The following is a 139,717-nucleotide window of genomic DNA, read 5'->3' on the forward strand; positions in this document are numbered from 1 at the left end:
CAGGATGCAGTACTCTGTCGTGGTAGAGACTGAGACACTACAAAGCAACACAGTCCATTTCCAGAAGGCTTCAAACCCTGTTTTTATTCTAGCCTGCATGCTTTTTCTGCATTTTTACAAAGCTCTTAACTTTATACTTTACTCATTGGTCGCGAGATACAAGCAAAATACTCATTGGAATAGGGAGTTGCAGGTTTCTTTTATTTATCCTTTCTTTCTTGGTTTCTATGATCAATGACATAGAAAATTGCTGGAAAGCTATTTTAGTTGTAAACATGGATCCTCCTACCTAACTTCTCGATGGCTCACAGAGGTCACTGTAAAACGTCTTCCACATTACTCCAGGTGGGGTCCCACCAGAGCAGAGGGGGGGAGTCACCTCCTTCAACCTGCTGGGCACTCTCCTTTGGATGCACATGGCTGGCTCATGTCCAGCCTCTCTTCTAGCAGCAACCCCAAGTCCTTCTCGGCAGAGCTGCTCTGCATCCCTTCATGTCCCAGCCTGTGAGATCAGCTGAGCTGGGACTGTGTCACAGCCCTTGGGCAGAGCAGCTGGGCAGGATGAGCTCCCTTCCGAAGAAAGCAGAACCCACTCCAAAGATCTCCACCCTGGCCATGAGGTCACAGAAGGCTCTGAGATCACAGAGGTGCCAGAGCCCCGTGGTTGCAGAGCAGCACAAGGAGCCAGCAGTCAGTCCCTGAGCACAACTGTTGCGGCGGCAGCAGCAGCGGTGGCAGCAGCGGTGCTGACATTGGGACAGCGGTGTCAGGACAGAGGTGGCAGCAAGAGCTGCGGGACTGGCAGAGGACAAGGCACCATGGCCCTTGCTCTGCACCTCTTCCTCCTGCTCCTCCTGGCCGTGGCCCTGCCTGCCAGGGCTGCACAGGCTGCTCCACTCCAAGTGTGGCGAGCAGGTGAGCCGGCAGCCTGGCTGCCCTTTCCCGGGACAGCGCTCCCTGCTCCCCGGGAAGCGCTGGGGATGGTTTTGCCCAGGGCTTTGGGGAGGGTTTCCTCTGTGGGAGGGAGAGAGCCCCCATGGTCCCTGGGCTCCTCCAGCCACCACTCCAGGGATGTTGCACAGGGCCTGCAAAGTGGGTGGAGAGTGACCAGAGCCAGTCCAGAGCTCCCCAGGCCCGTGTGCTGCTTTGGCCTTGTCCACTGACAACTGGCAGCCAAGGCCTTACCCGACCCCCTTGCAGTGCCCAGTTCTCTAAGGCAGAGGAGGATCCCAGCACACCATGGAAATGGGTCTGATCTGATCTGTGCTCCCCTCTAGATGAGCATGCTAGGAAGGCTTCTCCAGCAGCTTGGCTTAATGATGATTTCCAGGGTCTTAACCCTCCACCAGGTATGTTTTCAATGTTGGTAAAAGAATAATCATTGAGAACCTTGCAGGAATCAGGTGACAGGAGCTTCTGTGGCTGTTGAGTTTCAGGTGTGTCTGCAGGAAAGACTTTTCAGGCTCCTTTCCTGGTTGCTGCACACAAGCCCCGCTCCCATGGCACGGGTGAGTAGTGTGTGACTGCTGACCCCGCAGGCTGAGCCCTGGTTCAGTGGGATCCATTCACCTGAAATGCAAATGCTTTTCTTAAGGTCCTCCGAGAAGGAGGAACAAACCTGGAGGAGACAGGAAGTCCCTGGAGGCATCCAAACAGATGGACAGGATCTGGAGTGACCTGGAGAGACAACGTGGTGGGTGCATTTCCCTCATGCTTCCCCCTGGGACTCAGCAGCCGGGGGCTTTGGCTGCACATCTGGACACGCCGTGCCCGGCACAGCGGGAAGGGATCCATGGCAGCCTCGCTGCCCCGCTGCTGCTGCTGCTGCTGCTTTCATGCCCTGCAGGGCTGTTTCCCAGCCTGGCCTGGCTGCAGCTTCTGCCCAGCCTCTGCAGGAAGGCATTTGGCATCAGCTGCCAGGGAGCCCAAACTGCACCATGGCCCACCCTGAGATCCCCTGCACTTTCCCAGTCTGTGAGCGCATCTGGAGGGGCAGTTCTTTGGAGGAGGAAGGGCCCTGGTCTTTCTCCTTAATCTTATCCATTACTTAAACAAGCATTGCCTCCTGAGGATGCCACATTCCCATTGGGAAACAAACCCACCTGATTCAGCTGTCCTTTTTCCTTTCTGCAGACATGGAAGGAGAGAGTGTGCTGACAGCTGCATTTCCCGGAGGAAGCAGTGGCTCCATGGCAGCCTCTGCCCCAGGAAGGGAGGCGATGCCAGGCAAAGGCCCCGGAGGTAATTGCTGTGCCTCTGGGCCTGAGCCCTGCTGAGGCTTCAGCTGCCCTCTCTGCTGCTTGGCAGTGCAGGCACACAGCATTACCTGACCCCCTTGCAGTGCTTGGTTCCCTATACAAGGGGATCCCAGCACAGCATGGAACAGTTCCCATCTGTGCTCCTTTCTAGACTGGGAACGTGACTTCCATCACTGGGAAACGCTGTTAAAGCACAGTTTAAGGATGTTGGAGCTTGGTGATGGTAGGTTTTCAGCAACTCTTTGCTAACAGAGCAATCATTGTCCAAGTGTAATCATTGTCCAGAGTGATATTCCTCTGTCATTTCCCTTAAGATCCTCCGAAGTTTGATGGATTCTGGAAATCCTGGCCTCCAAATTTCTACTCTTGTACCCTACAGTGATCCCACAGGATTGCTGTCAGTGGGAGGAAGGAGCGTTTAGCTGTCCATCTTCCTCCCGTGTGCAATGCCAGTGTGTCCTTCCATGTGCTCTGTGCAGCCAGGGAGAAGGGCAGAGAGGGAAGGGGCCGGGCCCAGGGCTGTGCCCCGGGGCTGAGCCTTTGGCAGCTCCTTTGCCAGCCCCAGGGAGCCTGAGCTGCTCCTGCTGCCACTGCCACACCCTGGCCCTGCCTGGGGCTGGCTTTAGAGCTGCTGGCAGCTCCAGGGAGTCCTTTCTGCCCCAACTGCCCTGCAAGGGGCTCCTTCCATGCCAGTGTGGGGCCACTGCAGGCACGTGCTCCCCATGCCCCTGCTCCTGAGTGGGAGGCAGAGCTGAGGGAGTGCCTTGGAGGGCACCAATCACCCAGGTGCCGTTACTGCCACTCGGGCCTGAAGGAGAATCTTCAACAGTGTCACAGGAGCTGTTCTGTCCGTCCTTTGCAGGTGAACCTGATGATGAAGACAATCCTGATGACGAAGATAATACGTTTGATGAAGATGATCTGGATTCCCAATGTGTACCCATTACTGAGCCTCTGGGAGATGCTGAGGGTAGGTCAAGGCCTTTTCCCTGGGAGAGCTGCCAGCTCAGAGCCCAAAGCTTGGCCAGGGGGGCATCACTGCAGGTGCCAGCACAGAACCAGGCACGTGTGTGCCCTCGCCCTGCGCGATCCCCTCACCGCTCCTGCGGCTCAGTGGTGCCCGTGCAGATCAGCAGAGATGGCAGAAGCTTCTGTGGCTGTTGAGTTTCAGGTGTGTCTGCAGGGAGGACTTTGGTGGATGCTGCACACAAGCCCCACTCCCATCGCAGGGGTGAGTAGTGTGTCCCTGCTGTCCCCACAGGCTGGGACTTCGTTTTGTGGGATCCATTCCTGGGAAACGGAAATATTTCTCTTAAGGTCCTCCAAGAAGGAAGAAGAAACCTACAGGAGCTCGTAAGTCCCTGGACATTTCCAAACATCTGGAACAAAAACAGAGTGGCGTGGACAGCCAGCGTGGTGGGTGCATTTCCCTCAGCCTTCCCCTGGGACAGAGTAACCGGGGGCTTTGGCTGCACATGTGGACACACCGTGCCCGGCACAGCGGGAAGTCATCCATGCACCACAGTCCATGCACACCCTAAGATCCCCCTGCAATTTCCCAGACTCTGAGCATATCTGGAGGGGCCTGCTCTTTGCAGGAGAGAGGGCCCTGGAGCAGCTCCAAAATCCTGGCCATTTTCCTTGTCCTTATCCATGTCTTTGACAAGTGTTACCTGGAACAGAAGGGCACAGCACAGAGGAATTATAGCATGCAGGGTCAGGGGTTTGGGTACTGAGCAGTCCTGTGCCAAGGGGCAGCAAAATGCCTGCAGGCCCCAGATCTGGGGGAAACAGGGAGTGAGGACGTCCTGCCCGTATGCACCACGCTGCATTTCAGCAGTGCAGCACAGCACGGGCTCACGCTCCCCATTGCTCCAACAGATGCAGCCGAGAACTCAACAGATTGGAAAAGCATGAGAAGAACTTTCAGCTCGGAAACATCCTTTTTGATTACGTTGATGGCCATTGTGGCACCTGCAGCACTGTCCCTGATGATGTGCTATGCCAGAATCTGGTATTGCTCGAAGAGAAAACGGTGAGTGTTTCGCGATTCTCTGTCTCAAGCAGCTTCCTTTAAAGGCTGCTCATAGTCAGGGAATATTCCCAGAGAGTTTGCAGTGGAGCTGTGGCCAGTCCCTGGTTGTCCAGATATCTCTGCTGAGGGTTCTGCTGCTGCCCAGTGCTTCCATTGGCCTCTCAATTGCTGGGCCTTGTCCTGGGGGCCCCGCTGGGGCTGCAGCCAGTGCTGGCTCCCACTGAGGCTTCCTGGCCAAGAGCAGCCCCAGGGGCACAGGGCAGAGGCAGAGGGAGGTGGGGAGGAGAAAGAGCAGGGCCGAGGTTGCCCTTGAAAGGCAGAGGCGCTCTGGGGCCCGCTCCTGGCCAGGGACCCTGCCCAGAGCCGTGCCCTGCTGGCCGGGGCCTTGAGGGGCAGCTGTCCAGCTGGGCCCAGCTGTGCCAGCAGCTCCAGCCGTGCTGGGGAGCCTTGCCAGCTCTGGGCCCTGCTGTGCAGGAGGCTCCCTGTGTGCCACTGGCAGCTGGGGCCTCAGCCACCTCCTCTCTGCACAGGAGCACCTCGGGAGAGGAGTTGGAAGACGGTGGCTGCACCTCACACCCAGCCAGCGTGAGCAGCTCCTCCAGCAGCAGGGACGGCCTGGACAGCCCTCTCAAATGTTCTGTGAAGAGGAGCCCAGAACAACTGTCTACACGGAAACCTCCTTTTACCCCGTAGATCCCACTGCCACCTGCTCTCCCCATGGGCCTCCCCAAGCTGCCTTCATCCCTTTTTTTCTCTCCGTCTGTCCCATCCCAGCCAACTCGAGTTCCTCTAGGGACCCCAGGATCAGCCCAGCACCTTCCAGCCCCTCCGGAGACCAACACATCCCTTCCTCTGCCTCTGAGACCCCTTGCCTTGCCCTCTAGGAATCACTGAAGGCGACACCCCACCCCACCGCCCCCCACCCTCCCCACTCCCAGTTGCAGGGTAGGCAGCGGCCCATTCTTCTGTTGAAATAAAGAGAAGGATCTGTGTTGTGGTTTCAAAGCAAAACCAGTGAGAGACTCCAAGTCAGAAATACAATTTATTAGAAAAAGGGAAAAAAAAAAACAAAATTCATGCAATAATACAAAAGAAAAACCACTGACAGGGTCAGAATACAGCCTGCTGACACCCTGCTAGTTAGGGTGGTGGTAGCAGTCCAGATGAAATGGACTTGTGGAAGTGGTGATCCTGTAGAAACAATCTGGTAGCTTTCATCCTCTGGAAAAGCAGTGGGTAAGGGCGGCGGTTCCTCTGGGAATCCAGTGGAAAGACTGCTTGTTGTGTCCCAAAACCCAGATTATATCCAGCTGGGGATGCTTAGCTCCTCCCCCATGGGCAGAGCATCTCACAGTGGGCTGATAACATTCTGCCTCATGCTGTGGGTCCTTGATTAGCCATGAAACAGAAATGGCTCTGGGAGGGAGTTATCTCTGAGTCATGTGGCAAGACATTGATGGACCCATTAACAGGAGATAAGGAAGAAACAATGCCTCTCCTGGTTTCAGCAGCTCTTGAGGATGGGAATAGAACATAATTTTATATTATAATCTAGGACATAATCTAACCCTTATTCTATTACCATCTATACCCAAGCCAATATCCTCTTACTATATATATGTATCTATCTATCTATATATATTATATAAAATGAAACTTTACACACAATTCTTGCTTAAAATTAGGTTAGATTTCCTTGTGGTACACAACAACTTTCCTTGTCCTTCTGCATTACCTAGCCAGTGCAACCAGGTCCTTGAGCAAAAATACCCACAGATGGGTTTGCCCCTGCTTGTGGTGGGATTAATCCAAACAGTCTTTCCTAAAATACCTTTCATGTGTATCACAGGAACTTTGTCTCCATCCCCTGTGTGCAGGGGTTCAGACTGGGCAGCACCAGGATTGATAGGTCCTCAGGTTTTGACCATCCAGATGGCTTTTGCTAAGTTCAGTTCCCAGTTCCTGAAGGTTCCTCCACCAAGTGCCTTCAGGATAGTTTTAAGTAGTGCGTTGCATCATTCAACTTTCCCGGCAGCTGGTGTGTGATAGGGGATATGATATGTCCTTTCAATGCCATGTTCTCTGGCCCAGGTGTTGATAAGGCTGTTCTTGAAATGAATTCCATTGTCTGACTCAATTCTCTCAGGGGTGCCTTGTCTCCACAGGATTTGCTTTTCTAGGCCCAAGATGGTGTTCCAGGCAGTAGCATGAGGCACAGGGTAGGTTTCCAACCACTCTGTGGTAGGTTCTACCATGGTCAGCATGTAGCGCTTGCCTTGGCAGGTTTGGGGAAGCGTGGTGAGGTCAGTTTGCCAGGCTTCCCCATACCTGTACTTCAACCATCGCCCACCGTACCACAGAGGCTTCACCCGCTTGGCCTGTTTGATTGCAGCGCAGCTCTCGCAGTTGTGGATGACCTGTGAGATGTTGTCCATAGCAAGGCCCACCCCTCGGTCACGGGCCCATCGCTATGTTGCATCTCTCCCCTGACGACCAGAAGCACCGTGGGCCCAACGAGAGAGCTAGGAATGATTCTCCCTTGTGCTGCCAGTCTAGATCCACCTGTGATACTTTCACCTTGGCAGCTTGGTCCACCTGTTTGTTGTTGTGATGCTCTTCATTAGCCCGACTCTCGGGTACATGCACATCCACATGTCGAATCTCACGATCAGCCTCTCTACTCGGGTGGCAATGTCCTGCCAAATCTTGGTGGCCCAGATGGGTTTCCCTCTGCGCTGCCAGTTGGCCTTTTTCCAGCAATGCAGCCATCCCCACAGAGCATTAGCTGCCATCCATGAATTGGCGTAGAGATAGAGCCTCAGCCACTTCTCTCGTTTGGCAATAGCCAAAGCCAGCTGGACGGCTTTAAGCTGTGCAACCTGACTTGATCCAGCTTGTCCCTCAGTAACTTGTGCAACTTGTCCTGTGGGGTTCCACGCTGCAGCTTTCCATTTCCAGTTAGTGCCTATAATTCAGCAGGAACCATTACAGAAGAGGGCATATTGTCTGATAGGCTCCGGTAGCTCACTATATGGTGGGGCTTCCTTGGCACATGCCACTTGCTCCTCTTCTTCTTCAGAAGACAATCCAAAAGTCTCCCCTTCAGGCCAGTTTGATAGAATTTCCCAAATGCCAGGGCCATTCGCATTTCCAATCTGGGTGCGCTGCGTGATGAGGGCAATCCATTTGCTCCATGTGGTGTCAGTGGCGTGATGTGTGGAGGGAACATTTCCTTTAAACATCCAGCCCAGCACTGGTAGCTGGGGTGCCAGAAGCAGCTGCGTTTTGGTGCCAGTTACTTCTGAGGCAGCTTGAACTCCTTCATAGGCAGCCAAGATTTCCTTCTCTCTGGGAATGTAGTTTACTTCAGAGCCTTCATAACTCCATCTCCAGAATCCTAGTGGTCAGCCTTGAGTCTCACCAGGCACCTCTGCCAAAGACTCCAGGACAAACCATGGTTCCCAGCTGCAGAGTAGAGCACATTCTTCACCTCTGGTCCCATCCTGACTGGGCCAAGAGCTACCGCATGAGCGATTGCCTGCTTAATCTGGGCAAGGACTTGTTGCTGTTCAGGACACCAGTGGAAATCGTTCTTCTTGTGGGTGACAAGGTAGAGAGGGCTCACAATCTGCCTGTCCTCGGGAATGTGCATTCTCCAAAAGCCTACGGCACCTAGGAAAACTTGTGTTTTCTTCTCCTTGGTAGGTGGAGACAGAGCGGTGATCTTGTTGATTAACAGGAGATAAGGCTCCTGGTTTCAGCAGCTCTTGAGGATGGGAATGGAATACATGTTTATACTGTAACCTAGGACAAGCGGTCACCCCATTGTCCAGGTGGCAGCAGCAGCAAAGCCCACCCAGCACCAGCACTGACTGAGCTCCATGCCCAGGAGGAGCCGTGGATGCCCACGGTGTGGGCAGGCAGAAGCCAGCCAGGGGCTGCTGTTGAAATGGAGGTTTTGGGGGGTTCAATTAAGTTAGCAATATATGGACTAAGCATTTAAATTTTAAATTGTAGAATTATATGTTGAATTTTAACCTTTTACTTAAGAAAACTCTGCCAAGGTACAAAGGGCATAGGAAAATGCAAATTTCTGAAGCTTCTTGCTATGAAGGACAATACCAGTGTCATAAACAGGGCAGGAGATCTTTCTCCTTTTTAATGCCTTTATTAAAAAAATTCAGCTCAGGTTGGGGAGAAACAACAGGTCGCCCGCACCCCCGCTGCTGCCAGGAGTGGCACGGAGGAGGAGGATGATGCAGCTGTGTCCGCTGGTATGCAGGGAGAGCTGGGGCTTCCGTCCTCGAGGGAGTAGTGGGAATTCTGCTTTTTTGGTCTAACATTACAGGTCCTCTTTCTAGCTGACATCCTTTCAGGTTAGGGTGAAAAGTAAAAAGGATCTTAGCAGATACTAAGGATTAAGTTCCTCACTTTTAGACATTACTTAGGTTTAATAATTCCATGTTGGCTTCTTGTTTTTAGGGTTTTTTTTCCTGGAAAATTGCAAAATTTGGTGAAATGCATTCTCATCTGCATACCAGCTCTGATGTCACCTCCCCCTGCTACCTTCAGGCTCCTGGGAAGCAGCAGGGGGACAACTGCGCTTGATTTCTAACCATTGACAGGTAATTGAAGAAAAACTATTAACAAGAGGTGATTGCTACATGAAGCTAGCAACAACAAATAGTCAACATTTCAACTCACAACAACTGGCCCAACCTGTTTAACTTTGCAGCCTTAAAAAAAATGGGTAATCTGTTGGGGCGAACACCCCAGGTGTGGAGACACGAGGCTTGACTCCATTTCAGAAGGCTGATTTATTATATATTCTATTAAAATACTACAGTAAAACTATACAAAAACAACAGAGAGGAAAAAATGACCAGAAGGCTACAAAGAAGAAGAATAGAATAGAATGCATAACAAAAATCTTGTGACTGCTCACAGGCTCAACACAGTTGGCTGTGATTGGTCATCAAGTGAAAACAATCCACATGGACCAATGGAAGATGCACCTGTTGCATTCCACAGTAGCAGATCGTTATTGTTTACATTTCTTTCCTGAGGCCCTCAGCTCCTCAGGAGGGGAAAAATCCTAGGAAAGGATTTTTAATAAAATATCATAGCTACAGATCACTTTTTTACTCATAACACCAGGAGAAGACCAGGGAATGCAGGAAGCCTAGACTAAGGAGCTCCTCTGTCTCCAAGCTGATCCAACCAACAGACGTACTCAGATAAGCACCAGGGGACCACAGTGCACGCACAATAGAGAAAAGTTCAAAAGTTCAGTCATGAGGAAGACCACAGCCTTCGGCCTCAGAGAACACCAAAGACCCCAGTGTGACCACCACAGGAAACAACGCGTGCCTGATGGAGAAGGAAGACTCGCTCACAATATGATGATCGACAAGTCTCGTCTTTATTCCCGAATCACCGATTATTATACACCTTTTAATTAGTTCATGCATAGTGCAAAATCCCAGCTCACCATTGGCTAACTAGCTATCAGCTATCTACGTGCTGTTTTTGGTATAACTATCACCACTTTCCCAGGCTATCCCGCTCCACCACCTGTGTCTGTGCATTACTTCATCCGTGGGCCAAGGACACAGTTTAATTATAATGGCAACTCCCCTCATTTTCTATCTTGGTCAAATTAATCTCACTGTGAGCTTTAGCTCGGAGCCAGCTTGTTACAAAGCTCTCAACATTTCCCCCGTTTTCTTTTTGGGCTAGAAGTGTTGTTTTCCAAGCCTTTTCTATCGTCTGACTCACCATTCTTTGTATGCAATTAAGCAAGCATGGTAATACAAGCATTAACAATACTATCACACCTAATATCCCTATAGCATACATGATCATTGTTCTCAGCCAAGGGCCTAGCCCCAGGCTCTTTAACCATCCTTCTGATCCCAATCCATCATCCTCTTTCAGGGCATGTAACCGTTTCTGGAGCTCTTTAATTTTTGCATGTATTGATACAGAATGATCCAATAAATTCATACAACACATGCCCTCAAATTCCTCACAACCATGGCCTTGAGCTAATAATAAGAAATCGATTGCTGCTCTATTTTGCAATACTGCGTGATTTACACTTTGTACATCTTGAGACAGCATGTCCAATACCTGGGAGGTGGCGTTCAGCTCGTCTTTGGCCCAGCAGCCTAATTGCTTGGCCAAATTCATGGCCTTATTCGCTGCCCCTCCAGGTAAAAGTGTGGCTACTACTACCTGTTTCAGCTCGCTCCAGAATGTGGGTTGCCCTATTTGGCAGTCCCTCTGGAGCGAAAAGAACAGGACTTAAGTTGCTTGATGCAGTCGTCCAGTGCCTCCTCAACTCCACAGTCTTTTTTAATCAGTCCAACAATGGATGTCTGTGTGAGGGCCACAAGCTTTCGACAGCGCGAAGCTATTATGTGAGTACGCGCTTGCTTTTCTACTCGCTCACACAAGGTCTTAAGTTGCCAAGTAACACATGCCAAAATAATTTGCTCCGGGGCTTCATATAAGCCTAAGGATCCTCCCAAATCAAGCCCTGTAAAATCCCTTAGTGCTCGCTGCCACGAGTTCTGCAAGTTCCAGGAGAATCGGCAGCTTGGGCACCAGTTCTGCCGAACGGTCGATTGCTCCAACCAAAACACCTTATTACAGCCTCCACAGTCTAGAGCGATCCATGCAGCACATTTATTGTCCCCACAGTCCAGGCATGGCTGTGATTGAGGGGCTTTTACTTCTACCGTAAGGTCCTGACACCACTCGATCCAATCGTCAGGAAGATGAATGCAGGCACGTCGCGCGTCGTTAGAGTAGGGTTGGAGGCGTTGCAAATAGGGTCGCAATATCAGCGTCAGTTTGTTGTGCACCCTCTCTTTGTCCTCCGGTGACAAGGCCGCGACAGTCCTCAACATCTGGTACAGCTCGAGTCCACTTCGCGGGGATCCACAAGGGTCCTGTTGGAGAGGAAACACAAAGATATCCCCTCCCCCAGTATAGTACCCTGGCAGCTACTCCTGCTACATAAAGGGAGTCAGTCACAATATTCAAAGGACCTTTTAAATTCATCATTGCCCATACTACAGCTAAAAGTTCCAATGTCTGTAGACTGTCCCTGGCATCTGCATCTAACAAATGTTGTCACCACTGTCTTTGCTGTTTCCATGTCACGGCTGCTCTCCTGGACTTTTTACCAGCGTCCGTAAAGGCCGTGATAGCCCCCCTTAATGGTGACAGACTCTGAATGGGCTTTGTTATCCAGTCCCATTCTGTCATCCACTGGAGGGGACTAGGATGCATTTTCCCAGTCTCCACGACAGCTCCAGCTCCTAAAAGGGCTTCCTGGAGCTCCCCAGAGTTCACCAAATACCAGTCAAGCGTGTCCTTTTTAATGGGCAATCGTATTGTGGAAGGCTCTGCTCCTGTAACTTGGATTGCCCTAAAACGTCCTTTCTTTATGAGGGATGCAATCATTTCAATTTTCAGTCTCACAGTTTTCTGTTGCTGTAGCGGTGGAGAGAGCCACTCCAATACCCTGAGCTCCCCCGTTTTCTTTTCAAGCTGAGACAGGGCACCTGTTAAAACACAAACAAATCCCACATCCCTGCAGGACTGAAGAATCTTCTCAAAATCTTGGAGGTGAAAAATGGGTCCTGGTTTCATTTTGCAATGCTACATAAAGAAATGTTAAAATAAAAGTAATTAGGAATTAATTTAGATAATACACACAGTCAACAACACATACAAAATAAAAAAATTACTAAACACTGTAACACTGAACTCTTATCCCAGAGTCTGCGACAGCTGACAAACCTTAAAATGACAGAGAATTGGAGAAACCATGTCCGGATTCATGTTTCTCCAAATCACCTCTGAAAATGGCTCAGCTGTCATAGATGGTCAAATTGCCAAGTCAAAAGGACTTGAATACTTTTTGATGCAGAAAACATCTGGGTTGATTGTCAGTCACTCCATCCAAATAGAGCTAGAGCTTGGCCAGAGCCCAAACTCTAATTGGTGAGTGTCACTTAACACATTTTTTAAACAGGGCTTTTAAAAACAACTGTTATAAACAAGAAACCTTAGGGTTACAAACCAATCAAACCAGCAAATAATTGAATCCTTCTGAAGTTTCTGTCAAGACAGAGATTTTCCAAACACAGCAAACTTCTTGAATTCTCTGCCGGAGTATTCCTGTAATAATAATTAAAAGAACTACAAAACTGGCAATTTGGATAAAAACCCTCAGAAACATCAAAATAGTTAGGAAATAAAAAGACAGGATCTTAAAGAGACACGTGTCTTGTAGGTGATCACACAAAAAAATAGAAAAACACATGAAAGCTGGCTGTAAATACTGCAACAATATCTTAATAATAACTCTCATCACAAAAATCTGAAAACTCCTTAACAAGAAGTGCTTGAAGGGGTTAAGACAACCTTCCTAAAGTATTCATCTGGTATTAACAACAGTCACTATCTATCAGCATTACTTACAAAAACTAAAAATAACAAAGATTATAAACTTAATATCAATAATTCTTAAAACTTTGAATCTTGGATAGATATTTTAAAACAAAACTGAAAAAGATGACAGATAATCTTAAACACAAATAATTTCACTTAAATTAAGGATAGTCAAAATAATTAGCACATTTACATCCATTTATCTAATGCCATCTCTTAATGAATAGAAGAAAGCAAAGACTATAAAGCCCATAGTATACAGAAATATTACAGTTTAAATCTTCTCATATGTAGTCCAAACAGAAACTAGGAAGTTTACTTAGACTCTGCCCCCCTAAAAGGTTGTTCTCGCCTCAGGCAAGGGAAAGGAAATGAAGTCATCAAACTCAAAGCCATCAAACCCAAATACTCAATCACTTTTAGAAAAGCAAACACATTTACAAAAAAAACTGGTAAACCAACTGTAAAGTCTGTGGAACAGTTGGGTGAAATGCCCCGTATAACATCTGGATGAAGCACTGTGTGAATTTTCAGAAGTTTTCTATCCTGATCTTGAAGGAAATTCCTGACCTGTTTTTTCTCAGACACTTGTTTGAATTGCTGCGATGGGCTGTCTGCTGTGGTTGCTAGGCAGCTGTGACAGGGCGGTGCTTGAGGAATGTCTGCCCGCGCCCGTCTCCTGTGTGCTCCGGCACAGCCTCAGTCTGTGCTATCCCGGGGGTGCGGAAAGGAACGCTCTCGCCCGGACCCGCGCAGCCCCGATCTCCTTTGGGCTCCGCTCGGCCTGGATCTCCACTCGGGCTGGTTCCCCCTGGCTCTGCGCCAACATCCGCAGCCAGCGGGAGAATGTCCCACACCGCTGGTGCTTTTGTGCGCTTGCAAAAAGTGAAAAAGCCCTCCTAGCTCCAGCTTTCGGGTTTCGCGTTACTGGTGCGCGTCCACCGCCGCTAGCACCTATTCGGCTGCCGCGTCTCGCTTTGGCCGGCTTGGCCCTGGCCGGCACTTCCCTCACGATCTGTGCGCTTTCCCCACGGACAGCTGCCGTGCGAGTTTTTGTCACCGCGCGTGTCACTGGACCCGCGGTGCGCGTAACTGCCGCCGGCACCGAGTACGCCGCCTCCGCAGCGCTCGGTCCGTTCCGCCGCCGCAGCACCGGGAGCGCCGCCGGCATACGCGTTTTCGCCTCCGCGTCTGCCCCGGGCTGTCCCGCAGTGCGCGTAACCGCCCTCCTGGTCCCGAACTTACGCCACTCTGTTAGCTCATGGACCGTATGGGGGTTGAAAAACAACCCTGTAGCGTACCCGTAATCTAACAACTGTGGGAGCTCTCTCTGCAAGTCCATGTCTTTAATCTGCCGCTTTTTTAAAAAGCAAATAAATAAATCATATGCTGCTTGCCTTTCCATTTCTAATCAGCGCTGTTGCAAGGCTTACAGACTTCGGCAGCACGTAGGCTAGGACTATATTTATAGCTCCTAGGGCCGCGACCCGCAGTGGTCGTTTGCCGTCCCCCCCCTTGCTTCAGAAGGACCTGCTCCTACTTCCCCATCCGTGGCAGCCGTGTCTGTCCGTAGTCGTCGACGTCGGGGTCACCATTTGATGGAGAAGGAAGACTTGCTCACCATATGATGATCGACAAGTCTCGTCTTTATTCCCGAATTACCGATTATTATACACCTTTCAATTAGCTCATGCATAGTGCAAAATCCCAGCTCACCATTGGCTAACTAGCTATCAGCTATTTACGTGCTATTTTGGTATAACTACTTATTACTTTCCCAGGCTGTTTTTCTCCACCACCTGCTCGGTGCATTACTTCATCTGCGGGCCAAGGACACAGTTTAATTGGAAGGCAACTCCCCTCATTTTCTATCTTGGTCAAATTAATCTCACTGTGAGCTTTAGCTCGGAGCTAGCTTGTTACAAAGCTCTCAACACAGAACATATTTTCATTCTGAGTATCTTTCTGTAAATGAACCTTCTGTCTCAACCAGGAGGTATTTTTGACCAGCTGTTAAAACTTCAGAAGTACACCTAGAAAAGAGGCAAAGACAGTTTCCTGAAACATCTGCCTTTTATTAAAAGTCCATAATATGGGTCAAAAGAAGGGTGAAAAAACCAAATCAGTCCTTTTACTTCTTCAGTATGTGATTTCACAGATACTTTTAATTTCATTTTAAAGAAAAAAAGGAAAGTAGCATGTACAGGGAGAACAATCCAATAGGAAATACTAAATCTGTACCTGTTTGTGTGTCAACTCACCCGCAAATGGCGAGTTAAAAGTAAAAGATAATTTGTAGCATTTGAAATGTCTTCAAGTAGCCTTTACACTCAGCAAAACTTTGGTCACAAGTGGATAAGGTGATCATGGGATCTGTTCCATGAAAAAAAAAATCCCCTTAGATTTTTTTTTTCCTACTGTTTTTGATATATATTGCATATTGTGCCTTAAGGGCAGCAGCTACATAAAGATATCTCTCAGTATTTGTTCAGTATTTGACAGTTAGGCTGTTCCAATGTACCTTAGGGATTTTTATTCTAATTTTATGCTGTCAGACTTTTATTTCTCTGACTTTGTATCCTCTGTGGTAATATTACTAAAAGCTTTCCGGTTTTGTGGGTATTTTTATTAAAAGAAAAGTAATTGTATTAATCAGAGCTCAGTTTTTCTTGCCTTTTTCTTCCAGATTATCCCAATGGCATTCGGCTCACGTCAGCTGTTCCAGGAGCAGATATCAAAGTACTCATAAATTTCAATGCACCAAATCCTCAGGACAGGAAGAAGTTTACAGATGATTTGAGGGAATCAATTGCAGAAGTTCAAGAAATGGAAAAGCACAGAATAGAGTGTAAGTACAAAGGTACATATAATGGAGCATTTTCCAGCTAATCAAAATAATAAAAAGTAATATTACCCTTGGAAAATTTAAATTTTAAGTTAAAAATTACCATTAATAAAAAGTATAAGAGTATAACACATTAGAACTCTGTAAAAGTTCAAAATAATGTGGGTTTTTCTGTGACTTTATCTTGAGAAGAAGGAAAAAGCCAATAATGCCTTAAGCCCCGGCTGAGTTCATTGACTACTGAGTTCATTGACTGCAGTGTAGCTGCAGTGGAATTCATCTTGGACAAGCTGCAAATAACAATGGGCAGAGGAGAGCTGGGTCTGTGATTTGTAGCATAAATTACAGGAAGAATTTTAGGGATAATTTGGACAGAAGAGAGCTGGGTCTGTGATTTGTAGTATAAATTACTGCAGGAATTTTTAGGGATAATGTGGAGAAGAAAGATGGATCCGTGATTTGTACTATAAATTCCTGTAAGAATTTTAGGGATAATGTGGACAGAGGAGAGCTGGCTCTGTGATTTGTATCACAAATTACAGCAGGAATTTTAAGGGCAATTTACCTCACACTGAAATTCCCAATGATGGCTCTTCCAATAAGCTTCATTGAATTTTTCTTCATTTCCGGGTTGCAATTCCTGTGGTCAGTAAGGAAGTCATGGTCCAAACCAATACATTTTGCTGGTAGTCCCGTGAGTGTCTGAAGATGAAATTTTATCCCATTTTCCCAAAAGAGAAATCCAGCTGTGGGTAGAGGGGTGAAACTCCCTGTGGGACGTTCTGGGTTGTTTCATGCCCACAAACACCCCTGTAAAAGCCCCCGTGTGTGTTGCAGCCGAGCTGGAGAAGCAGAAGGGGGTGGTGCGTCCCAGCATGTCGCAGTGCTCCAGCCTGAAGAAGGACTCCGGGAACGGGACCCTGCCCCGGGCGTGCCTGGACGACAGCTACGCCGGCGGCGAGGGGCTGAAGCGGAGCGCGCTCAGCTCCTCCCTGCGCGACCTGTCCGAAGCAGGTAAGAGCTGCCTCTCCTCCCCGGCTCGCTGCATGCCTCCACAAATAGCAGTGGTGGAATCTTACACTTCCAAGTAGCTCCTTACTCCCCCCTCCTCGGCTCGTGGTTAATTTCTGTTTGTTTTGGGTTTTTTTTTTTTACCTTTGTTCTGTTAAGCGGCTGCTGTTTGAAAGTATTAAAGCCGTTGTAGGTTGCTATAGAAACCTTTAAAGGACAGTGAAGACAGAGGAAAAATTGTAAGTTTTTAATAAAACAGAAGTGACTGACTTGTGCTAGGAGCAATTCACTTGGTTTTCCTTTCTTTTTTTTTCATTGCCTTTGCTTTTTCCCCCTCATAGACTAGGCCTGGAAAGGGAAGGAAAGCTCCTGGTCTCTGTGTGACGAGCGCTTTCTGTGTACTCTGTGCTCAAGTGTACCTGTGTCACCACCTCGATGAATGAAACTGAGTGAAGCCCTACTAAATTCTCTCTAGAGCTGTGTAACACCAGTGTGCCCCTGATGCTCTTTTCTGGTTCTGTAACTCAGACACAGTTCCTAATTCTTGCAAAAAGAGGTTGTTGTGAAGTACTCTTTGCAACAGAACCAAAGAAGCCCTATTGGACAAGGATGCTGATAACCCACAAAGCCACTGATGTGTCTTAAGTTTTATTAACTGGTTAAAGACTGGAAAGCAGTGGTGATACAATTTGTTAGCCAAAGCAAGCCAGGGGAAGTTGGGCATGTTTTTATTTGATGGTTTGCCTCACACCTGGCATAGCCATGTAATCTTTCAGTGTTAAAGATTCCTGTCACTGACAAGAACTCTTATCTGAACACCATGTCCACTATTCAGAAAGTACTTCCATAGATAGTAGCAACTCTATTTTTTTTAGTTATTTGGTTTTTAGTTCATAGGCTGTGTTGCATACTCTGCTTTGTTCTTTCAATTGCAGTGATGATGTCCAGTGTAGTCATAATTTCAATATTCTGTATATCTTTGGTAGTAGACACTACTTACCTATTTCCTTTTTTTTTTAACTAAAGACGAGACATTAGCTATGCTGCAATAAATAAAATTGTTGTAAACTGAAATGATAGCCTGTGTTTTGTGGGTATATGTATGTGCATACAAATATGTAGAGAGTGAGCTCTTTCAATTCTTTTCTTCTCTCTTTAGGCTTTCATACTCACATCTCCATGTGCTTCATTAAAAAGACTTAGGCCCTTGATCCAAAATCAGGCTGAAGTTGACTATTGGTGCTTGCTTGGCTCCAGCGGATTTTAGATCAAGCCCTAGTCTTCACCACTCTTATATCTCAGATGAAGATACTTCATATTTTTCTGTTGTTTTGGTTTTATTTCATTAGAATGAGAACTACCATATTGTTAATATGTGAGTTCAGTGGGTATCTGTACCCCTAAATGTGATTTCTGATTAATTTTTTCATTCCATTAGAATTACTCATCCCTCTCTTTCAAACACTGCCATGTATTTGAATTCATATTATGGGTTTAATTCAACAAACCAACATTTGTAATCACAAACACATTTCACAGGGCATGCCTACAACTGGCATGCTTCTTACTGAAAATAACCTTTTTCCATGACAAAAAGTAGAAATCACTCACAGACTGCAGGGTTTATCAATGAGTTTGTTAAACCCAACTAAACTTAATTTTAACCTGAAATAACTGAGAATTATGGAGAGCTTCTGTTTGGTCTTGTGCAGTGCAACTGACTTGAGAAACAACCAGCCTGTTATTTGCTGTGTTATTTGGTGGAATGACTTAAGGGAGATGATCCATATCATTCTGCCTTCTCTCAGGGAATAGCTTGCATGTGAGGCTAATTTTATTTTTAATGTGGGAGAAGTGATCCACAGAAAAGCAAAGAAATCTCTTTCAGTTAGGAAGATACTGCCCCTCAGTGATTATCCCATATTAAATTGCTTCTCTAAAACAGGCCTGAGTTAGGTTCCCTCAAATCCTTCTGTGGATGAAGCACAGGATGAACAAGGAGGAGGAACAGGAGTGTGTGGGCCTGTAGGAAAGTAGATTTTTAGAGAGACCTTTCTACCTTGAATCAAAAATAAATCTAACAAACAAGAGAAAATGGCCTGATTTCATATTTATGCAGGAAGGCAGGTAAATGTCCAGTGAACATTGCAAACTCAAAATTTTAACTGTTTATTCAGTGAAGGGAAATGTGACTGAACAGCATTTGGCTGCACAGGTACTTGACAGAACTATTTAGGAAAAAAATCCATTGCTGTCCCCCAGACATCCCAGTAAATGGAGGCTGTGGAAATTACTAAATTTCTCTGAGTGACAATTCAGCAGCTTCTGAGATCTAGCAAATACCCTGACTGATTCTGCCTCCTAGGCTGGGCATGCACAGAAAAGCAGGATGTGTCCATCAGGTATCCTTTCCTGAGAGTGTTTCCATGCCTTGGCCACAGCAGCTCAACTCCCAGCTGTGGGAAGGATGTGCTGAGGATCTCTTCACTGGGAGATGCTGTTGTTCCTTGTGCCTTGACAGTTCTTTCCATGGAATATAAAACAGAATGTGACATCCAAGTGTTCCAAGATGCGAATATGTCAAAAATATTTAGGGCTTTATTTTTCTCTAAAGATAAATGTATAATTTTTATTGCACATTCTTGAGCTGGAAGAACTGAATTTATTTTTTCCAGACCTTGAAATTCTTAATTTATACAAAAATATTAGAGCCAGGCAAATTTTAATGAATCTAAAGCTGAGTTTTATGAGTTTACAGAAAGATGGGAAAAGTGTGATGTCCCCTCATGGCCACTGTTCCACAGGAAGAATGATTTGGTCACTAAAGCAGAGCAGAAAGAGTTGGACTGGCTGTGTTTCCCATTCTGTTTCTCCCAGAAACAGTCCCATTGCACTGATTTTAGGTTCTTCAATTTGAATTCCAGCCACTTTGAATTGCTGGGGGACCCAGTGCTTTTACATTGAGTTTACAGAGGAATTCAAACTTTATTCCCACATCACTAATCTGTAAGGTGGGAGTAGTATTTACACACTGAACTGGTTTAAAAATTGCAGTTTTCTTGTTTGCCCCAGTACTCCACAACTGGCACAGCCAGGTAGTACTGACCAGGTGAGGGTGGTGCAGTGGTTCCTGTTACTGAGAGCTGGGCTTGTCTAAAACAGCCACAGGCCAAAAAAGATTACTGCAAAATCAAAACAAAACCAAAGGTATTTCCAGGATTAAAATACTTCTGTTTCAGTGTGAAATCTTAAGATTGTACCTGTTTCACACAGAAACAAGCTGAAAATGTAAAGGTGGCAAACAGTACTTTCCCCCTCAAAAGTGGTCTCTCCAGTCATTGGAGAGAGTAATTTAACTTAAAACTTTTTTCCAAGCTTTCTCCCCCAAGACACTCAAAGCCAAATCATAATATCAAATCATTGATAGTCTTTAGCTATCAGTTATCTCACTGGCCCAGAAGAGTTTCAAGAACTACAGAGCAGGAGTGAGAAATATTTCCATGTACTGAGCTGATCTGTAGCCTAAACTGTGAGATCACCACACATCCTGTGATGTGTCCTGCACACATCCATTCTGCAAGGTGCAGTGGCCTTTATTAATGAAGCTCAATATTCTTTTGGCATGGTTAAGTTTGTAAAAATCTTGTAATCACTTCATATCTGTACTATAAATTTGAAATGTTCTTGGCCCTATATAGTGCATGTTCATATATGAGGCATACACTTGTGTAAGTTCAAGATATTTCTTGCAAGGAATATTCATATCTAACAGATAAGGTTAAATTAATTGAAAATTTATTTTTATAAATTAAAGTCCACTCTAATAGCCTTAAAATATTAAAGTAAACTTAATATATTAAGCAAAACTAATCTTCAGATTTGATAAATACCACCTTGCTTTGTACCACAGCTACTAATTATCCTGCCAGTACATGCTTGGGTGCAGTTCTAGTTTAGAATTTCCCTGAGATGCATGTGAAGGCTGGAGCTCCAGGGAGGCATTTCTGCGATGGGATGCTATCCCAAAGACCAGGGAACAGTCTGGAATAAACACACATTGGCAGGGGGAATGCTCCAGGGGATTTACTGAGTAAACCCACCACACTGCATGTCAGCACAGAATCGGGATCAATTTGTTTTTAAGAAAAAGAACTAAGCCTCTGTACGGCAGTAGTGCCTATCTGAGGGAAATTACAGGCATTTAAGGTGGATTTTTCTGTTTGTTCTTGGCTTTGCAAGTACTACTTTGCCCTGGAGTTATTCTGAGCAAAATTCCATCTGTCGCTCTCTGTCCGTATTTACTGTGTCCGTGGTTATTTGATCAGACTGTGACTCCTGCCATATACAAAAGGCATTGGATTGTTGTGTTTTCCTTCATTTTTGGCCACGTTTAATGCCCCGTGTCAGCTCTCAGTCTTATTTGCAACCCTGACTGCTAAGTTCCGAGGTGGCTGCCGCAGTGTGTTTGCATCAGCAAGCAAGAGTGGTTGGAGTGTTAATCAGTACTAATCCTGTTATCAGAGCAGAAAAATATCAAACCTGACTAGGAGTCAACATAAGGGATGAACAAACCCAGTTTTTCTTGGGGGACTCATAAGACAGTAGAGTTTGGCTGAGGCTAAAACTGCAGCAGGAGATGAAGCAGTGAGCTTTTGACAAAGAGCCCATCCAGGGAAATTGTTCCAAATCCCAATGAATTTCTCAAGTCAAACACAACACCTTGACCACAAACGCCTTCCCCTCAATTTAATGTCACTGCAGAGGGGTTGTACTGGGGAGCAACTCTTTTTAAGAGGGGAGAATGTTCCAGTAGCCTGGAACTGTAGCTCTTACAAGAAACTTGTTTCAGGGCAGTGTTCTGTGACCAACCAGGTCAATACTATGCTTATAAATCCAGCAGGTGGTAGTTTTTGGTCATCCTGATCCTTTGGGTAGTCTGAATTGCCCTATGAGCAGTTCCACTGCTCTCTAGTTCTGATCACAGGTACTTTTGGGGTGTCTGTGATGAGGGTACATCATTAATTGGTTAAGTGATGCTGAAATCCTCACATTCTCTGCCAAAACTACCTCTCAGTGTAGAAAACTCTGAATACAGCCAATGCAGGGTGGAGACTGATATTTGGCCTTGCAGGAAAACAAGGAGAGAGTGCTGAGAAAGCTTTGGTTTCAAAAGCCCTGCAGATTTTAGGGAAGCTCTGAGCACCAGGAGGGCTCCTCAAAGCTCAGCTTTGTTTCTGCACCCTGCCAGGAAAGTATTCTGAAACTTTACAAAGCAAAGCTCCACAAGTTATCTTCTAAAAATCTCTATTTCCACTGCAGCCAGATGCTATTTTCTCTGCTGTGAAGTGAGAAAGAAAATCTGAGATCCTGTGTCCTATCCAGCCACTGAGGTCTTCTGGCTCTTTAGGCAAACTGTCTGGAGTTTCACGTGTGGGTTTAGGCAAAAGTTTTTGCAGTTTGAGACTGTTGGAGTACAAATCCAACATGCTTAAAGATAAAGCACTGCACAGCTAAACAAACAAAATCTAGCCATAATGTCAAGACAGATTCCAGATTTACTGATCAAAAATTAAGTTTAGGGGTTTTTTTAAACCTCATGAAAGAATATTGTATGAAATCCACTGAGGTTCAAAGCTGAAATTGAAATTATAAATTCGATAAAATGATAAAACCGATGAAGTGATAAAACGGATTAATTGATAAAACCGATGGCCCTCACAGTGCCCCACACTGAAGTTCAGAATATTTCAACGTTAAATTTTGCATTTAAGTTAATGCCACCCCACAATTATATCTCAATATTTAAAGACAAAAAAACCTCCATGGCCGATTAGCTTCCAGTAAACCAAACCCTTTAAAATCATTGCTGCTCAGCATCACAAGCGCAGCACTAAACCCAGCTGCCCAAACACCTCTACTTCAAAAGTTGTGCAAATTACCAACAAAATAATCACCCCCCGCTCGTGTGAGCCGATCCCCAGCACCAGCAGCTCTCCAAATTTCCACTGATCCCCTAGAAACGCAGGCAGGTGCAGGGAGTTGCTGTCCCTGCTGGCCCTGAAGCTGTGGGGCTGTGGGGCCGCGGCTCCTAGCGCCGGTCGTGTCGCAGTCTCTAATCTCTGCTGTTGCATGTCCTGGGCAGGCAAGCGTGGGCGACGCAGCAGTGCAGGATCGCTAGACAGCAATATGGAAGTAAGTAGGAAGTTCCTGATGTCTAGCTGGATGTGATGATGTGCATTTCAAACCTTTCTTTTATATACATACATATTTTTTTGCTCTTTTTTCTTCTAACATATATATATACACACATATATATAACCTGCCTGCCACGAGTAAAATGCATGCCTAGGCTATTCACTCTGTATTCTTCCAGCTTACAAAGCACTGACAGCTTGTTTTAGAGCAATGCCATTTTTGGTTTGAGCTAACCTTGTTCCCTTTGTTCCTGCCAGCATGGTTAAATGGATATGATGTGTCCTTTTGCCACCATTTCAGTCTGGTCCCAGCTTAAAAGCCCACCTTGCTCTTTGTTACCAAGTACACTGTTCTTGCTGTTTGATATTTAGCTACAACTATTGACTGTCATGCTCAACCATCCCCATTGCTTATTTTCGAGTTCAATTGCTAAATGTATGCAGTCATGACACCATGGAATTGCACAGAATGGGCATGGGAGGACAAAAAAAATTATTCAGATAGGTGAATTCAATGTGGATTTCATGAGATTTCATTCATCTTCAAACCATTTATATATACTGTTCATGTCTCTGAATTCAGCTTGCAGATTTTTTCTTTTTTTTTTTCTTTTTTCTTTTTTCTTTTTTTTTTTTGTGTTTGCTTTAGGTAGATTACAGTTTAAATCTAGCATACTTTGCCTAACTACTCTTGTGTCCCATAACTCTTTCAAAATACAAACCCTCAACTTCAGCAACTAAATTCCAGGCTAAATAATAGAGAATGTTGGACCATAGGTCAGAAAAATATAAGCACATAGAAATGTTAGTGGCAAAAATGGTATGGTTCCATTTAACACAAAATGCAGAGGTAGGCCTGAGAAGCAGCACTGTCATATATAGTAGTGGAAAACTGCTATAAATAAATATTTAAATACCATTTTAAAATCTGAGCTGTAACTGTAATATTTGCTGCTGTATGTTTAACTATTTAGGTTGCATTTAATCTAGCGCTTTTTTTTTTGTGGTAAAAAAGCAAGTATGGTATTTTTTGCAGTATTTTAAAATGTATTTTTCCTTTAAAAACACACTTGTAGGCCTTATATCATGTTACATTTCCGTGACATTTTTTTTTTTTAATTTGAAGTCATATCACTTTATGTCAAAATATTGAGAGAAAATCACCCAATGCTTAACATCCTCTAAGAAGGGCATGAGTGCCCCACTGGCCACTTAGGGAAGGTGGAGATAAAATTTCCCCTAGAGCTCTCTAACATAATCCACCCATGTTAACCCTAAAGGAGGAGTTTGTGGGTCAGTGTGAACTTTTTCTTCTTTTTTTTTTTTTTTTAATTTTTTTTTTCCCTTTCCGAACATTTCAAGATATTTTTTTTTTAATTTTTATTTTCTATTAATTTCTTTTTAGGGGTCCATCATTAGCAGTCCTCACATGCGCCGAAGAGCTACATCAACCCGAGAGTGTCCATCTCGCCCTCACCAGACTATGCCCAACTCCTCCTCACTCCTAGGGTCCCTGTTCGGTAGCAAGAGGGGCAAGCCCCCCTCGCAGAGCCACGCGGCCGCGCAGACCCCGCACCACGCGGAGGGCGCGGCCGCCGCGCCGCACCCGCACCACGCGCAGTTCTGCCACCAGAACCCGCCGCCCTACCACCACCACCACCACTACCACCCGCCCCCGCACCCGCACCCGCACCAGTACCACCAGCACGGGCACGGCCACGGACACGGCCCCTACCTGCCGCACGCCCCGCACCACGGCCCGCACCACGGCCCGCACCACCACGGGCCGCCCCCGCCGCCCGCCGCCGCCAGCACCAAGCCAGCACCATAGTCTAGGCCTAAAGACCCTCCTCGTGACTCTAGTTCCAAACCCAGCTGCAAAGGCACTTAGAGGAAGCAACAAAATCACACCGTCAGTTTTTACCCAGGCCGTTTAATGAGCTTAAAGGCTTGCTGTTACTAAATAAAATAATTCCAGTTAGCCCAGGCCATACTGGTTTTACTTATCTACTGGATAGATGTTCGCCACCATCTGGTTAGTTCTTATTTCCAAACTTGCCTTGACAACGTGCTGCTTGCTGAATCTGAGGAAAGCTACCTTTTACACCAAACCCCTGGACAATTTTACACACATAATGAAAAGCTAGCCTATGGAAAAAAAACAGGGAAAAAAGTCAGACAGAACCAAGTGTTGCATTCTTGCTCTTTTACTCTCAATGGGCAAAAAAAAATAAGTAGACCTGATATGGTTGATGAAAGTACGTAAGTAAACTTTATATAATATAAATATATACATATAAATATATATATATATATATATACTGTATAGTTAACATTTGTGCTTGGAAAGAAATTTTTTCAGTCCACAAAACTAGCAGTATAGACTTTACTAGGAATTCCACTTACTTGATAGGACAGTATAATAGATGAATAGCATATGAAAGTAGACCAAAACCATTAAACGTTAGAAACCAATTTCAAACATTTCAGTATTTTCATCACAAGTCCCCTGGACTTGTTAAGATTTCTAAGCAATCATTACTAAATGTGCCAAGTAACATAGCATTTAAATGTTATAGTCCAATACTGCTTTGTATAAATCCTTATTTTGTTAACACGATGATATCATACGTAATCAGTATTAGAGCTGCTCTGCTATTTCAGGTAAGCAAACTCGTTAAGATGCAGTAATTATTCCGTAGCAATGGAGGGTGCCCACCTACCAGGGGGCACCTCCGAGCATTGGTCACACAAGTTCTTAGACACTTTAAAGGCTGTGATAACTGTGAATTTACATGATCCACATTTCTTTTGTAAGCATATGGATTGAACGAGCACATGGGAAGAGTTCCGCCAGGTGCATGTAAACACTGCAAAAACATTCATCTCAAACATGAAAATGGCAAACCTCCATCCTTCTCAGCTACTTTGGTTCCTGTTTACCATAATTGCTCATTTTTACCCCCAGTGAAGCTGATTTCTAGTCCAGAGTGTTTCCAGTGGAAGTGCTCTAAAACTTGAAGGTTTGTTTTAGAATTTAGTATAGGGTTTATATATATATATATATATATATATATATATATATATATATTAAAAAAAAAATTCAAAATCTGTAATTCCATGTAGCCATGTGCTAGCAATGAAGTGGCTTTACCATTTTTACTCATCACATTTGTTAGTTTGAAACACCCAGCACTCAGCAGGCTGAGTTTATGCTCAAACCTTCACTTCCATAGTCCAGTTAGTTGCAAGACATCACATAAAAATAGGCTGTGCTGTTGTTGCTTATGTGTTATAACCAAACAATTTGCAAATTTCTCTACAATTTGTATCCCGAAATCCTGTACAAAGTTATCCATGGCACCTACTTTGTAGTTTCAGCACTTTGAGCCACTGCAAGGACTTAACACCTAAACAGTAGAGACAAAGGAATCACAACTGCAAAACTGTACCAGCCTAAAAGCAAACCTTGAAGAGGATGAGCAAAAAGTTCCAGTGAGAGATGGGTAAAAGTAATCACAGCTCCAACCAGTCGGGTTTCTGTGTAACAGAAAACAAACAGTAATAAAAGCGTCCCAAATCGGGAGGACATGGGAGCAACAGAGTGACTTGTCCTGTTGGCTTGCTCATGGCATCTCTAGCGTGGGGAGGATGGGAGAGGTTCAGTCATTTTTTCCCTTTCATACCATGGATACCACAATACCAGCAGAACTGCAAACTGAGCACTTTGTTCACCTCCACAGAGAGCAAATACAGCAATCTAGAGTTTAGCCTTTTGTTTCCAGCAGTTCACGTTTGTTTCACACATGTGCAATATGTTTTCCCCTTCTGCTCCTTCTCCTCAGAATGATCTCCATGAAAAGAAAACAAGTGATTATTATTCTTTTTCTGTGTCACTCATTCTATTCTAAATTCTGCGGCTTACCTTAAGAGGGCTCACCTGGGTCCCCTGAGGCTCTGTTCCTTGCAGTTTAAAAAATATCTACTGTTCTTATAAGGGAAAGTAGAACTGTCTGCATGTCATCTAATGTTATTAGTGTGAGGCTACACTCTACATATTGTATAATTGCAAAATATATCAGTGTTACTGTTGATATTAGTTGAAGTAAAGTGATAACATGTTTCAATATGTAGACTTTTCTTCATACATCTGTACCAATAGTAGAGTCTAACTGTAATTTATAGGTTGTTCCAGAAAAGATGAAGAACCATTTAGGTGCAAACATCTCTGAGAAACTGCATCTTTTAATTAAAACAGAGGTAAGAAAGCTCCTCTTCACTGGGTGATGGAGTCTGTACTTGTTTCAGATGCAGAGGCATAATGGAAGTAAAATTCTGTAGATGGAATAAAGGCAGAATATGCAGTAGCAGTGGAGAGGAAAATCTGACTCACTGTGTTGATTAACGCTGAAGGTGTTAAATCTCCCAGATCTGCATTTGCTTTGTGTTTAAAAAACCCTTTCATTCATTTAAATTAGAGTTACATATATTCTGTGCTTAAACAGTGAGCCACAGTTTAATGCCTGCCCACTGATTTTCCATGTGCAGTCAATGTATTTGTGAACCAAAGTGTTGAGGAGATGTCACAAATGTGCATGCACAGAAACATTTCCACATGGTTCCATGGACACTGGGGAGGAGAATGTGCCTGCCCTGGGCCTGCAGGGAGTGTGAAATCACAGATCACTTGGAGGCTGGTTAGAAACCAAAACTGGTAACCTGAGAGCACGGGATTTGGAAACTCTGTTCTTGCTCTTTCAAGCCAAGGAGGAGAAACAGTGGACTTTACTTTTTTTTTTTTTTTCCTAGTTTTGTTCTGTTTTGTTTCTTAGACTATGTGTTTCTATGTACTCCAACCAAACAAAAGTGTCTTGGTGTCAGCACAAGTCTCCAGACCTTTGCTGCTTGTATAGGGTCATAGTAAAACCTCTCTGACTCCATCCTTGATCAACAGTTGCTTAGAGCAGTGTGGGTCGTGCCTAGAATAGGAGAATTCCAGCACTTAACACTGCCTGGGGTTAAGAAAATGAATTAAAATGAATTCTTCAGCCTGCAGACAGGAGTAGAATGGAGAGGGTTTTTTATCAGATACCATTGCCAATTACAAACTGGTACAGAACTGCATAGACTGACCGTGATTCTCTCTTCCCATAAACGATGTGGCAAAGCAGTAATGCTGATTTGGACAAATGAAAGGGAAATGTAAAGAATGAAGGTGTGGCAACAACAAAAAAAATCTTTTCTGGGACAACAATCAAATATATATTTGGGGTTTTTATTTTTTTAAGTTAAGAATGAAATGTAAAACAATGTAAAGAAACAAAAAATCAAAGTTCATCCTAATATAATGTGCGCCTTGTATTGCTAAAAAAAAGAGTCTAACATACAGTGTAGAATGATTTTCCCATCATGTACTGCATGCAGCAGAAGCCTCTTGTTTCTTGATAAAATGAGCTGAAAGACAGTCAGCAGATATTTAAACACTGAATCTCTAGATGTTGACTTGCTGTTCCATATGAAGCTGTGTGTTTTCTGCAGTTAAGCATGCATTTTGCTGTTCCCTTGTAAAATACCATTGCACTTCTTGACTGAAAAATGGATTCTCGTGTATATATTTCAAAGAAAAGTGGAACCAATAACAAGATTCAATTTGGAAAAGAGAAAAGGGGGTGGTGAAAATGGGACCAGTAGGGGGAATAGAGAATTATCTAAATTGTACATAGTGTGTAAATTAGCATTACTATAAGTCTGCAGTCACTTTGAGGTTGCCTATCTCCTGCTAGGAACTTAAATCAGCTTTGAGTTGTATTAAACTGTTAGAATTAGGTCTTGAATGCAGACTCTTAAAGACTTCAAAAATCATTATGCTTACAAGAAGCTTCTGTTCTGGGGAGGCTCGAGACCCCTTTTGTAACTCTGGGGAAGAAAGGAGTGCTTTCATTTTAATATGCATTCTGTTTGTAAGTAGTAACAGACCCTATTGATGTAAAACTATAACTGTGATCATGTGGAGAAATCAAATAAATCATTTAAAACTCTTTGTTTCTCATTTAATGCAATCCAAGAGCTTCAACTCTTCATATTTGAAATGAAGGAAATTCCTTCCAATGGTATCCTGGTCCTGCTGAGGCAGTGGGATTTGTGCTGCTCACTTCGGAGGGGCCAGGAACTGAGGATCAGGTGGAGGAGGTGGTGAGTGGAGTCTGTGACCCGTCCTCACTCAGCTTGGTGGGGTAGTGCTGAAATAAATTGAGTTCTAGAGTCACTAAAGAGCAATGAATCCAACAGCCAGATGTGCAGACAGGGAGAGAGTGACTCCAGCACCCAGATGTGCAGACAGGGAAGCACGGCAGAGGTCCTGGTGGACAATTCCTAAACCCTCGAGCCCCGGAGAGTGCTGGCAGCTTTGAGACCTTCTGTCCCAGGGGCTGTGTGTCCAGCTGACCCCAGGCAGCCTCAGGAGCTCCTGTCCAGGGCACTTGTGCCCTGCCTGGGCAGGGCCCCGTTTGTCCTTTCCAGGGTCAAGTCCTGGGCTGCTCCGTGGAACCCCCAGGAGCTGGCAGTGCCTCGTGGCCACGGGCAGGGAGCCCCGGACCCCTCAGCCCAGCACCGAGTAAGTACTGCCCAGTTACTCCTTGTCCTCTGTTTGTGTGTCTCAGTTTCCAGCCCTGAAGGATCCTTTGCCACACGTGACCTTCCCAGTGTTTGAATTGCAGTTACACTTTGACAATCACCTGTGGATATTCCATTGTGCCCTGAACTTGGTGCATTTCCAGCCTTTCCAGGAGATTGTAGTGTGTTCTGGAAAGCCTGGCCAAGCTAATGCTCAGCTGTCAGTTAAACTAAACACTATGTTTGCTTCTGTTTTCTACAAATTTTAGGACATTCTTGAATTATTTTGTGGGAATAGTCAACTATGACCTCTTTCTGGAGGGCTGTAATTTCAGGATGCGCATCTTCACCAATTTTTTTTTTTGGTAGGTAAGTACCCACTTACCATCATCCTCTGTGCCACTCTCTGAGCTGTGGGAGCCCTTTGAAGGTGACCAGTGAAACATCCTCTAGTGGAAGTAGAAGAATTTGCAGAGCTGTTCTTCACAGATGCTTCTATTCCTGGTTTAGAAATTAGGATTTGTAGAACTTTAGCAGATTTTGAGAAGACAAGAGGTTTGCACGTGGCAGTGCACTCACAGATTGTGGGAATGAGTCGTCATGCAATAAACAACTTCTCAAGCTCTTCTAGATAGCAACTTTTTAAAAACAGGTTCTTTCCCAAGAATTTTTGCCTTTTTTTTTTTTGTTGAAATAAAGAAATGCAAGATTAAAAGGACAGAAAAACAAAATAAAGATCTTCAAATGTTTTATCTGTATCTTTCTTCAGATTTTTGTTGACTTAACAATCAATGAATTCTATTTAACTTTGTTTTTTTCCAGTTGGCCTTAATGATTGATTTTGATTCAGAGTTTCATAAAAACAGGTATGGTATTTTAGCATATATTTATTTTAATAGTTGTGTAGTGTTTTATTCATCTCCACCCTGTGTTACAGCTGCATTAAATACACCTTTTCCAAAGGAATCTTTCTGGATTTTTACCCTGCTTAGTGATTTTGGTGCCATATTTTGTTGATGTAAAATTCCTGGAAGGGAACATAGCACAACCAATTTAATAGAAATATCTGAACCACACAAAAAATTCATTTTAGGTGTAGTTTTTTTAAGTAAGCCTTCTTTCTGTTTCCTATTATTTCAAGAATTAAAGACAAATCCTGTATTACTCAGCAAAAGTAAATCAACTTCAGGATGAGGCTGGTCATGAAAGTTAGGAAAATCTTAAATTAATATTTCTGCTGGAAGTACTTCCTCAGCTAAGCAAGACTTAAATGAAAGTTGTGTGTGCATGATGCTGACTTGAAGCCATCACTTCTTCACTTTTTCAAATCTTTAGATTTATCATTTTTGCCATGTGAATAATCACACATTTTTAGGGATAAAATGGAAAAAAAAACAACAACAAAACCTTTATTTAGCATTTTTGCAGTAACTGAGATGTGAAATTAGCAGCATGGTTCACGAGACACAGCAGCTGAAAGCAGCCACAGGAGAGTGCAATCCATCAGCTCTGCTGGGTAACGGCACCACTGGAGCTTTCATTTATTTTTCATCCTTGGACACAGTGCTTTAGACAGGTCTGTGTAATGAGCAAAGCAAAAATAATCTGTCTTTAACAAGATGAGCAGAGGAAATTCATTCCAAGGCAAATGAAATATTAGGAGGGCATGATGGAAATGTCTTTTCTCTGCAGTTTCTCAGCTCTGCCACAGCACAGTGCCTGGTTTCTGATGAGGAGATGGGCCCTGGGTGAGTGTCCAGGGAAGTGGGAGAAGCAGGGACCGTGCAGGAGTTCTGTGACTCAGCAGTGGGATCAGAGTGAACCAAGGCTGGAAATTAGTTCATTTAACCATTGCCAGTCTGACTTTGTAGTGATTTTTTATAGGAGCAGAGCTCAGCTGAGTGTGGGGCCCTGAAGGGAGGTGCCCACCCCCTGAGCATCTTCCCCCTCCACCAGCTCCCCGTGTTCTCTTGGCTGATATTCCTTCACTTGCTGGCTAATATTTCTTTATGCCCATCTCCAACAAGGAAGAACATTTTTATTTAATGATTCATCCTGTATATTGTCCTTGCCATCTTTCTGGTAGTCTCGTGTCTCTGCTTCTGCCTCAGCCCTTACACCAGGCTCCAAAAAATGACTCTGCTGTAATTAAAAATAACATCCAAAAAAACCCCAACCAAACCCCAAAAAACCAACCAACCAAACACACCCCTGCAATCAGCAGAGTTTGAGATGCTTCTGTTGTCCTTCAACCCCTGAAATTGGAAGAGCAGCAACATTTTCCAGCCCAGTGACGAATGTGCTGAATATTCCAATTCAGACTTGGAGCATCCCACGTGTTTATAGCCCTGAATTTTCATGGCATTTCAGTAGGTTTTAAAAATGTCCTTGATTATGTGCTAACTCCTCTGCTATGCCAATCTGTACATTTTCAAAATCTTTTGTTTGTGTATTTTGTGCCTAAAGGAGGAGGAAACTTTGTTTCTGCTCTTCCTATTTTTTTTCTACTAGTACAATATGCAGTTTCCTGGGCTGTTGCAATATTCCATTACCCTCCTCACAAATTTCCAGACTGCCAGCATAGCTTCATGCAAAAAAACCCACAAAAAACCCAAACAAACAATAACAACAACAACAACAAAAAACAAACAAAACAAAACAAAACAAAAAACAAAAAAAAACCCAAAAACAAAAACAAAAAAAAACCCCACAAACCCAACCTGTCTATATATTAGTAGTGAACCACAGGGGACATGTCCTCAGCAATTCCTCTGACTGCAGGAATTTGAAATGCCTTTGAAATAAAGCTGGTGAAAAAGCACTGGCATTTTGGGTCATCTGTTTCTCTTCCCAGATGAGAAAAGGGAGAAACAGATGCCTCATTGAACTAATAAATAAATAATAAATTAAATTAATAATAGAAATATTTAACATAAATATATAAATAAATTATTTAATAGAAATACTTAAATTATTTGATATAAATAATGTAAATAATAGTTTATTAATATTGTGCTAATAATTATTAATGAAATGTTCTTGAGTTCATGGAGCTCTTCCCTTGTCTCTGACATTACAGTGCAATGAAGGTTATTTTGGCAAAGAGCTTCTTGACCCATGTCCCTTCTGTATCCATTAATAGTGCCAAGATGTGCTTTAACCAGTTGCTGCAAGGTCTTTTTATAGCCAGCCTTGGCCTCTCACTCATCACTGTCCCCTGTGTGTGACATAAAGGCAGCACTCTCCAGGCTGGCCCACAGCTCCTTGGGTGCAATCCCACAGCAACAGCTTCTTTCCTGCACTGAGCTCAGGTCACCTCCCCTCGCTGAGCCAGAAACTTGATTTCAATACACTCTCCGGCACATTTTCCCTTGCTTGAGAAACTAAATCTTATTTGGCTGTTAAAAAAAATTATAGCGTGAAATAAAATATAAAATACTTCAAAACATGAGGCAATTTAGTGCTTCCTTTTAATCTAACATGGCAGAGCTGATGGACAATTTCCCTGCAAGTGCCACCTGACGTTGTGAGAGTCCCTTTGACTAACAGAATGGGTCTTTATTTTTCAGGTGGTTTCTTAGATGGCCACAGTCCAGTCAGTGTGAATGGACAAGAGCCTGGACGAATTTATTGATGTATTTATACAGTGACCATGTTAACATCTGGGTTTCAAACACATCACATCACTTGCACAGCCCACAACCAGGAGCAAAAGTGGAAATACCCGTTCCTGCCCTCACCTTTCCCAGGATTTCATATGTGAAACAGCTTTTTAAAAAAATGTTCCAAGTCAGGAGGTGATGCAATGAGCACATCATCGATGAGCACACGCCTGTGGGAAAGACAATTATGGATGTCAAGTGCAAAACTTTCATACCATCTGTCAGCTTGAACAGGAGCAAACAATGATTGCATAAAGAGAGGAGGAATTGTATGCATTTTCCTGGAAGTGCTGCAAAGCCTGGTGAATGTTTTTGTAAAGTGGTTTAGTAACACTTTTTCAGTAAATAAAATATCTATGTCTCAAAGACCTAAATGTTATCAGGTCATTTTATTGCTGAATACCAGTTTTTAAGAAGCTGCTGGAAAAATATGGAAGAATAAAAAGGAAAGCTGAAGGGTATTTTTATTGTAGTCATTTACTGATCTCCACTTCTCTTGCATTAATTCCTTCTCAGGAAGAAATTTTTCCGCTTCTGTGTGGAATGGGCTGAAATGGACATCACTGTGGGAGTTGTGGTTGTTCACAAAATGTAGGTTATGAAGAGCTGTAACAGCTGAGGGATTGGATGGCCCAGGAAGGGAACCTGAAATGATGGGAACACGTGGATGAATACCTCAGTGGCAGAGACAGCAGAGAGGAGTCATAAATAAAAGTGGGGAAAGGAAAAGGTCGGGCATATTGCTGAAGCAAAAGAGAAAAATACTGTTTTAACTTTTTTTTTAGTAGATGGTGCAGTTCTGTGCAAGGCAGTTTGAAGATGTGTCAGGTCAGGGTGGAGGGATTCTGCAGAGAACTGCAGCTGCCAGCAGTGTGATTTCAGCTGTGGTTACACACAGCACTGGATGGGACAAGATCTGTGGTGTGGCACCACTGGTGCCAGCGCAGGGACAGAGCATTCTCCGTGCCAGTGATGGTCCACCTGCAGTTTCGTGCTGTGGGTGTGATATCACCCCCTGTGACTGGAAAACCCCAGGTGTTTATTTATTCAGGATATCCCCACAATGCCATCCTCATGCTTGCTGAGTGAACACACAGGGTGGGGTGTGCTGGCTGCTGCCTCAGTTCTTGTGAACTTCATGATGAGGCATCTTTTCCCTGTGCTTCCCAACTGCCCAGCCTTGTTTTCACTCTTTGGATCATTTTCTTCAAGCAGTTTGTACCACGCTCTGTTTATCCTTTCTTTCAAGCTGCCACATCACCCCTACATCACCAGAACCTGCCTGACTTGTCTCAGGAGAGGGTGGCCTCAGTTTAACCCTTTCATTCCTGATATTCAGTCTGGCAGGTGTTGTGGGACCTGCACCTCTCCTGCCCAGGAAGATAAAAAACTAATTTTTTAATCATTTTTTACCTCTCCTGCCCAGAGCTGGGATGTGACACTGCTGTGGCAGTGCCACCCAGGTCCCCTCAGAGGGACATGGTGTGGCTCTGCCCCATTAACCCCACATGTCACAAGGCTGAGGCGTGTCCCCTTCTATCCATACCATCAAGCACTGGCACCTCATCACTGCACCCCAAAGACTGCCAAGTGCTGCACCCAGCTCAGCGTTCCCCACCCATTGTTTGCTGCCCGGGAGGATTAGACATCACCTCTTGCTTTTCCACCTTTCAAAACCAAAAGAAGCAGGATAATGTTACTTAATGAGAGCTGAGCACATCCTCACCTTTTCCTGATCCCTCACTCTCAGCCCTTCTTGTTCCCTACTTGCAGTACAGTCGAGAGGCAACCAACATGGCAATTTATTTGTGTTACAACATTAAAGGATTTTCATTTTATGAGTCATAAGTAAAGGAAGCAAAATAAGTGAGTTCATTAAGCCTGTGTTTACTTGTTCTTTTTGCAAATGCCATTTTGTAACATTCTGCAGTTCCACACAGACCAAAGCAAAGTCAAGGCAGGTGGACATGGAGATGCCTAAAATGACAGAGTAGCGGCAGCCTTTAAAGGGCTTATTTTATCTGAAAGAAACAGTTCAAACAAATTAATTCTACCCTTGAGTAAATGAAGCTCAACACACCTTTAACAGCCCTTCTGTGTCGGTGAGCAGCCCCAGCCACCTGCAGGTGAGGCAGCGGCTGTGGGGTGATGGTGCCACAAAACTGACCGTGACCTCCCGTACAGAAGGGGAGCACTGAGTGCTTCTCAGCCAGATTTCAGTGAATATCAGTAATTTCACACAGGTTTGGCACCTGGGTTTTTTAAAAAAAGACAAAACCTGCTGCCAGAGGGATGGCAGGGAAAGTGAAGGAGGAGGGGGATGCTCGGTGCAGGGCAGCGCTCTCGCAGGGCACAGCGAGCAGACAGGTCTTTGACACTTGTTTATGTGCGGGAAGGGCTGCAGGAGTGCGGGGCCGCTCAGGGGAGGTTGGAGCTGCTCACACCATCCTGCCCCGGCTCCCGACACACGGAGGAGGGGGAGTCAGGCTTGGATTTAGGAGATTCGGGGGCGATTTCCACGCTGCAGCCCAGCGTGTCCCGCAGCTCCAGGAGGGGAAGCAGCGATCCCTGCCTGCGGTGCTGCTCGCGGGCTGGCCTGCGCCGCTGCTTTCGCTTCATGAGGGCGATTCAAAGGCTGCACCAAGAGCTGCTTCTCGGCGGGACCGTGCGGCTCGGGCAAGAGCTGCCGGGCCGGGGAGGGGAGGGCACCAGGGAAGCCGTGAGGAAGCCGTGAGGAAGCCGTGAGGAAGCCGTGAGCGGCGTTACTGCGGGCCCTGCGAGCGAAGCGCCGCGGGGCTGTGGGGCCGTGCCCGCCGCAGGTCACCCAGATGGAGCACATCCCCGCGGCTCCTGCGAGCGAAGCGCCGCCCCGTGAGGCGGTGAGGCCGCGGGGCTGTGGGGCTGCGGGCCGTGCCCCGCCCCGGCGGGGCCGGGTGCTCGGCGGTGCCGTCAGCGGAGCGCCGAGCGCGGCCATGAGCGCGGTGCTGCTGCTGCTGCGGGCCCTGCGCTCCGCCCGGCCCCGGCCCCGGCCCCAGCCCCAGCCCCAGCCCCGGGCCGGCCCCGCGGCCTGCGCACGGCCGCGCCCCGCCGCGCCTTCGCCAAGGAGCTGTTCCTCGGCACGCTGCGCAAGGTGGGTCCGCGGGGGGCGGTGGGGGCCGGCCGCGCCCGGGGGTCGCTGCCCTTTCACCGGCGGACAGCGGGGCTGGCACGCACCGGGGGCTCGTCCGCAGCAGCGCCAGGGCCTTTCCCAGCTGCTCATCCCAGCCCGGGCTGCGGGCGTTGCTGTGAGCCCTCGGCAGGGCCCGGCCCGGCCCGGCTGCCCCGCAGCCCCCGGGTCCAGCCCTGCGGAGCTCCCTGCCCTGGCTCTGTGTGCCCCTCAGCTGCAGCCGGGTAACTGAAGGGAGCCTTTGCACACAGAACAGGCGATGGGGCTCAGAGTGACCCAAACAACGCCGAGAGCCCCTGTGCCTGCCAGCCCCGCGGGTCCCCTGGGCGCTGCCTGTCGCCGTGCTCCCCCTCTGGGCATGCCGCTGAACTTGGATGGCTTCGTCCTCTGGTTGTTCTTCAAGGATGGAGGCTTCTTGTAAATCTCTGCCTACAGTTTTGGTAGGAAAGATTGGTGTTCTTGTGGTGCCTTGAGATGCCACTGGACAAAGAAGTTAAAATCTGAGATGGAACGCTGTATTAAGCAGAGTTTGTTACTGCAGGGCTTAGAGTGTGCATTTATCAGAGATTGCAGGGTGAAGTAAACGGAAAGAAGGAATAACTCAAATCCACTGAAATAAGTTGAGCAATAAAGTCTGTTTCAACAGAGCTTGTCAGATAAGGTGTTAAAACAGGCAGCACTCAGGCTCCACTGTGTTAAACCCCTCTACAGATATGTCTGGAGTGTTTCTTCTCTCAAGTTTCAACACAGCAGCTTTCTGAAAACCTCTAACATTTCACAGGTCCTGAATTTTTGATGCTGATATATTGCTCAGAGTACCATGAACAGATTTGTGTGGACAGAGATAAATTCTTCTGTTTAAAAGGGGAAAGGCAGTAAAAATCAGAAGTGTTCTTCTCACGTAGCCTCCCACTCCTTGTGTTCCTTGTTTGTATTTTTTACCAATTCCAACCTGTCAGGCTGTGCTGCTTCCAGTTCATGGCCAGAACACCCTGGGGATGATAAGGAGTGGTGGGGCTCACTCACCTTTGTCCTCGAGGCATTAGCAGGTGAAATGTGCTGGGTGTTCGCAAGGGACAGTGCTCATGGGCTGAGCTTTGGAAACATCAAACTCATTTTTATCAGTCCCTGAATAGGGTTAAAACTCATGGGTGATGAAGAACTTTTGCATCCTCGTGGTTCTTAAAGGATCTCTTGATTTCTCCCTCATGTTTCTGTTGTTCAGTTAACACCCTCTGGTCTGGTTTTGATGTGAAATAAAGTTGGGTCCTGTGGAGCCCTATTTCTGTTTCGGGACATTTTCCACAATTCTTAATTTGCACAGTGTTTTAGAGTCTTTGCAAGGCATATCTCCCATGATTTTTATTTTAACTGCATGGTTCGTGTATTAAAAATTATTAAATAATTCTCCTATTCTCCTATTTTAGGAAGAAGTTTTTCCTTACCCAGAAATTAGCAATGAAGAACTGGCAGAAATCAACCAGTTTGTGGGACCTGTTGAAAAGTTCTTCAATGAAGAAGGTATATTATTGTGGTTTTATCCATGCAAGTGATTTAGTGATTACAAAATTATTTCACTATAGCAGTTTCCATAAGGTGTTTCAAACATTTAATTTAGTTTATGCATTTATTGCTGCTCACACAGTGATGCTGATTCTGTAGCATGTCCATTTGTGGCTTTTTTGGGAAGTATTTGGGTGCTGATCAGAAGAATTAAATCTCCAAAACAGGGGAAAAACCAAGGATGTAAAAGAATTCTGGGATAAAGATAGGATTTGAAATTGGTTTTAGCTCAGCTGAATTGTGCTTCTAACTACTTCATACATTGTGATTTTTTTTTTCCTAGTTCTAGTTCCTAGAACTTTATAGCTGTCCTACTCTGCTAAAACTGACCGTGGCAAAATGCAGCAGAGATACTCAGAAATGCTGGCTCGTTGAGGAGTTATGAAAAATCAAAAGCATTTCTGTTTTTTCAGTATTAGAGTAATAATTCCATTTGGGAAAGGCCTTATTACCGTCTGCATTCCAGAGAGCATTGCAGGGTGTTCTTCCATTCGTGCTGCCTTGGATAAGCCAATTCCAGAGCAATTGCAGAATAGTGGTTTGCACAGACAGCAATTTCTGGGGCAGTTAAACAGCACTGTCTCAGCCTTCCCATTGACAGAGGTTTTCCAAACTCTGTAGGAGTTTGGAGAAGCCAGTGATTGTCACACATCACAATTGGCAAGATCCAGGTGATTTTAACTGTAAAATTGTAGTGTTGCTCACTGACAGTAAATAAAGGATTTATTCAAATTACATTTTTTAACTCTTTGCTCTGTGGGGGGGAACATGGTTCATGGAGTAAACAGCCTGATGTTTAGGGAAGGAATAAAAGGGTCAAATTATGGAGTCTGGAGAAAGTATGATTCCTGTTTGTTTTCACTGCCATGGTACAGAACAGCTCTCTTAATCCCCCAAGAATCTAAAATCTCCTAAGAACAAGATTTTCTAATTTCCTCATTTATGTACTTTTTTTTTTCTTGTATTCACGACCTAGACTTAGTTCAGATAGAGAATCCTGAAAATACTTTGCTTATTCCAGTCTTGGAATCTGCTGGCATGCAGAACCAGTAGAAATGTTTGAGAAAATGAAATAAATGCTGTATTTTTCCCATTTGCAAGTCTTTTTCCTGAATATGTGGTGAGGACAAACAGGATGGTCAGGCTGAAGCTAGAAAGAAGAAATTCTTGTGAAGCTGGGAATGAGAAGGGTCATGAGTGACTGTGGCCCTGGTGGGGGAATCCTGTAGCCTCCCAGCTGCTCTGGGCACTGAGAAACACAGTGTTAAATGAGAAAAAATTCTCTATTTGTAGTGGACTCGAAGAAAATCGATCAAGATGCAAAAATCCCACCCGAAACCTTACAAGGACTGAAGGACCTGGGTCTCTTTGGCATGCAGATTCCAGAGGAATATGGTGAGTAAATGCCACAGAAGAACATCTAGGGGTGCATTTTGTGCCACTTTTGTACCTCTCCAGTTAAAGCTGCTACATTCCTGTATTTCTGTACTTGAAATGGATTTTTGGGGGAGCGGGGAAGTGGCACAAAAAATGTACTGAAATAAAACCTGGTGCCTGTTCCAGGTGGGCTGGGCCTGTCAAACACCATGTATGCACGTCTGGGAGAAATCAGCTCCCTGGATGGCTCCATTGCAGTGACCCTGGCAGCTCACCAGGCCATTGGGCTGAAGGTAATGCTGCTGCTCTGGGGCCAGGGCTTCTGCACAGATTGCATGGAAAAGGTGAAGTGAAAAATGTGGGGCTTAGGGGGAGCAAATCAGAATTACTGGCAAAGCATAAATCAGGTTGTTGGTGTCTGCAGCAGCCTCTGCCACTGGTTCAGTGTGAGACAGAAAGGCTGCATAGGAAGTACACAAGGAAGTTACTATTAGGATAATTGTTCTTAGGTGAATGAGTCCAAGTTGTTTTTTTTTTTTAAATTGGCTAAACTTGTCTAAAGTACCTAGAATAAATAGAATTGAAGCAGTATCAGGGGGGCTCAGGTGATGAGGAAGGAAAGAATTCAGAAAAGAGGAACTTTGGCTGGCTGGGGCTGCATGTTGGGGGGCCTAGAGGAGATAACTCATCTGAGAGAAAGTGTGTCAGTTTTGAACTTGAATATAGCCTTAGGTATTTACCTTTTTAGTGCTGGGTGGATGGCAGAAAGAAGCTTGAAACCACACTCAGTTTGTTATAGCAAGAGAAGATTCCTTGTGGAATTGAGCAGAGAATGCTAATGAAAAAATATTTTAATGACTGACAAATAATACAGTCTTGTTGATTAAACTGTCTCTTGCTATGCCATAAAACTTGCAGATGAAGCTTTCTGAACATGCTGGAGCTTGTCAGCTCCCTCTCTTTTCCCACAGGGTGATGCTGCAAAGTTTCCTGTGCTTGTTTCTGCAGGGGATCCTCATTGCTGGCACCGAGGAGCAGAAGGCCAAGTACCTGCCCCGCCTGGCCTCGGGGGAGCACATTGCTGCCTTCTGCCTCACCAAGCCCGGCAGGTGCTGCTGCCCCACAGCCCCACAGGGGCTCACTGCCTTAGCTGCATTGCTTCATACCTTCAGGCTTCTTTATCTGGGGCCCATGGCTTCAGTATATACATCTGTGGCTTAGTTTTGGTATTTCAAGGAACACTCCAATTACTCTTTCCCCAGCATGCTGCTTTTGGCAGTGTCCATGAAATCCTTGATTCTTGTTCTCATCCCAGGAATTCATTTACTTGAAAGGATGCTTTGTGCTACGTCAGAAATAATGTGCTGTGACTGTTCTGGGATGCTTTCAGTTCTTATTCAAAATATAAAAGCCTGTTTTGAAGGAGCTACCAAAACTAAAAGGAAGAATTTTTGTTGTCACTTAAGTGAGAGGCTCATTGTGTGTTCACATAGCTCAAAGTGTAGCTCCAAAATGTTGCTTTTGTGGCATTCTACACATTCTGGTCAGGTTATAATCCTGATAACATGGTAATGAGAAGAAATGTCCCCTCAGGTAACTTTTAGAACTGTTCAATCTAGTGAGCTTGCTTGTTAGTTAAAACCTAAAATTTATATACTGCTATTTGAGACCCCCTCCTTTTTACAGAATAGGAAGAGGGGGAATATGCAGTTTTGTTTTTTTAAAGCATGTTTACTTCTTTAAACATTCGTAACTTGTTTGTTTTCTAGTGGGAGTGATGCTGTATCCATCCAGACAAGGGCAACCCTGAGTGAAGATGGGAAACACTTCCTGTTAAATGGCTCCAAGGTACCTACTCACAGACTGGGAACAGGAAAGGGGTTTCTTACAAATGTAGGAAGTGTTCTTGTCTTTTGCATCAGTCTGGAACTGGGAGGTTTCCAAGCTAGAGGAGAATGACCCTGTCAAAAAGATTAGGCACAAAGGGAATAGAAAATTATTGTTAGAGAATTACTGCATTAAACTCCTGGTAAGGAAAATGGAAAACTACCCTGGGTTCTTTCTCTGTTGGCCATTTGTGTGTTCAGCTTCAGGGCGGGTTGGTTTCTTAGTAAATCAGCCCCTTCCATGACAGCTTAGGTAAAAGGAAACCTGAACCTGTATTTGACATCTCTTCATTCTGCAGGCTAGATTTTAAAATAAAACTTGATATTTAATTAGAAATAGGTCTGCTTGGAACCTTTCTGTTAAAAGAAACCGTGACAAAAGCCAGTCTTGAAGAAATCAGAGATGTCCTGGTTTCAGCAGTATTAGATGCGTTGCAGACTTGGTCTGTAGTTGTTGATCCATTTGTGGTGTGAAGAGACCCACCCTGGGGGAGAGGCTGATCAGAGAATTTCTCATCAGAGTTAATTTTTGGCCACAGGGTTTGTCCAGTCTGCATTGCCCCTGTATCTCTCAGGTGCCAGCAGCAGCAGGATGGACCAGCTTTTGTGGAAATGCACTGTGGATTTTAATTTAATGCATATTGATACTACATTCTGGTTTTAAAGTTGCTCTAAACTGAGCACATGTGGTCAGCTCTCCTCAGAAATGTGCTCACCCTGGGAGCAGACCCTCATTAGAACTGAAGGGAAGGAACAGCAATTTTTCAGCACTCTGTTCTTTTCCCAGCCTGTTACAAAACCCTGGAGGGCTGTGCCCACAAAATCAGCACATTTACCTTTCTTACACATCTTCCCTCTCTCAAAACAGGTCTGGATCTCCAATGGTGGCCTGGCCAGTATTTTCACAGTGTTTGCCAGGACAGAGATTGTGGACAAGGACGGGCAGGTGAAGGATAAAATCACTGCTTTCATCGTGGAGCGGGACTTCGGGGGCGTCACCCATGGGAAACCCGAGGATAAACTGGGCATTCGAGGCTCCAACAATAAGAGCCACCTAAAACTGTTAGCAGAACTTGTTTTCATAGTTTAAGGTTTTATTTTGGTTGGATCATCTGAATTCAGGGGCAAATCAATACGTATTCCATGTTACAGTATAAGTTTCATGTTTCTTTAGCTGGCTTTTCCCAGGAGCCCTTCCTGACGCAGGGTCTGAAATAAGAAATCCAATTTGTGGAGTTCATTCACTGTGCAGTGAAAGAAATTATTCAGGAGTCTCAGTGGCCAATAGGTTTAATCTAGAAGTCCACGTTCTTCAGCTCTTCTAAGCTTTGTAATGATTGCATCTTTTCACCATCTTGGTGACTGTTCAGTCAGTTCCTTAGAACTAGAAATAAAGACCAAACTGTAGTTCTCTGTTTACACAGTGTATATTCATAATATTTTAAATATTTTACATCAATAACTGATGTCAGCTACAGCCTTTTCCCAAATTCTCACTTCTTTGGCGAAGCATGTATAATTCTGTCATAAACAATGCATTAGGAAGACTTCATTTCCTGCTACAAATAGTGACTTAAGTTCCTGAATGTCTTTTAAGTATTTCTGTGTCATATTTGATCAAGTGTTAATTCTGTGTTTCAGCCTGTGAAGTACATTTTGAAAACACCAAAGTGCCTATAGAGAATGTAATTGGAGAAGTTGGAGGGGGATTTAAGGTAAGCAGTGGAGAATAACTACTGGTGATTTATAGAAGTCTGAAGGAGGCTGTTTCCCCCCGTGCTGAAGTTTCCTTGTGGGTGGTGTGAGCACTGCCACACTCTAGGGTACAGGAAGAGAGATTCCCCCATTGATCTGTAAATTGGTGTCACTGGACAGTGCACAGTGTGCCATCATCTCAGATTTCTGTGTTTCTTCTCTTCTTGTTGGGCTTTTGGTTGTTTGTTGTGGTGTCCCCTCAGAAGAGGGAGTGACTTCAGCTGCCCTTCTGCCCTGAATGGAGGACATGTCCTCTGCTGGTTCCAGAGCAGAATGTGGGAAGGGAGACACCCTGGCACAGGCTGTGTGGATGTCACAGGGAGTGCTGGAGGCATGCCCAGCTCCAAGGTGCCCTGGCTGTCAGGTGCTTCTCCAGGGCTGCCCTGTTGCACAGGGAAATGCTGGCAGGACCCCAGGAGAGAAAACCACAGGTGGCCTTGCAGTGTTACCTTTCTCTGAGAGTGTGACCTGGGGAGTTGCTAACCTGCTCTTACTCCTTCTCCATTTCTTATTCCTGCTGTAGCAGGCAAGTCCAGGCCTAAGTGCTAAAAGAAATTATTTTCCTTAATGTAGTAGAGATTAAAAGAAGATTGTTATGGTGCCTTCCTGACAAGTTAAAATGTAGGACAGTGACTTCTTTCCTAACAGGCTTTGACATGAGTCACCCATGTTGAGAAACAACACTACAGACACCAGACTCCAAAATCTATTTTTTTTACGTTATTGGTCTGTATTTCATTTCTATACCTCCTTTCTTATCCCTTCTGTGATGTGTTGCTGAAAGCCACCTGAGGCAGAGAGCAGCCATCACAGGTCAGCTGCAAGGAGAAATACTGTGGTTTTCTTCATCTGATAAACTGGAGCCGTGCTGTCCAGCTGGAATGTTGTTTACCAGCTGCAGATAAATGCATTTTTATCTACATTTTACCTTCATCTAATTAGAGATTATTTCCAAGTCACCGGATCATCTACTTCAGATACAAAATTGGATGTAATGGGTGGCAGGAAAAGCCCAGTTTTGAAGCATTTTCCTTGGGATGCTGAGAGCTGTGGTGGCTGATGTGAGGGCACTCTCCAGGACTGGCAGTGTGTCCCAGTGAGGAGTGAAATCCAGGGAACACAGAAGCAGGAAGCAGTGACCTAAGGAGAATGTGGCCTAAACCCCATCTGTTTCTTCACAGGTTGCCATGAATATCCTCAACAGTGGAAGATTTAGCATGGGCAGTGCATCTGCTGGAATGATTAAGAAGTTGATAGGTGGGTGAATTGGGAGCTCTGCATGGCTGGGTGCCAGCAGAAACTGCTCTGCCTGAGGCAGATCATGCAAGACATTCAGAGTGGGAGCAGGAGTCTTGACCTTGTCATAACAGGCTTTGATATCTTTAAAACACGAAAATATGGTTTTGAAAAATTAAATTAAAAGCCTGCTTGCAGAGGTTTTGAAATAAAGGTCTTTTTCCTTTTGTACAGTGTAGATTCAGTTCATAGAGTGGGAGGTTATTGCCTCTGTTGGACTTCCCTGAGGTAAAATGTTATTCCCAACAAAAAAACCTCTGTACTATTGATTTTAGAAGGTGTAATCTCCCCTGGAACCTCCCACCTGAATAACTGGCTCAAAGCTGCACACAGTAACTAGGGCTAAAACTGCTTTCTGCCAATTATTAGCCAAAACAGTAACAGAAGTCTCTCTAACCAATTAGCACCAAACCTGATCACTTCTCTTAAGAGTACAGGTTCATACCTCTGGTTCAAAAGCCTTTGACAGGCTGGTCCCACACTTGGTCAACACCATCAGTGTGAGGGTGATTTTCACAAAGTGCTGCTTCTGGAACAGCCAGGGGGCTCCTGGGCACAGACTGGAATGTCACCGCCCAGGGAAGGACACCAGCTGCTGGAATGGTCTGTCACAGCCCTTCTGAGAATGACTTGTTTTTCTTTCTTTGAAGAACTGACATCAGAGTATGCTTGCACCAGGAAACAATTCAATAAGAAACTCAGCCAGTTTGGATTAATTCAGGTAACAAAACATGAAACACCTAAATCTCTGTGCGAAGTGCCAGGACATAGATTGCATTGGGTGTATTTTGGCTGTACTGGTTTAAAGGATTTGCTAGAAATTTGTGTGAACCTGGTGCTGACTTCTGTACACTGATCTTTTAAATGTCCAGAATGATAAATGTATAAAAGTATTTTTTATTTATTGTTGTTTCAAAGTGGTACTTTTTATTGATTGATTAATTTGATGATGTAAAACATATAAGAACTGCAGGTCTTTTTAAGTTTGAGGGTTGATTGTGGACTTTTGCATCTGAATTTCTGTACGATTCCTCCTGTTGCTGTGTGGCAGGAGAAGTTTTGTTTGATGGCTGTGAAAGCCTACGTGATGGAGAGCATGGCTTACCTGACTGCAGGGATGATGGACAGGCCAGGCTTCCCTGACTGCTCCGTCGAGGCTGCCATGGTCAAGGTAACCAGGGCTGGGAAAAGGCTCAGTGTTCAGCCTGCAGAGGGCTGAGAACTCAGGGCTGCATTTAGAGGAGAGAAGCACTGCAGCCAGGTGGAATGACAGATACTGTTCTGTCTGTACCCCACAAGCTCAGACTCGTGCAAAATAAAACCAGCAGGGAACAGGTTGAGAATGTCACAGCCGCTGAGCTGGCGTCTGAGGAGGCCTCACATGAGCACTGGGACACTCAGTCACACTCCAGCTGCCATCCTGGCCAAGCTGTTGCTGTGCCAGCTTTCCCAGGGAGCTGATGGCACAACAAACCCTGTGGAATATCCAGGCTGTGGCTGTCAGGGTGTCCCTCATGGTCACTGCAGAAAACTCCTGCTCTGGGCTCCAGCCAAGCAGCTGCAGCTGCTCTCCCTGTGTGGGGCTGCCCCTGTCCCTGGAATGTGGAGAGTGCCCTGTGCATTGCATCACTAAATTTGACAAACCCCTGAGCCACAGGGATACTGCTCCAGGACCGGTGTAACACACAGAAAACGCTGCAGCAGTGTCCTGTGGATACAACCCCAGAGCAGGGCATCCTGTGTTTATTGCTGATTTATTATCTACTCTCTGCTGATCAAACCCTGTTCCATGGCAGGTGTTCAGCTCTGAAGGTGCCTGGGCATGTGTGAGTGAGGCTCTGCAGATCCTTGGAGGCCTTGGCTACATGAAGGATTATCCTTATGAACGCTACCTCAGAGACACCAGGATCCTGCTCATCTTTGAGGCAAGTACCAGGATCCCCTTTTTCTGCAAACTGCAGTTCACACCTCCTATAAAGGGGAGTAGAAACCTGAAGGTTTGATTGACCAGGATCTTGTTCCTTCAGCTGCAAAGTCTCTAACAGTAAAACTGCAGGACTAACCTTGTTTTCTTTGGAATATCAATAGTAGTTCCCTATAATCAAATAAGCTATGATGGCTTTTACAGACTGACCACAGTGTGAGTTACAGCAGTAACCTTTCCTCTTGTGTGCTTCTCACAAGAGAAGCAGAGAAACTCATAAAAGATCAACTTAGACATTTAATTAACTTATTGATGGCTATTTAAATTAAAAGAAAGGTTGGTTCTGAAGCTTGTTCTCTTTCCAAGCTGGATTGTCAGTGACCCATCATGTGCACATCAGAGTCACTGTCAGACTTGATTTTAACTCAGCTCATTTTGAGCAGTTCTACAACTATTCAAATATTCCTTCACTGGAACAGTGCAGAGCATTTTTAATCAAAATGCATTTTGTCTGTTTTCTTTTACATTGGGGTATATTTGTGTGTTTAATGATGAGGGGCTCAACTTCTGCAATGCCCCATGAAATCAGAATTAAAACTGAGATAAAGCAAAAGGCGGCAGTTTATGTGTGGGGAGAGTCATCATGTGGTACTGGAGCAGTGGGAAGAGCACAGGGGCACAACAGACCTGCTTGGAAAACACTATTGTAAACTCTGGTTACCCACCTTCTCACTTTCTCTTCTGCTTTTTCCAGGGCACCAATGAAATCCTGAGAATGTACATTGCACTGACAGGGATGCAGCATGCAGGGAAGATCTTAACTGACAAAATTAAGTATGTTCTTATTTATTCTTAATAGTTTAAAATAAACTAAACAGAATCAGATAACTTTATAGATAAGAGGACAAACTGCAGGGAATACCTGCAGTATTTCTATTTATTGTCTGTAAAAGTTCACTGTTACAGGGACTCTGTGTTTTTAATGGGATGGTTCATAGATTTAGGAATTGTAGCATTTAATGCATTTTATCTTGGACTTTTACACAAGCTGTAATTATTTCTTTCAAGACCAGTAATTAATATTTTGTATCTGAATGAAGTTGTATTGACACAACAGCTGCATTGTGCATATTGAGTACTGGTCTCTGGAATTCCTTGTGGGTGTCTTGGAGAGCAGCTGATGACTCTTAAGGCTCCACAGTTGTTCTCCAGACTTCACAGCAGTGGATCAGGACTTGGTGCTAAAGTATTTGGAATTCCAACTGGTTGTGTCTGAACCTCCTGGAATTTTTTTTAACAGCCATTCTTTCCCCAACATTTCAGAGCAATCAAGAAAGGAAACGTGGGAGTGGCGCTGGGGGAGTTCCTGACCAGGTTACAGGACACCCTGGGCAGGAAGGTGGATCTGGGGCTTGTAGGTGACAGTGGGGTGGTGCATCCCAGCCTCCAGGTAAGGGCCTCTCTGCTTGTGTGTTTGTTCCCTTTGCTGCTTGCCACAATTTCATCTCCTGGTTTTGCAAACCAAAATGTATACCTAGGGGCAGTGAGATTTTTCAGGGTAAGCAGATGTTGGCACCATGACAGGGTAAGAAGTTACAGTTATTGTCCAAGTATCAAGGGAGGATGAAGGCTGCTCTAAGCCTGTGTTTATACCAAATCCAGTTTTAGATCCATTTGGATAATTTGTATAAATTGAGCCTTCACCATATGAAAGCGTTTTTAATAGCTGCCCTTTGTTATAAGGTTAGTTACAAAACAGGAGTTTTTCCTGTTTAATTGGAACAGAGTTTCAGGTCAGAATGACTGTGAATTACACATACACATACTTGCTTAATCACTTAGGAAAAGGTTTTTATGACCAAAAATGAATGTTCTGTTAATAGGAAAAAGATAAGGTATATTTTTCATGGGGCGTTCTGTTAGTTACTTTTGTTATCATAAGCCTATACTAAAAGTTACTGAGAGTAAACTCCAGAAAATTGTAATGGATCTTTGAGAGAAAGAAATGTGCCTGTCTGGCTTTTAGCAGCAAGGTGGATGAATGTTAAAAAAGAGAAAATCCAGTATCCTCTTTAAAGGGGGTGGGGGTATGTTGCTTTTCTGTTATAAGACTACTCAAATTGTTCTATTTTGTGTTTTGTTTTATAGGAGAATGCCAAGAAACTTGAAGAAAACGTTTATTATTTTGGAACTACAGTCAGGGGCCTGCTAAGTAGGTTTGGCAAGGTAACTATTTATTTTGTCTGTTGTCTTTGTTACTGAATAGTTTATCCTCAGGGCCCCACTGGAACCTGCAGGGGACTGAGTGTGGCAGGACCAGCACTTCCTTCACATGACACCTTCTCACTGGGTGTGAGAAAACACACTGACATTAGGTACTCAGTGTAATGGGCAAGTTACATTGTTAGAACCAAAACCAAAGTACCAGCACCCTCAGTGAATTGGTTGTTTTCTTCTTGTGTAAGCACAAATCCTGCTGCTACAGGCATTTAACAAAGTGGTTTAAGGCATACATCAATATTACAATTTTACAAGTAGAATTTAAAAGGTGCAGCTTAGTAAACCCAAAACTAACAATGATAATTTCTGACCTAGGCTAGAACCGGTTTATGCGAAATAAAGCTGGACCTAAACATGAAGTATGGACAGTGATATTTGGTTAAAGTTTTAAATTGACAAACCACAAGCAGATAATGATTTTCTCTCTCCCAGACAATAGTGGATGAGCAGCTGGTGCTGAAGAGAGTGGCAGATGTGGTGATTAATTTGTATGCAATGACTGCAGCCATCTCCCGGGCCAGCCGCTCCATCAGCATCGGGCTCAGGAACCATGACCACGAGGTGAGTGTCCCTCAGCACCAACCATTCCCACTCAGGCTGTGCTCCTGGCAGCAGGCAGGCTGCATCTCTGGGGAATTACAGCAAACTCTCCCATAAAAGTGCAGCAGAACGTGGCTAAACCTGCCAGAGTGCAGGAGCCTCTCAGGGGCTCTGCTTGTTGAGCTGCACACTTTCAACATGTTTAAAATACTTCTTTAACACATACACAGACATTTAGAACCTCACCACAACTCTGCACGTTCTCTCAAATCTGTTAACACCATGCAGTTCTTCCCAAGCTCTTTCCATATAATCATTAATAAAAACACATAAGCACAACAGTATTTGGGCAGCACAGCTCAGGACAGGAAAGGACAGTGCTTATTTAGTAGCTCATGTAAAGTTTCATGGTAACAGTGGTGTTGCAGCACAAGAAAAATTTGCTCCAGATCAGTGTGAAAACAAATCCAACGTGATGAAGGTTTGGCTTTGGCCTTGAGACTTTGCTCTTTGTGTGAGCCCTGCTCTGGATTGATTCCCAATCAGTCTTGGAGTAGCTTTTGGGCGAAGGCTCATCCCAGCCCTGAGCCTTGGCAGTTCTCTGGCCTCAAAGGGAGAGCTGAGGCTGCACTGCACATGACTGGGGTTCAGGGCACCATCATCAAAGAGCTTTGAGATGTTTAAATTACTGTATTCTTACTACATGGTTTTTGTTATGAAATTCATTCACTATTTTTAAACTCAGTTTTACTCCTTTTCCAGGTGCTTCTTACAAATATCTTCTGCACAGAAGCCTATTTCAAGAATAATTATGCCATGGCTCAATTAGAAAAATGTAAGTACTATAAAATAGTTCTTACGCTCTTCTGTCTTTCAGACTGTAATCAAAAAAAGGTGAGTTTGATGTGACCAACAGAAGAGTTTGGCTCCGCTTTTAATTGAAACAAGCAGCAGAGCTGGAACCTGTTGAAAAGAGTCTCTTCACTTCATAGCTAAAGCCAACGGCCAGCGTTCCTTATTGAGGAATATAATATCTACATTTCATGTATATACTTCTGACAAGTAGCTGATAGAAATGAGGGATTTGGACTCTTTGGGAAGTACTGACCAGCTGGGCATTGGGTCTCTGAAGCTCAGTCTGTAATAACCAGTCTTTTTCAGAAGAAAATGTTCAATTTCTTCCTGGCCCTCACACTCTTGCATTTGTGTTCAAAAACACTTCTTGAAAGAAATTTACAACAGCTCTTTGTGGTCCCTTAGTTGACTTTTCTCTCTTTCTCCACAGATGCTGATGAAAACCTGGATGATTCCATTAAAAAAGCTGCAAAGCAGATCCTGGAGAAGAGGGCATACATCTGCTCTCACCCTCTGGACAGGACCTTCTGATTCCTCCCTGAGAGCAGGCACACATGAATGTCAGTCAGGGAGGAATTTGCTGCAGTTCCAGTATTTGGCATCTTAAAAGCATCTGTTATTTAATGTCCTGACTAAATGTAACTGTGTAAAATAAAACTTCTTTCTAACCAAAATTTCATAGGAAAAGGATAAATACAGAGATTTCATTTAAAGCTGAAGTTATTTTATTACAGACATACATACATACATATATATATATATATATATATATATATATATATATATATATATATATATGTCTGTTTCCCCTGTAACTGGATAAAGACAGGTGAGGTTTAGATGGGGAGATGTTTCTTCCTAGGAAGGGACTGTGGGGTTTCTCAGTATTTTTGTACTTCAATCAGCTGCTCATTCACTGAGCAAGCCTGAAAGACTTGGGTATACCTGTGTTTGAGGATTCCAGGATGAGGGAAGAGATGAGAATCTTGACTCCATGTTTCAGAAGGCTGATATATGAGGATATTATATTAAAGTACTACACTACAACTATACTAAATAGAGAGAAAGAATTCATCAAAAAGCTGGAAGGGAAAGCAAAGGAATGAATAACAAATCTTGTGACTGTTCACAGCTTTAACACAGGTGGCTGTCATTGCTCATCAAGTAAAAACAATTTCACATGCTGGGTAACAATTCTCCAAATCACATTCCAAAGCAACAAAACATGGAGAAGCTGAAGCTTCCCAGCTTCACAGGAGAAAAGACCCTGGAAAAAGGATTTTTCATAAAATGTGTCTGTGACACTCGTAGAATGAGAACAGTTCTGTTTGGGAGCCCAAACATTGGTGCTAAACAGGTTTATTCTCGGTTTTTGGGGGCAAGAGGAAAGAACTGAAGCCAGTTACTGTAAAATGCCTGCACAAGCACCAGTGCAAATCACAGCCAAAGGAAGGATGAAGCCAAGGTGTCCCACAACCACTGCCCAAGCAGCCAGAGATCCTCCTTCAACCCTGGCTGCATTGAAGCCCCACTGACTGCCAAGAAGAAAAGCGCCCTACTGAGAGCAAGCAAACTTAACCCTCTCCCATGACACAAATTTAGAAGGAAAAAAAATTTAAAATCCCTACACCACCAGACACAATTCCCAGTGAGAAGGGTTGGAACTCTCTGCCCCCCAGCACTTGCCCAGCAGGCAGGTTCCCAAAGGTGCTGGGAGCTAAGCTGTGCCCTGCGAGGGAACAGAGCCAGCCTCCCTTCAGTGGCAGAAGGCGCGGCCTCAGCTGTAGCCCCGGGTGCCTGCGGTGGCCCAGGGCACGGCCATGGCTGTCAATGTGTTGGGCTGCAGCACAGGGCAGGCTGGAGCTCAGCAGCCTCAGCAGAGCCCAGGGCCGCGGCCCTTCCCTGCCGGGGCCCGAGCCTGGCCCGGCCCGGCCCGGCCTGAGCAGCCCGGACTGGCCCAGGGGATGGGCTGCGCCCGCCCGCTGTGCCCACAGGCTGGGCCCAAGCCTTTGCAAGAGGCTTTCTCCCAGCTTGGCAAAACCTCGGCCAAATGTCCCAATGCCGTGCTGAGAAGAGTAAAAAACCCCCTCAAATTTAACCCTGCTGCCCAATGAATGAGGGATCCCTGCACACCTTAGGAGAGGCCAACAATACTCCTTTGTGCCTCATAAGGATTCCCTGCACCCCTCAACAGGGACTCCAAAATATCCCAGTGTGCCTCTTCAGGTCCAGGCCCAGATGATCCCCCAGAAGGAAATGTGGCCTCAGCCCAGGGACGCTCAGCATGGGCTCCCCCTTCCCCTCAGGGCCCCGCCGCTGGGCACAGCAGCCCCTGCCTGGCTCCTGCCTGCTCACACCGTGGCCATCCACGGCTGCTCCTGGGCATGGAGCTCAGCCAGTGCTTTTGCCGGGTGGGCTTTGCTGCTGCTACCACATGCACATAGCTGTGAAAACTCTAATTCTTTATTTAAACATAAAATATGGGACAAGCTCTGCCCTGGCAGACAAGGGCTGCCCACCTTCATTCCTGGCCGGGGAACAAGACCAGGGGACTCAGGGGGAGAGGGTCTCGTTGAGGAGGGGTGGGTTTTGGGATGGCCTCATGGCGGGGATGCAGCCATGGCAAGGCAGACAGGGGCAGAAGTGAAGAACTGGGATAAAGTTTCAGGTTCTCATTGCCTCTGTTTTTAGGTGTGTCTTCTGAACATGCACAGGAGCACCTGTGAAGAGAGGAGGTGGCTGAGGCCACAGCTGCCAGTGGCACACAGGGACCCTCGTGCACAGCAGGGCCCAGAGCTGGCAAGGCTCCCCAGCACGGCTGGAGCTGCTGGCACAGCTGGGCCCAGCTGGACAGCTGCCCCTCAAGGCCACGGCCAGCAGGGACGGCTCTGGGCAGGGTCCCTGGCCAGGAGCGGGCCCCAGAGCGCCTCTGCCTTTCAAGGGCAACCTCGGCCCTGCTCTTTCTCCTCCCCACCTCCCTCTGCCTCTGCCCTGTGCCCCTGGGGCTGCTCTTGGCCAGGCAGCCTCAGTGGGAGCCAGCACTGGCTGCAGCCCCAGCGGGGCCCCCAGGACAAGGCCCAGCAATTGAGAGGCCAATGGAAGCACTGGGCAGCAGCAGAACCCTCAGCAGAGTTATTTGGAGAACCAGGGACTGGCCACAGCCCCACTGCAAACTCTCTGGGAATATTCCCTGACTATGAGCAGCCTTTAAAGGAAGCTGCTTGAGGCAGAGAATCGCAAAACACTCACCATTTTCTCGTCCAGCAATACCAGATTCCAGCAGAACACAAAAGCAGGCACAGTGCTGCACCAGCCACAATGGCCATCAACTTAATCAAACAAGGTGTTCCCCAGCAGAAAACTCTTCTCATGCTTTTCCAAGTGTAGTCAGAATGTGTTGAGGTCTCGGCTGCATCTGTGGGAGCAATGGGGAGCGTGAGCCCATGCTGTGCTGCACTGCTGAAATGCAGCGTGGTGGATATGGGCAGGACGTCCTCACTCCCTGTTTCCTCCAGAGCTGGGGCCTGCAGGCACTTTGCTGCCCCTTGGCAGAGGACTGCTCAGTACCCAAACCCCCTGAGCCTGCATGCCGTAATTCCTCTATGCTGTGCCCTTCTCTTCCAGGTAACACTTGTCAAAGACATGGATAAGGACAAGGAAAATGGCCAGGATTTTGGAGCTGCTCCAGGGCCCTCTCTCCTGCAAAGAGCGGCCCCTCCAGGTGTGCTCAGAGACTGGGAAATTGCAGGGGATCTTAGGCTGGGCATGGCCTGTGGTGCATGGATTCCTTCCCGCTGTGCCGGGCACGGCGTGTCCAGATGTGCAGCCAAAGCCCCCGGCTGCTGAGTCCCAGGGGAAGCATGAGAGCAATGCACCCACCACTCTGGCTGTCCACACCACTCCGTTTTTGTTCCAGATGTTTGGAATGGTCCAGGGACTTACGAGCTCCTGTAGGTTTCTTCTTCCTTCTTGGAGGACCTTAAGAGAAACAGAGTTCCATTTCCCAGGAATGGATCTCACAAAACGAAGTCCCAGCCTGTGGGGTCAGCAGGGACACACTACTCACCCCTGCGATGGGAGCGGGGCTTGTGTGCAACATCCACCAAAGTCCTCCCTGCAGACACATCTGTAACACAACAGCCACAGAGCTTCTGTCATCTCTGCTGATCTGCACGGGCACCCCTGAGCCACAGGTGCAGTGAGGGGATCGCGCAGCGCAAGGGCACACACGTGCCTGGTTCTGTGCTGGCACCTGCAGCGCTGCCCCCCCGGCCCAGCTTTGGCCTCTGAGCTGGCAGCTCTCCCAGGGGGAAAGGCCTTGACCTACCCTCAGCATCTCTCAGAGGCTCAGTAATGGGTACAGGTTGGGAATTCAGATCGTCTTCATCAAAAGTATTATCTTCGTCATCAGGATCGTCTTCATCATCAGGTTCACCTGCAAAGGACGGACACAACAGCTCCTGTGACACTGTACAAGATTCTCCTTCAGGCCCGAGTGGCAGTAAGGGCACCTGGATGACTGGTGCCCTCCAAGGCACTCCCTCAGCTCTGCCTCCCACTCAGGAGCAGGGGCATGGGGACCACGTTCCTGCAGTGGCCCCACACTGGCATGGAAGGAGCCCCTTGCAGGGCAGTCGGGGCAGAAAAGACTCCCTGGAGCTGCCAGCAGCTCTAAACCCAGACACGGGCAGGGCCAGGGCTTGAAAGTGGCAGCAGGAGTAGCTCAGGCTCCCTGGGACAGGCAAAAGAGCTGCCAAAGGCTCAGCCCCGGGGCACAGCCCTGGGCCCGGCCCCTTCCCTCTCTGCCCTCTCCCTGGCTGCAAAAAAGCACATGGAAAGACACAGTGACATTGCCCACAGGAGGAAGATGGACAGCTAAATGCTCCTTCCTCCCACTGACAGCAATCCTGTGGGATAACTGTTGGGTACAAGAGTAGAAATTTGGAGGCCAGGATTTCCAGAATCCATCAAACTTCAGAGGATCTCAAGGGAAATGACAGAGGAATATTACTCTGGACAATGATTACACTTGGACAATGATTGCTCTGTTAGCAAAGAGTTGCTGAAAACCTACCATCACCAAGCTCCAACATCCTTAAACTGTGCTTTAACAGTGTTTCCCAGTGATGGAAGTCACGTTCCCAGTCTAGAAAGGAGCACAGATGGGAACTGTTCCATGCTGTGCTGGGATCCCCTTGTATAGGGAACCGAGCACTGCAAGGGGGTCAGGTAATGCAGTGTGCCCGCACTGCCAGGCAGCAGAGAGGACATCTGAAGCCTCAGCAGGGCTCAGGCCCAGAGGCACAGCAATTACCTCCTGGGCCTGTGCCTGGCAGCGCCTCCCTTCCTGAGGCAGAGGCTGCCATGGAGCCACTGCTTCCTCTGGGAAACTCAGCCTTCAGCACAGGCTCTCCTTCCATGTCTGCAGAAAGGAGAAGGCAATGCTGGATCAAGTGTGGCTCTTCCCCAGTGGGAATGTGTCATCTTCAGGAGGCAATGCTTGTCTCAGTAATGGATAAGATCCAGGAGAAAGACCAGGTTATTGGGGCCGCTCCAGGGCCCTCCCTCCTCCAAAGAGCTGCCCCTCCAGATGTGCTCAGAGACAGGGAAATTGCAGGGGATCTCAGGGTGGGCATGGCCCATGGTGCAGTTTGGGCAGCCTGTCAGCTGATGCCAAATGCCTTCCTGCAGACGCTGGGCAGAAGCTGCAGCCAGGCCAGGCTGGGAAACAGCCCTGCAGGGTGTCAAAGCAGCAGCAGCAGCAGCAGCAGGGCAGCGAGGCTGCCATGGATCCCTTCCCACTGTGCCGGGCATGGCGTGTCCAGATGTGCAGCCAAAGCCCCCGGCTGCTGAGTCCCAGGGGAAGCATGAGGGAAATGCACCCACCATGTTGTCTCTCCAGGTCACTCCCGATCCTGTGCATGTGTTTGGATGCCTCCAGGGACTTCCTGTCTCCTATAGGTTTGTTCCGCCTTCTCGGAGGACCTTAAGAGAAGTATTTGCATTTCAGGTGAATGGATCCCATAGAACCAGGGCTCAGCCTGAGGCATCAGCAGGGACACACTACTCACCCCTGCCATGGGAGCGGGGCTTGTGTGCAGCAACCAGGAAAGGAGCCTGAAAAGTCTTTGCTGCAGACACACCTGTAATTCAACAGCCACAGAAGCTCCTGTCACCTGCTTCCTGACAGGTTCTCAATGATTATTCTTTTAGCAACATTGACAACATACCTGCTGGAGGGTTAAGACCCTGGAAATCTTCATTAAGCCAAGCTGCTGGAGAAGCCTTCCTAGCATGCTCGTCTAGAGGGGAGCACAGATCAGATCAGAACCATTTCCATGGTGTGCTGAGATCCCCCTCTGCCTTAGAGAACTGGGCACTGCAAGGGGGTCGGGTAAGGCCTTGGCTGCCAGATGTCAGTGGACAAGGCCAAAGGTGCACAGGGGTCTGGGGAGCTCTGGAATGGCTCTGGTCACTCTCCACACTCTTTGCAGGCCCTGTGTAACATCCCTGGAGTGGTGGCCTGAGCCGCCCAGGCCCCGTGGGGGCTCTGTCCCTCCCACAGAGGAAACCCTCCCTAAAGCCCCAGGCAAAACCATCCCCAGCGCTTCCTGGGGAGCAGGGAGCGCTGTCCCGGGAAAGGGCAGCCAGGCTGCCGGCTCACCTGCTCGCCACACTTGCAGTGGAGCAGCCTGGGCAGCCCTGTCAGGCAGGGCCACGGCCAGGAGTAGTAGGAGGAAGAGGCGCAGAGCAAGGGCCATGGTGCCTTGCCCTCTGCCAGTCCCGCAGCTCTTGCTGCCACCGCTGTCCCGACACCACTGTCCCAATGTCAGCACCGCTGCTGCCACCGCCACTGCTGCCGCAACAGTTGTGCTCAGGGACTGACTGCTGGCTCCTTGTGCTGCTGTGCAACCACGGGGCTCTGGCACCTCTGGCACCTCTGTGACCTCAGAGCCTGCTGTGTCCTCAGCCTGCTGTGACCCCTGAGCCTGCTGTGACCTCATGGCCGGGGCAGGTTTTTGTGGGAATGGATCTCAAGAGGTGCCCTTCCAGCAAGGAGAGTGTGTCCCTGCTGGTAGCTATGTGCAATCTAGCTCTTTTTCACAAGAAGCGAGCTATACAATATTGGACACGTGAGACATTTCATGGTTCTACATGCCAAAGCAATGTCATGTCCAAAATTCAGCTCACATTGGCCATTCCCACTATTGCAGGCAGCCCCAGCCCTGCCCCGCTCCCACCAAGTCCGTGCTGTGCGCTGTGCTGGCCTTTGACCCCTATTTCAAAAGTGGAGGACTTGATGCCATAGCTTACAAAAGTAATGCAACACAGGCCATCAGGGGAGCTGCACACTTTAGGCTATACCTTCAGCCATCCTAAAATCCCCCTGTGTGCCATCACAAGAGACCCCAGACCCCTGCTCAACTTACAGGTGTCCCTCGGCCCCTGCACACCTTTCCACATACAGTAAATTCCCTGCACAATTTTTGGGTGCCCCCAGCCTCTTGCACAGCACAGAGATGATCCAAAGCCCCTGCATGCCTTCAGAGGGACCGAAACATAAGACTCAGGGAGCAGCAACAGGGCTGAGCCATCTTCTGTGTGTGCTCACCACGTGTCCCTGGGGGAACAGATGAGGCTTGGGGGCAAATGGCCACTCTGCTCATAAGAGATCTGCGGGTGCCACAGGCTCAGGCTCAGTCTCTGTCTCTGGGCTCTGAGCTCACCCCTCAGGCTATGAAGGACTTCCTTCAGAGTCCAGCCTCATTCCATTGATCTCAAGGCAAGCACTTTCTAGGTGGTTTCCCCCTTTTCCTGGGCATGCCCCTGGACGGGGTCCAGGCCGAGATGATGCCACAGAAGGAAATGTGGCCTCAGCCCAGGGATGCTCAGCATGGGCTCCCCCATCCCCTCGGGGCCCCGCTGCTGGGCACAGCAGCCCCTGCCTGGCTCCTGCCTGCCCACACCGTGGCCATCCACGGCTGCTCCTGGGCATGGAGCTCGGTCAGTGCTGGTGCCTGGTGGGCTTTGCTGCTGCTACCACCTGGACATAGTTGTGACAACTCCAACTCTTTATTTAAACATAAAATGTGGGCAAACCCTGCCCTGCCAGACAAGGGCTGCCCACCTTCAGTCTTGGCTGGGGAACAGGACCAGGGGGCTCAGGGGCAGAGGGTCTCGTTGTGGAGGGGTGGGTTTTGGGACGGCCTCATGATGTTGATGCAGCCACAGCAGGGCAGATAGGGGCAGAAGCGAAGACCTGGCATAAACTGTCAAGTTCTCATTGCTTCTGCTTTTCTGCTTGTATTCTGAATATGCACTGGAGCACCTGTGTAGAGAGGAGGTGGCTGAGGCCCCAGCTGCCAGTGGCACACAGGGACCCTCCTGCATAGCAGCGCCCAGAGCTGATTTGGGAAGTGCTGTGCTGCCCCATTTCTTCAGCCCCACTAGCTGCCCACACCCACAGTGGCACTGGGCTGCCCCCAGAAAACTGTCGAATCTGGGCTGTGGCTGCAGGGCACAGCTGCTCTACAGCACAGCTGGACTGCCTTGGGGGTAGGACTGCCCTGAGGGTAGGGACAAGGAACGGGGTGAGGTCTGCTCTATGTTTTCCGAAGGTGATTACTCTACAGACGACCAGGGCCAGACCAACACTGCATTAAAGGCATACACCAACTTACAGACTTGGCAGGGTCCCAGGGCAGGATACAATCTTTAGCCAATTGGGAGAGACTGAGGGTGGAACACCAGGCGGGGAATACAAGGTTTAAACCAATTGGGGATTACAGGGGAGGGGAAGAACTTAAACAAACCAATGGGGTTCTGAAGGATACAAAATTGATAGGGAAATTTCAAGAGCAAGGGGCAGGCTTGGAGAGGGACTGACATGCAATGAGAGGAGGAACAGTGAACAAAAGGGCAGGTCTTTGGGGAGATGGACAAGCGGGGCAAAACCAACATCACAGGGGGGAACGGAGCAACCCATTGGTAATAAAATATGCTATAACAATAGAAAATAAGGGGAGGGGTATAAAACTGACTGCTAGGACTGAATTACAATCAAAGACCTGAACTGCAGTGGGGAAGCTCTGATTCAAGGTTCAGTTGAGCACTTCCAAATTATTTCCTGGCAGAAACAGATAGCCAATCTTGCCCTTATCACATGCAAACAGAGGGTTCCTCAACAGCAACCCATTCTGAGGCTCTTCTGGGAATGGGGAAGACGTGTTGTGGTGCCGGCTGCATCTGTGGGAGCGATGGGGAGCGTGAGCCCGTGCTGTGCTGCACTGCTGAGCTGGCAGCACGCTGGATACGGGCAGGACGGTCTCTGTTTCCCCCAGAGCTGGGGCCTGCAGGCACCTTGCCGGCCCTTGGCACAGGCTGTGCCAGCCAACAAAGCCCAGCAGGCCGGGAGGAGAGCCCGGGGGCAGCGCAGCTGCTTGGGCAGTGGCTGCTGCCAGGGACACGGGCCAAAGCCATCCCTGAGCAGCCACTGCCACCCCTGGCCCTCCCTGCCCCATGACAGCTCCCCCAGCCCCAGGGGACAGACTGTCAAAAACTCCACAGCTAGCAAAGAGATTGTCCCAGGAATTGTGTGCTGCTTTTCTTCCCTCCAGTTGTAAATCCCTCAGACTGCTGTAAATGCCCACACGTGGTCTGATCAACCCCTATGCTTTTCCAGTCTCCTCTCAGAAATTCTGCAACAAAGCCACTAACAAATTCTAGGTTACATCTGTGAATTGCATGCTACACTTTTCTTCATGTTTTTCCCAATACCAGGAAGTTTCTATATAAAGTAATGCCCTTGAGAATCTCTGATTCTTTTCAGGTTTTATTTTATTAAGACAGACGAAACAGCCTTATTGGTTTTAGTTTTGGCAGGTCTGTTTTTTTTCTCCGCATGATGGTTTACTTATTATCTACATTTAAGCTTGTTTTTATTTATGGGTTTTTTATTCCCCAAGCAGTAATTTTGACAGTCTTTTGTTCACTTCTTAGTTAATGTTCCATAGATGAACAGTTTGGACTCTTTTTTTATAGGAATATAAAGATCTCAGAAAGCTGTATTTTTAATTTTGATAACATTCTCTCTCCCTGCTCCTAGCTTTTACAATGATGGTTTTTGAAACATCACTGAGGATAGGTAGAGTTATTTGGGAAATAACCAATAGGCTTGGCTTAACGTGGGTATTGGATTATTATTTTCAGTGCTATAAACCTACATTGCTTCAAGGTTCACAGCACGGTCCTGATTTGTGGCTCACTGCATGGATACCTGCCTGAATTAAAACAATGTTTGTGAGGCAGCTGAAGAGCTTAGACCTCAGAGATTAAAATTCCTGGGAGGAGGAGGTGGAGGAAGAAAGGATAAAATCCTGATTCAAAGGGTTTTTTCTCACTTCTAGTATGCCAGAAGTATGGTAGACTACACCTGTCTTCAGTTGTCATTTACTTACAGAACAACTCTCTACAGTGCCAGACTCCAGGAGAAATGACTCAACACTTTGCCTCCCAATGCATCAGCTTTAATTCTAGTGAGAGGTAGGCCTTAATTACAGTCCGATTAGAGCAAATCAACAAAGCAGTCTTGCCATTGTGAGAGTGGCAAGAGGAATTTGCTTGTGAACAGATGAATATGTCCCACTCAGTAATGAACAAAATTTGCCCTGACTTGGAAGAAAGTAGACAAGGAGCAATGCAGTATTTGGGTTTTATCCAGGGATAAATGGGGCAAGAAGCTGTAAGAACTTACCTGTTTTACAGAACACAAGTACGGATATGGACAATAATGAACCCACATGAAGGGATCTTCAGGACATTCCTTTATTTCTCTAACCAGGAATGGGCAGCAAAATGCTGGCATTTATCTGAACTGGAAGCCGTGTTGCTCTCCTGTTTCTCCTTGAGCATACTGTGTGTTATTTGCAGACTTCACTGCCCAGCCCATCAATCCTCTCGTGGCCAATTGCTAAATGGCACAAGTACCAAAATACAGGTGCCAGCATAATCAGCCCAGCACTAATGCAGCACTGCTTTGATGGTGCACAGGAGCACAGAATGGCTTGGCTTGGAAGGGACATTTAAAGGCCATCAATCCCAATGGCCTGCAATGAGCAGGGACACCTTGAACTAGGTCAGGTTGCTCAGAGCAGGAGCTTGAATGTCTGCAGGGATGGATGTCCACCTGTCTGGGCAACCTTTGCCTAGGTTTAATAAGCAATAGTGTAAAACATGTGTTTCTTTCATCTAATCTGAATTGACCATTTTTTAGATTAAAACCATTCCCCCTCGGTCTGGTCACAAAAGGCTCTACTAAAAATTCTGTCCCATCTGTTTACAAGCCCCCATAAGGCCCTGAAAGGCAGCAATCAGGTGTCCCTGGAGTCTTCTCTCTTCCATGCTGAACACTGCCAGCTCTCCCAGCCTGTCTCCAAAGCAGAAGGGCTCCAGCCCTCAGAGCATTTTGTCCCTCCTCTGGACTAGATCCAACAGGACCATGTCCTTCCTTTCTTGGGGACCCAGGGCTGGATGCAGTACTCTGTCGTGGGAGAGACCGAGACACTACGAAGCAACACAGTCCATTTCCAGAAGGCTTCAAACCCTGTTTTTATTCTAGCCTGCATGCTTTTTCTCCATTCTTACAAAGCTCTTAACTTTACACTTTATTCATTGGTCACGAGAGACAAGCAAAATGCTTATTGGAATAGGGAGTTGCAGGTTTCTCTTATTTATTCTTCTTTCTTGGTTTTCATATCAAAAACATTGGTAGGAAATTCTTTCAGGGGTTAGCACGGATCCTCTTATCAAACTTCTCGATGGCTCACAGAAATCACTATAAAACCCCTTCCAGAGTACTCCCAGTAGGGTCTCACCTGAGCGGAGGTGGGGAATCACCTCCTTCAACCTGCTGGGCACTCTCCTTTGGATGCACATGGCTGCCTCACGTCCAGCCTCTCATCTAGCTGCAACACCAAGTCTTTCTCGGCAGGTCTGCTCTGCATCCCTTCATGCCTCAACCTGTGAGATCAGCTGAGCTGGGACTGTGTCACAGCCCTTGGGCAGAGCAGCTGGGCAGGATGAGCTCCCTTCCGAAGAAGGCAGATCCAGCTCCAAAAGCAGTTCCACCCTGGCCATGAGGTCACAGAAGGCTCTGAGATCACAGAGGTCCCAGAGCCCCGTGGTTGCACAGCAGCACAAGGAGCCAGCAGTCAGTCCTTGAGCACAACTGTTGCGGCTGCAGCAGCGGTGGCAGCAGCGGTGCTGACCTTGGGACAGCGGTGTCAGGACAGCGGTGGCAGCAAGAGCTGCGGGACTGGCAGAGGGCAAGGCACCATGGCCCTTGCTCTGCGCCTCTCCCTCCTGCTGATCCTGGCCGTGGCCCTGCCTGCCTGGGCTGCCCAGGCTGCTCCACTGCAAGTGTGGCGAGCAGGTGAGCCGGCAGCCTGGCTCCCCTTTCCCAGCACAGCGCTCCCTGCTCCCCGGGATGTGCTAGGGAGGGTTTCCTCTGTGGGAGTGAGAGAGCCCCCACGGGGCCTGGGCTCCTCCAGCCACCACTCCAGGGATGTTGCACAGGGCCTGCAAAGAGGGTGGAGAGTGACCAGAGCCAGTCCAGAGTTCCCCAGGCCCCTGTGCAGCTTTGGCCATGTCCATTGATATCTGGCAGCCAAGGCCTTACCCGACCCCCTTGCAGTGCCCAGTTCTCTATGGGAGAGGGGAATCCCAGCACACCATGGAAATGGGTTCTGATCTGATCTGTGCTCCCCTCTAGACGAGCATGCTAGGAAGGCTTCTCCAGCAGCTTGGCTTAATGAAGATTTCCAGGGTCTTAACCCTCCAGCAGGTATGTTGTCAATGTTGCTAAAAGAATAATCATTGAGAACCTGGCAGGAAGCAGGTGACAGGAGCTTCTGTGGCTGTTGAATTACAGGTGTGTCTGCAGGAAAGACTTTTCAGGCTCCTTTCCTGGTTGCTGCACACAAGCCCCGCTCCCATGGCAGGGGTGAGTAGTGTATGCCTGCTGACCTCACAGGCTGAGCCCTGGTTCACTGGGATCCATTCACCTGAAATGCAAATGCTTTTCTTAAGGTCCTCTGAGAGGGAGGAACAAACCTAGAGGAGACAGGAAGTCCCTGGAGGCATCCAAACAGATGGACAGGATCTGGAGTGACCTGGAGAGACAACGTGGTGGGTGCATTTCCCTCATGCTTCCCCTGGGACTCAGCAGCCAGGGGCTTTGGCTGCACATCTGGACACGCCGTGCCTGGCACAGTGGGAAGGGATCCATGGCAGCCTCGCTGCCCCGCTGCTGCTGCTGCTGCTTTCACGCCCTGCAGGGCTGTTTCCCAGTCTGGCCTGGCTGCAGCTTCTGCCCAGCCTCTGCAGGAAGGCATTTGGCATCAGCTGACAGGGAGTCCAAACTGCACCATGGGCCATGCCCACCCTGAGATCCCCTGCAATTTCCCAGTCTCTGAGTGCATCTGGAGGGGCCGCTCTTTGGAGGAGGCAGGGCCCTGGTCTTTCTCCTTAATCTTATCCATTACTTAGACAAGCATTGCCTCCTGAAGATGCCACATTCCCATTGGGAAACAACCCCACCTGATTCAGCTGTCCTTTTTCCTTTCTGCAGACATGGAAGGAGAGCCTGTGCTGAAGGCTGAGTTTCCCGGAGGAAGCAGTGGCTCCATGGCAGCCTCTGCTGCAGGAAGGGAGGCCATGCCAGGCACAGGCCCAGGAGGTAATTGCTGTGCCTCTGGGCCTGAGCCCTGCTGAGGCTTCAGCTGCCCTCTCTGCTGCTTGGCAGTGCAGGCACACAGCATTACCTGACCCCCTTGCAGTGCTCGGTTCCCTATACAAGGGGATCCCAGCACAGCATGGAACAGTTCCCATCTGTGCTCCTTTCTAGACTGGGAACGTGACTTCCATCACTGGGAAACGCTGTTAAAGCACAGTTTAAGGATGTTGGAGCTTGGTGATGGTAGGTTTTCAGCAACTCTTTGCTAACAGAGCAATCATTGTCCAAGTGTAATCATTGTCCAGAGTAATATTCCTCTGTCATTTCCCTTAAGATCCTCTGAAGTTTGATGGATTCTGGAAATCCTGGCCTCCAAATTTCTACTCTTGTACCCAACAGTGATCCCACAGGATTGCTGTCAGTGGGAGGAAGGAGCAGTCCAACTTCCTCCCGTGTGCAATGGCAGTGTGTCCTTCCATGTGCTCTGTGCAGCCAGGGAGAGGGCAGAGAGGGAAGGGGCTGGGCCCAGGGCTGTGCCCCGGGGCTGAGCCTTTGGCAGCTCCTTTGCCAGCCCCAGGGAGCCTGAGCTGCTCCTGCTGCCACTGCCAATACCTGGCCCTGCCCGTGTCTGGGTTTAGAGCTGCTGGCAGCTCCAGGGAGTCCTTTCTGCCCTGACTGTCCGGCAAAGGGATCCTTCCATCCCAGTGTGGGGCCACTGCAGGCACGTGCTCCCCCTGCCCCTGCTCCTGAGTGGGAGGCAGAGCTGAGGGAGTGCCTTGGAGGGCACCAATCACCCAGGTGCCCTTACTGCCACTCGGGCCTGAAGGAGAATCTTGTACAGTGTCACAGGAGCTGTTGTGTCCATCCTTTGCAGGTGAACCTGATGATGAAGACGATCCTGATGACAAAGATAATACTTTTGATGAAGACGATCTGAATTCCCAACCTGTACCCATTACTGAGCCTCTGGGAGATGCTGAGGGTAGGTCAAGGCCTTTCCCCCTGGGAGAGCTGCCAGCTCAGAGCCCAAAGCTTGGCCAGGGGGGCATCGCTGCAGGTGCCAGCACAGAAACAGGCACGTGTGTGCCCTTGCGCTGCGCGATCCCCTCACCGCTCCTGTGGCTCAGGGGTGCCCGTGTAGATCAGCAGAGATGACAGAAGCTCTGTGGCTGTTGTGTTACAGGTGTGTCTGCAGGGAGGACTTTGGTGGATGTTGCACAAAAGCCCAGCTCCCATGGCAGGGGTGAGTAGTGTGTCCCTGCTGACCCCACAGGCTGGGACTTCGTTTTGTGGGATCCATTCCTGGGAAATGGAAATATTTCTCTTAAGGTCCTCCAAGAAGGAAGAAGAAACCTACAGGAGCTCGTAAGTCCCTGGACCATTCCAAACATCTGGAACAAAAACAGAGTGGCGTGGACAGCCAGCTTAGTGGGTGCATTTCCCTCAGCCTTCCCCTGGGACTCAGCAGCCGGGGGCTTTGGCTGCACATGTGGACACACCGTGCCCAGCACAGCGGGAAGACATCCATGCACCACAGGCCATGCACACCCTAAGATCCCCTGCAATTTCCCAGTCTCTGCGCACATCTGGAGGGGCCGCTCTTTTCAGGAGAGAGGGCCCTGGAGCAGCTCCAAAATCCTGGCCATTTTCCTTGTCGTTATCCATTTCTTTGACAAGTGTTAGTTGGAACAGAAGGGCACAGCATAGAGGAATTATGGCATGCAGGGTCAGGGGTTTGGGTACTGAGCAGTCCTGTGCCAAGGGGCAGCAAGATGCCTGCACGCTCCAGCTCTGGAGGAAACAGGGAGTGAGGAGGTCCTGCCCATATCCACCACGCTGCATTTCAGCAGTGCAGCACAGCAGGGGCTCACGCTCCCCATTGCTCCCACAGATGCAGCCGAGACCTCAACACATTCTGACTACACTTGGAAAAGCATGAGAAGAGTTTTCTGCTGGGGAACACCTTGTTTGATTAAGTTGATGGCCATTGTGGCTGGTGCAGCACTGTGCCTGCTTTTGTGCTCTGCCGGAATCTGGTATTGCTGGAAGAGAAAACAGTGAGTGGTTTGCGATTCTCTGCCTCAAACAGCTTCCTTTACAGGCTGCTCATAGTCAGGGAATTTTCCCAGAGAATTTGCAGTGGAGCTGTGGCCAGTCCCTGGTTGTCCAGACATCTCTGCTGAGGGTTCTGCTGCTGCCCAGTGCTTTCATTGGCCTCTTAATTGCTGGGCCTTGTCCTGGGGGCCCCGCTGGGTCTGCAGCCAGTGCTGGCTCCCACTGAGGTTTCCTGGCCAAGAGCAGCCCCAGGGGCACGGGGCAGAGGCAGAGGGAGGTGGGGAGGAGAAAGAGCAGGGCCGAGGTTGCCCTTGAAAGGCAGAGGCGCTCTGGGGCCCGCTCCTGGCCAGGGACCCTGCCCAGAGCCGTGCCCTGCTGGCCGGGGCCTTGAGGGGCAGCTGTCCAGCTGGGCCCAGCTGTGCCAGCAGCTCCAGCCGTGCTGGGGAGCCTTGCCAGCTCTGGGCCCTGCTGTGCACGAGGGTCCCTGTGTGCCACTGGCAGCTGTGGCCTCAGCCACCTCCTCTCTTCACAGGTGCTCCTGTGCGTCTTCAGCAGATGGGCCTAACAACACAGACAGCGGGAGCTTGACAGTTTATCCCAGCTCTCCACTTCTGCCCCTATCTGCCCTGCCATGGCTGCAGCAGCGTCAGGAGGCCATCCCAAAACCCATCCTTCCACGAGACCCTCTGCCCCTGAGCCCCCTGGTCCTGTTCCCTGGCCAGGAATGAAGGTGGGCATCCCCTGTCTGCCAGGGCAGGGCTTGGCCCATATTTCATATTTAAATAAAAGAATAAAGTTTTCACAACTATGTCTGTGTGGTAGGGGAAGCAAAGCCCACCCGGCACCAGCACTGGCTGAGCTCCATGCCCAGGAGCAGCCGTGGATGCCCACGATGTGGGCAGGCAGGAACCAGGCAGGGGCTGCTGTGCCCAGCGGCGGGGCCCCGAGGGGATGGGGGAGCCCATGCTGAGCATCCCTGGGCTGAGGGCACATTTCCTTCCGTGGCATCATCTGGGCCTGGACCTGAAGAGGCACACTGGGATATTTTGGGGTCCCTGCTGAGGGGTGCAGGGATCCCTCATGAGGCACAAAGGAGTATTGATGGCCTCTCCTAAGGTGTGCAGGGATCCCTCATGCGTTGGGCAGCAGGGTTAAATTTGAGGGGTTTTTTTGCTCTTCTCAGCAAGCACAGGGACACTTGGCCGAGGTTTTGCCAAGCTGGGAGAAAGCCTCTTGCAAAGGCTTGGGCCCAGCCTGTGGGCACAGCGGGCGGGCGCAGCCCATCCCCTGGGCCAGTCCGGGCTGCTCAGGCCGGGCCGGGCCAGGCTCGGGCCCCGGCAGGGAAGGGCCGCGGCCCTGGGCTCTGCTGAGGCTGCTGAGCTCCGGCCTGCCCTGTGCTGCAGCCCAACACATTGACAGCCATGGCCGTGCCCTGGGCCACTGCAGGCACCCGGGGCTAAAGCTGAGGCCGTGCCTTCTCCCACTGAAGGGAGGCTGGCTCTGTTCCCTCGGAGGGCACAGCTTAGCTCCCAGCACCTTTGGGAACCTGCCTGCCAGGCAAGTGCTGGAGGGCAGAGAGTTCCAACCCTTCTGTCGTGGTTTGGCCCAGAAATGTGTTTCTGGAAAGGTCTAAGTCGGGCCAATCAGTGGCCAAATTCAAAATTGGCATGTGATGTGGCCACTGAGGATCTGGCTATGCCTCTGAGAACACACGTGGGTTAAAAGCAGGAGATTCCCAGAGAACTTCCTCTTTGGGAACCCGGAGTTGGTGAGTAGGTCTGGTCTCTCCCCTGCCCAGCTGCGTCTGCGTGGGGGAGGGGGAGGCCATGACAGGGAGGAGGCCGGGAGCCCCAGAAGGTGCAGAGGTGGAGGAGAACATGCAGGGGTGGAAGAGACTTAAGATGTCTGGGCAGCCCCCCCGGAGAGAGGGACAGAAATTGTGCTGGCAGTTCAGCCAGCCAGAAGTGGGGGATGCGGCAGAGAGAAGTACCTGGCAGTTGTGAGAGTTCTTGAGCAGGCAAAAGTAAAATTTTAACCCCTTTTTAGACTAATAGAAACCTCACAAATACTGAATCCTCCTGAATCAGGATGAGGTGAGAGAGAGAAATGAAAGATGAAATAGGCAAGCGTGAAAAAAGCTGGAAGAGGAGAGAAGAGTCCTGAGTGGAAGAGATAATAGAGAGGCCTTGGGCTGGACTCTTTCTTGTATAGCCATGGACAAACCCGTGTTTTTCCCCTGTGACCCAGAGACTGTATTTTAGGGGGAGGCAACACCAGGGACTCAAGAGTGAAGCAGCGGCGTGAACAGAAACAGCTGAGGAGGGTGTGAGATGCCCTCTGTCTCCACAGAGAGGAAGATCTCTGCTCATGAGGCCCCTCGGGGGCCTCACAGGGGGTGAAATTTGGGGGGGACTGGTGTCCCAAAGTTGAAACTGTTCATGAGGCCCCTCGGCCCCAGGGGGTGAAATTTGGGGGGGACTGGTGTCCCGAAGTTGAGAGACTGCTGCTTCTAGAAGTAGGTGAAGCATCTTTAAACGGGGAGCCCTAAAAGCAGTCCTGGCCCGTGTCCAGTGGTGAGAGCACTGGACATGGGGGGGGAGAAGTCACGAGGGCCGATGTTCTCTGGGTGGGGCCATGGATGATGCGGAAGCACAGGAGGTTTCAATTGTGCTTCCGGGGGAGGCCTATGAGGCAATGGGGGACTCCTCTCTCCCTGATGGATTTGAGGGTTGATAATTTGAGGGATGGTGAATCTGTGGAGAAAAGGGAGGGGGAGGAGGAAAGTATCTGGAAGGTTTTCATTTTTAGCTTGGTATGTGTTCCTTTTTAGATTTGTAATAAATAAAGTGTTGTGTTTTTCCCTCCATCCCCGAATGGGAGCCTGCTTTGTTCTGTTCCCGGGTCACATCTCACAGCAACCCTTTTGGAAATATATCCTTCATGGGGGCCCTGGCATTGTGCCAGGGTCAAACCATGACACCTTCTCACTGGGAAGTGTGGCTGGTGGTGTAGGGATTTTAAATTTTTTTCCCTCTAAATTTGTGTCCTGCCAGAGGGTTAAGTTTGCTTGCTCTCAGTAGGGCGCTTTTCTTCTTGGCAGTCAGTGGGGTTTCAATGCAGCCAGGGTTGAAGGAGGATCTCTGGCTGCTTGGGCCATGGTTGTGGGACACCTTGGCTTCATCCTTCCTTTGGCTGTTATTTGCACTGGTGCTTGTGCAGGCATTTTACAGTAACTGGCTTCAGTTTGTTCCTCTTGGTACCAAAAACCGAGAATAAACCTCTTTAACACCACTGAACTATTAAGAGGCAGGCCTTACTTTCTTGACTTGCTGGATGCACAGGCCATTGGCATCACAGGGCCTTCTTGGTGGGGTCTTCAGATACCCTGGTGGGCACTGAAGAAGGAAGCTGAATTTTCTGGGAAAAAGATAGTTTCCCATGTGTGGAAAAGAATAACCTCTCACTTCCCCATCCCTTTCTATACAAAGTGATACAGGCAAGTGCATTCATCTATCTCTATCTGCCTTGTCAATCCATTTATCTATCTATCTATCTATCTATCTATCATCTATCTATCATCTATCTATCTTAATAGTCTATTGTGGTGTTGCATTTTATTCAAATTGTATGCTCTGTCTCAAAAATGTAGCTCTCAAAAATATATGGTTTATTCCAAGCTCTGTTCCTCCCCTAAAGTCCCATGAATCTACAATCCCATTTGCCCAGACCTTATTTCGCACCTACATTGAATTTCCCTCTTAAACTGTGTGAGGAAGACCAGATTCTCTCATGGCCCATCTCTCCCCTGCCCTCGCCCTCTCTCCCTCTCCCTTTCCCTTTCCCCCTTCTCCCTCTGAAATCATGTTACTCCCGGGGCTGGCACCCCCAATAAACCCTCATCTAATCAGCACCCTCAGAAGCCGTGTGGAGTCTCCTTGTGTGCCTGCTGCTGCCAGCGAACTTACAGCCCAGGGGACTCCCTGGGGAGCTCCCCTCCAAGGAACTGCTACAATCTATGAAATATTTCTAAGCATGATATTTTGTTTATTCGTAAATTATGACATATCTCTTGAGAGCTGGAAAAGAAAACCATCCATCTTTGATATAGAAAAGCTTGGGTGGAGGAGCAGAGATGATCTGTGATTTCCTTCTTGCTAGACATATGCTGGCTTGTTTAGATTGACTTTCAACTGAAAGCCTACAAAGCTGGAAAATGACTGGTGGCCATCACTCTGATATCCTTAAAAGCCCTTTATGGATTTTAATTTTTTTCATCTATGATGGCTGGTAAATACCTTTCTTCCTTAAGCTATGTGCAGGCAATATTGGAGGTAGAAATTACCATAACACGGCATATTTTAGATACTTGAAAATTTTCTTGTGAAATTTTATGGCAGTATCTCCTGCCTCAAAACTAAAGCAGCAGGTCAGCTACTGAACATAACTTACTGCATAGCTGCAGCTCATGTTTCTACAGTGAAAGTGGCTTTTTGTTCTTCTGCATGGGTATGAAACACTACCAATTGAAAGGCTGCTTACAGAGCAAAGAGCCTTTTTTAGGGTAGCCTGGACTTTGGGATGCTGGTAGCTCTTAGATCAATACCCAGCAAACTACCTAAATTAGTTTTTGTGACTACTCTCTTGTGATTTTGGCCTGGCTTCTTTAGGAGATTCTGTTTTCATTTAGAAATGGCACAGTGGAGCCAGTGCTGCCTCAGGACAGGTGGAGCTGGGACAAATGGCTCATTGATTTTGATCTCAAAAAAAGCCACCTGAGCTCCTCATGACAGCAACCCCACGGACTGGTAACGGATCCATTAAAACTAACTCATCACAGAGCTTTTAACTTGAGGCTCTGACGTATGGTGCTTGCTCAGTTCTGCCATGGAGGAAGGGAGTTTGAAGACAAAGAGGTTTAGCAAGGAGATCCATGTACAACAAAAGTGCTTCTATTTCAGCAAATGAAGTATCTTAGGATGTAAACCCTAATCCATACTCCAGTCTTATTCCTCCATTACCCAAATTCTTGGTCTTAATTCCTTTGTCAGTAGGAAAATATGACAGGGAAATGTAGATCCTCCTTTCCTTCTTCAGCTGGACAGCTTGTAACCTTGTCTTCTCCCACAGACAGGAGCAGACAAACGTGAATCTTGTCATGAAACCATACTTTGGAAAGTTTGCCCTGTGTTTGTTTTTGCCCTGAAGTAACTGAGATTCACTGGAGTATTTACAAGCCATAAATGATGGATTTATTGGGGTTGCTAGAATCTTTCATATTTTATGACTTTTCTGCTGCACAAGAGCCTGGCACTTGCAGAACTCTTGCTCCATGCACTTCTCCAGTGCTTCTTGCACAGAATCTTTGGGAAGCACTCAGGAAAAGCGCCATGTTCATGTGTGGTTTGTGGAGCCCACAGGACAGGGAAATGTCTTTGCAGTGGGCACTGCCTTTTATTCCAAGGTGTAGAAGGATTCTTGGCTGAACAATGCCATGATATTCCCCTTTGGGAATTGGACAGCCCTGGTCTGCAGATTACAGAGTTACTCTGAAAACCATGTATCGTCCTCAAACAGGAACAAGATAGACCATGTACTGTCCTCAAATAGATGCAACAAGGAAGAATGAGCATTGTGCCAGGATGAAACCAAATGGGCCAAGCACGTCGTGGGAGCTGCTCATTTGGCACACCTTAGCTAAAGATGCTTATAGTGTGACAACCAATCAGTAATTAAGATGTATGTGTGAATATAGCTACTTAACCAATCAGCATTAAGCATTAGTGGCAGGAGACAGTGTATAGAGGAGGATAAATATGTCAAAGTTGCTTAATAAACGAGGACGACATGTAGCCACATTGGCTGTGAGTGTCATTACTCAGCCGACTCTCCGTGGGACCCTCCTCACCAAGGAATTGTCTTTGCTGTGGGCACTGCCTGTTATTCCAACACCTGTGTCATTTATTCTACTGGAATCCTTGTGAGAAAGGTTGTTCTTCACCACCGAGATTTTTAGTTGACATTTTTGATCTCAAACAGCCCAAAGTTTTCCATCTCTCAGGTTTGTGATGCTGGTTTTTCCTTTCCAGTCTGTTGTTGGCCAAGGAAGATGCTGCTTAGATTCTGCAGGCCCCCATACATGGGTACTGTTATAGGTAAAAATCGATCCAGCCAATTTAATAAAAATAAAATATAAATTTATTCACAACCGATATACAGTCCCGACAGCCAACAATCAAGGACAGCACCGACCCCGGGATGGAAGCTGGGTGAACACAGATCCACCTTCTATCACACCCAATCCCCCCTGTTCACCAATGCTGCTTGGCAGAATCCTTTCTTATACTCTTTTTCTAGCCCGTGGCAGAGTCCCTTTGTCTTTCCTCAGGGTTCTTCACATTCATGATGCCTCTATTCTCCGTCCTGTGCTGGACAAAACCTTGTGCAGGAACTGATGTGTATCCACTCTTCGGTTACCGGAATCCCGTATGCAGATGTATGTCCTTGATGGTCCCCTCTGTCTAAGATGAACATCTCCATGGGCCATCATCGCTGGGCCTCCTCCTGTTCACACCAGTGAGAACGACAATCCCCTGTGCCGGCTGGGTTCACTTCCTATGTTAATGACACTCCTCCTACCCGACTGCCAGCTGCGGTTTCCTCACCCTGTGAAGCAATCCCCTCTTCCCTTGCTACTGTGATTTCAAGGCTTGATATTTTATTCTTATATATATATATATATATTCTCTCTGCACAAATTACCATAATACACATAACAATTACCAAGATGAAAATTCTTCAGTTCTCCACAGCAGCCCAGTTATCCACAGGAGGGCCATCCATGAGCAGCTCCAAAAATCCAAGGGATTCTAACAGATGAATTTCTGTCCCTCAGGAAGGCAGGGCTGGGTCTGAAGTAAAGGGTCTGACCCTGCACCCACCTTTGCATGGCAGCAGCTGTCCCACACTTTGTGCAAGGCACAAAACATGTGCCACTCTTAATTCAGCACTGGCTTAGTCAGTCTTATAAAGTTCTAATAAAAGCTCCGACTGGGCAAAAAATTATTTGTATTTTAGTTGTTTGGGGGTTTTGGGTTTTTTGGTTTGGTTTTTTGGGTTTTTTTTGGTGGTTTTTTTTTTTTTTTGTTAGTTGTTGTTGTTTGTTTTGGTTTTTTTGGGTTTTTTTTCATGGTTCTTTGCTTTGGCACTCAAAAATCATGCAGGAAGAGGCAGATTTTCTGTTCAACTTGCCTGTCAGTATGCAGGGGGCATGAAAAGAAGATCAGTTTTTCACCAGCTGGTTAAGGAGCTCTAAAAGCAATTGTGCTGTCCCTAATCAGGGGGTGGGAGCACTGCTAACAGCCTGGATTGTCCCCACCTGTGTTTCCCTCCTTACCAAAATGCTATGTAGATCCAGAGCCTTGTGCCTTGGCCCAATGGTGCAAAAATCCCTCCAACATCCCTCAGATTGCAAAAATAAAGGCTTTGTGCTCATTAAGATGAAAAGCTGTATGGGTGGCCTGTAGCTAATGTTCTTTGGTTGCCTGGACCCCAGTCAGTGCTCACACCTAAATGACTGACCAGCCCCAAGCTGCTCTAAAGTTTTAATCAAAGGCACTGAAGCTCTGTTGAGTGCAAATTCTCCAGGAAAACAAGCACAGGAACTTGGATAATGTTGGTGGCAAAAGCATATTACAGAATGGTACCAATTCCAGCCTTTATTTTGCCTTCTTTTGCTGCCATGCATCAAACTGGGTCAGACTCATCACTGACCTGGGTTCTTCCAGGATGGGGTGTGCAAGGATGATCCCTCAGCTCATGTGTGGACCTGGTGTGCACCAGGCCAGAGACGTGACTGTCATCCATAGCCAGCCCCTGTCTGCCATGAGAACAGGGAGCTGCAGCTCTGAGGAACTCAGGGGTTAGGCAGCAAACAGCCCAAATGCCTAGTTTATATCAGTTACTGGTCAGGAGGATTTACTGCTGAGAGATTTTTATCTTCCTACCCAGAGCTGGAATAAAAGAACCCTGGCAGTTTGCTTTAGCTGTGAAGAGACTCTCTTCAACAGGTTCCAGCTCTGCTGCTTGTTTCAATTAAAAGCAGAGCCAAACTCTTCTGTTGGTCACATCAAACCAACATAAGTTTCAGGAGTCTGTGAAAGACATTAGAGGGTCAACATTATTTTATTTTATTATACTTACAGTCTTCTAATTCAGCCATGGGATACTTAGGCCATCACTGACTATATCAAATAACGGGAAAAAGCACTGGAAAAGAAGTTTTATTACAACTAAGTTTTAAAATCTAATGAATGAATTTCATAACAACAACTATCTAGTAAGAATACAGTAATTTAAACATCTCAAAGCTCTTTGATAATGGAGCCCTGAACCCCAGTCATGTGCAGTGCAGCCTCAGCTGTCCCTTTGAGGCCAGAGAACTGCCAAGGCTCAGGGCTGGGATGAGCCTTCGTCCAAAACCAGCTCCAAGATTGATTGGGAATCAATCCAGAGCAGGGCTCACACAAAGAGCAAAGTCTCAAGGCCAAAGCCAAACCTTCATCACATTGGATTTGTTTTAACATGGATCTGGAGCAAATTTGCTTGATCTGCAACACCACTGTTACAATGAAACTTTACACGAGCTACTAAATAAGCACTGTCCTGTCCTATCTTGAGCTGTGCTGCCCAAATACTGTGGAGAACTTGCTCTGCCTCTGCCCTGTGCCCCTGGGGCTGCTCTTGGCCAGGCAGCCTCAGTGGGAGCCAGCTCTGGCTGCAGCCCCAGCAGGCCCCCAGGACAAGGCCCAGCAATTGAGAGGCCAATGGAAGCACTGGGCAGCAGCAGAAGCCTCAGCAGAGATATTTGGATAACCATGGACTGGCCACAAGTCCACAGCAGCATGACTCCCAGTCAGGCTACCTATGCCAGGAGCAGAATTATAAGAAAACTGTGGAGAAAAATCAACAACTGACCCTCTGTGCTCGTACAGCTTGCGAATGCCAAAATAGCAGCCTATCAGCACAAGTGGCACAGTGATCACTGTCACCACCGTGCCTATCATGCAGGTCCTGCGCACATCCTCGGGACAGACAATTCTTGGGAGGCGCACTGGATCCGGGGCATATATTCCTGTTTCATTGATAACGTCTGTGGGAGCAATGGGGAGCGTGAGCCCGTGCTGTGCTGCACTGCTGAGCTGGCAGCACGCTGGATACGGGCAGGACGGTGTCTGTTTCCCCCAGAGCTGGGGCCTGCAGGCACCTTGCCGGCCCTTGGCACAGGCTGTGCCAGCCAACAAAGCCCAGCAGGCCGGGAGGAGAGCCCGGGGGCAGCGCAGCTGCTTGGGCAGTGGCTGCTGCCAGGGACACGGGCCAAAGCCATCCCTGAGCAGCCACTGCCACCCCTGGCCCTCCCTGCCCCGTGACAGCTCCCCCAGCCCCAGGAGACAGGCTCAGGCTCTGTCAGGAGGCATGGGAATCCTTGCACTCCCCCTCTGCCCTTTCCCCACCATTGCCACCCTGTGCAGCTGCTCCCAGGTTTTGGGACGTGTCTCCCAGGGAATGGGCCCAGCAGGACTGCTGAGCCTGACTGAGCCTGGCAGAGCAATCACCTTCTGTGGCACTGTCTGGCATCTCCTCCCTTTGTGCATCGGTGGCTGGCACTGAGCCATCGTTTCCTCCAGGAAGTGCTGCCTTCCGTAAAGCTTTTTGGTCCATATCTGGAGAAAGGAAAAAGGACAGCTGGATCTGGTGGAACCATTCCCCATTAGGGTGGTGGCATCTTTAGGAAACACTAAATGTCAAAGGTATGGATAAGTATCAGGGAAAGGCCAAGGCTCTTGGGGCTGCTCCAGGGCCCTCCCATCTCCAAATAGTTGTCTTTCCAGATCTACCCAGAGACCAGGAAATTGCAGGGGATCTCAGGGTGTGCATGGCCGTGGTGCAGTTTGGGCTCCCTGTCAGCTGATGCCAAATGCCTTCCTGCAGAGGCTGGGCAGAAGCTGCAGCCAGGCCAGGCTGGCAAACAGCCCTGCAGGATGTGAAAGCAGCAGCGGGGCAGCGAGGCTGCCATGGATGCCTTCCTGCTGTACCGGGCACGGCGTGTCCAGATGTGCAGCCAAAGCCCCCAGCTGCTGACTCCCAGGAGAAGAATGAGGGAAATGCACCCACCACGTTGTCTCTCCAGTCCAGTCAAGATTTGGTCTGCTTGGTTGGATTCCTCCAGGGACTCACTCTGTTTTGTAGTTTTTTTCCTCCCTCTCAAAGGACCTTAAGAGAAATTATTTCCATTTCTCCAGAAGTGGATTCCACAGAACCAGGGCTCATCCTGTGGGGTCAGCAGGCACACACTACTCACCCCTGCGATGGGAGCTGGGCTTGTGTTCAGCAACCAGACCTGGAGCTTGAAAAGTCCTCCCTGCAGACACACCTGGAACTCAACAGCCACAGAAGCTCCTGTCACCTGGTTCCTGACAGTTTGTCAATGATTATTCTCTGAGGGGAAGTTGAGAACTTACCTGCAGAGGCTCCCAAGGGTTCCAAACCATTTTCCATCCCAGCTGCTGGAGAACCTATCCCAGCACCCTCACCTAGAAAGGGAGCATAGATCAGACCCATTTCCATGGTGTGCTGGGATCCCCTTCTGCCTTTGAGAACTGGGCACTGCAAGGGGGTCGGGTAAGGCTCTGAGAGCCAGATGTCAGTGGACAAGGCCAAAGCTGCACAAGGGCCTGGGGAGCTCTGGACTGGCTCTGGTCACTCTCCACCCTCTTTGCAGGCCCTGTGCAACATCTCTGGAGGGACAGGCACTGACACAAAGCAGCAGAGAGGGCAGCTCAAGCCTCAGCAAGGCTCAGGCCCAGAGGCACAGCAATTACCTCCTGGGCCTGTGCCTGGCATCGCCTCCCTTCCTGCAGCAGAGGCTGCCAATGAGCCACTGCTTCCTCTGGAAAACTCAGCCTTCAGCACAGCCTTTCGTTTCATCTCTGCAGAAAGAAAAGGGAACCGTTGGATTAGGTGCAGATGTTCCCCTTTCTGGGAGTTGGAATCTTCAGGAGACAATACTGGTCAAACTGATGAATAAGGATCTGGAAATCATAAAAACTTTTGGGATTGGACAGGGCACTCTCTTGTCCAAACAGCTGCCATTCCTGATCTGCCTGGTGACCGGGAAATTGCAGGGCATCTCAGCCCAATGGTGCAGTTTGGGCAGCCTCTCAGCTGATGCCAAATGCCTTCCTGCAGGGGCTGGGCAGAAGCTGCAGCCAGGCCAGGCTGGGAAACAGCCCTGCAGGGTGTGAAAGCAGCAGCGGGGCAGCGAGGCTGCCATGGATCCCTTCCCGCTGTGCCGGGCACGGCGTGTCCAGATGTGCAGCCAAAGCCCCCGGCTGCTGAGTCCCAGGGGCAGCATGAGGCAAATGCACCCACCACGACGTCTCTCAAGGTCACTCAGCATCTTGTCCAGAAGTTTGGCTGCCTCCAGCGACTTGCTGTCTCCTGCGTCTTGGTTCATCCATCTAGGAAGACCTTAATGGAAAGTGATTGAATTTCTCCTTCAGGCCCGAGTGGCAGTGAGTGCACCTGGGTGATTGGTGCCCTCCAAGGCACTCCCTCAGCTCTGCCTCCCACTCAGGAGCAGGGGCAGGGGGACCTCGTGCCTGCAGTGGCCCCACACTGGGATGGAAGGAGCCCCTTGCGGGGCAGTCGTGGCAGAAAGGACTCCCTGGAGCTGCCAGCAGCTCTAAAGCCAGCCCCGGGCAGAGCCAGGGCTTGGCAGTGGCAGCAGGAGCAGCTCAGGCTCCCAGGGGCCGGCAGAGGAGCTGCAAAAGGCTCAGCCCCGGGGCACAGCCCTGGGCCCGGCCCCTTCCCTCTCTGCCCTTCTCCCTGGCTGCACAGAGCACATGGAAGGACACACTGACATTGCACACGGGAGGAAGATGGACAGCTAAATGCTCCTTTCTGCAACAGATAGCAATCCTGTGGGATCACTCAGGGCCTCAGTGGGGAGCAGGGCAAATTTTGGAGATTCTTTCAGTCCTGAGATTATGTTAAGGGAAATGCCACTTGACTGAGCTCTTGCTGCCTGGACAGAGAGTATTTTCTCTGAAAGGCTCACAGAGAACTTACCTCCAGCATTCTCCGGGGGTTTCAAGTCATTATCCGATAGGGCATCCAGATAGTCCATGACGCCATCCCAGTCTAGAAGGGAGCAAAGATCAGAACCATTTCCATGATGTTCTGGGATCCCCCTCTGCCTTAGGGAACTGGACACTGCAAGGGGGTCGGGTAAGGCTGTGGGAGCCAGATGTCAGTGGACAAGGCCAAAGGTGCACAGGGGTCTGGGGAGCTCTGGAATGGCTCTGGTCACTCTCCACACTCTTTGCAGGCCCTGTGCAACATCCCTGGAGTGGTGGCTGGAGGAGCCCAGGCCCCGTGGGGGCTCTCTCACTCCCACAGAGGAAACCCTCCCAAAAGCCCTGGGCAAAACCATCCCCAGCACTTCCCGGGGAGCAGGGAGCGCTGTCCCGGGAAAGGGCAGCCAGGCTGCCGGCTCACCTGCTCGCCGCGCTTGCAGCGGAGCAGCCTGGGCAGCCCTGTCAGGCAGGGCCACGGCCAGGAGCAGCAGGAGTAGGAGGCGCAGAGCAAGGGCCATGGTGCCTTGCCCTCTGCCAGTCCCGCAGCTCTTGCTGCCACCGCTGTCCTGTCACCGCTGTCCCAACACCAACACCGCTGCTGCCACCGCCGCTGCTGCCGCAACAGTTGTGCTCAGGGACTGACTGCTGGCTCCTTGTGCTGCTGTGCAACCACAGGGCTCTGGCACCTCTGGCACCTCTGTTACCTCAGAGCCTGCTGTGACCTCAGCCTGTTGTGACCCCTGAGCTTGCTGTGACCTCATGCCCTTAGCTGTACCCCCAGAGTGTGCCCCCGTCTGTATGAACGGATTGCCCTGAATGTAAATGTTTTACTTCATCAATGAGCCATTGCTCAGCAAAATTTGTGTTTTGCCTACTGACATTGCTGGTCAGGCTGTGTCCCTGGAGATGCTGTTTATGGCTTTCCTCTTTTCCTGGGCATGCCACTGGAGGAGGAAAAGTCCTAGGTGGTGCCAAAGAAGGAAATGTGCCCTCAGCCCAGGGACGCTCAGCATGGGCTCCCCCATCCCCTCGGGGCCCCGCCGCTGGGCACAGCAGCCCCTGCCTGGCTCCTGCCTGCCCACACCGTGGCCATCCACGGCTGTTCCTGGGCATGGAGGTCAGCCAGTGCTGGTGCCGTGTGGGCTTTGCTGCTGCTACCACCCGGACACTGATGGGTGACAGCTCCATCACTTTATTGCATCACAAGATCTGGGCCAAACCCTGCCCTGGAATGGGAGTAGGTGGTGTGGCATGGAGGCTCTTTCAGTGTCATTTGGAGGGCTGCTCTGAGCATTTTGGGCAATCAGGAGGGGGTGGTCTCGGCTGGGTATGGAAGGTGCTGAACTGGTTCTGGGTTGCTGCATAGGTGGAGATGGACTGGGAGGGGGTGGAGGCATCTTGAAAATCCCCATGGGTAGCGGAGGCGGCTCAGGGATTCCTATAGGGAGTGGAGGTGGCACTGGGATTTCCACAGTGATAGGCTGATTTCCTCTTCTAGGCCAGCTGTTCTGGGGTTGTCCACTGAGGGCTTTTCATGGGGCTACCCAGGTTCTTATCACTGCTGGAGGAGCTACTTAAGTTATCTGGGTATGAGGTCCAGCCACTGCCCTTCAGTTGCAGTCCAGAGGCGCTCCTGTGAAGAGAGGAGGTGGCTGAGGCCCAAGTTGCCAGTGGCACACGGGGACCCTCGTGCACAGCAGGGCCCAGAGCTGGCAAGGCTCCCCAGCACGGCTGGAGCTGCTGGCACAGCTGGGCCCAGCTGGACAGCTGCCCCTCAAGGCCCCGGCCAGCAGGGCACGGCTCTGGGCAGGGTCCCTGGCCAGGAGCGGGCCCCACAGTGCCTCTGCCTTTCAAGGGCAACCTCGGCCCTGCTCTTTCTCCTCCCCACCTCCCTCTGCCTCTGCCCCGTGCCCCTGGGGCTGCTCTTGGCCAGGCAGCCTCAGTGGGAGCCAGCCCTGGCTGCAGCCCCAGCGGGCCCCCCAGGACAAGGCCCAGCAATTGAGAGGCCAATGGAAGCACTGGGCAGCAGCAGAACCCTCAGCAGAATTATTTGGACAACCATGGACTGGCCACAACTCCATTGCAGCCTCCCTGTGAATGTTTCCTGTCTGCATTAGATCTTCATAACAAGCTGTTTCAGGAAAAGATGAAGAAAACACTCACCATTTTCTCTTCCAGTAAAAATGAATTTGGACCCAGCATAAGATGAAGATAAACTCCAAAAAAAGCAGGCCTGCCATTAACCCTGCCCAGCAGCCTGCTCCCTTCCAGAAGCCCCTTCCAAAGCCATTCTGGGCATCAGGAAGACGTGTTGTGGTGCCGGCTGCATCTGTGGGAGCAATGGGAAGCGTGAGCCCGTGCTGTGCTGCACTGCTGAGCTGGCAGCACGGTGGATACGGGCAGGACGTTCTCTGTTTCCCCCAGAGCTGGGGCCTGCAGGCACCTTGCTGGCCCTTGGCACAGGCTGTGCCAGCCAACAAAGCCCAGCAGGCTGGGAGGAGAGCCCGGGGGCAGCGCAGCTGCTTGGGCAGTGGCTGCTGCCAGGGACATGGGCCAAAGCCATCCCTGAGCAGCCACTGCCACCCCTGGCCCTCCCTGCCCCATGACTGCTCCTCCAGCCCCGGGGGACAGACTGTCAAAAAGTCCACAGCCAGCAAAGAGATTGTCCCAGGAATTGTGTCCTGCTTTTGCTCCCTGCACTTGGTTCCAGAAACATCCCTCAGACTGCTGTACATGCCCACACATGATCTGATCAGCCCCTATGCTTTTCCATTCTGCTCTCAGAAATTTTGCAACAAATCCACAAATAAATTCGAGGTTACATCTGTGAATTGCACACTACAGTTTCCTTCATTTTTCCCAATACCTGGAAGTTTCTATATTTAGTAATGCCCTTGAGGATCTCTGATAATTTTCAGTATTTGGGATTTTTTGTATTGAGAGAGACGATACAGCCTAATTCATTTTAGTTTTTGCAGGTCTGGGTTTTTCCTCAGCATGATGGTTTACTTATTATCTACATGTAAACTTGTTTTTATTTATGTTTTTTTTTGGTTCACCAAGGAATTATTTTCACAATCTGACATTCACTTCTTAGTTAATGTTCCGTAGAAGAACAATTTGGACTCTCTTTTTATAGGAATATAAAGATCTCAGAAAGCTGTATTTTTAATTTTGAGGACACTCTTTCTGCCCACTCCCACCTATAACAGTGATCGTTTTTGAAACATATCTGAGGACATGTGGAGTTATTTGAGAAATGCTTGGCTTAACCTGGGTATTGGATTATTATTTTCAGTGCTATAAACCTACATTGCTTCAAGGTTCACACCACGGTCCTGATTTGTGGCTCAATGCATGGATGCCTGCCTGAATTAAAAGAATGTTTGTGAGGCAGCTGAAGAGCTTAGACCTCAGAGATTAAAATTCCTGGGAGGAGGAGGTGGAGGAAGAAAGGATAAAATCCTGATTCAAAGGGTTTTTTCTCACTTCTAGTATGCCAGAAGTATGGTAGACTACACCTGTCTTCAAATGCCATTTACTTACAGAACAACTCTCTACAGTGCCAGACTCCAGGAGAAATGACTCAACACTTTGCCTCCCAATGCATCAGCTTTAATTCTAGTGAGAAGTAGGCCTTAATTACAGTCTGATTAGAGCAAATCAACAAAGCAGTCTTGCCATCGTGTGAGTGGCAAGAGGAATTTGCTTGTGAACAGATGAATATGTCCCACTCAGTAATGAACAAAATTTGCCCTGACTTGGAAGAAAGTAGACAAGGAGCAATGCAGTATTTGGGGTTTATCCAGGGATAAATGGGGCAAGAAGCTGTAACAACTTACCTGTTTTACAGAACACAAGTACTGATACGGCCAATAATGAACCCACATGAAGGGATCTTCAGGACATTCCTTTATTTCTCTAACCAGGAATGGGCAGCAAAATGCTGGCATTTATCTGAACTGGAAGCCATGTTGCTCTCCTGTTTCTCCTTGAGCACACTGTGTGTTATTTGCAGACTTCACCGTCCAGCCCATCAATCCTCTCGTGGCCAATTGCTAAATGGCACAAGTACCAAAATACAGGTGCCAGCATAATCAGCCCAGCACTAATGCAGCACTGCTTTGATGGTGCACAGGAGCACAGAATGGCTTGGGTTGGAAGGGACATTTAACGGCCATCTAGTCCCAATGGCCTGCAGTGAGCAGGGACACCTTGAACTAGGTCAGGTTGCTCAGAACAGGAGCTTGAATGTCTGCAGGGATAGAGGTCCACATCTCTGGGCAACCTCTGCCAGGGTTTCAAAATCAACAGTGTAAAAAATGTGTTTCTTTCATCTAGTCTGAATCGACCATCTTATAGATTAAAAGACCCTCGGTCTGGTCACAAAAAGCTTTACTAAAAATTCTGTCCCATCTCTTTACAAGCCCCCAGAAGGCCCTGAAAGGCAGCAATCAGGTGTCCCTGGAGTCCTCTCTCTTCCAGGCTGAACACTGCCAGCTCTCCCAGCCTGTCTCCAAAGCACAAGGGCTCCAGCCCTCAGAGCATCTTGTCCCTCCTCTGGACTAGATCCAACAGGTCCATGTCTTTCCTGCCTTGGGGACCCAGAGCAGGATGCAGTACTCTGTCGTGGGAGAGACCGAGACACTACAAAGCAACACAGTCCATTTCCAGAAGGCTTCAAACCCTATTTTTATTCTAGCCTGCATGCTTTTTCTCCATTCTTACAAAGCTCTTAATTTTATACTTTACTCATTGGTCACGAGATACAAACGAAATACTCATTGAAATAGGGAGTTGCAGGTTTCTCTTATTTATCCTTCTTTCTTTCTTGGTTTCTATGTCAACAGCCTTGGTAGGAAATTCTTTCAGGGGTTAGCACGGATCCTCTTATCAAACTTTTTGATGGCTCACAGAGGTCAGTATAAAACCTCTTCCACAGTACTCCAGGTGGGGTCTCACCAGAGCAGAGAGGTGGAATCACCTCCTTCAACCTGCTGGGCACTCTCCCCTGGACGCACATGGCTGCCTCATGTCCAACCTCTCTTCTAGCAGCAACCCCAATTCCTTGGTAGAGCTGCTCTCCATCCCTTCATGTCCCAACCAGTGATATCAGCTGGGCTGGGACTGTGTCACAGCCCTTGGGCAGAGCAGCTGGGCAAGATGAGCTCCCTCCCGAAGAAGGCAGATCCAGCTCCCGAAACAACTGCACCCTGGCCATGAGCTCACAGCAGGCCCTGAGGTCCCAGAGGTCCCAGAGCCCCGTGGTTGCACAGCAGCACAAGGAGCCAGCAGTCAGTCCCTGAGCACAACTGTTGCGGCAGCAGCGGCGGTGGCAGCAGCGGTGTTGGTGTTGGGACAGCGGTGTCGGGACAGCGGTGTCAGGACAGCGGTGGCAGCAAGAGCTGCGGGACTGGCAGAGGACAAGGCACCATGGCCCTTGCTCTGCGCCTCCTACTTCTGCTGCTCCTGGCCGTGGCCCTGCCTGCCAGGGCTGCCCAGGCTGCTCCGCTGCAAGCGCGGGGAGCAGGTGAGCCGGCAGCCTGGCTCCCATTCCCGGCACAGTGTTCCCTGCTCCCCGGGAAGCGCTGGGGATGGTTTTGCTAAGGGCTTTTGGGAGGGTTTCCTCTGTGGGAGGGAGGGAGACCCAAGGGGCCTGGGGCTTCCTCAGTTTCCACTCCAAGGATGTTTCACAGAGCTAGGAAATAGTGTGGAGATTGACCGGGGCAAGGCCATAGCTCCCCAGCCCCTGGTACTGCTTTGGTCATTGTCATTGACATCTGGCTCCCATGGCCTTATCCGACCCATCCTCATGAAGAGGAACTACCTTTCTCTAATGTCCTTGAAGAGACAAGACCCAAGACACAGAAGACAAAAAATTCCTGGAGGCGGCCAAACATCTGGACCAGATGATGAGTGCACAGGTGAGACGCCATGGTCAGTGCATTTCCCTCCCTTGCAGTGCCCAGATCCCTAGGGCAGGAGATTCCAGTACACCATGGAAACACTTCTGATCTGTGCTCCCTTCTAGGTGAGGGTGCTGGGATGGCTTCTCCAGCAGCGGGGATGGAAGATGATTTGGAGCCCTTGGGAATTTCTGCAGGTTAGTTCACCAGTTTCCCTCAGAGAATAATTATTGTAAGCCTGGAAGAACAAGGTGACAGAAGCTTCTCTGGCTGTTGAGTTACAGGTGTGTCTGCAGGGAGGACTTTTCAAGCCCCAGGGCTGGATGCTGCACACAATCCCAGCTCCCATGGCAGGGGTGAGTAGTGTGTCCCTGCTGACACCGCAGGCTGAGTCCTATTTTTGTGGGATCCATCCACATGAACTGGAAATACTGTTAAGGTCCTCCAACAGGCAGTACCAAAGAGGAGACAGTAAGTTCCTGGAGTCAGCAAAACACCTGGGCCAGATGATGAGTGACCTGGAGAGATGCTGTGCTGGGTGCATTTCCCTCATGCTTCCCCTGGGACTCAGCAGCCGGTGCCTTTGGCTGCACATCTGGACACGCCGTGCCCGGGACAGCGGGAAGGCATCCATGGCAGCCTCGCTGCCCCACTGCTGCTTTCACACCCTGCAGGGCTGCTTCCCAGCCTGGCCTGGCTGCAGCTTCTGCCCAGGCTCTGCAGGAAGGCATTTGGCATCTGCTGACACGCTGCCCAAACTGCACCATAGGCCATGCCCACACTGAGATCCTCTACAATTTCCCAGTCTCCAGGCAGATCAGGAGGGGTGGTGCTTTGGAAAAGGGAGGGGCCTGTCCAATCCCAAAAGCTCATCTGATTTCCTCATCCTTGTCCATGACTTTCACCAGTGTTAGCTTCTGAAGATGACACCTCCCCAATGCGGAACTGTCCCATCTGATCCATCTGTCCCTTTTCTTTCTCCAGCGATGACCCAAAACTTGGCACAGAAGGTGGCTGTTCCAGGAAGAAGCAGTGGCTCAGTGGCAGCCTCTTCAGCAGGAGAACAGGCGGTTCCAGGCACTGGCACAGCAGGTGATGGCTTCAGTGTCTCCTGAGAGGGCCTGACTGTCCCCCAGGGCTGGGGGAGCAGTCACGGGGCAGGGAGGGCCAGGGGTGGCAGTGGCTGCTCAGGGATGGCTTTGGCCCGTATCCCTGGCAGCAGCCACTGCCCAAGCAGCTGCGCTGCCCCCGGGCTCTCCTCCCGGCCTGCTGGGCTTTGTTGGCTGGCACAGCCTGTGCCAAGGGCGGGCAAGGTGTCTGCAGGCCCCAGCTCTGGGGGAAACAGAGAATGTCCTGCCCGTATCCACCGTGCTGCCAGCTCAGCAGTGCAGCACAGCACGGGCTCACGCTCCCCATTGCTCCCACAGATGCAGCCGGCACCACAACACAACTGCCCGATGCCCAGAAGGGCCTCGGAAGGGGCTTCTGTAAGGGAGCAGGCTGCTGGGCATGGTTAATGGCAGGCCTGCTTTTTTTGGAGTTTATCTTCATCTTATGCTGGGTCCAAATTCATTTTTACTGGAAGAGAAAATGGTGAGTGCTTTCTTCATCTTTTCCTGAAACAGCTTGTTATGAAGATCTAATGCAGACAGGAAACATTCACAGGGAGGCTGCAATGGAGTTGTGGCCAGTCCATGGTTGTCCAAATAATTCTGCTGAGGGTTCTGCTGCTGCCCAGTGCTTCCATTGGCCTCTCAATTGCTGGGCCTTGTCCTGGGGGCCCCGCTGGGGCTGCAGCCAGAGCTGGCTCCCACTGAGGCTGCCTGGCCAAGAGCAGCCCCAGGGGCACAGGGCAGAGGCAGAGGGAGGTGGGGAGGAGAAAGAGCAGGGCCGAGGTTGCCCTTGAAAGGCAGAGGCGCTCTGGGGCCCGCTCCTGGCCAGGGACCCTGCCCAGAGCCGTGCCCTGCTGGCCGGGGCCTTGAGGGGCAGCTGTCCAGCTGGGCCCAGCTGTGCCAGCAGCTCCAGCCGTGCTGGGGAGCCTTGCCAGCTCTGGGCCCTGCTGTGCACGAGGGTCCCTGTGTGCCACTGGCAGCTGTGGCCTCAGCCACCTCCTCTCTTCACAGGTGCTCCTGTGCATGTTCAGAAGACGCACCTAAAAACAGAGGCAATGACAACATAATAGTTTATCCCAGCTCTTCACTTCCCCCCCTATCTGCCCTGCCGTGGCTGCATCCCCATCATGAGGCCGTCCCAAAACCCACCCCTCCTCAATGAGACCCTCTCCCACTGAGCCCCCTGGTCCTGTTCCCCGGCCAGGACTGAAGGTGGGTAGCCCTTGTCTGCCTGGGCAGGGCTTGGCCTATATTTTATGTTCAAATAAAGAAATTGAGTTTTCACAGCTATGTCTGGGTGGTAGCAGCAGCAAAGCCCAACTGGCACCAGCACTGACCGAGCTCCATGCCCAGGAGCAGCCGTGGATGACCACGGTGTGGGGAGGCAGGAGCCAGGCAGGGGCTCAGAGGCATATTTTGGGGTCCCTGCTGAGGGGTGCAGGGATCCCTTATGAGGCACAAAGGAGTATTGATGGCCTCTCCTAAGGTGTGCAGGTATCCCTCATGCAGTGGGCAGCAGGGTTAAATTTGAGGGGGTTTTTTACTCTTCTCAGCAAAGCACAGGGCCATTTGGCCGAGGTTTTGCCAAGCTGGGAGAAAGCCTCTTGCAAAGGCTTGGGCCCAGCCTGTGGGCACAGCGGGCGGGCGCAGCCCATCCCCTGGGCCAGTCCGGGCTGCTCAGGCCGGGCCGGGCCGGGCCAGGCTCGGGCCCCGGCAGGGAAGGGCCGCGGCCCTGGGCTCTGCTGAGGCTGCTGAGCTCCGGCCTGCCCTGTGCTGCAGCCCAACACATTGACAGCCATGGCCGTGCCCTGGGCCACCGCAGGCACCCGGGGCTACAGCTGAGGCCGCGCCTTCTCCCACTGAAGGGAGGCTGGCTCTGTTCCCTCAGAGGGCACAGCTTAGCTCCCAGCACCTTTGTGAACCTGCCTGCCGGGGAAGTGCTGGGGGGCAGAGTGTTCCAACCCTTCTCACTGGGAAGTGTGGCTGGTGGTGTAGGGATTTTAAATTATTTTCCCTCTAAATTTGTGTCCTGCCAGAGGGTTAAGTTTGCTTGCTCTCAGTAGGGCGCTTTTCTTCTTGGCAGTCAGTGGGGCTTCAGTGCAGCCAGGGTTGAAGGAGGATCTCTGGCTGCTTGGGCTGTGGTTGTGGGACTGGCTTCATCCTTCCTTTGGCTGTGATTTGCACTGGTGCTTGTGCAGGCATTTTACAGTAAGTGGCTTCAGTTCATTCCTCTTGCCACCAAAAACTGAGAATAAACCTCTTTAACACCACTGAAGTATTAAGAGGCAGGCCTTACTTTCTTGACTTGCTGGATGCACAGGCCATTGGCATCACAGGGCCTTCTTGGTGGGGTCTTCAGATACCCTGGTGGTCACAAAAGAAGGAAGCTGATTTTCTGGGAAAAAGATAGTTTCCCATGTGTGGAAAAGAATAACCTGTCACTTCCCCATCCCTTTCTTTGTAAAGTGATACAGGCAAGTGCGTTCATATATCTCTATCTGCTTTGTCTATCTATCTATCTATCTATCTATCTATCTATCTATCTATCATCTATCTTACTAATCTATTGTGGTGTTGCCTTTTATTCAAATGGTATGCTCTGTCTCAAAAATGTACCCCTCAAAAATATATGGTTTATTCCAAGCTGTGTTCCTCTCCTGAAGTCTCATGGATCTGCAATCCCATTGGCCCAAATCTTATTTCGCACCTACTTTGAATTTCCCTCTTAAGCTGTGCGAGGAAGACCAGATTCTCTCATGGCCCATCTCTCCCCTAGGCTCGCCCTCTCTCCCCCTCCCTTTCCCTTTCCCCCTTCTCCCTCTGAAACCATGTTACACCTGGGGCTGGGACCCCAATAAACCCTCATCTAATTAGCACCCTCACAAGCCGTGTGGATTCTCCTCTCTGGAGAGCTGGAAAAGAATACAATCCATGTTTGATATAGGTAAGCTTGAGTGCAGGAGCAAACCTGAACTGTGATTTCCTTCTTGCTAGACATATGCTGGCTTGTTTAGATTGACTTTGAACTGAAATCCTGCAAAGCTGGAAAATGACTGGTGGCCATCACTCTGATTTCCTTAAAAGCCCCTTTTTTTCATTTTAATGTTTTTCATTTCTGGTGGCTGGTAAATTCCTTTCTTTCTTAAGCTATGTGCTGGCAATATTGGAGGTAGAAAAAAACCATAATACTGCATTATTTTAGATACTTGATAGTTTTCTTGTGAAATTTTATGGCAGTATCTCCTGCCTAAAACTGCCTCAAAACTACTGCAGCAGGTCAGCTACTGAACACGACTCACTGCATAGCTGCAGCTCATGTTTCTACAGTGAAAGTGGCTTTGTGTTCTTCTGCATGGGTATGAAACACTACCAATTGAAAGGCTGCTTACCAGCAAAGAGCCTTGTTTAGTGTAGCCTGGACATTGGGATGCTGGTAGCTGTTTGATCAATACCCAGCAAACTACCAAAATTATTTTTCGTGACTACTCCCTCGTGATTTTAGCTTGGCTTCTTTAGGAGATTCTGTTTTCATTTAGAAATGGCACAGTGGAGCCAGCAGTGCCTCAGGACAGGTGGAGCTGGGACAAATGGCTCATTGATTTTGATCTCAACAAAAAGCCACCTGAGCTCCTCATGACAGCAACCCCACGGACTGGAAATGGATCCATTAAAAATAACTCATCACAGAGCTTTTAACTTGAAGCTCTGACATATGGAGCTTGCTCAGTTCTGCCATGGAGGAAGGGAGTTTGAAGACAAAGAGGTTTAGCAAGAGATCCATGTACAACAAAAGTGCTTCTATTTTAGCAAATGAAGTATCTTAGGATATAAACCCTAATCCATACTCCAGTCTTATCCCTCCATTTACCCAAATTCTTGGTCTTAATTCCTTTGTCAGTAGGAAAATATGACAGGGAAGTGTAGATCCTCCTTTTCTTCTTCAGCTGGGCAGCTTGTAACCTCTTGTCCCACAAACAGGGGCAGACAACCAGGAATGTTGTCTTCAAACCATATTTTTGGAAAGTTTTCCCTGTGTTTGTTTTTGCCCTGAAGCAACTGAGATTCACTGGAGTGTTTGCAAGCCATAAAGGATGGATTTATTTGGGTTGCTAGAATCTTTCATATTTTAGATCTTTTCTGCTGCAGAAGAGCCTGGTACTTGCAGAACTCTTGCCCCATGCACTTCTCCAGTGCTTCTTGCAGAGAAGCTTTGGGAAGCACTCAGGAAAAGTGCCATGTTCATGTGTGGTTTGTGGAGCCCACAGGACAGGGAAATGTCTTTGCAGTGGGCACTGCCTTTTATTCCAAGGAGTTGTTATTGCTGTGGGCACTGGCTGTTACTCCAACACCTGTGTCATTTATTCTACTGGAATCCTTGTGAAAAAGTTCTTCTTTGCCGTCGAGATTTTTGATCTGAAACTGCCCAAAGTTTTCCATCTCACAGGTTTCTGATGGTGGTTTTTCGTTTCCAGTCTGTTGGTGGCCCATGAAGATGCTGCTTCGATTCTGAAGGCCCCCATACATGGGTACCAAGCTGAATGTTCTCCAGTGCTCCACAGCAGCCCAGTTATCCACAGGAGGGCCAAGAGTAGCTCCAGAAGCTCCAAGGGATTCTAACAGATGAATTTCTGTCCCTCAGGAAGGCAGGGTAGGTCTGAAGTAAAGGGTCTGACCCTGCACCCACCATTGCATGGCAGCAGCTGTCCCACACTTTGTGGAAGGCACATACATGTGACACTCTTATATCAGCACTGGCTTAGTCAGACTTATAAAGATCTTAAAAAAAAACAGACCGGGCAAAAAATATTTGTATTTTAGTTGGTTGGGGTATTTTTGGCTTTTTTTTTTTTCTTGGTTCTTTGCTTTGGTGCTCAGAGATAATGAAGGAGGAGGCAGATTTTCTGTTCAACTTGCCTGTCAGTATGCAGGGGGCATGAAAAGAAGATCAGCTTTTCACCAGCTGGTTAAGGAGCTCTAAAAGCAATTGTGCTGTCCCTAATCAGGGGGTGGGGGCACTGCTAACAGCCTGGATTGTCCCCACCTGTGTTCCCCTCCTTACCAAAGTGCTGTGTAGATCCAGAGCCTTGTGCCTTGGCCTGATGGTACAAAATCCACCCAATATCCATCTGTTTGCATAAATAAAGGCTTTGTTCTCATTAAGATGAAAAGCTGTATGGGTGGCCTGCAGCTAATGTTCTTTTGTTGCCTGGACCCCAGTCAGTGCTCACATCTAAATGACTGACCAGCCCCAAGCTGCTCTTAAGACTGATTTGATCAAAGGCACTGAAGCTCTGTTGAGTGCAAATTCTCCAGGAAAACAAGCACAGGAACTTGGATAATGTTGGTGACAGAAGCAGAGTGCAGATTTGAACCTCTGAGGACACCTCACTGCTGCCTCCCCCCACCCTTTTATTTTTAATTCATTTAATATTCTGAGTGCCAGCTCTGGCATGAAGTGGGTCCTCAGCAAGGAGCTGCTGGGCCTCCTGGCTGTGTCCCTTTGTGCTCCCAGTGCTTCTGGTCTGGTTTGGCTGGGAAACTTGTCCATCCTGCCTCTGTGTTTTCTTCCTATCTTTCCAATGCACAGCCCTTTCCCGCTGCTTGGCATTTGAATACTCTGATTACTTCATTGGGTAACTTGCATCTTGCACTCCATGACATTAAATTGTGTTGCTCAGACGCTGTCCTATTCTGAGTTTCTGGAACACATTTCTAAGCCTTCCAGCTGTAGCCCAAGGGAAACTATTTCTGCCTTGCATAACAAAATTGGCAGATTTTTTGCAAAGACAGCCCGTTACAAAGGACTTGTTGTGTGCATTGACATCTGAGGGGCTGCTTTCTAAGACAGATAAAAAACCCATGAACAAACAGCAAACCAACCAAACAACATATTTTTAAAAATTACTTTATTTTTACCTCTTATTTTTAATCTTTTCCAAGCTGGCCTTCTTTTCCGCTGCAGTGTTTTTCTTTGGACAGAATAGCCCCCTTGCCAGATGATGCGACTTCACAAGGAAAACAGAACTCACACACAATGCATATATGAAAGCTAAACGTGGAGATTCCCATTATCACAATCATCACCACTGATTTTCAGATAATTTGCTGTCAAAATGTTTCCAGAAGGGTGAGAACAGTATCTCAGATCCCCTGGCTAGTTTGGTGTCGTAGCCACTTATTATCTCTCCTTTCTTATTATCTTTCCTTTCTGCACTTCTGTAGTTGCTCTGCCCATTTGCTGCTCTTGGATCTCTGCCTCCTTCACCTGATTTTTATCTTTTTCTGGATTTGTGGGGATTTTTCTGTTGGTTTTGGTTTTTCTTGGTGGTTGTTTTGTTTGCCTATTTTATTTGGTCCCTGTTAGAGAGCCTTTTGGGCAGATGCTGTGGCCTATGTGCACAACCCTGCAGATAAAAACCAATGGACATTCTGTGGATTTAGAAGCATGCTTGCCAACACTTCGGGTATGTGCCTGATAGCAGAAGCTTGCTGCCCTTGGACAGCCAGCCTGAGAAAGTTTGCCAACTGAAGAAGATGTGAAAGTACATGGTCTGAAGATTCTAGCAGAGGATGAGAAAATGTTCCACTGATATTGCTGACAAGCTGAGCTACGTGACCAAGATATGTTTAAGAAATAGTCTTTCTTTTAGGTATAAGTGCTTTGTTAACCAATCAGATACTTTCCCATGTCGCTTGAACCCTGGAACCATATAAATGTACCCTGAAACTAACAGTAAATGGAGCATTGATCATACTTCTATGAGAACTCGATCTTTGACTCTGGAGGCCCCTCTTCCTTTTTCCCCCTACCCCTACTCTCTCTCTCTCCAGCAAGAGGTCCTGGTTGTGCTTTAGTTTTTTGTGGTTTTATTAATCCACTCAACAGCAGAATCAGCTTGTGATTTCTATTATGAAGTTTTGATATACAGGTGTAGCACATAAAGGTTGTTTTTGTTTTTAAAGTCATCTCAGACACAGACCTGCAAGCTCCTGTGACTTTGAGAACTGAGTGCTCTCAGACAGCAAATTGTGCATGAATAGGAAACTTGTAGTTCCCGTCTCCATTACACACAGCAAAATGTCAAGTGGTTGGAATTGTTGTAGATAGAAATTGATCAAGCCAATTTAATAATAATAAATATATGTATATCATTTATTGTGTGACTGATATACAGTCTGGAGATCCACAATCAAAGGGACAGCGTTGAGCCTGGATGGACACTGGGTGAACACTGATCCGACCTCTATCGCATCAGACCTGCTCTGTTCACTAAGGCAGTCTGGTACAGTCAGGTTTTATACCCTTTCTGTTGCTCGAGGCAGCGCCTCTCTTGTTCTTTTCATAGTCAAACACATTCATGATGTCCTCTTTCTCCAAGTTGCACTGGACAATGTGGTTCCTGGCAAGCTGTGAATGCTGATGGTAGGGGGAACCTGGTATTGGGATGCGAGTTCCCTGATAATTTCTGCTATCTCAATCTCCGTGCTGGATGAGCGTTGACCGCCCAGGTGGCATTTGAGTAAGGATCCATCTCCTTCCCCAGCTAGGCTCTTTTAATTGCAAATTAGACCCCTTCTCGCTGCTGTCTGCAGTTTTGCAATGGCATGTGGCAGTCTCTAAGCATGAAGCAATTCCTTGGCTCCCGCTGAAAATGCTTTTGAGTATTTCTTTTCAACATTATAACGTATCTTCATCTCATATTCTACATAAGCACAAATTACCTGTATCACATATTACAATCCCTCCCCTTCTATATAAACACATTAATTCATGCTAGAATCCTAATATCCTTAAATTCATTTAGTGAAATTTCCCTTAGCCCATGTAACTTCTTTAATATCTATGTGTGTTAGGTATTTTGTGTTTTTAGGAAATATAGTTACCTTTTTAATTTTCCCCAGCCTCTCTGTCTTTTTCCTATTTGTCCTGGGATATCTCCTGATATACTTTACAGACAGCCCTGTCTCCCTTCACTTGTTTTTCAAATGTTGCCAGGGCCTCAGCTGCTTTATTATCTTTTTCCTCTAATTTCATTATTTTAGACACTTGACTTACTTTTCCTGCAGCACATTCTAGGTCTATGGGCATGGCTGCTACTTACATACCTTACACAACTGAGTACATCAGTCTAATAAAACAAGGTATTAAAACAGGGTAGGAATATAACCCTGGCTACTGAGCATAGTATAAAGAATACTACTTTCTTCCACCAGGCTCCTTCGAATAAGTGATCCCACCAGGATGCTTAGAGAATGGAATTCCATTTCTGAACTGGTACATGTGCTACCCTCTTAATTTCTGCTGCCAGACCTCAGATGGTTTCCCCATAATGGCCAATTTCTATGCAACATTCTGATTTGTTAAATTTTCCACAGATGCCCCCTTCTTCAGCTAACAAATAATCCAGGGCTATCTGATTTTGATATACAAAAACCCGCATTTGGGAATGCTGTCTAGATAACAATTCAAGGGCATCTGACGTATGTTTTGAAATTATCTCAACTACAGCCTGAAGTCATATTAGCCTGTTCAACAGAAAAATCAGGGTTCTGTACCCCCAGCTTCCATCTGGGGCTTACGTGGCAGGGCCATAATATTCTATTATTCCCTCAGCAGGCCACTCTTCCTCTCCCCATGTCTGGCTACCGTCCACCACATGGAATTTCTTCTTTATTTCTCTTTTTCCCCTACTTAAAGTTTCATATAAGGGTGCTCCCAATGAGCTACTTTCTGGCATAGGGAGTGTGAACAAAACCTGATTTTTCCTAGGGTGCACGACCCTTTCCATTCCGGGGGTAATTTTTTGTATGCTTTTCTCCCACAGATCCAATATATACCATTTGGAGTTTTTCAAATTCCCCTCGGTATTTTCTGGCTCCCTTTGGGGAGTTCCAGTATCCCTTTAGGTCTCCCAAGGATTGGTAAGGATTAACTCCAGAGCCTTTGTTCCAACAGAGCGCAATTATTTCGTTCCACTCACAAGTGGTCCCTTTTTCCCGGCTCCAATATCCAGCAGGAGGTTCTGGTTGCCAGGTCCTGCTTTTATTATTTGAATTTAATGATAAGGTAGAGATAAATGAGGTATATCCCACTACCTTGTTATATTCTCTCCCTTCTTGGCTGATACAAACCATCCCAATTCCCCACTGGTCCAAGACCCACCTCTCAGGCCTCTGTATTGTTCTTGAAATCTCAGTGTTATCCCATTTTAGCAGCTGCTCTGGAGTTAAGCTCTCACCTTTCCAAGGCCATTTGTCCGCTGATTTAAGCCCTCTGCAAATCCAGCAATTTGATAAACCCAGTTCAGTAGCAATTTCTTGCATTAGATCTATAAATAAATTTCTCTCTGAAGCAGGCAGCCCCCAGCCAGTATACTGCTTTTCCAATTGGTCGTATTGTTCACTTAGAGTTCTTAGCCTTTCTTGCTCTATTCGCTTTTTCCTCATTTCTGATTCCTGTCTTTTCAATTCTTGGGCTACCTGTTTCATTTTCCCCTCTGGGTCTATACCATCCTTATTCTTTGAAAGGCAGAATGTTTTGTCAAACTGTAGACAGGCTCTGTCATCATGTTCCTCAAGGAAGTCAAGAAAGACCAGTTCATTTCTGAGGGATACCCTGCCTTCATATTTCAAGTTCTTTCCAATCCAATATGTTTTCCTCCCATTGCACACATCTCCAGTTGGCTATTATCATAACATAGTTTGTTAACCTGAAAGTAAGCTACAAATCCTGACTCTGTTTTTCCTCCTACCCATACCGTGTGATTGCATTTGTTACAGATAGAAATAGACATCTGTTCAACATTCTGTTTATGTAGTCTATGTTCTGACTGCCTGTCCTTAGATTGCCTTTTGTGAATAACATATCATCTTTCCATTCAATTCACATATTGAGTGCCATTTATAAAGCAGAACTTGCTTTGCTTATTCATGTTGCAATTTCCTGGGGCTGGGTATGCCAGAGTCTCCGCTTCTCCTTGTCCTCCCCCGGACAATTTCCACACACTGCCCGCACCCGTTATCGAGACTTGACCCTTTCTGGCTGGGTGAATTCTCTTGGTGCAGGCTAATCAAGTGGCACGTGACTAGACTCAGGCTCATCAGAACTCCCCATATTTGTATCCCTCTGCCTCTGCCTGCGCCCACTGGGTTGCCACCAAAAGCGAGATAAGCCATCTTTTCAGCAGCAGGAATATTCTTCCAGGGTCCTGGACCGAACTGCATACGTCCTCTTAAAGGAGCCCCACCTCACAAGTTTAATGGCATCAGCGCTGCAGGGAACTTTTTTTTAACCTCTGGCACTCAACCGTTATAATTTGAGCTCTGGAGTTTAATTTTCCTCCCACCCTGTTTTGAAACAGGTGAAACCATTCCCAGGAATCTAATTCTATTATACCCAAAGCAGTAGCGAGCTCTAAGACACGGCTAGTCAGGTACAGTTTGTCCTCTAGGCACTTATCACACAAGCCCTTTGGTCGATATCCCCTTCTACAATGTACCACCCACACCTTGTTACAATATTCACACTTAAAATGCACAAATGGATAACATCTACACCTAGGAGTTGCACAACTTATCTGATCCCGTTTGGTCATTTACTTGGCCGACATAAAGTTATCTTTAGGTCTCCAGGGGAAGTGGTAGCCTTCCACTCAGGCATCTCCTCCCGGTGCTCAATCTTTTTTACTCGAGACGCGTGGGTCCAGCCTTTCTCTGCTGTCCCGACGGCGGTGTCTGTGGTCAATAGGATGAGAAAAGGGCCTTCCCAGTGAGGAGAGAGGGACCTCTCTCCATGTTTTTATGAGCACTCAATCCCTGGGCTGTAGCCTATGTACAGCAAACCCCAAGGGGGTGCCCTGAGTTATTATATCCTGCTTTCGTAATTCCTGCAGATTCTTATCTCTATCAGGTATGGCTGTATCTGGCCATCCTCTTTTCTTGGGTGTCCTACCAGCATCCCATATTACATTTCAAAAGGTGACAGCCCTGTCTCTGAATGGGGCATGGTCCTGATGTTTAGCAAAGCTAAGGGGAGGCACTTTGACCAGGACATCTTGGTTTCAAGTATCAGCTTTGATAATTGAGCCTTCAGCATCTGGTTCATCCTTTCAACCTGTCCCAAACTCTGTGGGTGCCATGGAGTATGGTGTTCCCACCTGATCCCCAAGGCTCCTGCTAGTTGCTTAATGATTTTAGAATTTGATCTGAATCTATATATTTTGATCTGAATCTGTATATTTCACCAACCCATATCGAGGTATGATTTCTTCTAGTAAAAATATTGATACTGCCTGAGTCATAGCCCTAGAGCTTGGAAAGGCCTTTACCCAATGGGTCATTTTGTCCACTAGTACTAGTAAAAATTTGCATCTTCCTTCCTTAGGCAGTTCTGTAAAATCCACCTGAATCCTCTCCAAAGGACAGTATGCTGTTGGACGCCTTCCCAATGCTACCTGTCGTGCCCTGGCTCAATTAACTTTCTGGCAAACCACACATCCCTGTATTCCTTGTTTGGCTAATTCATAAATCCTCTTACATCGAAAAATTTTAGAAACTGTTCTGCAAGGGCCTGAGCGCTCCAAAGCGTCTGCTGGTTTAATCTTTTCAATATCCTTCTGGTATAGTCTTTAGACAGTAATTCTCTCCCATCTGGTAATTTCCACTTACCTTCTTCTAATCTTCCCCCTATTTTCTCATACCCTTCAATTTCTTTGGGAGAAGGATACAGAGGATATTCCTGGGTACCACTTTCTTTGATCTCTGGGGTACTTACCTGCAATAGAGCAGTGTTTTTCGCTTCCCTGCTAGATTATTCCCTCGGGTCCAGAACTGCATTCCTGCTTGGTGCCCTTTCACATGGACTATTGATATTGCCTCTGGCTCCCTGATGGCTTCTAAGATTTGCTTTATTAATTCTCCATGCACTAGTTCTCGTCCCTTGGTGTTAAGTAATCCTCGCTCCTCCCAAATTTTTCCGAAGGTATGGACTATCCCAAACGAGTGCTTAGAATCTATGAAAACCGTTCCCTTTTTGCCTTTTAATTTCCATAGGGCTCTAATTACTGTATATAATTCACATGCTTCTGCTGACCAGCTAACACTCAGGGGTCCTGATTCTATTACTTCTCTGATCTTACCATCCACTACAGCATATCCAGATTTCCTATTCCCCTCTATGACTCTGGCTGAGCCGTCTACAAACCATTTCTCTCCCTTGTCTAATTCCTCTTCTTCTAGGTCAGGTCTTATCTTGGTCTGCAATTCCACCACCTCGACGCAATCATGCGCTGGTTCCCCTGAGGCTTCCCTGAACAAGATTGTGCCAGATTTTTTGCAGTAGTCAGTTGTAGTTCAAGATCACGGGAGTGGATTAATATGGCTTCATATTTCAAAAGCCTGGCATCAGTGAGCCATTTCTCGACCTTTTGTTGCAATATGTTCCTCACACTATGAGGAGTGTATACCACTAGTGGGGCTCCAAAAGTTACCTTTTTCGCTTCCTCCACTAATAATGCCACAGCTACAATAGCTTGCAGACAAGTGGGCCACCACCGGGTCTAAAGGCTTAGATACATATCCTACTGGTTTCTTATCCCCTGCCCAATCCTGCATTAGTACCCCGTGAGCAGTATGGCTACTCATGTCCACAAACAACTGAAATTGTCTTTTTATATCAGGCAAACTCAACACCGGAGCTGCCGTCAGGGTCTCTTTTATCTGCTTAAATCCTTCCTCATCCTGCTGTGTCCATTTCAGTCTATCAGTGGTCCATTTCTCATAGAAAAACTTCACCTTCTCACTATATCCCTCGATCCACTGCCTGCAATATCCTAAAAGTCCCAACAGTTGTCTGATTTCTCTCTTTGTCCACAGGGAGGGTAAAGCAACAATTCGTGCCACTCTTTCAGGACAACCAGCGTCCCAAGTATCTTACCTCGGGCTCAGTAAACTGTAGCTTGGAGTTTGAGACCTTTAATCCTTTGTCTCCTAAGAAACAATGAAATTGTGCTGGCCCTTACATCTTCCTCCTTAGGACCTGCTACCAGTAAGTCATCTGCATACGGCAGTAGCTTGATACCCTCTGGTGGTACAAATTGGCTTAGAAATTGCTCAAGAGCCTGTCCAAATGAGTTTGGTGAATCCACGAACCTCTGAGGCAGATGTCCATCTGAGCTGTTGCTTCCTATTCGTCTCTGGATCCTCCCATTGAAATGCAAAATAGTCCCTACTTTCTTTAGCTAAAGGACGGGTCCAAAAAGCATCTTCTAAATCTATTACGCTATACCATGTACCCTCAGGAGAAATATTATTTAGCAGAGTGTAAGGATTGGAAACTGTGGGGAATAGCATTTTTGTCCTCCCATTCACAGCCCTCAAATCCTGTACTAATCTGTAATTTCCAACTGGTTTCCATACTGCCAGAATAGGAGTATTATGTCTAGACATGCACGGTTCTAGTGTTCCTTTTCTGATGAATTCCTCTATTATTGCTTTCAGCCCTTTTCTACCTTCCATAGGTATAGGGTATTTCTAATTCTAACTGGATCCTCTGGTCTTTCGATTTCAATACAAATTGGCTCCATATGCAGCCTCCCAGCCTCTCCTTGTGTATGCCGAACCTTTGAATTTATTTTGCTTTTGTCCTCAGTGGTTAGTTTATATAAACTTAGCATGAGTTGAGACTCCTGTGCAATTATACTTATCCCCAGGGCTACCATCAGATCCCTTCCTAGTAGGTTATAATCTGCCTCTTCCACCAGTAACATATTCCCAAAGCAAAACTTTGATTCTATCTTAACATTTTTAATCACAGGTACCTTAAAAAGGTCTCCCTTCAATCCGATCACCACCATGGTGTCTTTGCTTCTTATACATCCTGGTGGCAGCCGCTGAATGGTGCTCTGCTCTGCTCCTGAATCTACTAGAAAAGTTAATTCCTGTTTCGGGGTCTTGTCTTTAATTTTATTAAGGGCTCGTTGGATGTTCTGGACCCCAAATTAAAAAGCCCCTGACACCTCTAATCTTCCTGAAAGATTTTCTCATCCTTCACTCTTTTCTTGCATTCCCTCCGAAGGTGCTCCCTGGGCTTGCAGTAAAAGCACTCGGGGTTGTACTTGTTACTGTTCGAGTGCCTTCTCTGAGGAAGGTTTGGCTTTCTCGGAGGCGGATGACTCTGTGTTGGTTTCATAGAGTCTTGAGTCTGTTCCTGCTTTTGGGCTTCCCTGACGGCGGCCACCAGTACCTTTGCCTGTGCTTTTTGTTGTTCCTCGTCTCTTCTCATATAAACCTTTAGAGCCTTCCTTAGTAATTTCTGTAATTCTTTTTCCTGCCAGCCTTCTATTTTCTCTAGTTTTCTCTATATATCCTCCCATGATTTCGCAACGAATTGTGTTTTTAGCATAACCTCCCTGACAGGGGAGTCCGGATCTGTCCCCGAATGCATTCAAAGTCCTTTCCTTAGTCTCTCTAGCCATTCTGTGGGTGTCTCATCTTTTCATTGGCATTCCTGGAATACCTTACTGATATTTTGTTCTTTTGGCACTGCTTTCCCTATACCCTGTATTACCATATTTCTCAGTTCTATCATTTTTGTTCAGTCCTCCTCATTCTGAGCATTCCATGATAGCCTCTGATCTGGCCACTTCTGGTTCCCCCATGTCCCTTGGGGATTCCTGTGATCCCAGTCTCATATCGCCACTTGTCTTATCATATCCCTTATGATAAGACAATGACCTTCGTATGCCGTTATATCATCGTAAGTGTATACGCTTGTCCCCAGGAATTCATCTAGCTTTCTGCTACTCCTATCGGATTGTCCATCAAACTCCCCATCTCTTTCTTGAAAGCCCTTACATCCTCAGTATTAATTGGTACATTTACGTACCAAATTATTCCTGGGGCAATGGGCATTTCTCTTAAAGAGATTCTGTTTGTCCTCCTCGCTCTCACTATCATCATTGGCCACCCTCCTTGTCTTGTGCCATATTCGGCTGGCTGGAGGAGAACTGGTTTCCCCAGTATGACAGGCTTGCCACTTGCTTTCCACTGGCAGCAGTAGGGGAGGGGGCTGAGCACTATCTTGTGGATACTATGGAGCCAAGCCTGTCCCTGTGGGAGCAGGACTTACGGCTGCTGCACTGGGAGCGGAGGTGCCTGTGCCTGTGTGGGTGGGTGTGAAGGACCCAAGGATGCAGGCAAAGGAACCTGAGCCTGCAGAGGATATGGAGGCGGAAGGTTATCTAAGGGCTCCCACGTTTCTCCCTGAATCATGGCACTCCTGTAAGTTTTAACTGTGCTAGCATATTCCCATAGTTTGGCATAGCTCATCTCCTCACTTTCTGGCAGGTACTCATCGTACACGTAGTCGTGCAAAGCTCGGCAAGTCCACCTTTCGAAAGTGCCAAACATCAGCCATGTTAGGTGTCTTTTAATCTCTTTTCCTCCCCATACCTCAATGCAATAATGTATCATTCGTTCCTTGGATCTCATACTTCTCTTGAGGCAGTCCTCCCAGTGTTCTAACATCCACCCCAATGGACTATTTCTCGGAATTTCAGGTAAACCGTTCTCCTGTTCCTTTTTTGATTTACCCTGAGTTTTTCCCTGCATCTTACTCTTTTTCTGCCCCACCTTCCTCGAGTCTATTTCTTTTAGTCTCTCCATACCGTGTTCCTGTGTTGTATTTCGATATGAGTCCTAAAGTTTTCCCTGAATCAGTACCGTACCTGTTTTTAATCCTAATTGAACGTTACCAGCCTGCTAGGCTCACATTGTCGGTTTGCCGACTGGTAGAAGGCTCTCTTACCTGGACTTACTGAAGTCCTGGACCAAAAAAATTTACCAGCTTCCGAACGCTTGGGAACGTACCCTCCCTTTCTGGTCCGCCCGTGATCAAACCCCTGAACTCCCCTCCCCGGAGTTACAGGCTTTACGTGTGAAATGAGCTCCTCTGCTTCCCCCTTGACCGACCCCTTCCCTCGAGGGAGAGAGGAGCTGGGATCTTGGAGTTTGCACTCACTTTGTGATAGTATCATGTCTCACACACGCGCTCAATCACACCTCACTCAACCACATGATATGATTCTTTTTTCCGTGTGGATTCTTCGTGCACGTAGACTTCTATGAGTGAAAAAATGTTGCCGCAGCCTCGGAGACCCACCTCCAAATACCTGAGAGCTATTTTTGGGCCCCCTTTTTTTTTTTAAATCTCGTCCCAGATTGTATCTTTTAGCTTTTGGTTTGTCTGATTGGTCCTACAGGGCTTCCCAACCTTGTTGGGCCACTGAAATGACCAGGGCACATCCTGACCAGAGGAAGGGGGTCCCCAGAACCCCTAAATCAGATCATGTAGGGGTCACTAAGATTGTTGTAGATAAAAACTGATCAAACCAATTTAATAATAATAAATATATGTATATAATTTATTGTGCGACTGATATACAGTTTTGAGATCCACAATCAAAGGGACAGCATTGAGCCTGGATGGACACTGGGTGAACACTGATCCGACCTCTATCGCATCAGACCCGCTCTGTTCACTAAGGCAGTCTGGTACAGTCAGGTTTTATACCCTTTCTGTTGCTCGAGGCAGCGCCTCTCTTGTTCTTTTCATAGTCAAACACATTCATGATGTCCTCTTTCTCCAAGTTGCACTGGACAATGTGGTTCCTGGCAAGCTGTGAATGCTGATGGTAGGGGGAACCTGGTATTGGGATGCAAGTTCCCTGATAACTTCTGCTATCTCAATCTCAGTGCTTGATGAGCGTTGACCGCCCAGGTGGCCTTTGAGAAATGATCCATCTCCTTCCCCAGCTAGGCTCTTTTAATTGCAAATTAGACCCCCTCCTTCCTGCTGTCTGCAGTTTTGCAATGACATGCAGCAGTCTCTAAGCATGAAGCAATTCCATGTGGATTTGAAAATGCTTTTGAGTATTTCTTTTAAACATTATAACATATCTTCCTCTCATATTCTACATAAGCACAAATTACCTATATCACATATTACAGAATGGTACCAATTCTAGCCTTTATTTTGCCTTCTTTTGCTGCCATGCATCAAACTGGGTCAGACTCATCAATGACCTGGGTTCTTCCAGGATGGGGTGTGCAAGGACGATCCCTCAGCTCATGTGTGGACCTGGTGTGAACCAGGCCAGAGACGTGACTGTCATCCATAGCCAGCCCCTGTCTGCCAAGAGAACAGGGAGCTGCAGCTCTGAGGAACTCAGGGGTGAGGCAGCAAACAGCCCAAATGCCTAGTTTATATCAGTTACTGGTCAGGAGTATTTACTGCTGAGAGATTTTTATTGTCCTGCCCAGAGCTGGAAAAAAAGAACCCTGGCAGTTTGCTTTAGCTGTGAAGAGACTCTTTTCAACAGGTTCCAGCTCTTCTGCTTGTCTAAATTAAAAGCAGAGCCAAACTCTTCTGTTGGTCACATCAAACCAACATAAGTTTCAGGAGTCTGTGGAAGACATAAGAGTGTCAACATTATTTCATTTTATAATACTTACAGTCTTCTAATTCAGTCATGAGATAATTAGGCCATCACTGACTATATCAAAAAACGGGAAAAAGCACTGAAGAAGAAGTTTTTTTACAACTAAGTTTTAAAAACTAATGAATGCATTTCATAAAGAAAACCATGTAGTAAGAATACAGTAATTTAAACATCTCAAATCTCTTTGATAATGGAACCCCGAATCCCAGTCATGTGCAGTGCAGCCTCAGCTGTCCCTTTGAGGCCAGAGAACTGCCAAGGCTCAGGGCTGGGATGAGCCTTCACCCAAAACCAGTTCCAAGACTGATTTGGAATCAATCCAGAGCAAGGCCTACACAAAGAGCAAAGTCTCAAGGCCAAAGCCAAACCTTCATCATGTTGGATTTGTTTTAACACTGATCTGGAGCAAATTTGCTTGACCTGCAACACCACTCTTACTGTAAAACTTTACATGAGGTACTAAATAAGCACTGTCCTGTCCTGTCCTGAGCTGTGCTGCCCAAATACTGTGGAGAACTTGCTCTGCCTCTGCCCTGTGCCCCTGGGGCTTCTCTTGGCCAGGCAGCCTCAGTGGGAGCCAGCACTGGCTGCTGCCCCAGCGGGCCACCAGGACAAGGCCCAGTAATTAAGAGGCCAATGGAAGCACGGGGCAGCAGCAGAAGCCTCAGCAGAGTTATTTGGACAACCATGGACTGGCCACAACTCCACTGCAGCATGACTCCCAGTCAGGCTACGTATGCAGGAGCAGAGTTTTAAGAAAACTGTGGAGAAAAATCAACAACTGACCATCTGTTCTCATACAGCTTGCGAATGCCAAGATAGCAGCCTATCAGCACAAGTGGCACAGTGAACACTGTCACCACCGTGCCTATCATGCAGGTCCTGCGCACATCCTGGAGGCAGACAATTCTTGGGAAGCGCACTGGATCCGGGGCATATATTCCTGTTTCATTGATAACGTCTGTGGGAGCAATGGGGAGCGTGAGCCCGTGCTGTGCTGCACTGCTGAGCTGGCAGCAAGGTGGATACAGGCAGGACGTTCTCTGTTTCCCCCAGAGCTGGGGCCTGCAGGCACCTTGCCGGCCCTTGGCACAGGCTGTGCCAGCCAACAAAGCCCAGCAGGCCGGGAGGAGAGCCCGGGGGCAGCGCAGCTGCTTGGGCAGTGGCTGCTGCCAGGGACACGGGCCAAAGCCATCCCTGAGTAGCCACTGCCACCCCTGGACCTCCCTGCCCCGTGACAGCTCCCCCAGCCCCAGGGGACAGTCAGGCCCTCTCAGGAGACACTGGAGCAATCACCTGCTGTGCCAGTGCCTGGAACCGCCTGTTCTCCTGCAGAAGAGGCTGCCACTGAGCCGCTGCTTCTTCCTGGAACAGCCACCTTCTGTGCCAGCTTTTCGGTCATCGCTTGAGAAATAAAAGGGACAGATGGATCAGATGGGACAGTTCCCCATTAGGGAGATATCGTCTTCAGAAGCTAATACTGGTGAAAGTCACGGACAATGATCAGGAAATCAGATGAGCTTTTGGGATTGGACAGGCCCCTCCCTTCTCCAAAGCACCACCTCTCGTGATCTGCCTGGAGACTGGGAAATTGCAGGGGATCTCAGGGTGGGCATGGCCCATGGTGCAGTTTGGGCTCCCTGGTGGCAGATGCCAAATGCCTTCCTGCAGAGGCTGGGCAGAAGCTGCAGCCAGGCCAGGATGGGAAACAGCCCTGCAGGGCGTCAAAGCAGCAGCAGCAGCAGCGGGGCAGCGAGGCTGCCATGGATCCCTTCCTGCTGTGCCGGGCACGGCGTGTCCAGATGTGCAGCCAAAGCCCCCAGCTGCTGAGTCCCAGGGGAAGCATGAGGGAAATACACTCACCACGGCACCCCTCCAGATCACTCAGCATCTTGTTCAGAAATTTGGCTGCCTCCAGTGGCTTGCTTCCTCCTGTGTCTTGGTTCTTCCATCTAGGAGGACCTTAATGGAAAGTGATTCAATTTCTCCTTCAGGCCTGAGTGGCAGTGAGGGCACCTGGGTGACTGGTGCCCTCCAAGGCACTCCCTCAGCTCTGCCTCCCACTCAGGAGCACAGGTGGTTTCTCAGTGAGCTTTGCTTGGGTGGTATGTGCAAAGTGGTGAAGTATTGGTGGATCAGGCTCTGATGTTGTACAGTTCAAGAAGCTGATGACATAGAGAGCCTTGCAAAGTCTTTCAACTGGAGAAATGATTTTTGTTTCTCTCTATTGCTGATTGAGGACTCTTTTGAGGGTTTGATGCATCCTTTCTATGACGGATTGTCCTGTGGGGTTTGCAGGTATACCTGTCTTATGTTCTATTCCCCACTCAGTGAAGAACTCTTTCAACTTGCGAGAGGTATAGGCAGGTCCATTGTCTGTTTTGATCTCCTTTGGTACTCCCAGGGTAGCAAAGGCCAGGAAAAAATGTTTTATGGTGTGCTGCGCAGTTTTTCCTGGTTGTGTTGATCCAAGTACTGCTCCTGAAAATGTATCGACCGATACATGCAAGTATTTTGACTTTCCAAAAGGTGCAAAGTGGGTTACATCTGTCTGCCACAGCTGTTTAAACCTCGGGGATTGACTCCCGTCTCCATAGATGGTATCTGGTAGTTTTGACGGTTTGGGCATGTGGCAACAATAGCTTCTGCTTGATCTTTTGAATGCTTGAACATTCTGATAAGGGCAGGCACATTTTGATGAAAAAATGAGTGTGACAACTTTGCCTGGGCAAAGATGTTAGGGACATTAGCAGTCTCTATTGCCATGGCTAAGGTGTCTGCTTTCCTGTTCCCTTCTGGAATGAAACCTGGGAGGTCAGTGTGTGACCTCACGTGCATTATATGGTAAGGTTGTTTTCTGTGGGAAATGAAGCGTGTTAATGTAGAAATCAATTGGTATAACTTTGGATTGGAAACCTCTTTGAGAAGAGCATGTTCTGCTCTCATAGATATGCCAGCAACATAAGCTGAGTTTTATGTGACCAGATTAAAAGGTTCATTTTTGAATTTCTCAAAGGCTCTGACAACAGCTGCTAATTCTGCAATCTGTGGAGATCGCTCCACTATTTCTATGTCAGATTCCCAGTTTTGGGTCTTAGGGTCTTTCCCGGTCCTTACCGACTTGTGGGACGACCCTGAGCCATCTGTAAATGCTGCAAGGTAGGGCTGGAGAGGAATGGGGGGGGATTTGGGTGTTCTGCAGGAAGCACTGCCAATTGGAGGTATCTCTCCTGAGAATTCACCTTAACTGGCTTGGTGAGCCACAGGTTTCCTCCAGCTAAAGTCCACTTTCTTCCAGAGAGGATCATATTCAAGAAAGAGTCCAACCTGTAAGCTTTACACACTGCTCATGTTTATAGTTTCATATTTATCAAGGAAATGCTTTCTTCTTTTAGGCTCAGATTTTAAAAGCTCTTTTAGCATCTAAATCCCTCTTCTAGACCTTCATCTGAGACCTACTTGCTATCACTTAGATCTGAAATCCCAGCCATGACCTTAAGTTATAATCCCTAATGCAGGAAACAAGAGTTTGCATTTAGTCAAGAAAGTGTTTAAGTACCTGCAAGTGATTAAATGTTGTCCTAAATTGGAGTGTGTAATTATAATCACCTATTCCTGATTTCATATTCCAGACTCATATTCCTGCAATCTGTATGACTTAAACATGAACTTCTTCTGAGAGCACAGGTTCCTGTGCCAGGGTTTGAACTGCCCCTGTCATGTCACTGGGTTCCTAAACCAGCCTAGTTGACCAAATAGTTCATAGTTCTTTTCTTCAGGTGCCCATCCTGATCTTCCTACTCTGATGAGTGTGCCAGGTTTGTGTCTGGACTATCTTTCAGCTTTTACTTTTTAATCCCTGTCAAGTTAGTGAGTCAGCTCAACTTTAAAGGTACATTTCAATAAATTCCTTCCTGAAAAGCTTGAGTTCAATTCATTTCAGTGCAAAAGACATCACAAGAAATTGTATACTTACTATTGGTGTTGTATCAAGAGTGTGTAGTTGCCAGTGCCTGATGACAGGAGAGTTTAGGAAGTCAGGCAAGTCCCATTTTTATGCAGTGCCCAGGGATTTATTCTCACAGGACAAATCATTGGTCACTATTCCCTAAACTCCCTTTCCCCCCCCCTCTAAGTTCTGCTGCAGCACAAGGTGACATCTTCCATGTTCTAATGGAATCCTATGATTTTAAAGTGTTGTTTCTAAAAATACCACACATTAAAATATTACTACAGTACAAATGTCACATCTACTGCTTCTTTCACCCATTGAGCCATTTGCCCTGTCAGAAAAGGAAACTGGATTGGTTTGACGTGAATTGTTCTTGCCAAATATGAGTTAGCTTTGTTTTCTATACTAGATTGGAGGTGGCTTAGAAATCGATTACTTAATAAAGTGTCCATATTCTTTTTCTCTGTAAGAGCATTGGAGGTGTCTTGGTGGGAAAAGACAGCTTTTGCTAAGGAAGGCAGGAGCCTTCCATGAAATGGACAATGTCAACCCCCTCCCTTCAAATTGCTATAATTTTGAAATTAAAAAGTTCTCAGTTAAAGATATGGGAATAGGAATAACAGTTCTTTACTAGGAAAACTGAAAATACAAATGCAACAGTACAAATGAAAAAAACCCAAAACCCACAGCCAGAGTCAGAGCAGGACCTGACACCCTGTGGGTCAGTGTAGCAGGCCCAGGGGCTGCAAGGCCTCCTTGGCGGTCAGACGCCTGAGCCTAGGAAATGCCAGGTCAGCATGACTGGACCCTAGCAGCCCCTCTCTTCCGCCTTTCCGACCCTGCTTATCTCTCTGTAAGCCCATAGGTCACTTTCCCCTGACCCTTTCTCTTGGACAGTTTTCAAAACCCCTGTAGGGTATAAAAACCCCTGATTCTGCCTGGTTCGGCACAAGAGCTGTCACTGGGAACCTTCGTGGTACACCTGCATAAAGAATCCTGTGGAACCCCACACGGCCTTCTCCTCTCTCTCCCTGCGTCTGCTGCTGCAGCACCTAGCAAGCCACGAGCTGAAATCACTGAGCTGATAATCATCAAGAGCTGAAAATCACTATAGCTTGCCTAGGCTGCTTGAGCCTCCACTGAGTTATCCTGGCTCCGGCACCCTGCTGGGCATCAGCCTGGTGGGAAACTGCTGTGATAAACTGGCACCCAAACTGAATGCTGGACCTGGCATTTCAGAGGAGCAGCATTTCTTCTTGAAATTGTCACTGCCTTTGCTCACCAGACGTCCTGGAAGAAGAAGCCCTCCGTTTTAGCAGGACTCTTCTGAAAGGCTGTCAGTCGACCCTCAAACCGCTGACATCTGGGCACAAAAAGTGCTCGAGGAGACTGATTCAGCAGACTACCTGCTGGCAGACCTTTGACCCACATCTGGCTGAAGAAGTGTACGTTTTAAAACAGCCTTTCTTGCACGCAAAAAACTTTTCCCTTGGGTCCTTTTTTTTTTTTTTTTTCTTCTCTTTTTTTCTGCTGTCAGGGAACGGGAACATGGGATCGAAGCTCAGTATGTTAAAACAATCCCAGAATGAGAGAGATTTATATTTACTAATCCTAGAAATCCTATCTTCTAACAACTTTTCTTTTTCTAAAGGTAACCTTTCAAAAACTAACCTGAAAAAATTTATAAAATGGATTCTTTCCCACTTTCCGGATACTAACACATACACTACCACTTTAGACTCCTATTGGGATAGAATTGGGACCACGATATATAAGTTTCACACTAACCAAGATTTTTCTGTAACTCAGTTTATCCCTATATTTCACATTATAACCAAAGCCATAGAAAAAACTAACAAAAAACCTGTAACTATAGTGCAAACCTTTTATGAACAAAGTGCTAACTTATCTGTTTCACCAGAACCCTTTCCTTCAAATGCTAATCGCGCTGATAACATTCCTTCACCCTCCACTCTTCCCCTGGTTCCTAGTGTCCTGCCGTCCCCCCTCCCCTTGTGCCGCCTCCCCCACCCCTGCCGTGCCCGAGGCTCCTGCCTGTGTCCCCCCCTCCCCCTTGGACGTGAATTCCACTGTGCAGCCCGCGGCATCCTGCGAGCGACCTTGCTCTGCGTTATCTCCAAGTGCAACTGCGCCTGTTTCCGTTTTGGCTCAGAGAATTACTGCCTTTCCAGTAGATTATAAAAAGGAAAAAAGGGGCGGTGCTACTACTAGAAAGACATGGGAACCTATTACAAATAAAGAACTTGTACAAAAGAACATGGTAGAAGTTCACATATTTTTAGAAATTCCCTAGAATCTACGTTCTCAGCACATGTTCTGGTACCCCGCGATATTAAAAATATTGCCCAGTGCCTCCTTTCTCCTGCCGAGTACATGCTTTGGGAAAGGCATTGGAAAAAGCAATTAAAAACATTATCAGATAACTATGCTGCTGATGCTGATAAGTCAAACCTTACACTCGAACAGCTGGCTGGTGAAGGGGATTTGCAGAAACCCTCTCACCAAGCTGATACCTTACCTAAGACAACACTACAAGACATGGTTATTGCAGCAGAAACCTCCTTACTTCTTACCCCTGATGACTCTATTTCTACCCAACACTTTTCTAGTATTAAACAAGGAATAGATGAAAGCTTTATCAAATTTGTAGATAGAATTAAGGATGCTCTGGAAAAACAGATAGAGAGCACAGAGGCAAGGAAAGAACTGTTGTGTAAGCTTGCCATGAGTAATTCAAAAGAAAAATGTAAAGCAATTCTGAGAGTCTTACCCTTAGACACAGAACCTACCATAGAGCAAATGCTGGAAAGCTGCACACGCCACCTGTCCACTGAAGACACAGTGGCCCAAGCAGTTACTAAGGGTGTTGCAGAAGGAGTTTCTGGTGCATATGCAGCAATAGCTTCTAAAGACCAGGTCCGCTGCTACCACTGCAGAGACTTTGGACATTTTATAAAGGACTGTCCAGAGAGGTCACCTACCAGGTACCCTCGCAATTTCTACCAAAGGTCCCAGAATCAGCAGTACTATCAGCCGCGTCCGGGAAACTTCCAGTGGAGCGTGGTGGGGCCCCAGGCAAGGACACCAAATCAAAGGCCATCCACAGCCAGTCACGCACCATCCCAGGAGATTCCAGACCACATGAGGAGGACCCAACACACAGAGCAATACCGAGGGGAACCCGCCAGCTACTGGTAACTGCTATGTCCATTGACTTTAAAAATGACAAGGTTTATCGTGTTCCCACAGGCAAACGTGGGCCAAAAGGTGGTCCTTCTAACATCCTAATTATAGGTGATACTCTCTCTAGCCCAAAGGAAGTATTTGTTGTTCCAGAAGTACAAACAGTGTACTCGGGACAAGAAATCTCTGTCCAGGTGTACTGCACAGACTTACCATTTTTTCTTCCAAAGGGTACTCCGTTTGCACAAGCCTTTATACTCCCTAAGAATCACAGGGAACAGCTTCCTCTCAACCCCACAGCAATGTGGACACAAGCTGTGGGACCGAGTAAGCCTGTCATCGAGTGCAGTATTACCTGCAGAGGAGAGAAGTTCCACCTATCAGGGATGCTGGACACCGGTGCAGACGTGACCATCATCGCTCGCTCAGAATGGCCAGCACACTGGGAACTACAACCTGTGGCAGGCATGATTACAGGGATCGGTGGAGCTACAGTTTCCATGCGGAGCAAGAACTACATCCTTGTCGAAGGGCCTGAAGGCAAGTTGGCAACCATCCGCCCATTCGTGGTAAGGGACCCCCTCACCTTGTACGGACGGGACATTTTATGTCAGTGGGGTGCTTCCCTATGTATATTCCCAGTCCGGATTTCTAACTGGGGCCACTGAGGAGCGCGCACTGCCAGACACTCCTCGTCTCACCTGGAAATGCCATAACCCGATCTGGATCGAGCAGTGGCCCCTCTCTAAAGTCAAACTGCGTGCACTGCATGCCCTTGTGGATGAACAGCTCGCCAAAGGCCACATCGTAGAGACCACCAGCCCTTGGAATTCTCCAGTCTTCGTACTACAAAAGCCTGGAATGGACAGGTGGAGGCTCCTCCACAATCTTTGCAAAATCAACGAGGTCATCGAGGACATGGGTCACCTCCAGCCTGGCCTGCCCTCACCATTGATGCTGCCTAGAGACTGGACACTTGCTATCATTGATATTAAAGACTGTTTCTTCAGCATCCCGCTGCATCCCCAGGACGCCCCACGGTTTGCCTTCTCCGTCCCCTCTCTTAACAGAGAGGCTCCACTCAAAAGATATCATTGGCTTTTTCTTCCTATAGGTCTCAAGTGCAGTCCCACTCTATGCCAGTGGTATGTTGCTCACATCCTGTCGCCTGTTCGGAACCTATTCCCAGATGCAATCATCCATCACTATATGGACGATATCCTGGTCTGTGCACCAGAAAAAACGTACTTGGACAAAGCAGTTAAAAGGACTATTGAAACCATAGAAAAGGCAGGATTCGAGATCCATGAGGACAAAATACAGTACACCAATCCATGGACTTACCTTGGACTCCAGATCCGGGAAAGGACCATCGTACCCCAGCAGCTCGCCATCCGAGACAACCCAAAAACTCTGAGAGACTTACACAGTCTTTGCGGATCCATCAGCTGGGTATGTCCACTGCTAGGAATTACAACAGAGGACCTCGCTCCACTGTTCAACCTTCTTTGGGGCAAGGAGGATCTGGACTCTCCATGCACTCTAACACCAGAGGCCCGAGATGCCATCACCAAGGTCCAAGAAGCCCTGTCTTCACGCAAAGCCCATCGCTTTGAGCCCAGCCTGCCTTTCCAGTTCGTCATTCTGGGAAAAGCACCTTGGTTCTATGGACTGATCTTCCAATGGGACACTCAATTTCGAGACCCTTTACTAATACTGGAATGGATCTTTACAAATAACCAACCCACAAAGACAATTACCACCTTCCAAGAAATTATGGCACATTTAATAAAAAAGGCTAGAACTCGCCTCCACTCCCTTGCAGGGTGTGAGTTCACATGCATATATTTGCCAGTGACCACTGGGGACGTGGAACATTTGCTCCAGACCAATGAAAATCTCCAGTATGCCTTAGACAGCTATACAGGCCAAATTTCCGTACGTATCCCAAAACATCAGCTTTTTAATTGTGATGTAACCTTTCATCTGACCCCAAAATTAATCCAAAGTAGAACACCTCTCAAAGCTCTAACCATCTTTACAGATGGCTCAGGGTCATCCCACAAGTCAGTAATGACATGGAAAGACCCTAAGACCCAAAACTGGGAATCTGACACGGAAATAGTGGAGCGCTCTCCACAGATTGCAGAATTAGCAGCTGTTATCAGAGCCTTTGAGAAATTCAAAAATGAACCTTTTAATCTGGTCACATAAGATTCAGCTTATGTTGCTGGCATAGCTATGAGAGCAGAACATGCTCTTCTCAAAGAGGTTTCCAATCCAAAGTTATACCAATTGATTTCTACATTAAAACGCTTAATTTCCCACAGAAAACATCCTTACCATATAATGCACATGAGGTCACACACTGACCTCCCAGGTTTCATTACAGAAGGGAACAGGAAAGCAGACACCTTAGCCATGGCAATAGAGACTGCTAATGTCCCTAACATCTGTGCCCAGGCAAAGTTGTCACATGCGTTTTTTCATCAAAATGTGCCTGCCCTTATCAGAATGTTCAAGCATTCAAAAGATCAAGCAGAAGCTATTGTTGCCACATGCCCGAACTGTCAAAACTACCAGATACCATCTATGGGGACGGGAGTTTAAACAGGTTTAAACAGCTGCCAGCTGTGGCAGACAGATGTAACCCACTTTGCACCTTTTGGAAAGTCAAAATACTTGCATGTATCGGTCGATACATTTTCAGGAGCAGTACTTGGATCAACACAACCAGGAAAAACTGCGCAGCACACCATAAAACATTTTTTCCTGGCCTTTGCTACCCTGGGAGTACCAAAGGAGATCAAAACAGACAATGGACCTGCCTATACCTCTCACAAGTTGAAAGAGTTCTTCAGTGACTGGGGAATAGAACATAAGACAGGTATACCTGCAAACCCCACAGGACAATCCATCCTAGAAAGGACGCATCAAACCCTCAAAAGAGTCCTCAATCAGCAATAGAGAGAAACAAAAATCATTTCTCCAGTTGAAAGACTTTGCAAGGCTCTCTATGTCATCAGCTTCTTGAACTGTACAACATCAGAGCCTGATCCACCAATACTTCACCACTTTGCACATACCACCCCAGCAAAGCTCACTGAGAAACCACCTGTGCTCCTGAGTGGGAGGCAGAGCTGAGGGAGTGCCTTGGAGGGCACCAGTCACCCAGGTGCCCTCACTGCCACTCAGGCCTGAAGGAGAAATTGAATCACTTTCCATTAAGGTCCCCCTAGATGGAAGAACCAAGACACAGGAGACAGCAAGTCTCTGGAGGCAGCCAAATCTCTGCACAAGATGCTGAGTGATCTGGAGAGGTGCCATGGTGAGTGCATTTCCCTCATGCTGCCCCTGGGACTCAGCAGCTGGGGGCTCTGGCTGCACATCTGGACACGCCGTGCGCGGCACAGCGGGAAGGGATCCATGACAGCCTCGCTGCCCCGCTGCTGCTGTTGCTGCTTTGACGCCCTGCAGGGCTGTTTCCCAGCCTGGCCTGGCTGCAGCTTCTGCCCAGCCTCTGCAGGAAGGCATTTGGCATCTCCTGCCAGGGAGCCCAAACTGCACCATGGGCCATGTCCACCCTGAGTTACCCTGCAATTTCCCAGTCTCCAGGCAGATCACAAGAGGTGGTGGTTTGGAGAAGGGAGGGGCCTGTCCAATCCCAAAAGCTCATCTGATTTCCTCATCCTTGTCCATGACTTTCACCAGTGTTAGCTTCTGAAGACGACACCTCCCCATGGAGAACTGTCCCATCTGATCCATCTGTCCCTTTTCTTTCTTCAGCGATGACCCAAAACTTGGCACAGAAGGTGGCTGTTCCAGGATGAAGCAGCGGCTAAGTGGCAGCCTCTTCTGCAGGAGAACAGGCAGTTCCAGGCACTGGCACAGCAGGTGATTGCTCCAGTGTCTCCTGAGAGGGCCTGAGCCTGTCCCCTGGGGCTGGGGGAGCTGTCACGGGGCAGGGAGGGCCAGGGGTGGCAGTGGCTGCTCAGGGATGGCTTTGGCCCCTGTCCCTGGCAGCAGCCACTGCCCAAGCAGCTGCACTGCCCCTGGGCTCTCCTCCCAGCCTGCTGGGCTTTGTTGGCTGGCACAGCCTGTGCCAAGGGCCGGCAAGGTGCCTGCAGGCCCCAGCTCTGAGGGAAACAGAGAACGTCTTGCCCGTATCCACCGTGCTGCCAGCTCAGCAGTGCAGCACAGCACGGGCTCACGCTCCCCATCGCTCCCACAGATGCAGCCGGCACCACAACACGTGTTCCCAATGCCCAGAAGGGCCTCGGAAGGTGTTGCTATTTTTGGAGCCCTCTGTTTGCATGTGATAAGGGCAAGTTTGGCTATCTGTTTCTGCCAGGAAATTATTTGAAGAGCTCATCCGAGCCTTGACTCAGAGCTTCTCCATTGCAGTTCATGTTGTAATAAATAGGTGTGATTCCTGCTGATAAAATTGTAAAGTAATCAATATTGATATAATAATTAATATTTGAAAACAGTAGAACAGTTAGAAGGTGTAATGCCAAGGAAGAAAGGGAGAGGAGGGGCTCCCCCCGTTCTCCTGCAGATGTTCAGAACAGGAAGAAGAAAGAGATAAGTATTACTGAATTTAGTTGGAAGAGAGGAAAGTTTGGTTGGACATCCAGGAAAATGTTAATTATAGGAGATTTATTGCTTTGATGCTAGAACATAGTATTGGCTTGTATGATATTAGCTTTGACTTACATTATACCAGCTTGTTGCGCATGTGTAATCCAAAAGGTGAATCAAAGGACATCGAGGAAGAGGAGAGGCCTTCATCAGAGATGACCCCAAAGAACAGTGCAACCACCTAAAAAACGGTGGAGCATGCGTGGTAAAAGTGATAATGAAGGTGGAGATACAAGTGTGACAAATTGAAAATGGGAGGAGATGGTGATGATGTACAGTGTAAAAAGGAGAATTTTAGGCTTGGCAATTTGTATGTGAGGGGACAGGGGTCAAGCCCGGCCCTCCGTACCCCTCGTGTACCCCGCACGATTATTTTTCCTTATGTGCTATTATAAGAACCAAATTATCCCTTATCATAACCAAATTATATTGTCAATATTTTGAGTGGATTCAATTTCATATACTTTTCAGCTACTTCATTAAAATTGCTGCAACATTTAATTTGCTTGGTTTTCTTTCATGATACAGTAATTGGAGAAATATAACAAAATTTTTGACTGTAATTCAGTCCTAGCAGTCAGTTTTATACCCCTCCCCTTATTTTCTATTGCTATAGCATATTTTATTACCAATGGGTTGCTCCTTTCCCCCCTGTGATGTTGGTTTTGCCCCACTTGTCCATCTCTCCAAAGACCTGCCCTTTTTTTCACTCCTCCCATTGCATGTCAGTCCCTCTCCAAGCCTGCCCCTTGCTCTAGAAACTTCCCTATCAATTTTGTATCCTTCGGAATCCCATTGGTTTGTTTAAGTTCTTCCCCTCCCCTGTAATCCCCAATTGGTTTAAACCTTGTATTCCCCGCCTGGTGTTCCACCCTCAGTTTCTCCCAATTGGCTAAAGATTGTATCCTGCCCTGGGACCCTGCATTGTTTGTAAGTTGGTGTATGCCTTTAATGCAGTGTTGGTCTGGCCCTGGTCGTCTGTAGAGTAATCACCTTAGGAAAACATAGAGCAGACCTCACCCTGTTCCTTGTCCCTACCCTCAGGGCAGTCCTACCCCCAAGGCAGTCCACCTGTGCTGTAGAGCAGCTGTGCCCTGCAGCCACAGCCCAGATTCGACAGTTTTCTGGGGGCAGCCCAGTGCCACTGTGGGTGTGGGCAGCTAGTGGGGCTGAAGAAATGGGGCAGCACAGCACTTCCCAAATCAGCTCTTCTGTTGCAGTAGAGAGATGCAGCTGTGACCAGATTGTCCTGGTGGTAGCACCAGCAAAGCCCACCCGGCAGCAGCACTGCCTGAGCTCCATGTCCAGGAGCAGCCGTGGATGCCCACGGTGTGGGCAGGCAGGAGCCAGGCAGGGGCTGCTGTGCCCAGCGACGGGGCCCCGAGGGGATGGGGGAGTCCATGCTGAGCGTCCCTGGGCTGAGGGCACATTTCCTTCTGTGGGATCATCTGGGCCTGGACCTGAAGAGGCACAAAGGGATATTTTGGGGTGCCTGATGAGGGTTCCAGGAGTCCCGGATGTTTTAAATGAATTAGCTTTTTTTGATTAATACGGAGAATTTATTCCATAATTAAAATTAATTCGTAGAAAATCTAGAAGCAAATATCAGATTGGCCCTGAAGCAGGCTGACAGCGTCAGGTGAGACAGGTGGGGCATTTCTCTCCCCTGTGCATCACGAAGGGACAGCTCTCTCAAAGTCTTTTTTGTCCATTTCCAAGCTTCAAGCGGTGTGGAGGGCAGGAGTTTTTCTGCTTTCTTATGGTTGTTTCTATCCTTTTTGCATATTCATGTATTTTTTCCTTTCTTGCTGCAGCTCTTGCTGAGAGTTTCCCCAAAACTGGTAAAAAATTCACTTTGTTAGAGGAAAATCTCCTGCAATATGCATTCTAGGAGGCACACATTTATCTTATAGATGATGCAAATCGAATGCACATTGCTGAGGTTTGGTCAGAGAAATAATCTTCTGGAATCAGCATTTCTGGGGACGAATATTCAGGCTAGGATTTTGGTGCATGTTGATTGCCCTGAACCCTCCTTTGTTATGCTAGGATTTTCATTAGGCGAGATTACTGTAGTCTCAGCATGAATTTGTGCATACAGTCTATCAGAATCCCTCCCTTTCTCTATTAATTTATTAAATTTGTACTTTTAGGATACACTTTGACAAAGCTTACTTATTTTCTAATTTTATGTTTAGTATTTATAAAACTTGACAACTACACTTTCATACTACTAGTCAGGGTATAAAATTAACAGCTCTTCTCATAAGGTAGATTATTCTAAATCTTTAATTTCTTTTCTTTGGATTGTCAATTATATTTTTTTATATCAATGCATGTGCTTATTGTAATTTAGATATATTTTGACTCCATAGTCGTTTAAGGCTGGTAATATTTGTAAAATAAGTTTTTCATGTTTTCTTATGTTGCCTGCTAAAATGTGTCTTTATAACTGTCTCATGTTCTTGTTTTCTAATTCTTGAGCAATTTGCTTTATTCTACTCTCAGGATTTATTTCTTCTCTATCTCTTGCAGAGCAAAAAGTTTTAATATATTGCTTACAAATTTTGCCATTTTATTCTTTTTGCTGTATTTCACATTTTCTTTATTGCAGTCTTTTACTACTCATAGTGCACCTTCTGAATTTGTTAAAATTATAGCGTACTACACTAACTTGGTAGTGTGCATATGGCTCATTCTTTTTGGGCTTGGATAACTAATACAGTGACAACAATCCTCTGCAGTTTTAACACTCTAGCTCTCTCAAAGCCCCTTTGGGTTGCAGCCAAAGGGCCAAGATGTGTATCTTCTTGGTAGCAGAGGTTACACCTTGGGATCTAGTCACTGACGTCATTCGTCTCATTCTCAGTATTTACTTCATAAGATTTATAAGAGCCTTTTAAATTGTTTTTCAGGATTTAGGATAGCACCTGCTTATTTCTAATTGTTATAGTTTTGTTTCTTTGACATTTTAGCTCTAAAGTTGTAATTAGTCTGTACACTTCTCTTTCTTTCAGCTATACTTGGCTTTTTTCCTTTATTTTAATTTGATCCTTATTAAATATCTAACGGCTTTTGTTATATCCTATCTGATTTAATGTTACTTTTAGTGTTTCTTGGAACTTAAATCTGGTTTGTATCTTATATACTTAATTTTTTTCCGATTTTTCACGAATCATATTATTGTTCTAATATATTCTTTACAGTGTTTCATTAGCTTTTACTTCTATTTCTTTTGTCTGTTATAACAAAAGCACAAAAATATTTTATTTTTTGAAATAAATTTGCATATCACACCTTAAATATTCAGTTCACTTAAAAGAACCTCATGAATAATACAGTTTAAAATAAAATATTTTACTTCTCCTAACAATGGGTTTTACAGCTTACAAGCTTAGGTATTAACATGCATCAGTCTATTTTACTTCAAGAAGTAGTGGTGACTTTTTAGTGAGGTTTGGCTGGTGTTTCTGTTGGTGGATTTACAGGTCTTCTGTCCTGCCTTTCTTTGCAGCTGAACCTGCTGGTGAAGGTGGTGCAGCTTCCCAAGCCACGTCCAGGACTGAGGCTCTGGGAGATGCTGAGGGTAGGTCAAGGCCTTTCCCCTGGGAGAGCTGCCAGCTCAGAGCCCAAAGCTGGGCCAGGGGGGCAGCGCTGCAGGTGCCAGCACAGAACCAGGCACGTGTGTGCCCTCGCCCTGCGCGATCCCCTCACCGCTCCTGCGGCTCAGAGGTGCCCGTGCAGATCAGCAGAGATGGCAGAAGCTTCTGTGGCTGTTGAGTTACAGGTGTGTCTGCAGGGAGGACTTCTCCAGCTCCTTTGCTGATTCCTACACAGAAGCCTGCCTCCCATGGCAGGGGTGAGTAGTGTGTCCCTGCTGACCCCACAGGCTGAGCCTTGCTTTTGTAGGTTCCATTCCTGGGAAATGGAATTCTGTTGCTCTAAGGTCCTCCGAGGGGGAAGGACCAAGCTACAGGACACCAGAAACCCCATGATGCATCCGAAAACATGAGGCAAATGCTGAAGGAAATGCAGCAGGCAGGAGAAGGTGGGTGCATTTCCCTCGTGCTTCCCCTGGGTCTCAGCATCTGGGGGCTTTGGCTGCGCATCTGGACACGCCGTGCCTGGCACAGTGGGAAGGGATCCATGGCAGCCTCGCTGCCCTGCTGCTGCTTTGACGTCTTGCAGGGCTGTTTCCCAGCCTGGCCTGGCTGCAGCTTCTGCCCAGCCTCTGCAAGAAGGCATTTGGCATCAGCTGACAGGCCGCCTAATTGCACCACAGGCCTGAGATCCCCTGAAATTTTCCAGTCGCCGGGTAGAACAGAAACGGCACCAGTTTGGAGAAGGGAGGGCCCTGGCCTTCCCAAAATGTTTATAGGGATTTCCTGATTCTTAGCCATGTCTTTGACAATCATTCCCTCCTGAAGGCGCCACCACCCCAGTGGGGAACAGCCCCACCTGATCCAGCTGTCCCTCTTCCTTTCTCCAGAAGTGGATGCAGAGGCTGGGCATAAGGCGGCATTTCCCAGAGGAAGCAGTGATTCCATGCCAGCCTCTGCTGCAGGAAGAGAGGCGATGCCAGGCACAGGCACAGGAGGTAATTGCTGTGCCTCTGGGCCTGAGCCCTGCTGAGGCTTGAGCTGCCCTCTCTGCTGTTTGGCAGTGCGGGCACAGCCTGGACTAGAGCGGCACAGCCCAGGGGAATTATCCCAAGCAGGCTCAGGGCACTCAGGTACTGAGCAGTCCTGCTGGGGTCCCTCCGTGGGAGACATGTCCTGAAACCTGGCAGCGACTGCACGGGGTGCCCATGGTGGGGAAAGGACAGAGGGAGAGAGCAAGGCTCCAGTGTGTCCTGAGAGGGCCTGGCTGTTTGCCCTTGGGATCTGGGAGCTGTCCCAGCAGAAGGAGGGCAGGAGGGACAGAGGGAGGGATGGATACCTGTGTCACTGCCTGCTGCAGTTTTCGCTGGGGTTTTAGAGAGGATTTCCTCTGTGTCTGAGGGAGAGAACCCGGAGGCCCTGCGCTGCTCCAGACACCCCTCCCAGGGATGTTGCTGAGGGCAGGGAAAGAGTGTGGAGAGTGACCAGGAGCCAGCCCAGAGCTCCCCAGGCCCCTGGGCAGCTTTGGCCATGTCTATTCACATCTGGCTCCCATGGCCTTACCTGACTCCCTGGCAGTGCCCAGTTCCCTGTGGCAGAAAGAGATCCCAGCACACACTGGAAAATGTTCTCATCTGTGCTGCATTGTAGATGAGGGTGCTGGGAAGGCTTCTCCATCAGCTTGGATGAATAAAGTTTTGAAGCCCTTGGAGCCTCCTGCAGGTATGTTCTCAGTGTGCCACCAAGGAAGAATTGTAGACAAGCGGGCAGGCACCAGGTGACAGAAGCTTCTGTGGCTGTTGTGTTACAGATGTGTCTACAGGGAAGACTTCTCCAGCTTCTCCAGCTGCTACCTTGGATGCTGCACTCAAGCCCAGCACCCATCTCAGGGGTGAGTAGTGTGTCCCTGCTGACCCCACAGGCTGAACCCTGCCTTTCTGGGATCCATTCCTGGGAAATGGAAATATTTTTCTCTAAGGTACTCCAACAGGGAAAATCCAAGATACAACAGATAAGATATCCCTGGAACCATCCAAACAGATGAGGCAAGAGCTGAAGGAACCCCTGCAGACAAGAGAAGGTGGGTGCATTTCCCTCATGCTTCCCCTGGGACTCAGCAGCCGGGGGCTTTGGCTGCACATCTGGACACGTCGTGCCCGGCACAGCGGGAAGGGATCCATGGCAGCCTCGCTGCCCCGCTGCTGCTTTCACGCCCTGCAGGGCTGTTTGCCAGCCTGGCCTGGTTGCAGCTTCTGCCCTGCCTCAGTAGTAAGTTATTTGGCATCAGCTGACAGGCAGCCCACACTGTAACAGACCCTGAGATCCCCCACTATATCCATCCCTGCAGATTAGGAAAAGGGTGGTTGTTTGGAGGTGGAAGTGCTCTCATCATGCCACTGTAACCTGGCCATTTTCCTGCTCCATAAATTTCACAAATATTACCTCTGATGCCACCGCCCAAGTGGGAAACAGCTCCATCTGATGCAGCTGTCTCCCTTCCTTTGTCAAGAGATGGACATAGTGCTTCAGTGGAAGGTGGCATTTCTTGAAGGAAGCACTCCATCTTCGGTGCGAGCCCCTGCTGCAGGAAGGAAGGCAAAGCCAGACACGGGCACAGGCACAGCAGGTAATTGCTGTGCCGGGCTCAGCCCTGGCCGGGGCTGTGTGGCAGCAGCTCTTCCCCCAGGGCCTGCCCTTGCCCAGCCTGGCAGCAGCCAAAGCTGGAGGTTGCAAGCCTCGGCTTCCAGGCCTCTGGAGCTGGTTCAGAGCCCCGGGGAAACGGGACTGGTGCAGCAACGTCCCTGTCGCTGCAGCTGCTGCGGAGCTGGCCCTGAGTGCCCAGAGGCCCAAGGCACAGGAGCAGCCCTGCGTGGCAGCCCTGCCGCCAGCCCAGGGCCAGAGCCAGCCCTGGCACACAATGGAAACAGTTCTCATCTTGGTTTGCTTCCAGACTGGGATGCTGGGAAGGATTCTCCATTAGCCTGGCGCTCTGAAGTTGTGATGCCCTCTGAGCATTCTGCAGGTATGTTCTCACTGTCCCACCAAGGCGTAATGTTTGACTGACTGGTAAGAACCAGGTGACAGAAGCTTCTGTGGCTGTTGTGTTACAGGCGTGTCTGCAGGGACGACCTCACCAACTCCTACCTTGGATGCTGCACAAAAGGCCAGCTCCCATGGCAGGGGTGAGTAGTGTGTCCCTGCTGACCCCTCAGGCTGAGCCCTGCTTTTGTGGGGTCCATTGCTGGGAAATGGAACTACTTTGTCTTAAGGTCCTCTGACAGGACAGACCAAGACATGGCAGGCAGGAAATTCCAGGACCCATTAGAAATCATGTGGCAAATGCTGAAGGAACGTCTGCAGAGAAGACAAGGTGGGTGCATTTCCCTCATACTGCCCCTGGGACTCAGCAGCCGGGGGCTTTGGCTGCACATCTGGACACGTCGTGCCCGGCACAGCAGGAAGGGATCCATGGCAGCCTTGCTGCCCCGCTGCTGCTTTCACGCCCTGCAGGGCTGTTTCCCAGCCTGGCCTGGCTGCAGCTTCTGCCCAGCCTCTGCAGGAAGGCATTTGGCATCAGCTGGCAGACAGCCCCAAATGCACCACAGGCCATGCCCACCCTCAGATGCCCTGCAATTTCCTGGTGTCCAGGCAGATCAGATGTTGGGGCTGTTTGGGGAAGGAAGCAGCCTTGCGTTGTCCCAAAATACTGGGTGTTTTCTGATCCTTATGCATTCCTTTCACAAGTGATGCCTCCTGAAATTGTCCCCTTCCCCATTCCCAGTCAGGAATGTTTTCATCTGATCCAGCTGTCTCTTTTCCATTCTCCAGAAATGAACAGAGAGCCTGTGCAGAAGGAAGCATTTCCTGGAGGAAGCAGTGGTTCCATGCCAGCCTCTGCTGCAGGAATGGAGGCCACGCCAGGCACAGGCACAGGAGGTAATTGCTGTGCCTCTGGGCCTGAGCCCTGCTGAGGCTTGAGCTGCCCTCTCTGCTGCTTGGCAGTGCGGGCACAGCCTGGACTAGAGCGGCACAGCCCAGGGGAATTATCCCGAGCAGGCTCAGGGCACTCGGGTCCTGAGCAGTCCTGCTGGGGTCCCTCCATGGGAGACATGTCCTGAAACCTGGCAGTGACTGCACGGGGTGCCCACGGTGGGGAAAGGACAGAGGGGAAGAGCAAGGCTCCAGTGTGTCCTGAGAGGGACTGGCTGTTTGCCCTTGGGATCTGGGGGGTTTCCCCACAGAAGGAGGGCAGGAGGGACAGAGGGAGGGCAGGATGGATAGCTGTGGCACTGCCTGCTGCAGTTTTCCCCCATGCTTTAGGGAGGATTTCTTCTGTGTGTGAGGGGGAGAGTTCCAGGTCCCTGCACTGCTGCAGCCACCCCTCCCAGGGATGTTGCTGAGGGCAGGGAAAGAGTGTGGAGAGTGACCAGGAGCCAGCCCAGAGCTCCCCAGGCCCCTGGGCAGCTTTGGCCATGTCTATTCACATCTGGCTCCCATGGCCTTACCTGACTCCCTGGCAGTGCCCAGTTCCCTGTGGCAGAAAGAGATCCCAGCACACACTGGAAAATGTTCTCATCTGTGCTGCATTGTAGATGAGGGTGCTGGGAAGGCTTCTCCATCAGCTTGGATGAATAAAGTTTTGAAGCCCTTGGAGCCTCCTGCAGGTATGTTCTCAGTGTGCCACCAAGGAAGAATTGTAGACAAGCGGGCAGGCACCAGGTGACAGAAGCTTCTGTGGCTGTTGTGTTACAGATGTGTCTACAGGGAAGACTTCTCCAGCTTCTCCAGCTGCTACCTTGGATGCTGCACTCAAGCCCAGCACCCATCTCAGGGGTGAGTAGTGTGTCCCTGCTGACCCCACAGGCTGAACCCTGCCTTTCTGGGATCCATTCCTGGGAAATGGAAATATTTTTCTCTAAGGTACTCCAACAGGGAAAATCCAAGATACAACAGATAAGATATCCCTGGAACCATCCAAACAGATGAGGCAAGAGCTGAAGGAACCCCTGCAGACAAGAGAAGGTGGGTGCATTTCCCTCATGCTTCCCCTGGGACTCAGCAGCCGGGGGCTTTGGCTGCACATCTGGACACGCCGTGCCTGGCACAGTGGGAAGGGATCCATGGCAGCCTCGCTGCCCCGCTGCTGCTTTCACGCCCTGCAGGGCTGTTTGCCAGCCTGGCCTGGTTGCAGCTTCTGCCCTGCCTCAGTAGTAAGTTATTTGGCATCAGCTGACAGGCAGCCCACACTGTAACAGACCCTGAGATCCCCCACTATATCCATCCCTGCAGATTAGGAAAAGGGTGGTTGTTTGGAGGTGGAAGTGCTCTCATCATGCCACTGTAACCTGGCCATTTTCCTGCTCCATAAATTTCACAAATATTACCTCTGATGCCACCGCCCAAGTGGGAAACAGCTCCATCTGATGCAGCTGTCTCCCTTCCTTTGTCAAGAGATGGACATAGTGCTTCAGTGGAAGGTGGTATTTCTTGAAGGAAGCACTCCATCTTCGGTGCGAGCCCCTGCTGCAGGAAGGAAGGCAAAGCCAGACACGGGCACAGGCACAGCAGGTAATTGCTGTGCCGGGCTCAGCCCTGGCCGGGGCTGTGTGGCAGCAGCTCTTCCCCCAGGGCCTGCCCTTGCCCAGCCTGGCAGCAGCCAAAGCTGGAGGTGCCTCGGCTTCCAGGCCTCTGGAGCTGGTTCAGAGCCCCGGGGAAACGGGACTGGTGCAGCAACGTCCCTGTCGCTGCAGCTGCTGCGGAGCTGGCCCTGAGTGCCCAGAGGCCCAAGGCACAGGAGCAGCCCTGCGCGGCAGCCCTGCCGCCAGCCCAGGGCCAGAGCCAGCCCTGGCACACAATGGAAACAGTTCTCATCTTGGTTTGCTTCCAGACTGGGATGCTGGGTAGGATTCTCCATTAGCCTGGCGCTCTGAAGTTGTGAAGCCCTCTGAGCATTCTGCAGGTATGTTCTCACTGTCCCACCAAGGCGTAATGTTTGACTGACTGGTAAGAACCAGGTGACAGAAGCTTCTGTGGCTGTTGTGTTCCAGGCGTGTCTGCAGGGACGACCTCACCAACTCCTACCTTGGATGCTGCACAAAAGGCCAGCTCCCATGGCAGGGGTGAGTAGTGTGTCCCTGCTGACCCCTCAGGCTGAGCCCTGCTTTTGTGGGGTCCATTGCTGGGAAATGGAACTACTTTCTCTTAAGGTCCTCTGACAGGAGAGACCAAAGACATGGCAGGCAGGAAATTCCAGGACCCATTAGAAGTCATGTGGCAAATGCTGAAGGAACGTCTGCAGAGAAGACAAGGTGGGTGCATTTCCCTCATGCTTCCCCTGGGACTCAGCAGCCGGGGGCTTTGGCTGCACATCTGGATACGCCGTGCCCGGCACAGCAGGAAGGGATCCATGGCAGCCTCGCTGCCCCGCTGCTGCTTTCACGCCCTGCAGGGCTGTTTCCCAGCCTGGCCTGGCTGCAGCTTCTGCCCAGCCTCTGCAGGAAGGCATTTGGCATCAGCTGGCAGGCAGCCCCAATTGCACCTCCTGACAGACAGTCCATGCCCACCCTCAGATGCCCTGCAATTTCCTGGTGTCCAGGCAGATCAGATGTTGGGGCTGTTTGGGGAAGGAAGCAGCCTTGCGTTGTCCCAAAATCCTGGGTGTTTTCTGATCCTTATCCATTCCTTTCACAAGTGATGCCTCACCTTCCCCATTCCCAGTCAGGAATGTTTTCATCTGATCCAGCTGTCTCTTTTTCATTCTCCAGAAATGAAAGGAGAGTTTGTGCAGATGGAAGCACTCCCCAGAGGAAGCAGTGGTTCCATGCCAGCCTCTGCTGCAGGAAGGGAGGCCATGCCAGGCACAGGCACAGGAGGTAATTGCTGTGCCTCTGGGCCTGAGCCCTGCTGAGGCTTGAGCTGCCCTCTCTGCTGCTTGGCAGTGCGGGCACAGCCTGGATTGGACCGGCACAGCCCAGGGGAATTATCCCGAGCAGGCTCAGGGCACTCGGGTCCTGAGCAGTCCTGCTGGGGTCCCTCCATGGGAGACATGTCCTGAAACCTGGCAGTGACTGCATGGGGTGCCCATGGTGGGGAAAGGACAGAGGGGGAGAGCAATGCTGCAGTGTGTCCTGAGAGGGCCTGGCTGTTTGCTCTTGGGATCTTGGAGCTGTCTCAGCAGAAGGAGGGCAGGAGGGAGTGTAGGAGGGAGGGATGGATAGCTGTGGCACTGCCTGCTGCAGTTTTCCCCAGGGCTTTAGGGAGGATTTTCTGTGAGTTTGAGGGAGAGAACCCTGGGGCCCTGGGCTACTCCAGCCACCCCTCCCAGGGATGTTGCTGAGGGCATGGAAAGAGTGTGGAGAGTGATCAGGAGCCAGCCCAGAGCTCCCCAGGCCCCTGGGCAGCTTTGGCCATGTCCATTCCATCTGGCTCCCATAGCCTTACCCGACCCCCTTGCAGTGCCCTTTTCCCTGTAGCATTAGTGGTTCCCAGCATGCCACAGATATGGTTCTGATCTCTGCTCCCTTTTAGACTGGAGTCGTGACATGGGTTTTCAGGAAGTCCTGATGAAGGATGGTTTGAAGTTCCTGGAGGATGCTGGAGGCAAGTTTTCATTCTGCCTTTCCTGAGTGAATAATCAGGATCAATGCAACAAAAGCTCATTTATAAACCATTTCCCTTAACATTATGTAAGGGCTGAAGTATTCTGAGAATCTTTCCCTGCTCCCTTCTGGATCCCTGAGGGATCCCACAGGATCGCTGTCAGTGGGAGGAAGGAGCATTGATCTTTCAGTCCTCCTCCCGTGTACTGTGCCAGTGTGTCCTTCCGTGTGCTCTGTGCAGTCAAAGAGAAGAGCAGAGAGGGAAGGGGCCGGGCCCAGGGCTGTGCCCCGGGGCTGAGCCTTGTGGGCAGCCTGAGGATCTCCTGCAGTGCCACAGGAGCTCTTCTGTCCTGCCTTTCTTTGCAGCTGAACCTGCCGGTGAAGATCCCACATCCAGGACTGAGGCTCTGGGAGATGCTGAGGGTAGGTCAAGGCCTTTCCCCTGGGAGAGCTGCCAGCTCAGAGCCCAAAGCTGGGCCAGGGGGGCAGCGCTGCAGGTGCCAGCACAGAACCATGCACGTGTGTGCCCGCGCCCTGCACGATCCCCTCACCGCTGCTGCGGCTCAGTGGTGCCCGTGCAGATCAGCAGAGATGGCAGAAGCTTCTGTGGCTGTTGAGTTACAGGTGTGTCTGCAGGGAGGAGATTCATACGTACGTTGGTGGTTATTGCCAACAAGACCAGTCTGCATGGCAGGGGTGAGTAGTGTGTCCCTGCTGACCCCACAAGTTGAGCACTGCTTTTGTGGGATCCATTCCTGGGAAATGGAAATATTTTTCTCTAAGTTCCTCCGAAGAGGAAGATGCAAGACACAACAGAGAAGATATCCCTGGAACCATCCAAACAGATGAGGCAAGTGCTGAAGAAAATGCTGCAGGGAGGACAAGGTGGGTGCATTTCTCTCATGCTTCCCCTGGGACTCAGCAGCCGGGGGCTTTGGCAGCACATCTGAACGCATGGTTCCCGGCACAGCAGGATGGGATCCATGGCTCATTCCCAATGAGGAATGTTTCCATCTGATCCAGCTGTCCCTTTTCCTTCTCCAGAAATGAAAGGAGAGCCTGTGCAGATGGAACCATTTCCCGGAGGAAGTGGTTCCGTGCCAGCATCTGTTGAAGGAAGGGAGGCCATGCCAGGCACAGGCACAGGAGGTAATTGATGTGCCTCTGGGCCTGAGCCCTGCTGAGGCTTGAGCTGCCCTCTCTGCTGCTTGGCAGTGCGGGCACAGCCTGGACTAGAGCGGCACAGCCCAGGGGAATTATCCCGAGCAGGCTCAGGGCACTCGGGTCCTGAGCAGTCCTGCTGGGGTCCCTCCATGGGAGACATGTCCTGAAACCTGGCAGTGACTGCACGGGGTGCCCACGGTGGGGAAAGGACAGAGGGGGAGAGCAAGGCTCCAGTGTGTCCTGAGAGGGCCTGGCTGTTTGCCCTTGGGATCTGGGGGGTTTCCCCACAGAAGGAGGGCAGGAGGGACAGAAGGAGGTAGGGAGGCATAACTGTGTCACTGCCTGCTGCAGTTTTCGCCGGGGTTTTAGAGAGGATTTCCTCTGTGTCTGAGGGAGAGAACCCCGGGGCCCGGGGCTACTCCAGTCACCCCTCCCAGGGGTGTTGCTGAGGGCAGGGAAAGAGTGTGGAGAGTGATCAGGAGTCAGCCCAGAGCTCCCCAGGCCCCTGTGCAGTTTTGGCCATGTCCATTCCCATCTGGGTCCCATAGCCTTACACGACCCCCTTGCAGTGCCCTTTTCCCTGTAGTATTAGGGGTTCCCAGCATGCCACAGATATGGTTCTGATCTCTGCTCCCTTTTAGACTGGAGTCGTGACATGGGTTTTCAGGAAGTCCTGATGAAGGATGGTTTGAAGTTCCTGGAGGATGCTGGAGGCAAGTTTTCATTCTGCCCTTCCTGAGTGAATAATCAGGATCAATGCAACAAAAGCTCATTTATAAACCATTTCCCTTAACATTATGTAAAGGCTGAAGGATTCTGAGAATCTTTCCCTTCTCCCTTCTGGATCCCTGAGGGATCCCTCAGGATCGCTGTCAGTGGGACGAAGGAGCATTGATCTTTCAGTCCTCCTCCCGTGTGCTGTGCCAGTGTGTCCTTCCGTGTGCTCTGTGCAGTCAAAGAGAAGAGCAGAGAGGGAAGGGGCCGGGCCCAGGGCTGTGCCCCGGGGCTGAGCCTTGTGGGCAGCCTGAGGATCTCCTGCAGTGCCACAGGAGCTCTTCTGTCCTGCCTTTCTTTGCAGCTGAACCTGCCGGTGAAGGCCCCACATCCAGGACTGAGGCTCTGGGAGATGCTGAGGGTAGGTCAAGGCCTTTCCCCTGGGAGAGCTGCCAGCTCAGAGCCCAAAGCTGGGCCAGGGAGGCAGCGCTGCAGGTGCCAGCACAGAACCATGCACGTGTGTGCCCGCGCCCTGCACGATCCCCTCACCGCTCCTGCGGCTCAGTGGTGCCCGTGCAGATCAGCAGAGATGGCAGAAGCTTCTGTGGCTGTTGAGTTACAGGTGTGTCTGCAGGGAGGACTTCTCCAGCTCCAGGGCTGGATGCTTGGCCCCAACCCAGCTCCCATGGCAGGGGTGAGTAGTGGGTCCCTGCTGACCCCACTGGCTGAGCCCTGCTTTTGCGGGACCCATTCCTGGGAAATGGAACTACTTTCTCTTAAGGTCCTCCAAAAGGGAAGACCCAAGATACTGCAGCCAAAATGTCTCATGAGGCAGATGAATTCCTGAGAGAAACACAGAAGGAAGCACCCGGAGGACAAGGTGGGTGCATTTCTCTCATGCTTCCCCTGGGACTCAGCAGCTGGGGCCTTTGGCTGCACATCTGGACACGCCGTGCCCGGCACAGCGGGAAGGGATCCATGGCAGCCTCGCTGCCCCGCTGCTGCTTTCACGCCCTGCAGGGCTGTTTCCCATTCTGGCCTGGCTGCAATTCCTCCCCAGCCTCTGCAGGATGGAATTTGGCATTAGATGATAGGGTGCCCCAACTGTACTGTGGGCCTGAGATCCCCTGCCATTTCCCAGTCTCTGAGAAGATCAGGCGGTGTAGCTGTTTGCTCATGGGAGTGCACTGGCCTAGCCCAAATTACCTGGGCTTTTTCCTGATCTTTATCTGTGACTTTGACAAGCATTTCCTGATGAAGATGCCACTTCCCCAGTGGGGAATGTTTCCATTTGATCCAGTTGTCCCTTTTTTCCTTTTTCAAGTGATGGACCAAAAGACTCTGCAGGAGGAGGAACACTCAGGGAGAAGCAGTGGCTCACTGGCAGCGCTAGCTGCAGGAAGGAAGGCGATGCCAGACATGGGCACAGGCACAGCAGGTAATTGCTGTGCCAGGCTCAGCCCTGGCCGGGGCTGTGTGGCAGCAGCTCTTCCCCCAGGGCCTGCCCTTGCCCGGCCCGGCAGCAGCCAAAGCTGGAGGCGCCTCGGCTTCCAGGCCTCTGGAGCTGGTTCAGAGCTCCAGGGAAACGGGACTGGTGCAGCAACGTCCCTGGCGCTGCAGCTGCTGCGGAGCTGGCCCTGAGTGCCCAGAGGCCCAAGGCACAGGAGCAGCCCCGAGCGGGAGCCCTGCCGCCAGCCCGGGGCCAGAGCCAGCCCTGGCTCCTGACTGGGCAGGGGCTGCGCTGGGTCCTGACAGGGCCTGAGCCTGTCCCCTGGGGCTGGGGGAGCTGTCACGGGGCAGGGAGGGCCAGGGGTGGCAGTGGCTGCTCAGGGATGGCTTTGGCCCGTGTCCCTGGCAGCAGCCACTGCCCAAGCAGCTGCACTGCCCCCGGGCTCTCCTCCCGGCCTGCTGGGCTTTGTTGGCTGGCACAGCCTGTGCCAAGGGCCGGCAAGGTGCCTGCAGGCCCCAGCTCTGGGGGAAACAGAGAACGTCCTGCCCGTATCCACCGTGCTGCCAGCTCAGCAGTGCAGCACAGCACGGGCTCACGCTTCCCATTGCTCCCACAGATGCAGCTGGCACCACAAGACCTGTTCCCAATGCCCAGGATGGCCTCGGAAGTGGTTTCTGTCAGGGAACAGGCTGCTGGCTAGGGTTTCTGGCAGGCGTGCTTTATTTGGAGCTTGTCTTCATATTGTGCTGCATTGGAATCTGGTATTCTTGGAACAGAAAACAGTGAGTGTTTTGTGCTCTCCCCCTCCAACAGCTTCTTTTGAAAGTCTAACGTGGACAGGGAACATTCCCATTGAGGCTGCAGTGGAGTTGTGGCCAGTCCATGATAGTCCAAATAACTCTGCTGAGGGTTCTGCTGCTGCCCAGTGCTTCCATTGGCCTCTCAATTGCTGGGCCTTGTCCTGGGGGCCCCGCTGGGGCTGCAGCCAGAGCTGGCTCCCACTGAGGCTGCCTGGCCAAGAGCAGCCCCAGGGGCACGGGGCAGAGGCAGAGGGAGGTGGGGAGGAGAAAGAGCAGGGCCGAGATTGCCCTTGAAAGGCAGAGGCGCTCTGGGGCCTGCTCCTGGCCAGGGACCCTGCCCAGAGCCGTGCCCTGCTGGCTGGGGCCTTGAGGGGCAGCTGTCCAGCTGGGCCCAGCTGTGCCAGCAGCTCCAGCCATGCTGGGGAGCCTTGCCAGCTCTGGGCCGTGCTGTGCACGAGGGTCCCTGTGTGCCACTGGCAGCTGGGGCCTCAGCCACCACCTCTATTCACAGGTGCTCGCGTGTATCTTCAGAAGACAAACCTAAAAACAGAGGCAATGACAACCTGGCAGTTTATCCCAGCTCTTCCCTTCTGCCCCTATCTGCCCTGCCGTGGCTGCATCCCCGCCATGCGGCCATCCCAAAACCCACCCCTCCTCAACGAGACCCTCTGCCCCTGAGCCCCCTGGTCCTGTTCCCCGGCCAGGACTGAAGGTGGGCAGCCCTTGCCTGGCAGGGCAGGGCTTGTCCCACATTTTATGTTTAAATAAAGAATTAGAGTTTTCACAGCTATGTCCGGTTGGTAGCACCAACAAAGCCCACCCGGCACCAGCACTGACTGAGCTCCATGCCCAGGAGCAGCCGTGGATGGCCACGGTGTGGGCAGGCAGGAGCCAGGCAGGGGCTGCTGTGCCCAGCGGCGGGGCCCCGAGGGGATGGGGGAGCCCATGCTGAGCGTCCCTGGGCTGAGGGCACATTTCCTTCTGTGGCATCATCTGGGCCTGGACCTGAAGAGGCTCAAAGGGATATTTTGGTGTCCCTGCTGAGGGGTGCAGGGATCCCTCATGAGGCACAAAGGAGTATTGATGGCCTCTCCTAAGGTGTGCAGGGATCCCTCATGCGTTGGGCAGCAGGGTTAAATTTGAGAGGGTTTTTACTCTTCTCAGCACAGCACAGGGACACTTGGCCGAGGTTTTGCCAAGCTGGGAGAAAGCCTCTTGCAAAGGCTTGGGCCCAGCCTGTGGGCACAGCGGGCGGGCGCAGCCCATCCCCTGGGCCAGTCCGGGCTGCTCAGGCCGGGCCGGGCCGGGCCAGGCTCGGGCCCCGGCAGGGAAGGGCCGCGGCCCTGGGCTCTGCTGAGGCTGCTGAGCTCCGGCCTGCCCTGTGCTGCAGCCCAACACATTGACAGCCATGGCCGTGCCCTGGGCCACCGCAGGCACCCGGGGCTACAGCTGAGGCCGCGCCTTCTGCCACTGAAGGGAGGCTGGCTGTGTTCCCTCGCAGGGCACAGCTTATCTCCCAGCACCTTTGGGAACCTGCCTGCCGGGGAAGTGCTGAGGGGCAGAGAGTTCCAACCCTTCTCACTGGGAAGTGTGTCTGGTGGTGTGGGGATTTTAAAATTTTTTTCCCTCTGAATTTGTGTCCTACCAGAGGGTTAAGTTTGCTTGCTCTCAGTAGGGTGCTTTTCTTCTTGGCAGTCAGTGGGGCTTCAATGCAGCCAGGGTTGAAGGAGGATCTCTGGCCACTTGGGCTGTGGTTGTGGGACACCTTGGCTTCATCCTTCCTTTGGCTGTGATTTGCACTGGTGCTTGTGCAGGCATTTTATGGCAAGTGGCTTCAGTTTGTTCCTCTTGGTACCAAAAACCGAGAATAAACCTCTTTAACACCACTGTAGTATTAAGAGGCAGGCCTTACTTTCTTGACTTGCTGGATGCACAGGCCAATGGCATCACAGGGCCTTCTTGGTGGGGTCTTCAGATACCCTGGTGGTCACTGAAGAAGGAAGCTGAATTTTCTGGGAAAAAGACAGTTTCCCATGTGTGGAAAAGAATAACCTCTCACTTCCCCATCCTTTTCTATACAAAGTTATACAGGCAAGTGCATTCATATATCTCTATTTTCCTTGTCAATCTATCTATCTATCTATCTATCTATCTATCTATCTATCTATCTATCTATCATCTATCATATTAATCTATTGTGGTGTTGCATTTCATTCAAATGGTATGCTCTATCTTGAAAATGTACCCCTCAAAAATGTATGATTTATTCCAACCTGTGTTCCTCCCCTGAAGTCCCATGAATCTGCAATCCCATTGGCCCAAATCTTATTTCGTGCCCACTTTGAATTTCCCTCTTAAGCTGTGCGAGGAAGACCTGATTCTCTCATGGCCCATCTCTCCCCTAGGCTTGCCCTCTCTCCCCCTCCCTTTCCCTTTCCCCCTTCTCCCTCTGAAACCATGTTACACCCGGGGCTGGGGCCCCCAATAAACCCTCATCTAATCAGCACCCTCAGAAGCCGTGTGGAGTCTCCTTGCGTGCCTGCTGCTGCCAGCGAACTCACAGCCCAGGGGGCCCTCCGGGGACTCCCCGGGGAACCCCCCCCCCCCCCCCCCAAACAAACTGCTACAATCTATGAAATGTTTCTGTGATTTCCTTCTTGCTAGACATATGCAGGCTTGTTTAGATTGACTGTGAACCAAAATCCTGCAAAGCTGGAAAATGACTGGTGGCCATCACTCTGATTTCCTTAAAAGCCATTTTTCATTCTAATTTTTTCATCTATGGTGGCTGGTAAATACCTTTCTTCCTTAAGCTATGTGCTGGCAATACTGGAGGTAGAAAATAACATAATGCTGCATAGTTTAGATACTTGATAGTTTCCTTGTGAAATTTTATGGCAGTATCTCCTGCCCCAAAACTAAAGCAGCAGGTCAGCTACTGAGCACAACTTACTGCATAGCTGCAGCTCATGTTTCTACAGTGGAAGTGGCTTTTTGTTTTTCTGCATGGGTATGAAACACTACCAATTGAAAGGCCGTTTACAGAGCAAAGAGCCTTGTTAACTGTTGCCTGGACTTTGGGAAGGTGGTAGCTGTTAGATCAATACCCAGTAAACTGCCGAAATTAATTTTTGTGACTACTCTCTTGTGATTTTGGCCTGGCTTCTTTAGGAGGTTCAATTTTCATTAGAAATGGCACAGTGGAGCCAGTGCTGCCTCAGGACAGGTGGAGCTGGGACAAATGGCTCATTGATTTTGATCTCAACAAAAAGCCACCTGAGCTCCTCATGACAGCAACCCCACGGACTGGAAATGGATCCATTAAAACTAACTCATCACAGAGCTTTTAACTCGAAGCTCTGACACATGGAGCTTGCTCAGTTCTGCCATGGAGGAAGGGAGTTTGAAGACAAAGAGGTTTAGCAAGGAGATCCATGTACAACAAAAGTGCTTCTATTTTAGCAAATGAAGTATCTTAGATGTGAAACTTCATCCGTACTCCAGTCTTATCCTTCCATTTACCCAAATTCTCTGTCTTAAATCCTTTGTCAGTAGGAAAATATGACAGGGAAGTGTAGATCCTCCTTTCCTTCTTGAGCTGGGCAGCTTGTAACCTTGTCTTCTCCGACAAACAGGAGCAGACAAATGGGAATTTTGTCATGAAACCATACTTGGGAAAGTTTGCCCTGTGTTTGTTTTTGTCCCAAAGTAACTGAGATTCATCGGAGTATTTACAAGCCCTAAAGGATGGATTTATTTTGCTTGCTAGAATTTTGATTTTTTTAGACCTTTTCTGCTGCAGAAGAGCCTGGCACTTGCAGAACTCTTACCCCATGCACTTCTCCAGTGCTTCTTGCAGAGAATCATGCATGGAGAATGAAACTCTCACAGTTGACTTCTGCCTCCTTTCCTGCCACTGTTTTGTTCTTTTCCCATTTATAAGAACACAGGTGAACTAGAAATGTTGTGGTCAGGTGTGCTCTGTGGCTGCTCTGTGCTCAGAGGAGCTCTCCTGGATGTACAGCTTAGCATCTCCCTCTTTAAAGGGCTGCCCGGCTTCCTCCTGTCCCATCTCGTGGGTCCATCTTTTCATTCCCTTTTAATTTAAAATACTTCCACAATTTAATATCAAATGCTAGGTAAAAAAATCCAGTGGCACTCCCAGATAGAAAAAAATATGTTGTGTGTAACCCAGAGGAGGAATTCTGCTGGCAAAGTGATGGCTTTCCACTGAAGTGGATCAAACAGGTGCTCAGTTGGATGCTGGTGCTGAAGTACTTTTCTTGTGGCTTGAGTGTCTCATGGCAACAGCCTGAGATTTTAATAGCAGAAAGAAGGGATTTCCTGCTAATTTTCCTCTGAGAACTGTCACCTGTACAATCTTTTCCAGCCTCATGTAGTCTGACCTGTAACTGCTCCAAAGCCTGGTTAATTTTTTTAATGCTTTTGAAATTTTTGGTCCCATTTGCAGAGAACAGGAGGGTGCTGGCTATTTTTTTTCAGGTGCAGTGTATTTTTACTGGGGGCGGGACTGGCTTTAGTTTTACCTTCCCAGCATCAGCTGCACTGATGCTGGGAAGTTACTCTCTCTTATTCCAGTTACTCTCCAGGCTGGTACGTGCAACCCCAGTGGCAGCAGTGGTAGATTGAACTGTGCCTGGGCTGGGTTGGGAGGGGAATAATCCTACTGCATCCATGATTTTCCCTCCTGGGCACCTGCAGCAGGCAGAGCTGTGCCCTCCCACTGAGGCTGCCTCAGCCAGGAATGCTTGCAAAATCCCCGTGCTCCTTTGGTATCTCCAGACCAGGGGACATGGTGACGCTGGGTGTTGCCATGGGACAGGTGAGTCCTTGAAGGCACACACTTGTCCCACTGAGCTTGGGGCCCCTATTTGGAGATCAGCTGCAGACGACTGGAAAAAAGAATGTGGCATCTCCCAGTTCAAACAAACAAACCAGAAAACTTTATTTTGAGGGATGAGGGGGCCAAACAACAGGGGTGGGTGCTCGTCTGGTCCTGCCCTGGTTTTCAGGCCGACTGTAGGGCTTTTTATCTCGCAGCTGCCGCCGCAAGACGTGCCTCACACGAATTGGCCCGGATTGGGAGCGGGGCAAGATCCAGGGGGGTATGTATGGGGCTGTTTGTTTCCTGGATGACTGAGATTGCTGGGACAGCCTCAATGCCACCTGGCTGGTGGTACCAGCACTCTGGGCTGGACCATCCTCCAACCTGCGGCGCTTTGCCAGTGGGCTCTTGGGTGCCTGAGGATCCGTGTCTCCCCGTGGGTGGCCTCGCTTCAGGCCCTGCTTTCGGCAGGGCAAGCTGCTGCTGGTGACCAGCCCCACGGCCTGGGACTGCCCTGACACCGCCTGAGGGGCGGTGCTGGGGCTGCTGGTCTCAGCACGCAGCAGTGGCACGCGGTTGAGCCGGATGCGTTTTCCTTTCTGGCTGCCCGAGTCTTTTGCTTGCTGTCTCCATGAACGGCGACGAGCCTGGTCCGGCCTGGCATGTCCGGAGAGGCAGCTGCCGCTCTCTGCGTCTGCCTCTGCCCGGTGACACGGTGTGCATTGGGGAGAGAGAGAGAGGGCAGGGGGAGTGAGCACCTTGTAGAGCTCAGGAAATGTCCCTGCAGCATTGTCCCCAAGGCCCTGCTGGCTGGCTAAAGGGCAGGGGAAGTGCCGGTGCCCACAGCCCAGCCTGGCTCTTCTGGCCCATGAGAGGAGGGCCTCTACTCTGGGGTGATTCTGTGGATCTCCTGTTTCCCCTTTCTGCTGCTCTTGGCCGCTCCCCCTCTGCCATCTGTGGGGAGGGAGACTTGGCTCTCACCTCGCTCCTTGCCAGGGGGACGCTTCTTAGCAGCGTTCTGCTGCACCATTGTGGGTACGGAGGAATGCCTGGACGGTCTGTGCCACAGCACTGCCGGCCTTTCTCCTCCTGACAAAGCCTTCCAATCCTTCCTTGAGTGAAGAGAGATGCCTCAGAGACACCAAAACTCGCTCAGCAGCCTTGGGCAAGCTCCCTCTCGGGATCCTGTCCTCAGCTCTGAGTGCAATGTTGATGTACAGCAACGGTTATACCTCAGGCCTCCCTGGAGATGTGCCCGTGACCTCACAATCGGTGAGTTCTGCGTGCCCCACTCCCCTCACTTGGGGACGGTGTCCTTGTGGGTGCAGGCTGGGACTTTGTCCATGTCAGGCATGGCTGTGGTGGGAAGAGGAGAAATGGGAACAGGTCCATCAACAGGTTTATGGGCTTGAGTAGGCTCAGGTCTTACTACAGGTCATCAGTGATGATTGTTCCCCCCACCACAGCACCCAGGGGACCTTGTAAAATCTGAAGACTTTGCTTATTTTTAGGCCTCTCATGTTAAAAGAATTCCATGCTGGGCCTGTGTTACATAATTTTCTCAAAAAAATTGTCCAGTTAGACCAAGCTGAAAAGTAGTTCTTTTACTGTGGTAGGTTTAGGAAGGAACACAGATGTCGACTAAAAATCAGTCATTCCTAAGAAAGCGTAACTGTCATTATCAAAGAATTGTGGATGTTGAATAGCTTAAATGTACAAAATAACATGAAACTAAAGTTGAAGCAGGTTATTACTTACAGTCTAATTCAGAGCCCCTTGAAGTATGTCAAAAAGAAGCTTTGACTTCAGTGCTCTTTGCATCTGACTTAATTCCACAAATTGGAAACAATGTTTTGGTCAAGCTTTTTTTAATTTTTTTTAACAATTTAATATGTGTCAAAAACTCCTAAGGTTCACTACATTTGCCTATGGAGTATTTTTGATTTCCAGTGTTTTCTTATTCCCATGTTGGGTTGTTGTTGCTGGGTTTTTTGCCTTTTTTTAAATTTTATTTTCCAGTCTAAAATAAAAATCTGCTGTATTTAAGTTTTTGATCCTGTATGATAATGAAGACTAAACTATCCCATTTCAGTTACTTTTCAAAATAAATATGTGGATGAAAGTAGGTAAAATCTACTTAACAATATAATTATATTCACATGAGGGTCTGAAAAAAATAAGTACTTTTTTCTTATCTGTTAGCTCACATAATTAGTTGTTAGAGCACTCTTGGAAAAAGAGCTATGGGAGTAAAAGCAGTGGAGCTAAAAAAGTGCAGCTAATGTAAGGCAATGGTTGTAGTGCAAAGATGCCAGAGAATATAATAAAAAATATCTGTTGTGATCTAAATTTAGCATTATTAGAGTCTGGGGAAAACTATGGCTGAGAAGTCATTAGGGCAAGAACAAAGGTTAGTGCTGCAGAGAAGAGAGCTGATGCCAAGCTGAAGACACTGTTATTTACAGATGATTCAGATCTGCCTATCAGTTCAGAAAATTGCCCTCTAAAAATGGAAACCATCATCATATTAAACTTCACATGGAAACAAGAACCACAGCATGTGGACTGGCCTTTCTCCTCGTGTTGTCTATGTATAAATATCTATTTAGCAGTGGGCAACTGGGCTGCCTCTGTGTGGTGGGGATGATGGGGTAGTAGTTTGTGGAAGGTAGCTGGGACAAACTTTAGGAGAGGTAAAGGACAAGTACCCACAGCCAAAGAATATGGTCAATGAAACACTTGTGGTTTTGTCATGAAGAGTAAATTTTAAGGAATTAAACACTTGTGGTTTTACCATGAAGAGTAAATTTTCTTAGTGTAAAGTCATCTTTTTATCATAGACTGTTGAATTTTAACAGTGTATGTGGCTGTAATGCAGCTCTCAACGTCAAAATTTTGGAAAATTTCAGAGTATGGTATGTCTTTAGGTCCATGGTTTTCATGTGCCTTCACTTGCTATGAGGGGTTTATCCAAACCCCAGGTTCAGATAGTATCCAGCTTGTTCCAGATGTCCTGCACTTTTGTTTCATGGGCACATAGATAATAAAAAAGTTATCAGTTTCTTTATGCCTTTTAACTGTTGTTGTTAGCCAAGGACATGGTGTACATTTTTGTGAAAGCATTTTAAAATCAGATGAAATTGTTTTTAATTCAGAGGTTTTTCAGAAATATTTTCAATGATACACATTATAGCATACAATCAGTGCACTGGAATTTGGATTAACTTAAATAAGATCAAGTGAATATATCAGCAATCTTCCACAAAATAATTAAGAAGTAACTGTGTACTGCATATGACTTTTAAATATCTTTAAATATCTGATGACTATTGCAATTGTGTTGTGGTGCAGGGTTCATTTGGTTTCTTCCGTTTCCCCCTAAAGTTATAACGGTTCGGTCCTAGGGTTCCCCCCCCCACCCCCCCTGGCAACCCCTCCTTTTGAGAGTGTCAGTTTTTTGTCTCCACCCCTGTTCCCCTGGTTACCCTCTGTCAATCCCTCCCTGAGTTCCTGTCCATCAGCCACTGTCCCCTTCCCTATTTCCAGAAAGTTCTCCCCTCCTCGGTGGGTGACTGGATCGGGAACAAGGGTCCCTCCCTGTCGCATTCCCTATTGGCGAGCCGGCATATTTGTCACGAGTTTGTTCCCTCCCAAGTTCTCTCTCATTGGTTGAAATGTTCTATGTTCCGTCCCTTTCTAATCGGCTGTACCCCTGCCTCGTGGTCCCGACTCGGCTGGCGTTCCCTGGAGACATTAAAGCACTCTGGACTTTGCCCTGATTCGGGTCCCTCTTTTCTACTTCGCCTTCTTGCTGATCACTGCTGCCTCCTGCTGAGGCGCTGCCCGGACGCCCCCGGCGCATCTGGGCAGTGCCCCCCCGGCTGTCAGTTGCTGTGCCACAGCTCGGCCGGTGCAGCCTCCTCCCCCGCCCGGGGGAGTAGAGAAAAAACCTCGGACAGCAACTTGGCACAATTGTACTTCAACTGGGATGAAACTTTGACAGATTTCAGTGCATGTTTTGCTTTTTTTTTTGATCTGGGCCAGAACTGTAGAGAAATGGAAGTCTGACCATGTGTGCACTTTGTGTGGAATGTATTGAGTGGTTGCAAACTTGTTTGAAGTCGTTGTTTTGGGGAACTAAATATATTTTTTTCCGTGTGTGTGAAAGTTACAGAAGAGTTACTGTCTAACACATAAAAATTCAAAGCTAGCCCTATAAATGGGTAAGAAATCACATGTCTCTCACAGCTTTCAAGAAGTGAACCTTTCTTTGGAAAAAGAGAACCAACAATAAGCTGTGCTTTTTATTAAAATTTCTTTTTATTTAATATCTCTCTCCATGTTTGTATACAATGTGTATAATTTAGTGGATTTTGTAGTCAAAACAATTGATATTGCCCCTATTTTCCTGCAGGTTTCTCTAAATATATATCCTCTTCAATGATTTTTTTCCCTTTTAATAATCTTTATTTATGGTTCACATGAAAAACCAGCCACTGGGGAGTTGGGAACATGGTTTTTATTGTCTGGATGTTGTCAGTGATGGTGCACGGAAGCATAAAGGATCTTGAATTTTGTAAACCAAGGTAATTGTGCAGGAATCTTGATAACAAATTCTTGTTTTGACTAGTAAAGGATAGGTTATTAAATTCATAGTTGTAGTATCTAAAGCTTGCTCCAAAATGGGGTAATTTTTCATCTAAGGACCACTTTGAACTACACTCTGCATGTTTTTTTTGAAGCATCCCTTAACAACAGAAAGTTACAGCTGGGATGATGTTTCACTGCTTTTTAAATAGATCCTCTATGCAAAACCTGAGGGCTGTAGTTGAGCTGAGCCCTGTTTTGCTTGGAACTTTTTTGCCCCCACAATTTCCCACAAAGTGAAGGTGGAGAAATTACTAACTTTTACTAAGAAAGATAATAGGTCTAATGGGCTCTTGTATATTATGGATTGATCAGTATACTCAAGCTGTAAAATTTTTGTATGAAAAATTAACAAGCACAGAACCTGTAGTCTGGACTCTGGAGGATACCGAACGGTTCCAAGACTTAAAGGCTCGATTGACGAAAACCCCAGTTTTGAGTCTGCCTAATTGAAGAAAACCATTTGATCTGTTTGTTAATGTTAATGAATGGATAGCATATGGAGTGATAACCCAAGGCTGGGGGGGAAGCAGGAAGCTGGTGGCTTATCTGTCAAAATTATTGGATGTGGTTGCAAGAGGGTGGCCAGCCTCTATTCAAGCTGTGGCAGCCACAGCTACCTTATTAGAAGACACTCCAAATCCTACATTAAATGGAAGGATTTCAGTACACACATCCCATTATTTGAGGACAGTGTTAAGCCAAAAACTCCTCAGTGGCTAACACATAGCTGAATCCTGAGGTATGAAATAACCCTGATGAATGTCAAGAATCTAGAGACTGTCACCTCAAAAGGTTGAAACCCTGCTCAATTCTTAACCGGGGAACCAAAAATGGAAAATTTAGATCATAATTGTATAGAGCTAATTGAGATGCAAACAAATGTAAGAGAAGAGCTAGAAGAAGACCCCTTACCATATGGAAGGATCCAGTATATAGA

The 139,717-nt window shown here is 48.4% G+C and overlaps 4 protein-coding genes and 6 long non-coding RNA genes across 12 annotated transcripts; 7 read left to right on the top strand and 3 right to left on the bottom strand.

The window, feature by feature from the left end:
• The first annotated feature begins 1,020 nt into the window (after positions 1 to 1,020).
• LOC135307186 (uncharacterized) lies at positions 1,021 to 5,170 on the top strand. 2 transcript variants are annotated; one of them, XM_064431807.1, is made up of 10 exons: positions 1,021 to 1,349; positions 1,431 to 1,508; positions 1,595 to 1,693; positions 2,134 to 2,241; positions 2,410 to 2,481; positions 3,121 to 3,228; positions 3,430 to 3,489; positions 3,576 to 3,674; positions 4,140 to 4,293; positions 4,824 to 5,170. In XM_064431807.1, exons 3-10 carry the CDS (start codon positions 1,657 to 1,659, stop codon positions 4,984 to 4,986), a joined length of 801 nt encoding a protein of 266 aa, XP_064287877.1. In that variant the 5' UTR covers positions 1,021 to 1,349; positions 1,431 to 1,508; positions 1,595 to 1,656; the 3' UTR covers positions 4,987 to 5,170. The 2 variants fall into 2 exon arrangements, with proteins under 2 accessions (XP_064287877.1, XP_064287876.1); XM_064431806.1 differs by having other exon boundaries at positions 1,437 to 1,508.
• A 6,020-nt stretch (positions 5,171 to 11,190) lies between these two features.
• On the top strand, positions 11,191 to 24,640 carry LOC135308332 (IQ motif and SEC7 domain-containing protein 2-like). The gene is made up of 5 exons (XM_064433272.1): positions 11,191 to 11,931; positions 15,446 to 15,607; positions 16,442 to 16,618; positions 22,758 to 22,807; positions 24,215 to 24,640. Exons 2-5 carry the CDS (start codon positions 15,586 to 15,588, stop codon positions 24,638 to 24,640), a joined length of 675 nt encoding a protein of 224 aa, XP_064289342.1. The 5' UTR covers positions 11,191 to 11,931; positions 15,446 to 15,585.
• A 2,953-nt stretch (positions 24,641 to 27,593) lies between these two features.
• LOC135307666 (uncharacterized) lies at positions 27,594 to 35,591 on the bottom strand. The gene is made up of 2 exons (XR_010368358.1): positions 33,162 to 35,591; positions 27,594 to 30,999 (listed from the first exon to the last, which is right to left on the bottom strand). It is a non-coding gene; the product is annotated as an uncharacterized LOC135307666 (long non-coding RNA).
• A 2,089-nt stretch (positions 35,592 to 37,680) lies between these two features.
• LOC135307667 (complex I assembly factor ACAD9, mitochondrial-like) lies at positions 37,681 to 50,399 on the top strand. The gene is made up of 17 exons (XM_064432065.1): positions 37,681 to 37,770; positions 39,106 to 39,207; positions 39,376 to 39,482; positions 40,198 to 40,298; positions 40,959 to 41,037; positions 41,944 to 42,124; positions 42,717 to 42,790; positions 44,012 to 44,087; positions 44,777 to 44,847; positions 45,178 to 45,297; positions 45,923 to 46,051; positions 46,805 to 46,884; positions 47,374 to 47,500; positions 48,199 to 48,276; positions 48,763 to 48,891; positions 49,633 to 49,705; positions 50,156 to 50,399. The coding sequence occupies exons 2-17, from the start codon at positions 39,186 to 39,188 to the stop codon at positions 50,254 to 50,256; spliced, it is 1,548 nt and encodes a 515-aa protein (XP_064288135.1). The 5' UTR covers positions 37,681 to 37,770; positions 39,106 to 39,185; the 3' UTR covers positions 50,257 to 50,399.
• Positions 50,400 to 52,217: 1,818 nt separating this feature from the next.
• Positions 52,218 to 61,927, bottom strand: LOC135307668 (uncharacterized). Its single transcript, XM_064432066.1, has 9 exons — positions 61,599 to 61,927; positions 55,956 to 56,027; positions 55,797 to 55,868; positions 55,612 to 55,710; positions 54,053 to 54,160; positions 53,792 to 53,851; positions 53,605 to 53,703; positions 52,975 to 53,140; positions 52,218 to 52,445 (listed from the first exon to the last, which is right to left on the bottom strand). Exons 1-9 carry the CDS (start codon positions 61,657 to 61,659, stop codon positions 52,247 to 52,249), a joined length of 936 nt encoding a protein of 311 aa, XP_064288136.1. The 5' UTR covers positions 61,660 to 61,927; the 3' UTR covers positions 52,218 to 52,246.
• Positions 61,928 to 64,350: 2,423 nt separating this feature from the next.
• On the top strand, positions 64,351 to 66,236 carry LOC135307188 (uncharacterized). Of its 2 annotated transcripts, XR_010367908.1 has the most exons (4): positions 64,352 to 64,439; positions 64,641 to 64,700; positions 64,787 to 65,514; positions 66,045 to 66,236. It is a non-coding gene; the product is annotated as an uncharacterized LOC135307188 (long non-coding RNA). The 2 variants fall into 2 exon arrangements; XR_010367907.1 differs by having other exon boundaries at positions 64,351 to 64,439; positions 64,641 to 65,514.
• Positions 66,237 to 76,387: 10,151 nt separating this feature from the next.
• On the bottom strand, positions 76,388 to 77,937 carry LOC135307189 (uncharacterized). Its single transcript, XR_010367910.1, has 3 exons — positions 77,639 to 77,937; positions 76,940 to 77,038; positions 76,388 to 76,497 (listed from the first exon to the last, which is right to left on the bottom strand). It is a non-coding gene; the product is annotated as an uncharacterized LOC135307189 (long non-coding RNA).
• A 9,503-nt stretch (positions 77,938 to 87,440) lies between these two features.
• LOC135307190 (uncharacterized) lies at positions 87,441 to 91,275 on the top strand. Its single transcript, XR_010367911.1, has 2 exons — positions 87,441 to 87,608; positions 89,137 to 91,275. It is a non-coding gene; the product is annotated as an uncharacterized LOC135307190 (long non-coding RNA).
• Positions 91,276 to 123,687: 32,412 nt separating this feature from the next.
• On the top strand, positions 123,688 to 125,140 carry LOC135307465 (uncharacterized). The gene is made up of 3 exons (XR_010368186.1): positions 123,688 to 123,866; positions 124,323 to 124,430; positions 125,086 to 125,140. It is a non-coding gene; the product is annotated as an uncharacterized LOC135307465 (long non-coding RNA).
• Positions 125,141 to 125,509: 369 nt separating this feature from the next.
• Positions 125,510 to 127,033, top strand: LOC135307191 (uncharacterized). The gene is made up of 5 exons (XR_010367912.1): positions 125,510 to 125,579; positions 125,781 to 125,852; positions 125,940 to 126,041; positions 126,201 to 126,305; positions 126,962 to 127,033. It is a non-coding gene; the product is annotated as an uncharacterized LOC135307191 (long non-coding RNA).
• Positions 127,034 to 139,717: the final 12,684 nt, after the last annotated feature.

The sequence above is a fragment of the Passer domesticus genome, chromosome 9 (assembly GCF_036417665.1).
Source record: "Passer domesticus isolate bPasDom1 chromosome 9, bPasDom1.hap1, whole genome shotgun sequence".
NCBI classification, from domain to species: Eukaryota; Metazoa; Chordata; class Aves; order Passeriformes; family Passeridae; genus Passer; species Passer domesticus.

Excerpts from the sequence above, each read along its gene's own strand:
- LOC135307186 (XM_064431807.1), top strand. The coding sequence starts at position 1,657 with ATGGACAGGATCTGGAGTGACCTGGAGAGACAACGTG. Across the intron at positions 3,229-3,429 it reads GCCTCTGGGAGATGCTGAGG|GTGTGTCTGCAGGGAGGACT; the intron begins GTAGGTCAAGGC and ends GTTGAGTTTCAG. Across the intron at positions 3,675-4,139 it reads TGGCGTGGACAGCCAGCGTG|ATGCAGCCGAGAACTCAACA; the intron begins GTGGGTGCATTT and ends TTGCTCCAACAG.
- LOC135308332 (XM_064433272.1), top strand. The coding sequence starts at position 15,586 with ATGGAAAAGCACAGAATAGAGT. Across the intron at positions 15,608-16,441 it reads GGAAAAGCACAGAATAGAGT|CCGAGCTGGAGAAGCAGAAG; the intron begins GTAAGTACAAAG and ends TGTGTGTTGCAG. Across the intron at positions 16,619-22,757 it reads GCGCGACCTGTCCGAAGCAG|GCAAGCGTGGGCGACGCAGC; the intron begins GTAAGAGCTGCC and ends TGTCCTGGGCAG.
- LOC135307667 (XM_064432065.1), top strand. The coding sequence starts at position 39,186 with ATGCAGATTCCAGAGGAATATG. Across the intron at positions 42,791-44,011 it reads AAGTTGGAGGGGGATTTAAG|GTTGCCATGAATATCCTCAA; the intron begins GTAAGCAGTGGA and ends GTTTCTTCACAG. Across the intron at positions 46,052-46,804 it reads GGATCCTGCTCATCTTTGAG|GGCACCAATGAAATCCTGAG; the intron begins GCAAGTACCAGG and ends TGCTTTTTCCAG.
- LOC135307668 (XM_064432066.1), bottom strand. The coding sequence starts at position 61,659 with ATGTGCATCCAAAGGAGAGTGCCCAGCAGGTTGAAGGAGGTGATTCCC. Across the intron at positions 55,869-55,955 it reads GGGTCTTAACCCTCCAGCAG|GTGTGTCTGCAGCAAAGACT; the intron begins GTATGTTGTCAA and ends GTTGAATTACAG. Across the intron at positions 54,161-55,611 it reads TGACCTGGAGAGACAACATG|GTGAACCTGATGATGAAGAC; the intron begins GTGGGTGCATTT and ends CGTCCTTTGCAG.